Source organism: Terrapene carolina, unplaced genomic scaffold (genome assembly GCF_002925995.2).
Source record: "Terrapene carolina triunguis isolate 2854851 unplaced genomic scaffold, T_m_triunguis-2.0 Scaffold23, whole genome shotgun sequence".
NCBI lineage: Eukaryota > Metazoa > Chordata > Testudines > Emydidae > Terrapene > Terrapene triunguis.
The window spans coordinates 10,748,626-10,892,804 of NW_020664374.1; positions in this window are offsets into that span (position 1 = coordinate 10,748,626).

The following is a 144,179-nucleotide window of genomic DNA, read 5'->3' on the forward strand; positions in this document are numbered from 1 at the left end:
GAGCCATTGTCGTGCAAGTGTGTAGAGCAATTAATTCCCACCTGCTATGCAGGACTGTGACCTTCAGCAATGTGCAGGACAAACTGGATGGATTTGCAGTTCCTGAACTGAGATGAAGCAATAGAATGCACGCATATCCCTGTTTTGCACCAGACCACCTTGCCACAGAGTACATCAGCAGAAAGGGCTATTTTTTTTATGGTTATGCAAACACTGGTGCATCACCTGGGCCACTTCACTGACACCAACGTTGGCTGGTCAGAAGGTGCATGATGCTCATGTCTTTAAGAACACAGGACTGTTCAGAAAGCTACAAGCTTTCTGACTGGTGGATTGCCATTGGCAATGTTGAAATGCCAATAATGATCCTGGGGGACCCAGACTACCCCTTGCTCCCCTGGGTCATGAAGCCATTCACCAGCAGCTGGAAAAGATTCAACTACCAGCTCAGCAGGTGCAGAATATGAATTGAATGTGCTTTTGGTAGGTTGAAGGGATGCTGGCATTATTTACTCCCAAGATTAGATCTCAGTGAGAAAAATATCCCGATGATTATAGCTGCCTGCTGTGTCCTGCATAATATCTGTGAAGAAAAGGGATGGGGCGTTGTTGGCAGGGGTGGAGCGTGGTGTGGCTGTCTGCTGAGTTTAAACAGTCAGACACAAGGGCTATTAGAAGAGCTCAACGAAGAGCTATATGACTCAGGAAGCACTTTAACAATGAGCCACAGTAATATGTTCTGATGTATTGTGCTGTTCCTGGCCCTGCTGTTTTGGAGCCTTTTAGGAATTGTGTGGTGTTTGGTGTACATGTATGAATGTGTCTATTAATTTTGTAGTGCTTGCTGTACATTTGATTATTACACTATGTTTGTCACTGATCCTGTGAGTTGTGTCACACTGTACAGTAACAAGTAAGTGGGTGCTTTCAGAACTGCTAGGCAGTCTGCAACCTATGTTGTGAACTAATGAAGATGAATTATGTTCCAAATATAGAATTTTACTCAGTAACAAAATCAGTTAAAAGAAAAATCCATGCAATATAAAAGCAAATACATTTAAAAGTTACTAAGTTAATAGAACAGCACTTATGCATGGGAAAGAACATGCATGTCCATTTTAGCTAAGCATACAGCTACTGTGACTTTCACAGGTCAGTGCATGTGAAGCTGTCTTTAATGTCCCCCCAGGGCTGAGTAGTAGGGGCAGAGATGCGGCCCCTGATGCAACGTGGAATGTTGGGGGTTGGGGTGTAAGGAGGTGCTGCAATGGAGTTCTCTATGAACTGCAAAGGGAGAAGAGCCAAGGATTGTTTCACCTGTAGGTCCACAAGAGTCTGCAGCATCTGTGTTTGCTGCCAGGGAAACCTCATTATGTCCTTGTGCATCTCCCTCTCCTTTTCCTGCTGGGACGCTTGGGCCTTTCATCTGTCCACTCTTTCCTTCTCCAGGCTGTCTGCAATGTTCACCCTCCAGGCCCTGTGCTCACAGTCCAATGCAGCACTGGCTTGCAGGATCTCATTGAACATTTCATCCTGAGTCCTCTTCTTTTTTCTCCTTATCTGCTTCAGGCATCTCATGGGGGTGGAGGGAGAACCCCTCAAGGCCACAGTGACAACAGCTGCAGATAAAACACACAGAGGTACCATTGTCAGTATAGTCACAACAGAAAGCAAACAAGTAAGATTCAGATCTCCATTCTGCTGCTCCCCTAAAGTTTTAAACAAAGACATGCTTATTGACACTTCTGCTTCAGAGTGCTTGTGCACTCAACATGGTGAGTGTGGCCTGCCAAAGGTGAGGGAAATGAGGCAGGAATTGCTCGGTTGCATGAAACTATGTGTATAGAGCAATGGTACTAAATACCGGCACCATTTTCCATATGCAGTGGGGATTTTAGCTGGTATCTCACTCCTGGGGCTAACACAGGCAGAGAAAGCACAGCTGCTGCTGGTGTCCAAAAGCCATCCTGGCCCCTATGCTGCTAGCGTGTGTACTGCAGTGATGCTTGCCAAAGTTATCACTGACTGGAGTGGGAAAGTGTCCTACCACAGAAGAAGAAATAAGGCTGCTATCCCTAGAAACATTTGGGAGCAGATTGCAGATTACCTCCATGGAAGTTTCATCAGGATGTCTCAAGAGGATTCAAGGGACCTTCCTGGATACATAAACAAACTGCTCTGCATGGCGCTCTGTGCCTAAGGGAATGCAAAGCAGATAACAATGTTACCTCTCTTTGTTGTACCACTGTCTCTTCTAGTAGGAGTAAATTAATGCAAGGTTGATAGCTGTGTCCTGTTAAGTTGGGGGTGCCATCACTGTAATGTGAAATACATTTGCACACTTACCCAAGGATCCTTCCTATGCATCAGGCTTGTCTGTGCTCAACTGCTGGGACTGACTGGACTGTGGTGGAGTCTCAAACTGGTCATGACTAGTAGCATGACTGGACCCCATCCTTCTCCTCTTTCTCCTCCTCATCCTTGCTGTTCAGGCCAGGGGCCTGTGGCTTGGGATCCTCAGATGTATCCATGGTGATTTGTGAGGTGGGGTGGTGTCTCCCCAAAGTATGGCACACAGCTCTTTGTACAAGCAGGAGGTCTGTGGGACCTGATCGACTGTTGGCCTCCCTGGCCTTCTGGTATGCCTGCTGCACCTCCTTGGCTTTCAAGTGGCTCTGCTGCTGGTCCCTGTCATACCCCTTCTCCTGCATTCCCCATGCTATTTGCTCATAGATGTTGACATTTCTACAGCTGGTCCATAGCTATGCTTGCACAGCCTCTTCTCCCCACACAACCAGGAGATACAACATCTCCAGTCTACTCCCAGCTGAAGTGCATCTGGAACATGTAGCTGGCATGATCACCTGGGCAGTTGTGCCCAACACTGGAGAGCTGCTAAGTGTGTTCTCCTAGCTCAACAATCAGGAAAAGGCATTTCAAAAATTCACAGGGCTTTAAAGCGGGGGTGGGGGGGAGGAGGGGGACCCTCTGGTCTACGTGACCCCTGGGCAGTGGAGTTCACAACTGAGACCAGAGCAGTCAGTGTTTTTGTCATTGTGGAACAGCTGCTGGAGGACTGTTAGGATCAACCTAAGTGATGCAGTGTTTACACTCACATTACTTCGAGCTCAGTACATTGACTATGGCTCAATGCTGCTCAGGGAGGTGGTGTTACTATGTCAGCAGAACGGGGTACTTACATCGGTGGGTGACAAATTTAAATGAAGACACATGCACTACTAGGTCAACACAAGGCGACTGAGGTTGACCTAACTTTGTACTGTAGACCAGGCCTTACAGTCTCCATCAAAAGTAGCTACCACTGGTATGTATGGAGCAAGAGGCAATCTCTCAGATAGCTGAGTCTGGCTTTGGACAGACAATCAGTGTTAACATGCAAAATATTGGAATAAGGTTTTCATTTCTTTCTGCCCCACTAAGCATTGGGTGTGCAACCAGTTGTCATTTCCTTGTCATCTTAGTTCAGGGTAAGCCCAAGAGAGCTTTGCAATAACCAAGTCTTGATGTGACAAAGGCATGTATTACTGTGGTTGGGTCTGCTTTTGAGAGGTAGGACAGAAGTCTCCTGGAATAAAGCATTTCTGCCAATATTCTGCTATTTGGATGTCTTTGAGCAGTAGTGAGCCCAAAAGGATCCTGCACCACCTTGACCACTGGAGGGAAGGCACTCTTCAGTGAATGAGGCAGGGATCTTGTGGAAAAGCACACAAGGGGGCAGGATTAAAGTTTCCTGGGCAACTTTAATTCTGACATTTCCTAACCTTAGAGTACTTGAATATATCATCTTTTAAAGCAGAGTTTTTGGATGTAATGTGAATACACAAAAATAACCACAGCCAACAGTTGTCTTGTACCTTTCATAACCACATTTTGATTAATGTTATGAAGCACAGATGTTGCATGAAGTACACTGCAATAAATGGGACAGATGTGGATTTGTTTACTAACATAATAATTCCTCCAGGAAAAGTCTTGCTTTAGTATTATGAGGAAATCAATTCTCTGTCCATGACTTATATGTGGGCTTTTTTTCTCTGAAAGGACAATAATTCCATGAGTCCCAGCTGGATAGTTAGAACATTTGGAGTATTCTATCACAGTAATGACCTGGATACACACGTTTTCCCCCAAAACATTCTAAAAATAAATGTTCAGAAATGAGCACTAAGGTCTTTTATAAATCATTTTGATATGGTTATACTGAGCTCACACCAGACAATTAAATATAATGGTACATATTCACACCTGTGCAGTACAGAGCAGTGCATACTAAACAAATTCAGGAGATCTGAGTACAGTAAAAGTTCAGCTGTTCTGAAGGACAGATGGAAGCTTTTGAGGAATTTATTTGAAAACTCAGTGCTCTGTGCAGTTTAAGCTTCATTTATTTTTAATACCATTTATTAGGTTAATACATTGTGCAATAATACATTTTAGCAGTCAGATTCCCATTTGTAAAATATTTAATGGCAACTATTTTTTGCTTTGTTAAGATTTATTATATGATTAATAAATGCAGCTAAACACTTTGGCATATGATATTTTGCGGAACCTTAGTAAAGGGGGGAAAATACAAAGAGCAAACGAACGAGGGGAATTCTCAGTTGAACAAAAATATATATATATTTTTAATCATCATAGTGCCTTGGCGCTCCAGTCATGAACCCAGACCACTTTGCCAAAGAGTACATAAACTGGAAGGGCTACTTCTCAATTATGTTGCAAGCGCTAGTGGATCACAGGGTCCATTTCACTGACATCAACGTGGGATGGTTGGGAAAGGTACATAACGCGTGCATCTTTAGGAACTCCGGTATCTTCAGAAAGCTGCAAGAAGGAACTTCCCAGAATGGAAAATTACCATTGGTGATGTTGAAATGCCAATAGTTATCCTTGGAGACCCAGCCTACCCCTTGCTCCTGTGGCTCATAAAGCCGTACACAGGCAGCCGGGACAGCAGTAAGGAGCAGTTCAACCATAGGCTGAGCAAGTGCAGAGTGGTGGTAGAATGTGCCTTTGGATGTCTAAAGGGGCGCTGGTGGAGTTTACTCACTAGGTTAGACCTCAGCGAAAGCAATATGCCTATTGTTGTTGCTGCTTTCTGAGTTCTACATAAAATCTGTGAAAGTAAGGGAGAAAAGTTTCTGGCGAGGTGGGGGGTTGTGGCAGATTGCCTGGCTGCCAATTATGAGCAGCCAGACATCTGGGCAATAAGAACATAAGAACGGCCGTACTGGGTCAGACCAAAGGTCCATCTAGCCCAGTATCCTGTCTACCGACAGTGGCCAATGCCAGGTGCCCCAGAGGGAGTGAACCTAACAGCTAATGATCAAGTGATCGCTCTCCTGCCATCCATCTCCACCCTCTGACAAACAGAGTCTAGGGACACCGTTCCTTACCGATCCTGGCTAATATCCATTAACGGACTTAACCTCCAGGAATTTATCCAGTTCTCTTTTAAACGCTGTTATAGTCCTAGCCTTCACAACCTCCTCAGGTAAGTAGTTCCACAAGTTGACTGTGCGCTGTGTGAAGAAGAACTTCCTTTTGTTTGTTTTAAACCTGCTGCCTATTAATTTCATTTGGTGACCCCTAGTTCTTGTATTATGGGAATAAGTAAATAACTTTTCCTTATCTACTTTCTCCACATCACTCATAATTTTATATACCTCTATCATATCCCCCCTTAGTCTCCTCTTTTCCAAGCTGCAAAGTCCTAGCCTCTTTAATCTCACCTCAGATGGGACCCTCTCCAAACCCCTAATCATTTTAGTTGCCCTTCTCTGAACCTTTTCTAGTGCCAGTATATCTTTTTTGAGATGAGGAGACCACATCTGTACGCAGTATTCAAGAACAACACACAGAACTGTCACATCAGTGTTGGATCATTCGTGAAACTGGTTTTCAAAGCCTCTCCGAGACGCAGTGCACCTCGATGTGCTCTTCAAGATGTGGGCTTACCATCAATTTATATAAGGGCAATAATATATTCTCCGTCTTATTCTCTATCCCCTTTTTAATGATTCCTAACACCCTTTCCCTCTTCATTGCTCAGTTTTCAGTCTCTTGTGATGTCATAATTTCAATAGGTCTCCCGTCTTCATAGAGCTCTCCAGGCAGAGGTGAAAGTAAGCCGGTACGCCTCGGTACAGCGTACCGGCAAGAGCCAGTGCGCCGTACCAAGGCGGCCCGACTTCCCCAGGTGACAATTTAAAGGGCCTGGGGCTCCCAGCAGTGGCTGAAGGCCCCAGGCCCTTTAAATTGCCACCAGAACCCTGCTGCCAGAGCCCTGGGGTAGTAGCAGCGAGGCTCCGCGGGTTATTTAAAGAGCCAGGGCTCCCACTGCCTCTACTGCCCTGGGCCCTTTAAATAGCTGCCGGAGCCCCGCTGCCGTTACCCCAGGGCTTCGGGGGCTATTTAATGGGCCATGGCGGTAGAAGCAGGGGGGTCCTGGGCCCTTTAAATAGCTCCCAGAGCCCTGGAGTAGCGGCGGGGCTCTGGGGGCTATTTAAAGGGCCCGGGGCTCCCGCTGCCTCTACGGTCCCGGCCCTTTAAACCGCTGCCAGATCCCTGCCACCGCTGCTACCCCAGGGCTCCGTCAGACTCCGGTGGCTATTTAAAGGGCCTGGGACGGTAAAAGCAGGGGAGTCCTGGGCCCTTTAAATAGCCACCGGAGCCCTGCTGCTGGAGCCCTGGGGTAGCAGCGGCAGCCGGGGGCTCCGGCGGAGGTTTAAAGGGCCCAGGGTGGTAGAGGCAGGGGAGCTCCGGGCCCTTTAAACTGCTGCCGGAGCCCCTGGCTGCCGCTGCTACCCCGGCGAGGAGCGGGAGGGCACTTACAGGGTGGGCCGGGGCTGGCTCTGACTCCCCCGCCCCTTCTGCCCGAGGCCCCGCACCTTCCAGGGGCCAGAGCCGGCCCCAACCCAGCCCAGTACCAGTAAGTCCCTATTTCTACTTTCACCCCTGTCTCCAGGGTAGACATGACCTGACTTTTTAATGTAAAAAAACAAGCAGAAAAATACTTTAAAATATAAAAACCTTCCAAGTTTTCTTTATAGAAGAACAACAACATTTTTAATCACCTGCAGGTCACTTTTAAAATTATAAATATTATTTTCATTAGCATGTATAAAGTGTAGATTTTCCTATAATCACATAATCAGGAGTTAGCCTGTCAACTATTTACATTGTTGATAAAACCAGATTTGTGTAAGCTAGGAGTGAATTTGAGTCTGAAATAAGCAAAATATCTTTGAGTGTGGAACGGCTGAGAATTGTGATGCAAGAACCTTATATTGTAAAGCAAAGCACAGCTGCGTATTCTTAGTTACAATTCCTGGCAAAATATTCCTGTATCATAGAAAGAGTCTAATGAAATGAAACATAGAAACAGTAAGGATTTTAGCTACTTCATTCACTGAAATCTGTTTTTTATTCCATATTGATTTAATTGCATTACAACAGAATGAAAACTAAATACTTATCAATGAGAAAATTTGACTGCATTTTTAATGGAGATTAGTGATTGTTTACAATTCCATATTTTCCTAATTTAAAAATGTTTACAGATTTTACTAGTTTGATTTCAGCCTGTGCATGTGTGTTTGTGGAAAGTTTGCATTGCATTCTATTTTAGGAATTGTGTATACTACATTTGTGGAGTAAGATTATTTTTCCTAGATAACAAAACCTTATTCTGCAGTAAGTTTTTTGTTCCTGTATGCAATGGAGTCAGTTCCCTCCTGCCCAGATGTCTAGCCTTGCATCTGAAAATAATTTCAGCTATGGCTACTGAGAAAATATGGAGGATTTAAATGCATTGTATCAGAAGAGAAACTCTGTATTGTGTGTTGCAGAGTAATGCACATAATGCCCATGGCAGCTAGGGCTCAATTTTAGCTAGATCTGAGAACTGACCCAGCCTGTGCTGAGAGCCAAATTTGTCCCCAGCAATGTTATACAACACAATATTGAAAACCTAACTCACTGTCCCTCAGTCCCTTGCACTGGGCTCGGCTCTGGTGCAGTTGATGAATCAGGGCCCCCAACTCGGAGGCACTCAGCACCCCCTCAGATGAGTGTGTGTGTTCACTGGTTAGGATTTTGTGGTACGAGGATAGTATTGATGCTGCTGATTTGATTCCCTGAGCACCATATGGTTACCATGTGTTTTTATTGCTGTCAAGATGAAGGGGGGGAATGTGCATTGGAACAGTCAGGAAATAGCTGGGGCATTTGCCCCTGACGGACTACACTTGCCCCCAGTACACTCCATATGCTGAGGGCTCCTGTGATGGGTAGGGCTAACGAGCGGGCTAGGGCACACTTAGTAAAGAAGTACTACACAAGTGATATTTTCCGGATAGCTTTGGAGCTGCTTTGCAGCCACTTTGAGCTGGCACAAAGGGGCTGATGAGCAATGAGGAATCCAGCCCTAGAATCATGATTATCACTGCTTTCTACCTTGTGTGGTCATTTAAACCTGCTCAAAGTGAGTGTGAAATGATACCCAATCCAAATTCTCCAGTCACTTGCACCAGTGGTGCTGTGCTGTACCCACTTTGTGTGGCGCACAGAGTGGGGTGCATACTTCCAAAAGTGTTTGGTCAAAATTATGCTGACTTCAGTGGAAGCAGCGTGTAGCTATTGCGGAGTGCTTTTGAAAATCCTTCCCTAAATGATCATGCTTATGCAGGCAACAGAGAATCAGGTCCATTGTATGCAATGTAGCGGAGTCTACTCAAGGCAAATATGAAGTCTTTAATTCCAAGACGTAAAACTGGGGAAAGTTTTATGAAGGAGTTTTAATGAGGGAAGTCTCTTTCCAGATGTGTAGCACAAAAATCTATAAAGATGAAATATTCAATGAGGTGTCTTGAGCATGAATAGGGTTTTCCAATGTTTTATGAACCAGTTTTTACTGATTTTCATTATATGCTTCTCTTTTTGCTGTTATTTCTTTTCACCTTCTTCTTCCACCTCCCTATGATGACCGCATGTGTATTATAGACATTCTCCAAAATTCCTGTTAGCTGACCAAGCATGAAATCCTAGCCCCATTGAAGTCAAGGGGAGTTTTGCCACTGGCTTCAGATTTCACCCCAAGTGTTCTTGGCAAACCCTCAGTCACCTAATTCATAGGAATATTGTCACCTTTCCTACCACCTAGCAGAAGATAGAGCGTGCTTTCTACCAGTGGGAATAAGATATTTTTTCACGTTGCAATGGGGGCACTCCTAATGGCTGGATGTGGTATTGCAGGTTTTTTCTCACCCTTGGTGCCTCCTGCAGGCTGTCAGCTGACCTGGATGGGTCTTCCACTGCTTGGCCCTCCAGCCAAGTCACAAAGTCCAAATGACCCCCTTCCGTGGTAATAAAGAGTCCAATAAATGAACAGTCCCATTGCCCTTGCTAAGGTCTTCAGTCCCAGCTTTCAGCCCTTTAAATTCAGCCTTTTGTTCAGGCTTGCAAATAAGGGTTTATGTCACTGTGGCCAGTGGGGGAACCCAGGCCCACCCACTACTTTGGGTTCCAACCCAGGGACCATATAAACAGTAGCTACACACTGCTCAATTTCAATTTATTGCTGCTGCTTCCTTGGGCCTCTTCCTACCTGGCCCCTTTTAGCTCTTCCCTTCCATCAGGGTTAAGGGTCTTATGTCCTCTCTCCCCCCCGCAAACCCTTATTAAGTAAATGCAGCCAGACCCAAACTCTGCCTATCCCTTAAGCTACTTTGGCCAGAGAAGAGCTCCCTGCCTTGCCTTCCCTTGCCCCACCCCTCCTGTCCCAGCCAGGAACTGACCTGTTAAGGCCCTGCAGCTCCTTTTATCTAAGCCTACTGGGCTCTGATTGGCTGCTTCTGTAAGGCCTCTTTAGGCAGGCCTGGAGAATCCACCTTCTCTGCTCCTTTCCATCATTTCAATGCTTCCGAGGTGGGGTATAGTAGGGCCAGGGGGCCTCATGTAGGAATCCACAAAGGCCAGGTACACCCCTTCACACACTTTCTACAGAATGACAAGTATTTGAAGCTTTTAACATTTTTAATCTTTATTACTGTTACCACACTGCTGTTGCATTGACTGAGCTATAGTCCCATCAGTGGATCAGCCTAATAAAGACCCTCCCCTCCCCCACCCACACAGGGAAAGAAATGTGTTAATTCTGAAAGTCAGAAAACTTTCCTTTACAATATGGATGTTTTGCAAGATTGCCCTCATATTTACAGATATGCCTATGATAATACTTTCACAAATCTGTTGTTCCTTTGTCGCCAGATAATTTTCAGTTACAGTATTCCTAAGAATGTTTTGCAACATTGTAATTAGCAAAATCTCTCCCTCCCACTGACACACACTAATTTTTCGCTCTCTTTTATTTAATAAACTGCCTGAGGAAATTAGAGTTTATTATAGGGACAAAGCTAAAATTGACAGGCACCTAATGACAACTACCTCAGAAACATATATTTCTAAAAATTGTTTCAGAGGTACTGGCAGGGAAAGGAAGGACTTGAGTGCCCTATGTTCGAGTCCTGGATCCACCACAGGCTTGCTGCGTGACCTTGGGCAAGTCACTCAGCCTCTCTTTGCCTCATTGTCCCATCTGTCAAATGGGGATGATGGTATTTCCCTACCTCACAGGGGTGTTCTGAGGATAAATACATTACACACTGTGAGGTGGTCAGATGCTACAATAATACAGGCCATGTAAGTAGACAGACAGAGAATTAACTTCCTTGCAGCTATGCTAAAGATGAAGGGTGGGGCAATTAGGCAAGATGGACTCCTGAAGGTCATTGAAGTGCCTGGGGTTAAAGCAAGTAGCTCTATAGAAGACCGCCTCCCTCAGGTTTGACGGTGAGAAGCTGCTGAGGAGGAATTATAGAAAGGGGAAAGGGTTGTTAAAGAGCTGGGTTTCTAGTAAATCTATTTATTATAACACGTGAATCTTTAAATCTGAGAACAAAACTCTGGACTAAAAATCTTGCATGGTAAAGGCCTTCAATGCTGTTAGACCCGGTTGACCCCCTCTAGCAGCTTACGCTTACTTTAATTTTGATCCTAATAAATCTATCAGCTCTGCAAGATGAGGACTGCAGTGCTGATAAAACTCCATCTCTCTCCCGTGTGTCCCAACAATCATGCAGGCAGGGCCTATGTTTATTTTGCTCAGAAGCCTTTGATTATCTAGTGCTCCCTTTGTTCTGTTCTGGTAACCATGCAAGGTGTGAAGGTTACAAAAAGCTTACTGTCTATGGTACTTGTGAAGAAGGATACTTATATATTTCAATATCTCGCCTGCCTACAAGGAGAGAGGGTTTGGCGGGAAATGTAGCTTTGTGTGCACGCCAGTCTGCAACCCAAACAGAGCTGTTAGGTCTAATTTTAATGTAGCCTTGAGATTGCCCATTTAAAGTGTGATTTTTGGTCAGAAGAAGAGTCTCTATAAACATGACACTATCAATCAGCTGATCAGCTCCCTGGTACACAGCTGCTTACTCTGAGCCAAATTCTGATAGCCTTACACATGTTTTGTTGAATAGCACCTTACTCCATAAATAGCCCCACTGAAGTCAATGGCAATATTTGTGGAATAAAATGCTACCTGACATGAATAAAGGTAACTGAGTCTGGCCTTTTTCTTACAAAAAAATAAGTTTCTATTACTTTTCACTGCTTTTAGGACTTCAGTGTCAGTATAGCTATGGGAAAGTGAGTAGTAACCTACTTTGGCTAAAGTAGAAGTGCTTGTATCACCTCTAACTTGGGATGGCTTGTGGTTTTATGGTACCCATTTTAAGCCCTACTTTTGCTGAAGCCCCTGAGAGATGAGGCCCCCAGGAAGTTGGAGTATCTGCAGGTGCCTTGGATCAGATCTTCATATGCACAACCTGCTGGAAGCGTGGATTTGACCATTTTCAGCTAGTTAAGTCTTGAGCTAATTAAATTTAAATATATTATCAGCAGAGCAGTGAACAAAACATTCACCATCCTGTCAAAGAATCACAGTTTTCTCAGTTTTGAGGGTTTTTTAAACATATATATTTATTTTAAATGAAACTGAAAAATGTTTAAAATATATATATATACCTGCTCCTCTCCTTTCTCCTACCCTCTCCCCTGAATAAGGCAATTTTGCATGTGGGAAAAAAGATAGTTTCAGACAGTTCTAATCTTAGGACTCGATTTGGGTTTCAGCTGAGTAAAATTGCATAGGCCTAATTTTCAAAAGTGCTGAGCACCCGTAATTTAAAGTGAAGTTAATGGTAATGGCAGAAGTTCAGTCGAAAAAAATCAAGCAGATAAGTGGGTTTGATACCCACTGAGGTTCTTACCTAGAATATAAACACATGAGATTATATTCTAAACTCCCCAAATGTTCTAATCTGGACTGTCATCTGTACAAGCCTACAAAATAATACAATTTACTTCATCATACAAATGAACTTTAACTGAAAAAACTATATTAAAAATAATCCAGCCCACACACCTTCTGTTTCTGTTTCCAGTGAATGATGATCATACGCAAGTGTCAGATAACGAATATGTTGTTTGGTTGCTTATAATAGTAATGTAGTTAAGCAAATAGCAGTCAGCCTTCATTCACATGTCATTCAATGTGACTACAGATTCTGAGATGATGGCTTAAGTACTAAGATTGCTTTAAGCATTTTCTCTAGGAAATACAGTGAGATCATATACCACAAATAGGGTATCAAGTCAACTGTCAGCTTTCAAAAGTTGTATTCTTCACAGGAAATTACTGCCTTATTTATTATGGGCAAGATTCTGTCACAATCCCTCACAATGAGCAGTGCCTCACTCCATGACTAGTACCTTTGGTTTCCATGTGTGTACTTGTAAAGTAAAGTACTCATGGGTAAAGTCTTGGCAAAACCCCCATTGACTTCAGTTTAGGATGATGAGTAAACATAGGGATGCCAACCCTCCCAAATTAATTCCTGGAGTCTCCAGGAATTAAAGATTAATCTATAATTAAAGATTGTCATGTAATGAAATCTCCAGGAATTTGTCCAACCAAAGTTGGCAACCCTAGTAAATGGGGTAGACTTGGGTCCCAAGAGAGAAAATGGAGCATTGTGTCTTTTTATAAGGTATTTATGGCATTCTGATTAGGGCTAGATTCTGTCCTTTGGAAGACCAGTGTGATTAAGCCAGGAAATATAGCAGATGAGGTCAGCAGGACTTCTGAAAGACTAGGAGTTCCCACAGTACTAGGTGGAGATAAGGACTGTGTGAAGCACACTGGGGTACAAGTTGTCTAGATCCAGAATATCTCTCACATTTTAAGGGAATGAAATCAGTGAGGCCTGTTGAAATTACACCAAAATAAGGGGGTGGATGGCCCAAGCATTCTCTGAAAATGATGAAGCTTATAGAATCAGAGAAATATAGGACTGGAAGGGACCTTGATAGGTGATCTACACCAGTCCCTTGCACTGAGGCAGGACTAAATATTATCTAGATCATCTTTGACGGGTGTTTTTTAAGAACAGGTTAAACAACCTCCAATGATGGAGATTCCACAACCTACCTTCCAGCCTTATAGCTCCTGCTAATGAGGCTGGTGGGTGTGTGCAGGCAGTCCCAACATTTCCAGGCAGTCCCAATATTTGTGTCGCGGCTGCCCACATGCCCAGTGGGAGCCGCGATCGGCTGAACCTGCGGATACGGCAGGTAAATAAACCGGCCCGGCCCGCCAGGGGCTTTCCCTGCACAAGCGGCATCCCAAGTTTGGGAAACACTGCCATAGGGGAATGGCATTACCTCAACCCTCTTTAACATCATGATAAATGACCTTCCAAAGGAATTGTGTGCAGGATAGGCATCAGATTTGCTGATGACTGTGCCATATGGACCAAAAGCAGACACCTTGAGGGTCCCTGTAATGGGGTACACACTGTGCCCCTCCGGATTTGGGCCCTTGGCCCCTCTCCTCCATGAATCATGGACACTTCAGTCTGGTGCAACACCCGTGTTCTTTATTTGTGATCCGTTTCCCACCACCAGTTTCCAACTATATACAGGCTTTACAATGGCTTGGCCTACCACAGGCCTGGCAAGCCACAGACTGGGAGGCTCCTACTCCCTCTGAGCCTGACCTCCCACTCTTAGTCTCCGCCCCCCATTTCTCTCACTTCCTTCCAGCCTTATAGCTCCTGCTAATGAGGCTGATGGTTGTGTGCATTTCCAGGCAGTCCCAGTATTTGTGTCCCGGCTGCCCACATGGCCAGAACACCAGCTGTCCCAGGCGACTGGGGGCTCCCTTAGTCTCTTCCTTCCTTTTCTCTGGGCTTCTCCCGGGGGGGGGGGGGGGGAGGTTCTCGGGGTTTCTTCCCCCATTCCAGGTCCTGGCCTGTCCGACCCTCTATTTGAGGAAAATTTGCCTCTGCGTATCCCTCTGTCAGTTTAACAGCGGCCTCCACCATACTCGGCTGGTGCAAATGGACCCAGACTCGCATGTTTTCCGGGACGCCCTGCACAAATTGTTCTAGGATAACCCTGTCCATAACCTCTCCCAGTGTTTGGGTGTCTGGCCTCAACCACCAAGTGGCCCAGTACGTGAGTTTCTGGGCAAAAGCTCGGAACTGCAAACCACCGGGCCGCCGAAAACTTTTGTTGCTACTTTTCCGCCGACAGCCCCATCCGATCTAGGATGGCCCCCTTCACCACATCGTAATCCTTGTCCTGTTCATCACTTAATGCCATATAGGCAGCCTGTGCTTCGCTGTTCAGATAGGGGGCCAGTCGCAGGGCCCAGGTCACCTTGTCCCACCCGGCGCCCTGCTCATGAGGCTGGCAGGTGTGGTCAGTTACAAGGCAAATATAGGGTGGTTCACCCAGCCCCAATCTATTCTCCCTGATTGGGGCTGGAGTGCCAAGAGCTGATTAAGGGCTTCTCCAGCAGCACCCTGCCACAGTGCCACCAAAAAAATAAATGATGCACTTCAGAGGAGTACAGACTGGGGAAACAGGTGGGGCTTCAAGTTGTCCATTAACAAAACTAAGGGAAAGAGCTTCATAACATGGAAGATTCAAAAGAGATAAAATTATGTATTTATGACCAGCGGATAAGTATAGTAAAAGTACAAATTCTATGATATTTGATAACAAGCTCACCTGCAGTACTGTACTGAAAATGTTATAGATGAGTGCAAAGGAAAAATAAACTTACATAAAAGTACCTCTGAAGCCTCCTGAGGAGCAGATAAAAAAAAACGGTGATAATGCTATAAAGAGCACTAATCAAGTATGGCTGCCAGGCCGTTTGGCCAGCATCAAAAACAAATCTGAGGAGACAGGACTGTATTGAAGCATGAACACTGCTTATAGCATGTGCTGCCTTCATTACTACGCCTCTGTGTGTAATTTCTCAACCAGCAAAGGAGAAGAGAAGCAGCTACCTGAAGAAGCAGTAGCAACCAAATCTTCTAGAAGACAGTAACCACAGAAGCAGCAGACAGCACTCTGAGGCAGTGGTTGGAGGCAGCAGCTGAAGTGAGATAGCCTGGTCAATCATTGCTCTTTTGTGTCCAGATAGAGCAGAAGGACCTGTTACCCGGGGTTCTTTCAACCCAAAGCTCTTGGTAACTTTTACTCTGTGCAAGGAGGTGTCAGAAAATAAACCAGGGGAGACACGGCCGTCCAACCGATAGATGGCTGGCACAAACAGGACAACACAAGAGTGCTTTCACTTAAAGCTAAACTTTACTTAATCTCAAGCACTTACACATGTCCGCAACAAGATTAGTAAAACACCCTCAACCGTTGATAATTACCGAAGCTGAGTGTGGCTCTCGAGTGGCACAGTGGCAGCCCGTCTGCCGGTGGGGAACACAAGATGCATCCAGAGAGAGAGACCAGTCCTGAAGAGTCCCCCAAAGGAGAGTCCCACTATCTCAAGCTTTCCCCCCTTATTTATACATTAGTAATAGAATGACATGTCCCTTAAAGAAACCTTGTTAAGTAAGCAGTTTTAATGATCAAGCAAGAGGTTCCTTCTGATTATTGATTAACCAGGTGTGGGTTTTTCCAGAGCCTGCAGCCTTGAGACCCCAATAGACATTCCTGAGGGCACATCCTGCTCTTTTCAAATGCATGTATCAGCAACTTTAACACAATTTTTATCAGGAAGGATGTGGGGTCAAGCTGCCCTTTCTGAGGCACCCAAAAAAACCCCCCCTCTCCTGCCTTGATCAAGCTGCATGGCCACTTTACAGCCTGCTGACTAGGTTGCTTTTTAACAATAAGCCATAGTGGTTTTAGGCACTTTACTGGTTTGCCAAAATCTCCCTGTACAGACCAAAAGACAGTTCAGAGGAAGTGTGAAGGAGTGTAAGTCTGATTTTTCTGTCTAATTTAAAAGATTGTCTGAGTGTGCTTGTAAATAAAGCTGGATGTTTGCATCTGAGTGGTATTCACTCCACTCCATCCTTTGACTGTTTGATCACCACTCACAGAATGGTCATGGTAAATTGTAACAAGCTTATAATGCTTTCATATATATATATATAGAGAGAGAGAGAGAGAGAGAGGCCCCATCTGCTACATGGTAATAAGTATAGTATTTGTATCAGCATTTTAGTAGGGCTTGTATACATATGTATGCGGGTCTTTGTGTATCACATTGTAACTGTTATATGATCTGTGTGTTCTATGTATTTTGTGTAGTCTGTGTCTTTACTTTATTGCACCACTTTAATGTATAATTTCTAAACAAGAGTCAGTGTTTTACTATATTTTGTGCATTATAATGTTCTCCCTCTTGCTTTATTGAATGCATTGTAACTGCTTATTTCCTTTAAATAAATGATACTGTTTTCAAAGAATTACTGCTTGGATGTCAATCTTTTGAGTGGAGGGCTGTATCCGTGTCCTCCCACAGGTTAGTAGGATTAACCTGCTCTGGGGAGTCCTCTGCAAGTTGAAGACAACCCTCCTGGTAAAACCCTGACAATTCCTCTAGGGTGGTCTACCACCTTATTACCCATTTGGGAAGAATAAATTGGTGATCAATTTATGATTATAGGCAAGCCAGTATTGGTGTGCCTTGGGTCCAAATTTTGGGGTAACAGCCTTGGAGGAGGATTCTTCCCACTGTGCTCAAGTTATTTGTTCTCAGTGATGAGCACAAGATTTGTTCTTAAGCGCTGATATATAGTACTTCCAGCCAAAGGTCAGGATGAGTTATTAGGATAAATGCTGGATGTCCAAAGTATGAAGTTTTCTGTGCAAAAGGTCTGTGACTCTACCCCATACATTTTCTCTTAGAATCTGTTCTCAGAACTAAATTAAGTACTGTTAAAGTTATTACTCTAGCCATTTAAAAAGATTCCACAGTAATGGAGAAAAAGTTGATGCAGCATCTGGTCTGCAGTCTGAAGGTCATATCACTGTGTAGTGAATTAAGGATTATTCTAGTACCTCTTGCAATGCATGAAGATACTTTTACAGTAGTTTTGAAAATACAGCCAAGGCTGCTAGTGACAGGAAATTCTGACCTTTTGATGGATATTCAGTGGCCTATGTAAAATGATGATGATTTTCATCAGTGGACAAATGTCTATATTCAAAAAACTGCCACTGCTGAGCAGCCTTGGGCCAAATACTCGGATGGTATAAATCAACATAGCTGTATGGACTTCAGGAGAGTTATGCCAACACATTCCAGCTGAAGATCTGGGGTGAAGTCCTGGTCCCACTGAAGTCAATGACAAAACTCATATTGGTTTCAAAGAGACAGGATTTCACGCTTGGATTTAACTGACATGGAGTCAAATTCTTCTTATTGTAACAGGTTTTTGTATGTTACATAGGGACACAGGGCCTACTCACCACTAGGACACCTCCTCCTCCTGGCCATTCTGGGATTAATTCTTTCAGGTCTGACACCCCCTTCTGCCACCCTTCTCTTTCTCTGTGACTCAGGGTGCTCTCTCTTTGTGGCTTGGCCCTCTGGCCAGGCTACTGTAGTTCTCCCCTTCCAGGGTATCGAAGTCCCTTGCTACACACTGTCTCTGTCAGTCTTCCCATCCACTGCCCAAACTGTGCCACTTCCCCGGGGCTGGTAAGGGAACCCAGGCCCATCCTCTATGACATGTTCCAGCTCAGGGACCCTCTAATCAATAGCTAAGTCTTTACCCTCCTTAACCTTACTGCTGTTTTCCTGAGCCTTTCCCTACACCCTCTCCCTTAGATTTCCCTCCCTAATGTCTAGAGGTGGGCTACAGGCTCCCCCTGCTACAGCCCCTTCATGGTGCCAGCTTCCTGGCTTTATACTAGCCCCCTCTGTTCCTTCTCAGCTGGCTCCATCATCATCCAGGAGTTACTTAGGCCACCTAATTTCTATCCAGTTAATTGGCCTCTACTCAACCTCATTAAGCCCTTCTAGGCTAGTGTGGAGTGAACACCCCATCACACATAGTAATATATGTGTTATACTATATTATCTGTTTAGAGTTGAAGCCCTTCTTTCAGTCAGTAATACAGATGTTACTGAGTTCTATTCCCTTGGCTATGTATGTGTGGTAGTCACCTGTTGACTGTGCTGAATTGGTTTGTGTCTGGGTGATTTGTTACAGATTGGCATCTTCTGTTAGATTTGAACTTCTGTGAAACCTTGATGTTTTGAGTAACTGTTAATTTCCAGATGAGTAAGAAATTATTCTTTGTTTAGAGAACCTATGGGAATGAACTGAGGAAGTCCTGCTAGACTGAGGGCAAATGGAAATGGTACTTTTCAGTGGAAATTCTACCAGTATGCAGCTATTAGTTTTGCACTGAGGAATTTAAAAAGATTTCCATTTTGATAGAATATTGGGGTTGGAAGGGACCTCAGGAGGTCATCTAGTCCAACCCCCTGCTCAAAGCAGGACCAATCCCCAGACAGACTTCTACCCCAGTTCCCCAAATAGCCTCCTCAAGGATTGAATTCACTACCCTGGGTTTAGCAGGCCAATGCTCAAACCACTGAGCTATCCCTCCCCCCCTTTAAACTACTTATTGCCCCATATTGATTGTTAAAGATTTAACAGCCCAAATCTCATAAAACATCATTCTCTCTAAGTTAAATATATTAATAAGTTAAGTCTATATTATACCATACTTCGTAAATTATACACCTTCTGTTCATCTACTGTATATGAACTTCCCCTCTTTTATGACTATGTTGTGAACTTGTCTAGAAATAGAAATGCTTTCAGGTACAAAAAACATTGGGGGTCAGGGGTTATGCCTATTCATTTTTTCACAGTACCTAAAAACTACTTGCTTTTTCATTTAAATGTTACCCTGTCATTTGTTTCCAGTAATAACCTTTTTTAGTTTGACATTCTAAGGGAACCAAAATTCATTTGCAATTAGAATATCTTTTAAAATTTTTTGCAAAGCGTAATTCAGCTGTGATACATTTAAAATATAACTGTTTTGATTTAGATATCCTCATAACATAAATATTCCTGTAGGTCATATCAGATCATGTATGGTCTGGATTCACATAGCTGTTTATTTTAGTTAATCTATTTAGATTAAATAGACTGTCCAGAGATCTCAACTTCTAATATGTTCCCTCTCTGACATGTTTGAGGAGTCTCAGCCCAGCTAAGTAGACAAATATGCGGCATGCTTAAAGGTTGTCCCTATCTGTATGTAGCAGAAAGAGAAAAACTTCCAAGAAGAACTGTTGCAGAAAATAATGGCAGCAATGTTTACATTACTATGAACATTAATATCAGTAGTACTAAAGGAGCAATGTCTACTGAAAAGTGAACCTCACTGGCTTTCTGGCTGGTGTAATTCAAGAATATCTTAAGTGAAGAAAAAAGTGACATTGTCTTCTCACAGCTATAAGTTGTACAACAATGGAGCCTCACCAAAATGCTAGTCCCTGGTTAGAGCACTGCTTTTCCCAGCATACACATTTGTTTACCTATAAATGATATAAAACACCTGGACAAATATGCAGTGACACTTACACACTTACAAGTCCATGCAGATGCACCAAATTTTATCACTGTAAATATGCAGGGAATGATGTAAATTATTATTGATGATTAACCAGATATTCTATTTATTCCAAGACAAAAAAGCCATTAAGTTGTATTAAAGATTGTAAATATGTATCAAAATCAAAAGAGCACCTGACCAGTTCTTCTGAGTCCTACATTAGAGCAGGTTCTATGAAGGTGCCATATTCACAATGGTTCTGCTAAGGAATTTAAGTTGTAAACATGCATTGCCATCTCAGTCTCTACAGCTGTGCTAGACTATCCTACAAGCACTTTCTTCTCTTTTGATCATTCAGCTCTGTTCTGAGTTTGGGGTTCCAACACATCAAGGCTCAGTTATGCAAACGCTTAAGCACATGCTTAACTTTACTACTGGCTATAGCTCCCATTAAAATCAACGATGTCATGCTGACAGTAGTAAAGTTAAGAGTATGTTTAAGTGTTTGCAGGATTGAGGCCTAAAAACTTCAAAGTGGAATTGAGTAAGAAATAAATGAGTTTCACATATTTTTGTTTCCAAAACATATAAAATCACAAATTTTCCATGTCTGCTGCAAAACCATACATCAGCTAGATTCACTCAAAGCTAGGTCCAGCTCATTCAAAACTATGCTTGGGTTACTTGAACCTTAGCCAGTCATTTGACAACCCGTGTCTGAGCTTCCAGTTTTTAGCTAAACTCTAAACCAGGAGAGTTTCATGTGATTTGGGGTTTTATCACAAAAACTGCACATAGCTCCTCCTGTTGGATAATAGAACTGAAAGAAAAATGGAAAAATAATTACTTAATAAATGAAATTTTCAACATGGTTTCCATTTTGAAGGATTGAAACTGAGAAACTAAAAATTGTTCCAAATTTTTCATGATTTTTTTCAAACTTTTGAAACCTTGAATTATAATTTCCCTCTTCTTTTTTTTTCCTTTTTGTCACTCAGTGCAATAAAATTAATAATGTTCAGTGGATTTTCTTTCAGTTTTTCTTTTCTCTTTTTTTCCTTTGCCATTCTACCTTTTCCAAACTGAGGAAGTTTTAAAAAGTTAGAGTAGAAAAAGGAAAGGGGAGAGGAAGAAAAGGGTGGGGAACTAGACATTATTCATTCTCTGGCATTCTGTGATGAAAAAGGAAAAAAGGTGAAGGGGCAGGAGAGAGAAACAAAACATTCGATTTTTTTTGTTTGTTTGTTTTCAAAATGAAGATTTTTCATTTTGATGTAATTGAAATGTTCATTTCATTTTTGTTTTATTTGTTCAGAAATTTCCCCTCAAAATTTTGAAAACCTTAGTCAAAAGTGGCATTTTCCTGTTGTTAATTTCATTTTTCTTTGAAACCCCATTTTCAGCAGAAAAAAATTTTCAGTCAAAAAATGCTGACCTGCTCTATCAAATAAGAGTTCACAAAAGGAGTGACAGGAATATGATCTTTTTCAGTAAAAGACTGACAAATAAATTAGATTCCAAATTATCTATTGTCTTGAGAATTTTAAAGTAATTTTCTTGAGATCATTTCACTAAATAGCAAGCCTACTATATAAATATACTTGAAGTCTGTGGAACTGATTGCATGCTTAAAAGGAAATGTGAGTAAAGTGTTTTATTGGATCAGGGCCAATCTGTGGGGTCAGTTTGCCAGAAGTTTTTATTTTTATTTTATTTTATTTTATTTTTGAAATAAAAATTGTAAAATTGACAGTGTAATGGTTTTGCCTTTGAAATACAGTGGTTTCATTTGTGCAATATCTACCAGCCATCAACAGTTTCGACTTTAGTACATTTGAATGCCTTTCTGTATGTCAGATCTTTAATTCAACTCTAAACAAGGTATTTGTGGTTTAATATGCAACTCAGGCATTTTTGCTTATAAATAATAAGATCTACAGATGTTCATGATGATCAAATTGCTGTTAAAGCCTGAACTGTCTTTCAATATGTAATTTATTCCACACGTATAGAGCGGCCAGGCTTGTGGCATGTGACCAAAAGATATGATTTAGAAAGCTAGAATAGCATGTGCTTGAAATAAGTAACTATCAGATAAAGGGAAAATGGCAACTTTATGTTTTAACAGCAACATGTGAAATGTGTAGATGGTACCACTTCACCAATAATTCATCTTCTCCTTCCCCACCCACGAGCTTGGTTTATCTCATAGGATATGAGTGTTTTCTTATTACAATTTATTGATTCATGTATCATGGACTCCTTAATAAAACATGTGTCTCAATAAAACATGCTCTTTTGTCTTTATTTACTTCAATTTCATCTTCATGTTAAAGCTAATAATGGATTTTAGACATACATGTGAACTATTAAATTGTCTGCATTTGCTGTTTGGGTAATGATCTGTAACATGGCATGTATTAATGGATCATTGATGCAAGCCCAGTGTGAGTTGTGAGGCATCAGGCCAAAGGCTGAGTAACTTTAGCCTCTCAAGAGGTACATATGCTTTTGGCCTTCAATGCATAATGACGACCTTTAGGGTCATATCTGCTATTGGGCTTCAATCATCAAGCTTTTATTTGTGCCTGCACAACACTGAGTGCCCGAATCACTTGTGTGCAACTTGTGGCCGTTATCATATGTGTTCATCCATAATTTTGCCTGAAACAGCATCTCGTATTTAGGGGTAGGAAGGGGAAATATCTTTTGTGGTTTGGGGGGCATCTTCCTCTCAGTTGACTTTCTGTCAGAGTTTTAACCTGTCTGTTCACCTCAAGGTTGCAACGGGCATATTTTAGAAATTGCAAGTTGAATAATATTGATCATTTTTTTCACGAGTTTTGTCTCTCGTGAAAAAAATAATTTATATTTCTGTTTTGAAAGACATGAAATGGTAAATATCAGCTATATGGTAAGTACCAATTAGTTTTTGTACATTAAGGCCTTCTCTTCATGGCAAGATTACAGGATGGATGTAAGCTAAACTTTTCTTCACTCTTGTTGTTTGCTTTCTATTATTTGTAAGGTATTTTTATATGGAAGGGTCACATGGAACACAAACAAAAATGGCTGCTTGGATCACTCACATGCATTCTCTAGCCCTCCTGAAATTGTCTAGTTTGGCAAATGTCTGGAAGTGCTGACCTGCAACATTAATTTGTGCCTGATCAAAATCAATAACTGGGAAATTAGAGGGTAATTAAAGGTTTGAGACACACTCGCCTAACAAGACCCCCAGGTCAGATTCAGCAGCACAGCAAGCAGCTCACTCTCAGGAAAACTCAGTACTTAAAGATTTCCTGTCAGGTAAATTGGACAAAATCTCAGAAGACATATAAACCTTATCCAAGGATCTGTGTGCTGTAAAAACTAGATTAGAAACACTTGAAAATGTAATACAAATGATAGCAATGGAAAATAATGACAAGTCTGAAACTGCTTTACTGAAACAGAAAATAGAAAATGTTGGGGGAAAACTGATGACCAGTTTTGTTGGGGGAAATACACAGCATAATTAGACACTCAAGGTAATTAAGGTAAGGAAGTACATGATACCGAATGTGGCTAAATTTATTTTAACTGGGCCTGAATCTCTCCAAGTTGGACATATATTCTTGACAGTGGGATTCAGAGAAGATGAGTCCATTTATCATCAGCCTTTTTAGATTTACTAATGCATTCCTGATTTGAGTAATATGAATGTTTCCAGGATGTTGAGCAAAATTTCCTATTGACTTCAGTGGAACAAATCGGGTTCTCCGTGCTAGAGGATTTCAATCTTCCCTAATTTATCAGCAGAGTTAAGCAACCTTTCAATGCTACCTCTGTGCTCTAAAAACTAAAAATGAAAAAGTGTTAATAATAAAGCCTATAATTCTCCAAACAATGCCCTGCAAGTGTCTTAGCTGCTAAGACCAGTTATTACAAAGAATGATGGAGGGATATGAGCTGAGTACTAAAATATCTCACCATCTATTCTTTTATCTTTTCCCCTATCTAGATTAACTGGTCATCCTTTCTGTGACAAGAATATACTCTTTTCTAGCAGCTGTCATCCAGAAAGAAAAGAGAATAGAGGACTGAGAACATTCTCAGCACACAAAAAAGGATATTGATACCATTTCCTCTTCAATCATTACCTTTCCAGTCTAGTTTCATTCCTTTTGATGTGTTTTGTCCTTTTAGTTATTTCTACATTCTCCAAATGCCTAAATCTATTCAATCATGTCTTTCCCTTCTCTAAAATTAATTGCATCAATACTAATCAACGAAATTGAGGAGGAACGAACACCAATAGCACTCCTAATGGCTCTCAAGAAATGTTAGTAATGGTTACATGAGAAAATGGTGCAATATGAGAAATAACCTCTTTGGGCTAAATCATAGAACACCGAGGAAAGTCCCAGTTAAAAGGATTTGCTTCATGCATAAACCCAGTACAGTGCTACCAAGTAGAAGGGGAAGCCCAAGATGCCAACACTTCTCTATAGAAGCAGGACCGAAGCTATTACGACAGGTTAGTGGTGGAGTAATGAATTCAACCCACTTCTCCTTGGTATAGGGGAGCCTGGACAGAGAACACTTTTGATAGAGTCAAGTGGCTTTATCAGATGCCAATCATGAAAACTTAGCTTTGGTCCAATATTTCTGAATTACATTCTCATTCTGTCATCTCTCCTGAGCAGCGGCGGCTCCAGGCACCAGCGCTCCAAGCACGTGCCTGGGGCGGCAAGCCGCGGGGGGCGCCCTGCCGCTCCCTGCGAGGGCGGCAGTCAGGCAGCCTTCGGTGGCATGCCTGCGGGAGGTCCGCCGGTCCCACGGATTTGGCGGCAATTCGGCAGCGGGTATGCTGAAGCCGCGGGACCGGCGGACCTCCCGCAGGCATACCACCGAATCCACGGGACCGGGGATGGCTGCCTGCCGTGCTTGGGACAGCAAAAAAGCTAGAGCCGCCCCTGCTCTTAAGATTTCCTTTGTGACCAATGGCCCATCTCTAATTCATGTACTCTTTCAACTTCCCCAATCACTGGTTCAATGTTGTCATGTATATATTGCTTAGTATCTATAAGCACTTTGCAATTAAATTTGACTAGGCATTGAAATCTAATTTACTAGCAGTCTGGATCTGCAATGGCTTCAGCTTTCTAAAAGGTTTAATATCAGATTTATTCGAAGAAGTGCATACATTTTGTGATTTGTCACTTCTGCCACAATTCAATTAAAATGTTGGGCTTTTTTTTTTGATTGGAGGCTAACTGTTAAAAGAGTTGCAAATTATAAGTATGTCATGGTATGTTTGGATCTTCCCTGACGTACTCTGATAAACATGTTGTGCTGACCCAACTCTCACTGAAGTCAATGGGGGGAAATTCTGTTGCTTTTTTTTAAGGGGTAGTGGGGGGAATTGGATCAGCCAATAGAGTGTACAGTTATTACAAAGCTTAATGCTGCCTTTTGACTTAAGCATTGTGTATAGGCAAACAATATCCAGTAGTTCCCTCTCCCTGTTATTGATTTCAGAGAAGTAATATGCAATGCAACAACAACTGATTTCTGCTGGCTGCATATGCTCTCTAAAATGTAGGCATCAATTCCCCTGTTGTATCTGTTGAAACAAATAATTATTTTATTTTTTACCTTTATCTCCTTTTAAATGTGAGCCCTTAATTGCTGTAGTTCTGTCATATTCTTCTGTTTTACTTTAAGTTCCCTTCTTGCTCGTGAAAAGTTCTGGACTGACAGCCATGATTTTCTGCATTGTATCACAGAAAAGGTGCAGTACCGGCTGTTGTCCCATCAATGCGCCTATAATACGCCCTCCGTAAGATTGTAGTCTCTATTGTCCACGTAGTCCTTGGTCTCCCTGCTGAGTTTGTTTTCAAAAGAAACATTTGTGATGGTGACTTTTGTTATGTGGACACTTATTCACTGAAAACTGAAATGAAGCCACCAACTTATCCACATAGACCTCAGACCATCTATCAAATGGCATCAACATTCAGTCATGATTGATCTGAACTGAATGTGAACCAGTTAACTACAGATTGAAAGCCTCTTCTAATTTCTCAGCCAATGCCCATTAGAGATCTCCTGGGTTATCCAGTACCTTATGGGTACGTTATAGATAGTATAAAACACTAACTGTTTTGAAAAGGTTCCTGCTATTCTGGGGCTTTTCCCAGTTACATCAACACTGTTTTGTTTTGTTTTGTTTTGTTTTGTTTTGTTTTGTTTTGTTTTGTTGTTGTTTTTTCATGTGAAATTTAAAATGGAGGACTAAAGGGAGAAAATAAGTATAACTGAAGTGATGCATTTTTATAGAGGATTACATAATACAGTATAGTTTTTCTTCTGCTTCTATCACATGGCAGATTAAAACAGGAGACATGAATTCATTCCTCAGAATTAGATAATTGTGACATGATGGATGAATGAATAGGAAATAGAAACCTTAATGGAAGCATAATCCCAAAGTTGAAATCTATTTGTTTATGAAACTTTTTTGGCTGAAACCTTAAACTCCAAGACATATTGACTCAAAAGCCCTCGAGCCTCAATTCATAAGGATTTTCAAGTTTTGGAGGGTGAGGTTAGAGAATTCGTATGGGAAACATCTTCAAATGACTGTTTCTTGTTTTATGCTGTGTTGTAGCCACGTTGGTTCCAGGATATTAGAGAGACAAGGTAGGTGAGGTTGGGGAAAAGACAAGCTTTTGACCTTACACAGAGCTCTCCCTCAGGTCTAGGAAAGCTATTCTTCATCTTGTACGGTGTTGTACAATATGTGTTAACTACCTATGCTAAACAATCGGTTCCACCTTGTATTTAGCTGTGACACTCTGCATGTGTTTCCCAAACCTGAAGAAGAGCTCTAGGAGACCTTCAAAGCTTGTCTCTTGCACCAACAGAAGTTGGTCCAATAAAATATATTACCTCACCCACCTTTATTGCTTGTTTTTATTAAGACCAGAAGCCATGGTATTCTGTGGTGATAGTATCAGCTTCTGCAGCAAAGGGAAGAGTGTTTTCAGGTGTAGTTTAATATTTTCTGTAACAGTAATAAATTTATACTAGCAGTATTCATTGCAGTTTTCTGGATTCTGGGGAAGCTAAAACTAACCTCATCTGTTATTGTTTATATCCTACAACTAATAGATATGTGCAAACCCCACACAAAGCAAAAGTAAAACCCTCTCATTTCATGGATCTGGAGTTCTAAGAAAGTCTTCTTTCACTACCTAACTTGACTCCTAGGAAATATAACTTTTAAAAATTGGTTTAAATAGTACAAATAAAGACAATGAGTTACAATAGCATTTACCTATCAATTTTATCCTGTACTTTTTTCATTTAAAAAACATTTTTTCCATATTCAAAATAAGAGTCCTGGTGTGAAACCAATTCAGAAGTTTAACGCATGGTTATCTGTGTTATACATTCACCATCTGTAGTTCACAAGAAAAACATCATTTTATTATATGCATCTTAAACATGTGTAGTTATGCTTTGCTTTATCATTCAATAATATCTTTCATTTAATGGTCTCCAAGCACTGTATGAACATTAATTAAACCTCACAACTTCTTTGCAAGTTAGGAAGGTTTTTGTACACCCTTTTTTATAAGGTAATCAAACTGGGGTACAGTGAGTTAGCCCCCTTGCCCAAGTCCCAAAGCAGTTCAATGGCAGGACTGACCACAGAACCAGGAATCCAGATTCCCCTTAGTCTGCTCTAAGGATCTTGGATTTTGAAAATTAAATTTGTTTTTTAAAAGAACTGAGAAGGAATATGCAAAATAACAAACAAGCAACCACCACTTTGTATCTCATCTCTGATTAGGTCCTTGCCCTGTCCCTTGCCTTTTATTATACCCTGGCAATTGAGACCCAGTTGGCAAGTCTGAGGCCTGGTCTACAGTGGGGGGGGGGAGGCGGATCAATCTAAGTTACGCAACTTCAGCTACGTGAATAACGTAGCTGAAGTTGACGTACTTCGATTGACTTACCGGGTGTCTTCACCGCGGTGACTCGACTGCTGCCGCTCCCTCATCGACTCTGCCTGTGCCTCTCACGGCAGTGAGTACAGGAGTCAATGGGAGAGCACTCAGGGATCGATTTATCTTGTCTAGACTAGTCGTGATAAATCGACCCCCGCTGGATCGATCGCTGTCCGCCGATCCGGCCAGTAGTGTAGACATACCATGAGCTGCTAGTTCTTCAGATCTTATATATTTTTGTCTAGGTACTGGAGGCAGGACATTTTCATTGGAAGGCTCTCAGTTTGGAATTTACTCCCCCCTTTGATATGATACAGCCTTAATCTCTTGATTTTAAAATATGCTGCACAACCTGCCTGTCCTTCCCAGCTTTTACTGGGGGATTGGGTTGAAAGAGGATGAGATGGTAAAGAAGGAAGTTAAGAGTCCTTTAAAAGTTAACTCTAGGTCCATGTGGATTTTTTTTATATATTTTAAAACACTAATATATATAGTGTAATGTCCAAGCACCAGAGCCTAGGATTGGTGCCTATCATAAATAAAAGTTAGAGAAATACACTTAAAAATAACACTATCTGCCCAGACATGGAAAGAGGGGTTTGCCCACAGTGAGCATTGCTGGGTTTCCAAGAGGCCCTCATATGGTCATGAGCCTTTGTGGGTCATGCTATCAGAAGAAGCATAGTGAATCTCAAAGGATGGGGCCCAAGGTAGAAGCTATCTAAGGCAGCTGTGCAGTTTATAGGCCCGATTCTCCACTCTCTTAATCCAGTTTATACTGTTGTAACTCCAATTCAAAGGAATTACAGAGGTGTAATGCAATGGGGAACCAGGTCCTGTGTATAAATAATACAATAATTGCTGAGAAGTGGGTGGTAAACATATTTTATTAAAGGAAAAAAAGTTTAGCATATTTTTGGATTTTACATTAGGAGGTGTTTGCTCCCCTTTCTCCCAGAAAAGAACATTCCTGGTATCTCTTCCAGGATTGGCCTTATGTTGAGAGAACCATCTCTGACTGGTATTGCTGGTGGTGGTTTGTTTGTTTGTTTGTTTGTTTGTTTGTTTGTTTGTTTGTTTGTTTGTTTGTTTGTTGGAGAATAACAATAGACTTTAGCCTTATACGCACAGGCAGGAAAGAGCCATAAGCTTATATGACAACATTTTAGGTGAGTGGTTTTTATGTATTAAATGGAGAGTACTCAGGGGGTGCCAATCTACATATTATTTTCAATACGTTTGTCAGAAGAGTTCCAAATTTTGTTAAATATTTTCCTACTTTTTCCCCACTGCCTGAAAGTTTCTCCAAGTTGCCAACTGAACCAACTGTTCTGCTAAGCTGTACTTTTCCACTTTCTTAATATAACCCTGTTAGCCACAGTTAGTGTAGCAGAGACCTACTTCAAAGCAAATGAGGAGAAAGGCCAAAAGTGCTACTCTGAGAGAAGAGGAAATTCTTTTGCAGATGCTGATCCAAAAATTTTTAACTTTAGGAGTCCAGACAAGAGAATGTTATGTGAGACAGATTATCAGGTTGTTTTTTCAAGTGACATGCCCTGAAACTGGTATTCAGATCAAATGTGCTTTATAGATTCTCTCAGGTGTCCATTAAAACTTATTAAGAATCTTCTTTTGAAATATCTGAGGAGTAAGCGCCCCTGGTTTTGATGTAAAATGATCTCAGTGCTACACTTTGGCACTAATGCATTATTGCCTCAGGGATTCCCTTGTCAGCAATGTCAAGTCCAGGGCCGGCTTTAGGCCAATTCCACCAATTCCCCCGAATCGGGCCCCGTGCCTAAGAGGGCCCCGCGCCCAGTGGCAGGGCCGCCGGGGGGTAGGGGGGAAGAAGTGGCTGAGAATCCCTTCCCTGGCTAGAGGCTCCTTTTTAATTTTCACTCACCCGGCGGCGCTCCGGGTCTTCGGCGGCACTTTGGTGGCAGATCCTTCAGGCGCCGAAGACCCAGAGCGAGTGAAGGACCCACCGCCGAAGACTAGGAGCGCCGCCCGGTGAGTACAAGCCCCACGTGTTTTTTTACGTGTTTTCTTTTTTTTTAGTCATCCCTGCTGGGGCCCCGTCGAAACTATTCGAATCGGGCCCCGCACTTCCTAAAGCCGGCCCTGGTCAAGTCTTCTGCAAAAACTTTAACAAACTGATTAACTCACCGGAATTCCCAATGGGATGAGTTCAGTTTCTCAGACTGTATCAAGTGGAATGCACCTGACTTGCATCCTACTTGTAAATGTAAAAAGTAAGGTAGCTGACTAGCAAAAATATATAGATTTATATAGCTATGGCTTGTATTTTTTCTCAATTCATTTTCCATATAATGCTTCCTACTATGTATCTATGGAAGCATGTGAACTACACACACACACAAACACAAAGGGTTTGCACATTAATCACTAGTATTAGTGAAGTAAATGGGGCACTCTATTTGGAATCAGGAGTTTGGAGATGTATACCTGACTCTATCAGTGACTCACTGGATAACCTAGGGTAAGTCATTCAACTTCCTTGCATTTCAATTGTTCAATTAATACAGTTTGATAATGATACTTACCCTCCTATGTAAAGTGCTTTGAGATCTACGTGCAATGGCAAGTATATGACTATATCTCTAGATTTTGTGAGACATAGATCTTGTCAAATCAACCTGATTTCATTTTTTGATGAAATTATAAGTATGATCTATCAAGGTCACTGTGTAGATGTAATAGAGTTAAACTTTTGTAGGGCATTTGACTTACTACCACAATTCGGATTAAAGCATGCAATATCAGCAAAGTACACTTGGAATGGATTAAGAACTGGCTAACTAATAGATCTCAAAAGGTAATCAACAATGGGGAGTCATCATTGAACTGGTCTATTTTTAGTGGAATTCCTCAGGGATTAGTATCAGGCCCAACACTACTCAATATTTTCATCAGTGAAATGTGTGGATGACACAAAGATTGGCAGAGTAGCAAATAAAGATGAGAACAAGGCAATCGTACAAAGTCATCTGGTTTGCTTGGTAAGTTGACCTCAATCAAACACAATGTGTTTTAATACAGCCAATGTATATATATAGGAACAAGGAATGCAGGCCATATCTACAGAATAGGGGACAGTATCCTGGACAGCAATTACTCTGAAAAGTATCTAAGCAGCATAGATCATGTCTACATGGGGAATCAACAAAGCTGCAAAGTCAATGCGTATAAATTAAAGTGTGTTAAACCCCATGTGGATGCTCTCACTAAAGAGTAAAGTTGCCTTAATTTGCTGGAGCTTTTTCTTCCTGGTGGAAACCACCATTATAAATATAAGGTAATTATTGACATGGGGCTTAATAGATACCCAGAGTAATAACTGCAGCAAAGTTAAAGTTGAGTTGGTTGTTTAAATTGGATGGGGGTGATCTTGCCTGATAAATTCTATACCATTGGGCAACTGGTTTGCTCTTTTAACAGTTTATTTTTACACTTTTTTACAGGGAGGGTGATGGTGTCAGGTATCAAGGCCTGCAGTGGAGACAGTCTCCTGGCAACCCAACAAACACAGCTGGTTTGCATCAGCAATATTGACTGCACCACCTGATTGGTCAGAAAGGGAAGCTGCCTGGGTTTTAGCCCAGCAACAGCAGCAGTAGCTCTCTGGCTGCTGTGTGTGTTCACACCTGCAGCTGTGATTCTCCCTGTGCTTGTTGTTCCTTGCCTTGCACCTAGTCTTGTTCCTGCCTTGTTCCCCAACCTTGCTCCTGCTCAGTCCTTGCTAACTCAACTTGCTCCTGGCTCTGGCTTCCTTGCCCTGACCTTGGTTCTTGACTCCAGTTCTGATCCTTGGTGTGGCTATTAGATCCTGGTTCTGGCTCTGACTCCTGGCATCACTACTGGTTCTTTTTCAAATGATTGCACATGTCCATTCCACTGTGTTTGTGTGCGCCTCGTACACAGCTGTTAGAGATTTTTCCCTCAGCAGTACCTGTCAGGATGACACAAGTGCCTCATGCCACAGAGCACAAGTATAAAGGGCAGAGCCCCACCCTGAACCCCCACTCAGTTCCTTCCTACCACCCATGACAGTTGTTGGAATTACTATCCTTGCATTTGCAAGTCCTATATTCTTTAATGTACATAATACCTGTTCTATTAGTTTTAGGCTAGTTTAGAGCTTTTGTACATAGTTTTACATACAAGATTAAGTTCAGGTTAATAGTTAGTAACTTGGTTTCACTGGTTCCCATTTGGGTACATGTACCAGACTCATGCTCCATTTTCCAGGCTTCCAGTCCTGTCACTCATGTAACCAGTCTTTTGGCAGTGAGTGACCCACACCACAGGTGCCTTAAGTGTCTGGGGGAAGAGCATATGAGTGACAAATGTCCCATTTGTCGTGGGTTCAAACCCTGCACAAAGAAAGACAAGACAGTCAGACTCAAGTGTACCTTATGCCTTATTAGCTGCCTCCCCAGGTGATGGCTTTGAGGCAGATGAAAGGGACCCTCTTCAGTTCAGTTGGGAGAGTGAGTGCCTGCCTGAAGGGAGTACAAAGGCTTACCTACAGTAAAGGTAAGTGGGTAGCAGAAAATGCTTGGAGGCTACCTGCACTGGGATCAGGGATGAAATCTAGGCACAGAGACCCCAGGGAGGGCTGTGGGAAAGGACTACAGACAAGCTTTTGTAGGAAGTGTTCAGGAATGTGAAGCAAGGATTCTAAGGAGATAGACATTTTCTGCTTACTAGTGGGTCCCTGGACTGGAACCCAAAGTAGAGGGAGGGCCTGTGTTCCTCTACAAGGCTTCTGGGAAGGCAATGAGGAAACCCCTTGAAATGAGAAACAGGAGTTGAGCCTGGAGTTGGACTGAAGACCCAGCGTAAGGTTGCTGTATGTCTGTTTTGTTGTCTTTGATTCTTGTTTGTTAATTCTGGAAAGGGTGGGCTCAGCTGAAAATCTAAGTCATATCAGGGATTTAACAGTGCTAGGAGCTAGAGGACCACCTGGGGAGACTGAGTTGACCAGTGTGGGGAAATTGAGGCAGACATATGGCTAGAAGCAAAGATAGGTAAGATGATCTTGTCACAATGCCAATGTCATACCTGTTCATATATGGGTGTAGATAGATAGATAGATATGCAAGTCCAACATATAAAATGTGCTGCATATACAGTATAGCATTCACAAATACTTTTCTTCCATGATGAAAATCTGGATTCCATTTTATGAGAATGGAGATGAGTATGGGAATGTGAAATGTGCAAAGAATATTATCATCCCTGTCTGTCTGATAATAGGAGTTTGTGTTTCTGATTCTACATCTAGTAAATGGATTAGTAATTTGACTTGAAGTACAAGGTCAAATTGAGGTCAAGGTTGCTGACTCTAGAGCAGGGGTTGGCAACCTTTCAGAAGTGTTGTGCCGAGTCTTCATTTTTCACTCTGAGTTAAGGTTTCGCGTGCCAGTAATATATTTTAACATTTTTAGAATGTCTCTTTCCATAAGTGTATAATATATAACTAAACTATTGTTGTATGTAAAGTAAATAAAGTTTTTAAAATGTTTAAGAAGCTTCATTTAAAATTAAATTAAAATGCAGAGCCCCCCAGACTGGTGGCCAGGACCCGGGCAGTGTGAGTGCCACTAAAAATCAGCTCGCGTGCCGCCTTCGGCACGCGTGCCATAGGTTGCCTATCCCTGCTCTAGAGTCAAGGATTGAGATGGTGAGGTGAGTACTTTGTAGCTGTTTTGTGACAATGTTTTATATACAACAGTGCTGTTATAGGCTGCAAATTTGCCCCTTCATGTTATGCTGTAGGTGAAAGGAAAAGTACAAATAATATTGCAACAAAGCAGATAAATGAATGAAAATAAAGGAAAGAAAACAAAATGTAAATACAAAGTGAAAACAAGTTTAAGAACTTTAAAAAGAGTTATTGTGATAGGAAAACAGTAGAAAATAGTCTTGCATAAAGGTAATTTAGCTTTAATCGTAAATCAGAAAAAGAAAAGTGGGATGGAGGTGAAGGAGAACGGTGTTCATACCATTTTCAAACAGACTTCACCAAAGAGCAGACTAATGGAGCATAAATTTTACACATTCTAGCTACAAAATAAAACTTGAAATACAGTACACTTCTACTGGATAGTGACACCCAGGGAAAAATCAAAACCTGATGTAATTCCATCAACTTTAATGGAGTTGCATCAGGTCTGTATATGGCCCCCAGGGGCTAGCACACTGCAGAACCTTGAAATAGTGAGATGAAGGAAACTATTCCTTTCTGTGCAGGGTAGTTATGATATAGCTGATGAGGCACAGCACTGTGTGCCAGGAGACATTGCTTTGATTCTTGATACTGTAGCTAACTTGCTTTGTTACTTTGGGCAAGTCACTTGGAACCTTTCTCGTAGTCTATGTGGAGTCTTTCTGTTGACTTCAATGGGGGTTGGGTTAGCTCCTTTTCCTGTCGCTGCTTCCTCTCCCCCATCTGTAAAATAGAAATGATAATGCTTATCAATATTTTTGTAAAGTGCTTTGAGATTTTCAGTAAAAACTGCCATATAAGTGCAAAGTATTATACATCATCTTCTTTCTCCTTTCTCACAGGCTCATGACAGTAGTTTGCCAGCAATAGGGTACTTTATTTGGTCGCTTGCCCTTTTGGGTATTGGCTTCATTTAATAGGAAAGTCTACGGCATAGTAGTTCTCAGTGTGCGGGGAAAGGTGACTTTACATAAACTTGTAAATGTAAAATTCTGGCATGAATAAAGGTGCTCCTGTGGGAGAGTTTGAATCATTGCATGTGTTAGCTTCTGAGAACCAGGCTGAACGTGCCAGCACACAACATTTACATTAGAACAAAAACTACTCTTAAAAAGTAGCTCTTCTCCCACTCATTTTTCCAAATAAAGATCATGAAATATTGTGTCTCTTGTCTTCGTGTTCTGTTTTTCTAAATACCTACCAAAGGAAACAAACACAATGAGGTCAGACATTTCAGTTTACTTGCACAGAGTGGACCATATGCTGATCTTAGTTAAACCAGTGTAAATATAGAATACTTCATTCATGTCACTGGAGTTACTCTGGAGTATTGAGATCAGAATATAACCAAAATCAGTTTTGAACGTGAAAATAGTTCTTTGTCATAGAAAGTTGCAGGACTGTGTCTAATTTAAGAATGTTGGGGAGGAGAGCTGGGGGTGGGCTATTCCTCCCTCTCAAAGACTTCTTGATATGCTTTGGATATATACTTCTGTAACCCACACACCTCCTGGGTGTGGTGGTCTGTCACATCTAGTGGCACCAAGACCACTTAGTGAGAGGGAGATCAATGAGTCTGCTCTACAGCCTTAGCTAACACTTATATGGATTTTAGCTCATGCAGTAGAGGCTCATGCATTTAGCTCCAGAGGTCCCAAGTTCGTTCCACCCCACCGAAGATTGAGGTCTGTTGGCGTTACAAGTGACATTTTGGAGGCACCGCTGGAATCCCTCTACCACCTCCAGTTCTGCTGCAAGAAACCATTTAATCTATTTCTTTAATGCTACTGAAGTTCTATTTTCCTGAGCCCTACTGGATTTTAAAGAACTTTGTTTGTTTTAGTGAACATTGTATCTGCTACATCATGGATCATCATAAATTAATGTCCTGTTGTAAAGAGATAGGATGCCACTCAGCCGAGCACTTATACTGGGTAAAGTGCCCATAGACACTGAGGATGCTACTATCTATCAGGCATTGGGAACTGTAAAAATCTTTGGGAAGACCACAATTTATGGTTGCCATGGTGACCCTAACACCCAGACTGTGTCTGTACTGGTGAGAGTGGCTGCTGAATTGGACCTACAGTGTGTACCCCAGGAAGTTGGCATTGTGGGTGAAATTGGCCCCGGCCTGTATTTCTGCCTGGGAGTGCCCCAAAGGAGCAGGCGGCAGACTCCATTTTGGGAAAAGGAGTGAGATTGCTGCTGTGGAGCTCTGTCCATACCAGGAGCTGCTGCTAGGAAACCAGAAGCTTCTGCTGAGAGCCTGCAGGGGCTTTGATTGAGCAGGGAGCTTCAGAGGCTATTGGTGGCTTCCCGGGAGCCAGGGCAGAGACTGTTGCTGTGCCTAGAGCTGACTGAGGTGGACCTACAGTGAAGGAACTGTGAGTAACCCCACTGTTGTTTGGGAAAGTACTTGCAAGGGAAGGGGCACAGCAGAGAGACTGAGTTTGAGTCTGAGGAGAGCAGAGGGATCTTCCCACCGAACTAGGACCCAGAGCTGCTGACATTTAGTGGGACAAACTCCAATCTCCAGAAGGGTTGTGTAGCTTGTTGCCTTGGCTGGACTGATACGCAGAACCAACAGAGTGCTGTCTCCAGCTGCAGATCTTCAAGCGCGCCCACGCACGCATCTAAGACTCTGAAAACCAGAGTAATGTACACTCCGGGGTGGGGTAAATGGTGACAGTGTAAATGCCAGTTATATCTACATATAGATATACTGTATACTATATTTGTTAATTGATTTTATTCAACTGCCCCCGGTGGATTTAAATTATTAGTGACATTTAATCTTAGTCTGTTATACCCTGGTTTTTTAAAGTTTTTAAGCAAAGGTGTGTTAACTCTAATTTAAGTGTATTGGATGTATATTATTTGTAATTGGTATTTTTCAGTTACACCCATGCCACAGATTATATTATTATTAATTATTATTATTATTTATTAGAATAGGTTTATTCCTGGAGGTTCCCAAGGCACACCATTGAGTGTGTACAGGGGCCAGACAGGTGGAGGCACCGCCAATTTTATATTGCTTTAGGAGTAAAGGGACTGCAGCAGAGGGGTGGATAGAGGATTCCAACCTATCTAATATCACCACTGGGAACTCAGGATCTTCTTTAATGTCAACAACATCAGGTGCCCAGGCACACTGGTGAGTATTGCCTGCGCCCGAGTAACCCAGGGAGGAAAAGGGGGTTACACTTCAGTAAAACATAATTGAATGGCTCTGACATGTACTATGGAAGGAATAGTCAGCCTCCATCATTTACTTACCCACATCCATATAAAGATACCAAATATCTTTATAAATGCAGATACCTAGACCACTAAATTAAAATCTGAAAAAGCCAGTGCAGCCCTAAAATAACCAGTTTTGTTACCAGTCAAAAGAAAGCAATGGAAATAAGTATAAAGAATCAATTTCTGATGGAAACAAAATCTCTTCCAAATGAGAGGAAAAATCTCAACCCAGTCTGAAAAGCCCAGGAAAATCTTGTGGCTCCCTGGACTGCATTTGAAGACATTGTACAGGTAGAAGCAACATCTGCTGTTTAAATATCCTTGTCCTGTTAAGGAGAAGAGGTTGAAACAAACCAGGAATCACTAACAAAATATGTATCAAGTAAATCTTATGTCACTAACAATATAATTTACTTTGATTCAACCCACTAATGAGGTCAGATTAAGCTACTGTAACTGATTTCAAGAATAGTCATAATAAGGAAATCTATTGGTATTTTCAAGATGTGAACTATTAATTTGCTATCATGTGCCATTAGACAGGTCTACATAGAAACAGGAAGTATATTTAAGATAAAAAGCTCACTTCTCTGATATAATTGTAGTAGCATTAAACATTTCTTTGTTGGTGCCAATCAGAATACATGACTCACCACTACAAATCTCCACTAATAAAACTGATTTCAACAGATTTCATTTCCTTACAGTTAAATATCAGCATGATAAATCCTGTAACATTTGCGTGAAATGATAAATGTTGACAAGAACTAAGCAATTTTTTTCTAACTTTAGTGGCTAATTGATTAAAGTGGACATTTATCATAAAGATTTTATGTTTATTGAGGCATTTAAATGATTATTTAAAGTTGCTGTTTATTGTTAGTGAACTTAGTTCTTGTAAAAGCGTGGGACTGATAGAAGTGGGAGCACTAAGCATAGTCCAGCGGTTTAGGTGCTAGTTTTCCCATGCTGCTTCATAACCTGCAGCATCCCTTTGGCTTCTCTTAAGCAGAGACCACCAATCCTGTTAAATTATTCTGTATTGTGCAATTGTATGAGCAAAATATTTATTACACCTTTTAATATAAGTTTACTACAGAAACCTTACATTTGGTTTCTCCCTCTCCAAATTATAGCTTTTGTAGAAGGATTTACAGGCCATACAAGAGAGCTAAACCAGCACTTTAATTATGTCTTATATACAGAAACTTGACTATTAAATGGCTAAAATATGCAAATGAATTAGATTATAAACTTTGTGACAGGGATTGTCTTCCATTATATTGGTATAACACCTGGCATAAACTGCCATCAAATTATAAACATTTTAATGATAATAGTAAGAGTCCTTGACTATTTTTATAGATCTCCATCTGACTTGTTCTTTTTTCTCACTTGGCTTTTTTGGAAAAATAAAAATGTACTGGGTCATACTTGATATACAAGCATAGTCAAAAGGGCCTAGAGATGATCCAACTGATATTTGGATTCCTTCATTGATGTAAAATAAAAAATATGTCATATTGTTTCTTGTCTTTTCTTTCAGTGGTATTAAATTATTCACACACACACACACACACACAAGTTGTATGGAGCTTGAGGTCTGAAGCCAGCACTATCACAAAAAGGACCCTGTTTCTTATTTTAGAAAAAGCATAAAAGTGGAGTCCCAAGGCTTTAAATCAAATGGAGACAACTTAAAGTTCTTTATACTGTTTTCATTTTCAAACTCAGCCCATACTTACTTGTCTACGTTTTCACAGCTGTTCTTTATTTATAGCCTAAGGGGAAATTTCACTTGTCAGGGATGCTATGACAAATAAGTGTTCCAAGTGTTCATTTTATCCTGAACTGTAGCTTCTTATTAGCCAATAACGTGTCAAGAAATATAGTTTGTCTATTTTAGCTGCATATACATATAGGGTTATGTTCTTTGTGGCAACTCCAACCAATTGAGAAATGAGCTACTGTGCTTCTGAATAAAGATAAAACCAACAGTGACCATTCACTGATTTCTTCTGGGACCCAATAGCTGGCAACAATCTCTTACTACAGCCATTAAATGATGTTCCTTACATCAGGAACTTCTTGGGAGTGGCTAGATGCCCTGCTCTGTCTGTCTACGGCAGTGGAGAGGAGCCCAGCTGAGGTTCTTGCCCTCCCACACAGGGCCAGTGCTACCATTAAGGCGAACTAGGCGGTTGCCTAGGGGGCCAAGATTTGGGGGCACCAGAAAGCGGTGCCCTCAATTTTTTTTTTACAGCATTCATCCCCAAGCGCGCAGTCGCCGCTCCACTTCTCCCACCTCCCAGGCTTGCAGCGCCAATCAGCTGTTTGGCGCCGCAAGCCTGGGAGGAGAATTAGAGCGGGGGTGGCGTGCTCGGGGAGGAGGCGAAGCAGAGGTGAGCTGGGGTGGGGTGGTGCCGCACGGCTCCCCAGGCCGGGGCGGGGGGTGGGAAGCTGCCGCGGGGGTGCCTCAGGGCGGGGGGAGGAGCTGCCACAGGGCTCCCCACCCCAGCTCACCTCTGCTACGCCCCCTCCCCAGCACGCCGTTGCTGCTCCACTTCTCCCACGTCCCAGGCTTGCGGCACCAAACAGCTGTTTGGCGCCGCAAGCCTGGGAGGGGAGGAGAATTAGAGCGGGGGTGGTGTGCTCGAGGAAGAGGCGGGAGCTGCTGTGGGAGGGGAGCCTCAGGGCAGGGGGGGCGGGGAGCTGCCGCAGGACTGGGGGGGGCGCAAGGTGGAAGTTTCGCCTAGGGCGCACCGGCCCTGCTCCCACATCATGCCTTCCAAAACATGTGGTGTACCTCATCCAGCACACTAAATGCCCCAGTAATAACTATGTGGGTGTAATCTGACAATCACCTCACTCTCAAATGAACTCACACAGGAAAATGATAAAAGACAAAAACACCCTGTCACCTGTGGGTGAACCCTTTTCACAAATTGATCACTCTCTATCTGACCTCGCAGTCCTCTTTCTCAAAGGAAACCTGCACAACACTTTCAAAAGATGAGCCTTGGGAGCTTAAATTGATTATTATTCTAGACACTGAAAATCCTCCACTGAACAGAGACACTGGATTTATGGTTCATTACAAAAATCTGTAACCCACTAACTCCTCTTTTGTCTTATGACTACAGAGGTGTTAACAGGCCACTCTGCATTGAATGGTCCCTTACAATATGTGCTAACTGCTTATGCTAAACAATCTGTTCCACCTTGCATTTTGCTGTGATGCTGGGAGCACCTCTCCAAGACCTGAAGCGCTCTGTGTGGCTCAAAAGCCTGTCTCTCTCACCAACGGAAGCTGGTCCAATAAAAGATATTATCTCACCCACCTTGTCTCTCTAAGGTCAAAAGGGTCCATTATGATCATTTAGTCCAACCTCCTGTATAATGCAGGCCATAGAATTTCCCCAAAATAATTGCTAGAACATAGCTTTTAGAAAAACATCCAATTTTGATTTAAAAATTGCCAGTGATGGACAATCCCTCACACCCCTTGGTAAATTGTTCCAATGGGTTGCTGCCCTCACTGTTAAAAATGTATGCCTTACTTCTTGTCTGCATTTGTTTAGTTTCAATATCCAGCCATTGGATCACATTATACTTTTCTCTGCTACATGAGTTTGAACGTTTCTTATAACTACATGAGTTGAACATGTGCTTTTAACATTATATAGGAGGAATTTCATCACTTTGCACATTTCACTATGAATACCATTGACCAGTGAGTTATTAGTTTTTCAATGACACCTCACAAAGCATATTTTGTACAAAGATTATCACAATAGTGTGTAGAGTGTGAATACAGGGGTGGATTTGGTCACAGTAAGTACTTATAGACTGAAATCAAGTCACACCTTAACCTTCTCTTTGTTAAGCTAAATAGATTGAACTCCTTCAGTTTATCACTATAAGGCATATTCTTAATCCTTGAATCAGTCTCATGGTTTTTCTCTGAATGCTCTGAAATTTATCAGCTGTGGATATCAGAACTGGATGCAGTATTCTAGCAGTAGTTGCATGAGTACCAACAAAGAGGTATCAAAACCAGTCTGCTCCTACTTGAGATTCCTTTGTTTACACAAAGTCATACATAGTAGGTTTTCCTGTGAGCCATTCATGATTTACTGACTGACCATCTGATTGAAGCCTTCCTATCACAGGTTTTTGAACTGAGCTGAAGGCAGTAAAAACCCAGTGCTGGTGTAGGAAAATTCTATCATGTTAATCTAACAAAGGACTTAAGTATATTGATTTCAATTGGACTACTCACTGCTATGTATACAGTAAACTGCTTAGCTGGGCTGAGGCCTCAGAGACAGTTGAAATGCCTTTTATGTTCATATAAGCTGTTCTGATTCAAAAGCCACTAGGTAGCTCCCAAGTCTTCAGTGACCCTGATGTATTATAACACTTACATGCATTTATGTAAAGAACACCTGTCCAAAATTGTCCTAAACTGACAAGCTGCATTGACTCTAATGGAACGGCACCAATTTATACTAAGGCTGAATTTGATCCATTATATGCATCTGTCTACTGAGCTTGATTCTTCGCTCTGTTACACCAGCTTTGTACTAGTGTAGCCTTATTGAAATCTAAAGCTAAAAGCAAAAAAGCAAAAACACCCAATGGAGTCATATTGCTAAAAAAGTGGGTGTAAAGGAGAAGACAATCAGGAACACTGTGTCTATCTTCACTATCAATTTACCTGTCTTTCTAAGATTTTTTAGTTCTCATGCCAGAGGTTACTGTGTCTGGGACTGCTAGATGAGTCTAGTTAGTAGTTAACATTCTCAGAGCTGGATCACAAGTTGTCAGGACAGCAGAGTCACATATCACTATAAAGAAAAGCTTTTTATACTTTTGTTTACTCTTTGAAAAGTTGCTTTTTGGGAAATTGTCACCATAAAACAAGTACATTAGGCTCAGATACACACAGACACACACAAATACTGTCTGTGGGTTAAACAAGAAGTTTCTTTTCCTAAGTAGATCCATGGGTGCGGCTTAATTTCATGCAACCTCAGCTACACATCAACAGTCTATGTAAACAACTTTGCCACATCTGTTTTTCAGATATTGTCTTTCTATGTGTCTCTACTATCTTAGTGAAGTGTGATTCTACAAACCCACTGTTGTAGGCTACTTAGCATCCTAATTCAGCAAGGCACTTAAGGATGAACTTAACTCCAAGCATGTGCATAGCCCTTTTGATCTCAGTGAGACAACTAACATATTTAAAATTAGGCACATGCTCAAGCACCTGGCTGAATAGAGGCCCTACTTGATAACATAGCAGACAAAAACATAGGCAAAAGTTTAAAGAAACAAACAAACAAAAATTCAGACTGCTATCCATTGCTTTTTATGATAATGCAGGGCAGCAGCATTGTGAACATGAGTGACACAAGTTACTGAGCATTTGTCCTGTCAAAAGGGAGTGTGCCACATGGTTACATCCTGCATTGCAGTTACCCCATTTACAACCACAATTTTGAAGTTTAAGGCCTAAAGATTTTTAAATTATCTAACATGAAAGATTTTGTAACACTGCAAGTTAAAAAATTTAAGAAAATTATTTGCATGTATTATAGGGGGCAGAAAATTGTACATAACTCTTCACCAGAAGACTAGATTGGATAGCATTTAATGTCAGCTCAGACACAAGGTGGCAGTCTTTCCATTTTGCTTGCTGTTTCTGTTGCTGTACTAGCCCGAGAAAGCAGGTGCCTGGGATGAGAGCTAAAACACAAGTTGGTCTCTGCAAATGGATAAAATTACTGAAATTAATGTATGGATTTTTATTAAATTCTACCAGTATGTTTACAAGGAATAGGTTAGTATCCCTGTACACTACAAAACGAAATTCATTTTTAAAATATGCTGCATAATCCAGTAGCCTATTGGTGGAGTTATCAAGCACTAGTTTATTACTCTGTTGTTTTAAAGACTTGCTTGTCAACTACAAACATTTAGGAGCATATCATGGTTTTATGCTCCTCTATCTCTTGTGGGGGAGGAGACAAGCCCTTACTTTTGTGACAGCTCTCATTGTGGCCACACTAGGAATCTCCAGAGTTAAAAGCATTGGTCTCTACAGCTTGAGCAAAAGAGCTAACTTTTCAAACTGAGAGCTGTAACTCTCACTCGATCAGATTTAAAGGAGTCATATAACATACACTGACCAGCGGGTTATATGTACACACAATTCTTGTCCTCTGATCCTTCATCAGCTCCCATTCTGCTTCCAGTGCCTATTCCAAGGTTTGATCCTGATCGTCAAAGTCATCATTGGGTCAGGAGCCAGCCACAAGAGGATCAGGTGTTGACCTGGCAACAGAGTCAGATTGAGAGCCACTGTAGGGATTGGATGATTGTGGTAATGTGCATCTCAGTCTGCTCCAGTGAAGAATACAACTGCATTTCTTGGGGACAGCATAGCTCTCAAAGTCCAGGCCAAAGTATGTAATAGCAGAAGAAAATGCAGTCATTTTATGGTGTTAAACTGTGGAACAAACTTGCAGAGGAGGTCAGCTGCATCCAGAATATGAGTAACTTTAGAGAATGGCACAAGATCCTCCTTTATGAAAGACATTTCCCACCATAACCAGAACAATTGGAAGGAAAGCAGAGAGTGTTCAAGAGGCAGACTGCTTCCTATACAACTTTTATAAGCGAGAAAAGAGACAAGCAGGAAACTTGTGACGCATCACCATTCAAATCAAATTTACTTGGAAAGCACTTGGTTTTTACAATACACAGTATATGACTCCCTTTAAAAATTATCCTAATATATATTACTTAGTACCTACTAATCACCCAAGTCTGTTTGCCTCTGTGAAATTTAGGCTTTATTTTATTTTGTTTGGATTTATTTGATGTTATCCTATGCCTTAATTAGTGCTTCCTAAAGTCTTTGCTAAGAAAAGTGTTGTATTACCTGAAGCTTGAGTGTGGGTTTTTTTCGCGATAATTTACTTGAATGTTTCTCACCAGTAAAGTCAATAGACTGATCTAATTTTCAGTGGAATCAGTCATAATTTCCATGAAAGACAATACTAAGGCTACAAGTCAATGCTGTATGATAATCTGGGGTACAAAGCCAGATTTAGTCTCACCTTCATGGGATCTTTTTTCTTTTCATATCAAAAGAAGATATCGGTCAACATTCTTAATTATACTGGTGACATTTCTACAATGCAAGCTGTCTACAAAAGCTACAGCATTCAAATTACTTGTTCAGTATAGGCTTAAAAAGTTCAGTCATAATTACCATCTTTCAAAGCTTGACTTTCAAACATTTACATTTGTCATCCTTAAATCTCACTGTGACCCAAGCTAACAGGATAATTGCAAAGGCCATTGTTTACTTTGCTCACATCTTTAACGTTATTATTATAATAGGCCTAAATGCACATATGTGCAAAGCTAATCTACAGAAGATAATACTCCATTGAAAATTCTTCATAATAGCGAAGGCAATATTCCCCTAAAAATGATAATTTGGGTACATTGTAAAAAAGTTGTGCTAAATATTACTATATTAGGGCATGCAATTCCCAGTGGATTTCTGCCATTTGTATTGTTTCATGACATCGGTTCATTATACAGCTCATAATTATCAAGCCTGGATGTAACACATCTGTAGCCTTTAAGGAAGGTTACTGGCCAAGCATGGCCATTATCTGGTTTGGCCTTAAATAAGTGCAATATAGAGGATGTTGTCTGGGGGGACTGATGGAGGGTGTATTCCAGGAACCAGGTTATTGGGTTGGGACTATATAAAGAAAGCTTCTTGCTGAGCCTAGAGACATCAAGGATGAGGCAAGATGTGGAATTGGCTTCTCTATTAAGAGAGCTGGAAAACCAGTCTAGGAGAAGCTGGGGAAAAGGTCTGCAAAGAGGTAAGAACCAGTGCTGGGTTTACAATGGCGCCAGTGGTGCCATGAAGCCAGGTGCATTCTCAGAAGGGTCCCCGGCCTGCTCTGCTTGCACTGTGCCCTGAGACCCTGCCAGCCCACTGGCTCCCCCCAATCCTACCCATCACTTGCTCCTCTCAGCCTGCCTGCCGGGCGGCCAAGGGCTCCTCTCCATCCCTTGGCCCCACCTGGCGGCTTCTCTCTGCCTCCTGGCCAGACCCCACCTGTGGGGCCCACCTGTCTCCCCAGGGCTGAGCCACTTGGGTCTCAGCCAGTTGGAGGGTGGAAACAGTGTGGAGGGTTTGGCTGGGCCCCTCCGGACAAGTGGGTCCTGAGGGACCAGCCCTGGCTGCACTGCCGGCTCAGTCCAGCAGACACAGTCACCTCGCAGAGAGCCAGTGAGTGCGGCCGGGAGGCAGGGCGTGGGGGAGTGGGTCTTTGGAGGGCCTGGGGAGGGGATGCTGGCTGTGAGAGGGCAGGGAAAATCTCTGTGTTGGGGCACTAGGGAGTGGGGGTTCTATGTTGGAGTGCTGGGCAGTTGTGGTGGGGCTCTGAGCAGGGGGCTGTGGGCAGGGGTGGTGGTGTGCAGGGTGCTGTGAACTTGTGGCAGGATCTGGGGGAGGCACTGGGCATAGCAGGTCCGAGGGGGCTCTGGCCATTGGGAATCCGAGGGGTGTTCTGGTGTTGGGCGGGGGGGGGAGGGGACGGTGGCACGGAATGGGCCCACCCCTGAGGGGAAGGGGCACGCTGGCAGCACAGGGCCGGGCAGGCCACCGTGTGTCTGGCAACTGCCGGTTTGTAAATAGTGCCCTCTCACTGGGCGGAGCGGGGCTGCCCCTGCCATGCCCCGGCCAGCCCCTCGCTCTGGGGACTGACCCCCCACACCATGCTCCATGGCCCCCCTGGGGGCTGTGGCAGGGTGCTGGTGGAGAAGCCCTTAATCAGTTCCTGCCACTCCAGCTCCAATCAAGGGGAATGGATTGGAGCTGAGTGAATAGCCCTATGCCTGCCTGGTAACGGGCACCTGCCAGCCTCACTAGCCCGGAGGTATAAAGCCTGGGGGGAAGCCAGAGAAGGGGGGAAGGGAAAGAGAAAGGTCAGGCACAGAAGGAGGTGGGGGCCTCCTAGTCTGTTTCTGACCAGGCCTGTTGTAGGCAAAGTAGCTGTGAAGCCTGTATATAATTGGGAACTAGTGGTGGGAAACCTTCTGAGAATAAAAGGCACGGGTTTTTCACCAGACTGAAGTGTCCCTGACTCATTGAAGAGGGATGCCCAGGGGCCGAATGCCCAAGGGCACAGCATGAACCCCATTACAGGGCCCCACAAATATGTTTGGTGCTAGGCCCACAATAGGTTAATCCGGCCCTGGTAAGAACCCCAGCATAGGGTCCATTGTTCAAGGCGTAGCCTAGAAGTCTAGAAGGACTAGGAGGAGGCCTAGAGACAAGCAGGATATGGAAGGATCCCATGGAGAAATGCAGGGAGAGGCTATGGGGAAAGGAAACATTGAAGGCTTGGGATGGGAATCAGTTGCTAGCTTCCTCTCAGGAAATCCCATTGCTGGAACTTCCAAAGAGTGGGGAAGAAAGCCCTGCTCCAGTTCCTACATCAACAGAGTGAAAACTAGGGTGGGTCCTGTAAAAGGATTATCAAACTGTTTAGGCTCAGAAGGGTGAAAGAAGGAAGGAATTGTTTAGTGTGGGGAGGACAAGTTACTATTGCTACTGACTACCCTTGTGACAAAGGGGATGAAAGCTGCAGCATCAGAGAGGTGCAAGCACACTACGGTAGTAAATGCAGCATTTCAGTGGCAACTAGATGAAATTATTTTTAATTAAGCGGGAATCACAAATTACTAACCAAACAAATATGAATGTATGTCTCTGGTTCACTTGTTTACTCTTGAATGTGCTGCCACTGAACCATACTTTAGTACAGCACGAGCTCAGTCCTGCTGTTTTTCCTCAGGGAAAATTCTCATACAAGCTCTAAGAGTTTTGTCTAGCTTGTGTTAAGCAAATGCCATCTTTTTCTGTAAAATTGCACGATAGGCTAGTATCTAATTATTATTATTAGCCTCTATATAAATCCATGGTATGCCCACATCTTAGATACTGGGTGCAGATGTGGTTGCATCTCTCTCTCTCTCTCTCTCTCCCTCTCTCTTTATATATATATATATATATATATATATATATATATATATGAAATGGAAAATGTTCAGAAAAGAGCAACAAAAATGATTAGGGGTATGGAACGGCTGCCATATGAGGAGAGATTATTAAGACTGGGACTTTTCAGCTTGGAAAAGAGACGACTAAGGGGGGATATAATTGATGTCTATAAAATCATGACTAGTGTGGAGAAAATAAATAAGGACGTTATTTACTCCTTCTCATAACACAAGAACTAGGGATCACCAAATGAAATTAATAGGCAGCAGGTTTAAATCAAACAAAAGGAAGCATTTTCCCACACAACTCACAGTCAACCTGTGAAACTCATTGCCAGAGGATGTTGTGAAGGCCAAGACTATAACAGGGTTCAAAAAAGAACTATAAAAGTGCATGGAGGATAAGGTCATCAATGGCTATTAGCCAGGATGGGCAGGGATGGTGTCCCTAGCCTCTGTTTGCCAGAAGTTGGAAATGGGCGATGGGATGGATCACTTGATGATTCCCTGTTCTGTTCATTCCCTCTGGGGCACCTGGCGTTGGCCACAGTCGGAAGAGAGGATACTGGGCTGATGGACCGGTCTGACCCAGTATGGCCAGTCTTATGTTCTTTTTTTTTTTTTAAAGGACTTTCTAAGCGAATCAGCAAGACTAGTCATGAAATAAGATTCTGAATCGGAACAAGTAGAGCAGTATTTGGTACCTTCAATAGGGCATAAGGGTACTCAGCTTTGCAGCACTGAGAGCCACAACGGCAGCTTCCTAGGAAACACAGGGATGCACAAAGAGACTGATTAGGCAGAGACTTTCACAGGTTCTTAACTTCAAGAGCAAGTCTAATCAAAGTCCATGGTACTCCTCACGTGGTTGAAATGAAGCACCTGCATACATCTTTGGATAATTGGGGGTCATCGTTCTTATATAGACTTACATATTTTCTTCATCAGAAATGAATGCACACACAATCATATGTCCTGGTTTATGTTCTCCACAGAATAATAGAAATTACTTGGTGTTTGTATACACCAGCAATAAAATCTAAGTTGATCAGTTTTGTCCTTTGCAGTCACAGGTAGCAAGGGGATTATTCAATGCCTCTGTGGGCCCCAGTTCATCTCTGGGTTCACTTGTTTGAACATAGATTTGCCAATTCTGCAATCTTTTTGTTATATTATTATATTAAATTCATATCAGTTCATTATCAGTATAACATCTTGTTATTCATAGTGCCCATTCAATTAAGCTGAAGTCAGAAGTTGTAAAGAAGAAAGTTTTGAGAACATTTAAGTGTGAATTTTTTTAACCTCATTGAATAATGGCAAGTGGCATTCAATCTTCAGTAGCAAAGATTACCTCCAACCCTTAGTGACTTCTCAATTATTAGAATTCCTTCATTCAATCAATATGATATATTGCTCTTTCCTTTCAGAAGCAGACACTCTTACACTTTATCCAAAATCCTAGGCTTTAGATTCCACTCTCTGCAAATGAGATCTCATAGCAGGGGTGAAGCAAATCTTGTATTGAACAAATAATAATATTACTCTTTCACCTTCCAAGATTAAGTTTCTGTGTTACAAAATGCTCTTTCGATTGCCTGGCTATTCATGGCAGGATTTAATAAAATTTTATTATCTTGAGAAACTCTTTAAACTTTTAAAAACTGTGGAACTTCACACAAAAATGCCCTGATAGATACACCATCAGAGTTCATCTTTTCAAACAATCTATAATTTTACAATCATCTCTTCAGAGAATCTAGCTGCACAATCAAAGTAGAATTCAGTGTCAGGAGGTTTTTCAGCATAAATGTTCTCTTATTTTCATCACACTACTTGTTTTTACCATCCTAGATAATTGCTCTCTATTCTTGGGACCTGATTCTTCTTTCACTTAAGCAATAGTGTAACTTTATTGAAATCAATATAATCACACAGGTATGAAATGAATGAAAGATGTACCAAGTATCTGGTGTGCCTACACTTCAAATGCCGACAGGGATATATTTGTCTACTTAGTCATTGCTTTGCCAAGTTATTCACATTTGCCTCTCGATTTCTTTCTTTTTTTTTTTTTTGGCATAAGTCAATTTCTTCACCCTCTGATCACTTTCATTGCTCATCAAAGAACTCCTTCCAAATTTCGTAATATATTTCAGGGACTGAGGTACTCAGAATATTCCATGTGCTATCCCATCAGATAAATACAAATAGGGATTACAACCTCCCTGCTCCATGATATACCACCATGTATTCTACCAACAGAGGGAAAAATTACATCCTTCAGTGTATCCTTCCTTATGAAGTCGTTGCCATTTATTATCCATGATTTAGAGGGATTGTGTCCTACATGGCAGAACTGGAACATTGAAAGGCAAGGAAGGAAATAAGGCATCAGTACTATTGAAAAGACTACACGATAAAAAGGAGTTGTCCACCATATGAAGAGAGAGAGAGAGTGTGTTTCTTCTATATTGATATTTTAGGGTTGAAATTCTGGTCCCATTGACTTCAGTGGCAAAACTTCCATTTGATTTCTATGAGGCTGGTATTTAAATCTAGTGTTTCCAAAGTAATAATTATAAGCTTTGACAGCGTATTGGCACTTCAATTTCATAGGTGTCACACCTATGATACGCAGGTGATCCCAATTACACCTAACGTATTCAGCACTGATTGCATGTCTATGTCAGACCTTTCCTTAGTCTCAGCAGAATTTTCAAGTTACACTATTAAATTATATTGTCATTGTCTGAAACTAGCAACTGGTAAATCATACAGCAGAAGTAATAGTGAATTTCATCTTAGAAAAATACTACATTTTATATGTGGCAATTGTCTCTTTGGGACATAATGAATAATTTAAACTGGTATATTTATTTGGTAGGGCTTCTCATCTGTGAAGGAATCTCTTTTGTGTCTCATTTGTGTCTCCTGATTTCTGGAAACATACAATGTCATTTTCTACTATCAGGGGGTAGCCGTGTTAGTCTGTATCTACAAAAACAACAAGGAGTCTGGTGGCACCTTAAAGACTAACAGATTTATTTGGGCATAAGCTTTTGTGGGTAAAAACCTCACTTCTTCAGATGCATTTTCTACTATCTTTCTTTTTATCAGAGAGGGCGTTCTCATTCATTTGTAGACTTAGAAGCATTTAAAAGGATTTCAATCTTTGTATTTTGTAAAGGGTGAATACCTTTCTCTCAATTTTGTATATGATCAGGCAGCTCAATGAAAGCACAGTCTGGCTCTGACACAGGTATATCAAGTGTCTTTGCAGAGGGGTTCAGCATAACATCTATGTTAGACAACAAAAGAACACTTTTGTAGAAGACGCTATATCAAACACTAATACTAGGCAGATTTTCAAACATGCTTAGCACCCACACTTGGGATTAGATATTCAAAAGACCTCAGCATCTAGTGACTCCCAGCAATGCTTCCAATGGGAGTCGTGGGTGCTAAGCACTGCTGAAGACCTTGTGCTACAAGGTCTGAAATACTGACATGTTTGCACAAAAGATTGGCATCCCTCATAAATAGTCTTGGCAGAATTTGAATTTTTAAAAATAATTTTGACAGATAATGTCAATGTTGATTTTTACACATTTTTGACTTTTTTATACATTTAAATCATTGCACAAAATTATTGGGTTTTTCTACGTTTATAGATTTAAACTTTCATAGTTGCAGGAAATTATGGAGGGTCATACAACGGAGGGAGTCAGATGGCCGTAGATGTTGAGATTCAAAAAGTTAAAGCTTTATAACTGATAAAACACATTGTCAGTGTCACATGTCACAATGTACAAAGTAAATATCCTTAAATCAACTCTAATAAGTTCTCAAGCAGCATTTTTCTTATTTTGCCTATATGTAAACTTTAATTTATTATAGATGGAAATATATTTTTCCTCAGTTTGTGAGTGTACAATGATATAGATGTTTACCAACATATACCAATAAAAATTGAATCCTTTCAAATCTAATAATAAAACGATATTAAAAATAAATTAAAAATGCTAGTTGGCATATATACATCCCTGAACATGCAAAGGTGTCTGTCATGTTGTCTGGAGTAGTTCACAACTGTGAGTGCCAACCTCAGGGCATACTGTCCAGAAACAAGGCGGAGACCTGAAACTGGTGGTATGTTCCATAATTAGATTTCACCAGCCCAGTAGCAAATGTGAACTGAAGCACTATAATGTTCTTACTATGGAGTCCCGGGCAGTCCTCTTGGGCATTCCAGTCTACCTTGCCACCCAGCAAGCTGGCCTTAATGATAGTTGGTTGCTGTATACCAGTGGTTATCAAAGCTGGTCCGCCACTTGTTCAGGGAAAGCCCCTGGCAGGCCGGGCTGGGTTGTTTACCTGTTGCGTCCGCAGGTTTGGCCGATCGCGGCTCCCAGTGGTCGTGGTTCGCTGTTCCAGGCCAATGGGAGCTGCTGGAAGCGGTGGTGGCCAGTACGTCCCTCAGCCTGCAGCCCCCATTGGCCCGAAGTGGTGAACCGTGGCCAGTGGGAGCCGCAATCGGCCGAACCTGTGGACACGGCAGGTAAACAAACCGGCCCGACCCGCCAGGGGCTTTCCCTGCACAAGCGGTAGACCAGCTTTGATAACCACTGCTGTAATTAACTAAAGATTTGTTAACTAGGGAAAAATTTAGAGCATTGTTACAAGGTATAAAGCAGGCAGACATATATACACAATTGATTTACAGTCTATGGTTTTAAAAGGTGACAGAGTTGTGGTAATCTGTCAGCTCTGAATGTCTTTTAGGGCTAACCCAGGCTGACCCTGGGGATCTCTGCTTCTGTTTCCCTAGCTCCAGCCCTGTGAGAGTCCAAACAGCAAAAGATAGATGGACAATTTTCTTGTCTGCTGTTTTTATTTCCTTCTTCAAGAATTCAAGTATGGGACGAGCCCTTTTGCATTGTAGCCTCTTCATGGGTCTTAAGGGACAAGTAACAAAGTCTTTGTATTGTAATGTCCCACAAGGGCCCATTTAGTTTTGATAGGTCTTCTTGATGGTTAGGAGATGATCACTCTTGACTGGCTTCACAGTTTCAGAACAAACATTTTTTACAGTCAAAACAAAAACTGAAATATTACCTTGTAGCATGTGAGAAAGATATTATAAGTGAAATCAATACATGCAGCAACTTACAAGCATTCCATAAAGTCTGAACACTAACTGCACTGTTATAAGTTCAATACCCAACTTAACCATCGTAACACACAGGTGAAATGGGCTGGTTTCCAAGCAATGAATTTGTCAGTGCTCAGCGGAGGCCTAAAGCCTTGGCAAGAGCTGGAACCTGGTCTGCCAGCATCACAGTAGCCACTTTATATTGCTGCCATTCCTCTATAAGACTGGCCCTGAGACTCCGTCATGATGATATTGTGTTCATTCAGAATACAAAGTAGACAGAGCTCATCAAAAGTAGTATCTAATGCTCCAGAAACCTTGTCACAAGGTAGAGGTATTGCAGTTTATACCTGGGATAACCTGTGAATTGGCTGTTCATTGTAGAGTGTAAAAAGAAGAGCAAGTTGGGTCCAAAAGGAAGTAAGAAGAAGAGTGCATCCTTGCCTTAGTCTCTGCCTACAGCAGGGAAAGCCTATGGGAATTATTGCCCAGTGTCCTTCAGTTGACTTGCTTTTGTTTTGTGATTGTTTTGGGGCTAATAAACCAAGTCCCGAGGAAAGGGCTTTATAAAGACTAATGTTTGGAAATGTATTCCCCTTCCTCGCCTGGTGAAATGACACACCCACTTACTCTGTTTACTGCAAATGCACGATTCCCCTCTCTCAATCTTCAGCGTGAAGTATAGACAACGGCATGCTCAACCTCTGAAAAATTATTCCAGTCCAAAATGATGATTATTTGTATCATAGTAAAAGCTTCATTACAGTTTCAGAACAGTTTTCGTTATCACACTTAAAAAGGAAACAAGTACTTCCAGTTTGGATTATTTCTTTTTTATGTTTAACTAAGGAAAATAACAAAGAAGGGGAGAATGAATATAAAGCTCTCTGAATATGAATATGAGTTCAGGGGAGAGCACAGAGTGTTGCTCACTCTATTACAGTGATCACATAGCAGATGGGCTGGGCACCTCTTTACTTTTAAAGGGAGAGTGTACAGAAAACAGAATCATAGCACCTCCCCCACACTGTTGTAGCTACATACACTCTAAGGTCCCTTCCATATAATGAAATCTCTTAAGACATTTTAGACATGTTTTTCCCGAGTAGTGAATATTAATTTAATTAACGGCGTTAAATATAGCCATTAATGCAACCTGACTAAGGCTAAGATAAACAAGAAACTTCCCTATCTCTGAATGGAAGGACATTGCAAGCCAAAATATATTCAAGTGCATCTTATCAATGCTTTTTTCTTTTCATGATGTCCTTAAGATTGTTGATTAATTTTGGGCTCCTTGGTCTTACATTATCTAGGACTTTTAGACTAACTATGATAACATTGATTTTTAGACCTCTTACAGTGCCAGCATGGGCAGTCCATAATGGAGGCTGGGGGAGGCTAAGGCTCCCCAAACCTTCTGCCACCGGGGAGACAGTGGTGGATTTGGGGCCTTCGGAAAATTCTTCCCCCACCATGGCACCACCATGGCACAGGGGACAGAGTAGGGGCACAGAGCTTTTCTGGTCTCAGAGCTGCAGCAGTGGGTGGTGGGGTGGAAGGAGAAAGCAGGGGGTGGGGCTTTGGGGAAAAGAGGCAGAGTGGGGGCAAAACAGGGGTGGAGCCTCAGGGGAAGGGGCGAAGCCATAGGCAGGGCCGCAGGTGAAAGAAATGGAACGGGGGAGGGGCTCCAGGCTTGGAGCTCCAGCCAGGGCAAAGCTCTCAGCCCCTCCCCCACCAGTCGGGGGCCATGGAGGGGGCTGAGAGCAGTGAGTGGGGGTATGGCCTTGGCCAGAAGAGGTGGGTCCTTGGCTGGAATAGGCGGGACAGGGGGAAGTTTCACCCACCACCCATGAGTGCCACTAGAATCATTGACTTTCAGTAGCATGTATTTTGTACATCTATCTTGCAAGAGAAGCAGATAGCTGCCATTTAATTTTTCAGTAAACTAACCAGAGTCTCTTTATTACTTCACTGTTTAGCAAGTTAAGTAATTAATTTTTGCTGTAATCATCTAGAATCATGTTACTTTTCAGCTGGAACATTAGTAACTTTCAGTAACACTGTTCTGGCACAAATGATGCTGAACCCCACATTAAAATGCACAATGGCAGGCCACATACCACAATATGATGTCATATTGTTGACACTGTTGTCAACACACCTACCAGTACTGGTGGTTTCAGGCTAAGACAAAGCAGTCTCAGCAACCACACCAGCAACAAAATTGGTAAAAAGGCCCCACACATCAAGTTTTCAAGGTCATGGTGGTTTGTACATTTCACAAATCTAGGTCTATATCTGTCGTAGGATATTTAGTATGTAGCAAATAGCAGTAGCCACACGAAACTCTACTAGTGTAGCTGATAACCACAATACTATTTGTTATGCTGCTTCTTCATGTTGTTTGTCTTCCAATTTCCCCCATTGCATATCCATTATAGGTTTATTCAGATCTGAAACAAGACAAACAGAATATTATTCATTGGTTGAATCTTCTAACTGACTTGGTTTAACTCTTCGTTTTAATGCAGACAAGCACGATCATGGAGACATGCTTCTAAGAATTACAATTATTCTACTCATTGCACACTGTTGACACTAATGTCTGATTATGACTTTAGTTTTCTGACAGATATATAATGTACTGTAGCTTTGGGGCTTGACAATACTCCTCTTCACCCCTTGTGGCTGCAGATATTTTGGGTTTGTAGAGCCAGTTCTGAAAACCACCATTCCTGAAAATATTGACTATGGAAATTCAGAAGTCTGGAGAAAACACAGCTCCTTCAGTAACATATAATGGGTGTTTCTGTGACCTTATCCTCCAAGTGCTGACTTCTGAGACTGTATTTCAAGGAATGGCCATTAAATATTACAGCTGAGAATACGGAATTCATATTATTAGTGGACGAGTGTCACTCTGTCTGAAGTGGTTCAGAACCATGAGTGCCAACCTCTGGTCAGACTGTCAAAAAGCAGGGCAGACACACCAATAAGATTTCACAAACCCAGCAACAAATGTGAACTCCTGAAGCACTGTAACAGTCTTACCATGGAGTCACAGACTGTCAGTGATAGTTGGTTGCTGTACACCAAAGATCACAAAAATATTCAGGTTGCTTCCAGTCCCAAGAGACCAGTCACTTACCAGGTCAGTTTGTACCTCAGATCTCACACCAAAGACAACTTATAGGTAATCCTATAGGAAACTAACTAAGAATTTATTAACTAGGACAAAGACATGAGAATTATTTACAGGTTGAAGCAGGCAACAAATATACACAAATGAGTTACAGTCTAGGATTCTACTTCAGAGTTGAAGAAATCTGTCAGCACTAAATATCTTCTATGGCTAATCCAGGTTGACCCTGGAGATCTCTGCTTTTGTCTCCGAGCTCCAGCCCTGTGAGAGTCCAAACAGCAAAGAGATGAAGAATTTTCATGTCAGTTATCTTTATTGCCTCCTTCCAGAATTCAAGCTGATGGGACGTGCTTCCTTTCACATAGCATCTTCACGGGTGTGAGAGGGCCATTAACCCAGTCTTTGTATCATGAAGTTTCCTAATGGCCCACTTAATTAGTCCTTCTTGATGGGTTGGTGAACCACTCCTCCTGCCTAGGTTCACAAGTTCAGAGCTGGCATTTTTACAGTTATAAAGCAAAACTTACATATTACCTTTCAGCATGGGATACAGATATTACAAGTAAGATTAATGCACACAGCAGCTTACAAGCATTTTATAGAGTCTAAACACTAAACACATCTTTACAAGCCTAACACCTATCTTGAACGGTACTAACACACAGGTGAGCTGGTCTGGTTTCCAGCTATAAATTTGTCTGTGCTCAGCTGATGCCTACAGCCTTGGCAAGAGCTGGCACCTGTACTACCAGCATCACAGTGAGGATTTTAGGTCACTGGGATTTTCAAAGAAACCTAAGGAAGTTAGGCACCCAAATCCCATTGGAATTCATGTTACTATGGATTTTTACCACTACCCAAATATTTGAATTAGATATGTGAAAAAGAGAATTGAAGTAACATATTTTGTATATCAAGATAAAGAAAATTGTGTCAAAGCAGAGTAATACATTTTGAGGACACAGAGTTCTGTTTAATTTAGAAAAAAACAAGTTAAATACCTGTAGAGGACATTGATTTTAAGGCATGAGCAATAAAATATAGGCAACATAATCTCATTTTGACTTTTTTGCATTTGATTACTAACATCTTTGAACAAGGAAGCTTTTATACATCTATCAGCTCTGACTGTGAAGTATAAAAGACTCTTAACCAAGAAAGCAAAGGAAAATAGAAACCCCCCAAACTATATTATTAACATGCAATCCATTCTCTTTGAAGGTTGAAATCCTGAGAGCCGTGTGAGAGGTTTACTTTAACAAGGCCAAGCTACTTTTTCATCAGTGGCTTCCACAATGACAGAGAATTTACCATGGATAAAAATAGTTAAATTATCACTATTACACCTTAATAGATTGAAAATGGATTATGTGCTTTTATTACCAGCAAGACTTAATAGGCCCAATCCTTGGCTCTAAGCAATGAGGACTTGGTATAACCTAGAGGTTTTAAGGCATGGTTGATCCTTAGGCTGCTTTGTTCTGGGTGGGCTAGTGACAAGAAGACACTGGTAACACCCATTATGCTGACAGGAAGAAGCAGAAATACATTATTAATCACTACATATCTACATTGGAGGATTTCCATAGTGAGGTAATATGCCTGTGTCTAATATGTTCAAAGGAACCTCAACCCAGTCTCTGTTTTTGTGCAGTTAAATCACTTGCATGCATGCATATATATATGTCTCCTGTTATAGCTTGGGCATGCAAATGGCAGAATGTGTGCAAAACATTTGCACATTATTGGGGGTTTGCATGTATACGTATGCAATAGGGTGCAAAAACTGTACACATACAACCAAAAGCTATATTTGAAAATGTGGTCCCGATTTTGTTTGTCTTAATCAGACATATATAATTGCTGGGCAGTCAGATGCACCGCATTAAGCTAAATCAAGAGCAGCACGAGAAAAATGGGAGATTTCTGACGGGGCTGCATTAGCTAATAATAAGCAACTCTTATGGCCTGATGTTTGCTGTATAATGGAGAATACAAGTTACTTGTAGTTTAGGACTTACTAACTCCCTTGCCAGAACTTCTTACTTAACTGGGTTTAAGAAAGGATTCAGCAAAGTCAGCCTGCCTTTGTTTCATGTTACAGAACTCAACTTTTGCACCATTCCTTTATCGGCAGTATACTGCCACACATACCATAAGCTGTTTTCAATTTATGATCTCCCACTGTCCAGTTAGTACCCTATAAAGCTGTATAACTGAAGTGGCTATATTCTCCAACCACTGCACTATGTAGTTTAACACCATGCTGCCCTTTAATATATATGTTATAATGCTTGTATATGAAACAGTTGCTTAGATGATTTGAATGCAGAATTATTAGCACCAGTTGTGCAAAACTAGATTAGAAAGATAACTACTGAACTATAATGTAATTTCAGCTGCACAAAAGGGCCAGAGCCTGAATGTTAGCTAATTTGGAGCTAGAATTAATTCTGATCAGCGGTCACAGATCTACAGCCAAACAGCTCTGGCACGTATAGTAAAATAAACCTGTTATCAACTGACTGGTCATCTTGCAGGTAGTTACCTAGTAACTGCTCTGAGCTGGATTTTATGAATGAACCCTTTCATGGGAATGACATAAATCATTATCTTACCCATTGTTCCATTTTACAGAGCAAGGGAAAATGATACAGTACAAGAGAGAAAAGATGCTCAGTAGAAGAAAAGTGGAGTGTGAAAATCTGAAGTGGGAAGGAAAACAGAGTTTGAGAGAAAGAGAGCTCAAGTGAAGGAAAGTGATTGACAGAGGTGGGTAGGATGACATAAGGCAGGGAACTGTGTGAAGAAGAGATTCAGAGGACTGGGGTGAGGAAGAGAATAGAGATCACAGGATAACAACTGGGAAACCTTGAACCATGGGACAGTGTGATGGGGTATATAAATGCCATGCTGGGCAGCACAGGGGTAGTGATCTACTGTGGGCTGAGTCACCCCATCCAGGCCTGCCGACAGTAATTCCAGGCCCCAGGGCAGAACAGTCAATGGGCCCCCGCTGGTGCCCAGTGAGCTGCCGGCTGTGTTGCTGGGCGCACTCTTCTGGCATGGCCAGGGCTTCCATATGCCCGCCCATCTGCCTTTGCCGCTGCTGGTACCACACCTAGGAGCATAGGCGCCAACTTCCAGATTTCCCGGGGGGAGCTCGACCCCCTGCTCCATCCTAGGCCCCGTCCACCAATGCCCCACCTCTTCCCATCCCTGTTCTGCCCCCTCCCATGAGGGCACTCCATATACAACTGGTGCCTCCCCATAGTGCGGGGGCCCGATCTAAAGGGCAGGTCACGTGCCCCTCCCCGCCCAGGGCCACTGTGCTCTCCCTGCCCCATGTTACCTGCAGGGTGGGGGAACTTTGTCCTCCCCACTGTGCCTGCCCTGCCCACCCACCCCCGCACATTCTGCAGGCAGGAGTCCAGGCAGGGAGCAAGAGGGAGCCACTTTTAATGCCTGCCCCTCCTTGTCGCTGCTTTGCAGCCCTACCTGGCAGCTGCCTGAGCGAGCCTAGCTAGGAAGGAGACAGCTTCCGCTCCTCACCCAGCTTGGCTGCCAAATGTCAGCAAAATGTCTCGCGGCCCACAATCAGATTACCCTGATGGGCCGCATGCGGTCCGCTGGCTGCAGGTTGCCCACCACTGCTATAGAAGCTTCCAAAGATCATAGAATGTTACAATCCACGGCATAGGTCCAATTCTAGCTTTAGAAGTCCAGGGAAACTGTATTACACATGATTTCCCATAGCATTTTCTATATATCTTATAAACGTTCTGTGGCTTTCTCCAGTAACTCAGCATGCGTGCAGAAAAATTAACCCTGATTATGAATACAAATAATTAGTGTAAGAAATCATCCGTGAGTTTCCAGCTAGTAAACCTCCTTTTGCAATAGGTGCATCTTAATGGCTCAGTGTTGTAAGCGAGACACGAGAAGTAATTCATCCACTCTACTCCATGCTGATATGGCCTCAACTGGAGTATTTTGTCCAGTTCTGGGTGCCACATTTCAGGAAAGATGTGGGCAAATTAGAGACAGTCCAGAGCAGAGCAACAAAAATGATTAAAGGTCCAGAAACCATGACCTACAAGGAAAGACTGAAACAAATGGGTTTGTTTAGTCTGGAGAAGAGAAGTTTGAGAGGGGACATGATAACAGTTTTCAAGTACATAAAAAGTTGTTACAAGGAGGAGGGAGAAAAATTGTCCTTAACCTCTGAGGACAGGACAAGAAGCAATGGGCTTAAATTGCAGCAAGAGTGGTTTAGGTTGGACATTAGGAAAAACTGTCAGAGTGGTTAAGCCCTGGAATAAATTGCCTAGGGAGGTTGTGGAATCTCCATCATTGGAGATTTTTAAGAGCAGGTTAGACAAGCACCTGTCAGGGATGATCTAGATCAGGGGTTCCCAAACTTGGTTCGTGGCTTGTTCAGAATAAGCCCCTGGCGGGCCACGGGGCACTTTGTTTACCTGAGAGTCCGCAGGTACGGCCGCTCGCAGCTCCTAGTGGCCGCGGTTTGCCGTTCCTGGCCAATGGGAGCTGCAGGAAGTGATGGCCCAGCCCGCACTGCTTCCTGCAGCTCCCATTGGCCGGGAATGGTGAACTGTGGCCACTGGGAGCTGCGACCGGCCATACCTGCGGACGCTCAGGTAAACAAAGCGTCTCATGGCCCGCCAGGGGCTTACCCTGAACAAGCCGCAAACCAAGTTTGGGAACCCCTGATTTAGATAATACTTAATCCTGACATGAGTTCAGGGGACTCGACTAGATGATGTCTTGAGGTCCCTTCCAGTCCTACGATTCTGTGATTCATAATGTTGGTACATTCATAGTAATTAAATAGCAAAAAGTAAAACTATTGTAATTACATTGCAGTTAGTGTATCTGTATTACAAGTGTATTTAAAAAAGTGGATTTGTGTAGTAGTTTCATTCTCTGACACAATACATGGAAAATATTTGCTCGTTAGTGTAATTCATTTGACTTTGTTCCTTCTTTGAAGCTTTTTACAATTCAGTGGGCAATAAAATGTTATCATGAATTTTAAAAATAGGACCCAGTCTGAAACATGGGTGCAAGAGTCTGCCTGCACTCACTCAGTTACAGGATCAGGTTCTATGTTCATACAATATCAGTATTTGTTACAGCTTTTGTCACAAGCATGTATTCAGATTGATACTTTTCCAGTTACTATCATGCTTAGCTCAGATGTATTACTTCTGTATTAACATATTAACACATCCTACATTGATGGTGTGATCGTTCTAGGATTAACTACCTAGTCCATTTTTACAGCAGAATACTAGAGGTTGTAGCAGAATAACACACTGCGCTAATTTGAAGAAGAATGAAACTTTCTCCTATTTCTCTATTTTGTGACAAGAATTTAACATTGCTACCAACTCAACTTTCTAAATCTTGACAAATTGTTAACATGAACAGAAGATGCTAAACACTTAATCCAGTTTTGTTCTGAATTTTAAATTATCATTGCTGCGTTTAATTACTTTCACATTTTTTGCCAATTTATACATCTAATTGCTACTCTAGTTGTCTGTGTGATAATAACTAAGTCTATTTTTCCACTTTCTGTCTTTTTACTCCAGTAAAATTAAATATTCAATCTACAGCATGCATAATAAAGAAAAATCTCTGCCACCTATTAAAATTTAATGAAATCCTCATTTTTATTAATAAAAAATTCAGCAATTTGATTTGTGTTCAGTTTCTAAATTCTATATTTCATGTGTTTCTCATACAAAATTATTTTGTCTTAATTAACATGGCATTTAATATTCTAGATTTCCACACATGAAGACCCCACAGAATTTGGCCCCTAAGAGATTTAGAGCTGTAATAAAAAAGTGTGTTGAGAAGAATATTATACTTTGTTTTGCCTTTATAATTTGACTTAATTGTTTTGCAGTGCCAATAAAAGATTTATATATAAATATTTCTGATTTTTCATCCTTCTGTTACAATTCTGCTTATTAATAATATATGCACAGAAAAGTCTTGAGTTAATGGTCCTTAGTATATCCTGTATAGCAGGATATTAAGAGTTATAATGTATCCAGAACCATCAAAAAAAAGCCAAAAAAAAGCTTTCAGGATTCAACAGACAGTCCAGCTTTGTGGCTTGAAGTCAACAAAGGCTGAAATCTAATAGTAAACCAGGACTTTCAAAGTTAAAACTAGCTCCAGGGACAATTTTTCAAAAGTACCTAAGTCCCATTTTCAAAAGTGACTTAGGACCAGACACTCAAAGATATTGAGGCATCTACACATGCAGAAAAGTAACCTACTGGGAATTTCTTGTTGGCATATAAATGGAGACAAATTCATGAAAATAAACTGATTTTCTACACTATAATGAGGTGACAATTTAATTCAGAGTACTCTATTTCTTGACACTTGATATAATTTAATTATTGTATTTATTAAAATGAGCATATAATAGCTGAAAAGCCAGCTTAATTAGTTTTCAATGGTAACAATTCATAAATATCCATATAATAAAAAAGCTCTCTCAATAAGCTACACTACGTGGAATTCACTCTCCCGACAGCCTAGTCTGAGCAATCTGGCTATGTATGGTCAACTAAGCGGGAATTTTGGCTGGGTGGTTGCGGGGAGAGGAATGCTAAAATTAATCTTCCCTCCACATCCAGCAGTGCAAAATGCCCTTCCATGGCTGCTATTTACTATATAGCCTATTTACTGTAATAGCATTTGTTACACCTGTTAGAGTGTTTTTAGACCACCAAGTCTGCCTAAGTATGGATCCTATGACCCCTAACTCAGTCTCCACCTGCCCCTTACACAGAAAAGATCAGGAAACATTTGGCTTGATCCATTCTGAAGTTCTGCCATTCTTAAATGAGCCCCCCAGAACTCATCCCACTTTTGTCCAAGGCCAGTAGAAATTTCTAGTGCTTTCAGTTGGCTCAAATGAAAGTTTTAGAGCAAGATATCTCTAACATTTAAGTTCAGATGCAACCAGTAAAATAATGACACCTTCTTGCCCCTTCCTCAGTTGGGGTTTGATCCTCCAAAACACTCATTGACTTCAATGGTGCAGCAGCAAGCCCTTGATACTCAAAGAAGAATCTATCAGGAGCCACCTAGCCAAAATCTGTCTTACATCTCATTTAAGTCGCTATAATCCATGCAAAATCAGAGTCCTCATCCAAGACCAAAGATAGTGTCTAATGATACTACCATCTTTGGTTTGATTTAAACAGAATCAATTGAAGAACAGGGCATCTTCTCGTTTATCATACTACAAGAATGGATCAAAAGTTAATGTTTCTGTTGTACACTACGCCCAGCATAATCTTCTTCGTGATAAAGAAAACTTAATACATTGAAAAATATTATTGTTTAATGAACTCCCATTGTCATTCTCATTTAAAGTTGCTAATGAGACTCAGGTCACTATCCTTCATCTGTGCAGTAAAGTGAATTCCTCATTTTGACAGTTTAAGATTGCCATGGGGTAGAGCTAGATTTTTGAAGAGAACTAAATGGTGTTTACTGTGGTGACTGATTATCTCCTGAAGAATCACACGTTTTTCTCAAGCAGTAGAGGAAATAATTTAATTAGACTGTTATTTTAAATGTTCTGATTTTTTAATACATTAACTTATGGCCTGTGGCTGATAGAAAAGAAATTAACACTGACTCCTTTGACTGAGGAAAGAATTGCAGTTTGCAGAAGGAGAAAATTAATTATAAATGCTTGCTATTTAAATTCTCCAGATTTAGATGATAAATGAAGCAATTATTACATGTCAAGTATACAAACAGTAATTCATCAACATTTCAGCTTATTAATTCTAACATTTGCCATTCTGTGTAACATATTTATCACATTTTATTGCTTGTTGATGAAAAATCTAACATAGTTCTCTCAATTATCTTTATGCAGTTGCATTAATGAAGCGACAAAGTAGGAACATATATCACAGTCCTGAACACAATCTAAAAAAATGGTTCTTTTCAATGTGAGGGCAAATTTTTCTTGTTTGTCTTGACTTTAGTTCAACATAAAACACTCAGCTCTTTAACTGGCCTACCTTCAGGCATTTATCCTCATTCATACTTCCCATCCTCACTTTCAAGGTGCTGCACAACTCTGCTTCTGCTTACAATTGAGCTCTGGTCTCTGTCTATTTCCCACCTCATATCCATGTTTTGCCCGCTCATCTTGCCTGAATGCTCCTTTTTTTTCTTCCCAGTCATGGTTATGTGCCTCTCTTTATGCTGGTCGCATACCTAGAGTGACTTATGCACCAAACATTTTCCTCCTCCATCTTCAAATTTCTCTCTAAAACCCACTTTTCCTACTAGCTTGGCTACTGAGCTGTGTGCCTATATGGTCTATGTATTTTCTTTTGCCATATTCTATTCTCAGCTGCAACAATCTGATCCAAGATACTTTGATTCTCAAAAGGAGAATCAGGCCCTATGTGACTCACACCCTTATTGTAATCCTCATATCTCCCTTCCTTAATAGTTTCCAATTTAGATAATATATTATCATATTATAAACTCTTCCAGCCCAGGATCATGTCATTTTGGTAAAACCCATGCAAAAATATGTAATGGTGGTCTTATGATTAGGACAGTATACTGATTCAGGAGATCTGGGTTTACTGACTGCTCTGCCACAGACTTCCTGTGTGACCTTTGGTAAATCACTTAATCTCTCTGTGGAAATCCTGGACCCCTGACACCAGTGGCAAAATTCCTCTTGACTTCACTGGGGCCAGGATTTCACCCCGTGTTAGATCCAGTGATGAGCTGCCAAAATCTTAACAACCGGTTCCCTGTAAAAAGTTCTGATTTAAGGGATGTGCCACAGTATGTAATTTTTGTACCAATAAGGTTACCATACGTCCATATTTAAAAATTCCTCCCAGACGGCGATTTAAGAACCAAAAAGCCTGACATGTCCGGGAAAATATGGATGTATGTTAACCCTACCTAAAGTTCTTTTTTAAAAAGATGGGCCTGAACTAGAAACGAGCTCCATTTCACATGGGTGGGTGTGCACATGTGTGGGTCCCAGCTGCTCCCTGCCCCCCTCATTGAAGCAGGTGTGCAGGGTTACTGCCCTGGGAACTGCAGGGCACCAGTGGACGAGGGGCCGGCTGCAGACAGGGGCGTGGGGCAGGGCTAGCTGGAGGCAGGGGGTGCGGGGCTGGCTGCGGGCAGGGCAGGGGGTGCGGAGCTGGCTGTAGACAGGAGGGTGCGGGGTTGGCTGGAGGCAAGGGGGTGCGGAGCTGGCTGGAGAAGGGGGGTGTGGGGCTGGCTGGAGGCAGGGCAGGGGCTGACTGGAGGTAGTGCCTGGCTGCAGGCAGAGTAAGGGGGTGCGGGGCTGGCTGGAGACAGAGGAGTGCGGGGCTGGCTGGCTTCGGGCAGGAGGGTGTGGCGGGGGGTGGCTGGAGGCAGGGCAGGGGGGGTGGCAGGGGCTGGCTGCGGGCAGGGGGTGCAGGGCTGGCTGGAGACAGGGGCTGGCTGTGGTCAGGGTGGTGGGTACTCACGGGGAGAGCAGCTCGGAGCAGCCTGAGCAGCAGGACGCAGCCCAGGCCCAGCAGAGCAGCCGGGGACCCACAAGGCAGCAGCGGGAGCCCAAGGGCCAGGGGTCAGGGAGCAGCAGCAGCAACAGGGCCCGTGCCCAGGGCCAGGCGGCGGCCCATATGGCTCCCTCAGCGCAGCGCCCCCGGCGGCCGGAGGAGGAATTACATCACTTCCTGGCCAGAGCCCATCAAAGCTGCAGCGCCCCCTCGCAGGGAAGTGGGTTAACAACCAGTTCTAAAACTGCTTCAAAATTTAACAACCGGTTCGCATGAACCGGTGCAAACTGGCTCCAGCTCACCACTGGTTAGATCCCTATCTCTAAAATGGGTATAACAGTATTTCTGTAAGTTACACAGATGGTGTGAATATAAATAGCATTAATGTCTTTAAGGTGCTCAGCTATATTTTGGGGGATGCAGGGAGATATACATATCTAAATAAAAATATACCATACAGTATAAACATTTTAATGATAATAACTTATATATAGTACAATAGCCACATGGTAGTCCACTAATCTGCAAACTTTAAAGTATGTGTGCAATTTTACTCATTCTTAGTGCTGCTGAGTTACACAGGTGTAAATCAGAGGAGAATAGGGTCTCTGTAGAGTTTGAAAATAAGTCTGATTTATTTTTAGATTTAATCCAAATCCTACAGAAATCTTTCCATTGACTACAATGAATTGTGGGTTATGTTCATAACTGGGAATCATTTTTATCAAATCATTTTAAGGAGAGGGGATGTTTTAGTAAAAGTATCATTAATGATTTATGTACTTTAAAAATAAAGAAAAATAGCTCAACGTTTGTGAGTAGAGAAGAAGACAGCTCAGGAATAGTGATAGACGAAGGCAAAAAAAAACACCACCACCAAACCACCCTACTCCATGCAGCGAGAAGAGCAATGGACATTACTCTTCTATTGTTGTTACTGGAAGTTGTGCATTTTAGCCTCTGTGCAGATATTATTTGTTTGTTTGTTACCATGTCCATAAGTCTTTGATTTTAGGATGCCAAAGTAATTAAACATTACTCTCATTTATCAGATTAATTAATCACATTATTTAGTAATAAATGTAATTAAGGTCTGGCTTTAGAAAGTGCCAGGCACTGAGTGGTCAAAAATTGTATGGGGTTATGAAGAACCAAACTAGGCTCATTTATGGGGGAAAGTTTCATGCATGTTGTTTATGCCTGCATTTCTTGGAAGTGGATAGTTGGTGCACGTGATTAAGATTTCTTGTTTGGACATCTAAAGGCAAAGCATACAGGGACTTCATTCACTAGGTGGAGAGGATTGAGTGATGGGGAAGGGCAAGGAGGGAGAGCAGTGAGCGGCGGGACCTTGGGGGTTAGAAGTGTTGTGAGGGCAGGGCATGAGAGGTTCTGGTGCTTCTGCTGTAGTGTCCCATGGGGGCCCACAAATATGTTTGGTGCTGGACCTACAAAAGTTTAATCCAGCCCTGTGACTCACCACTGGATGGCACCTCTTTCTGGCGATTCTGGGGATTAGCTATGCCCAGTTCAGCAGCCCTTTTCTGGTCTTCCACTGTTGCAGCTCTCTTTCCACCCACAGAGTCACGGTATGGCCACTTCGGGACTCAGCCCCCTGGCCGGGTCACAATGTGATTTCCCCTTCCATGGGAGTCTTTCAGAGTCCTTCTGTACCAGCAGTGTCAGGCAGTCCTCATGCCCACTGCCCTGGCTACGTCTAGGGCCCTACCAAATTCATGGTCCATTGTGGTCAATTTCATGGACATAGGATTTTAAAAATCATATATTTCATGATGGCGTTTGAGAATTCTTTATTCTTATGTGTGCTTGAAGAAGCAGCAATAGAAATATATATATTTTGTTGCAGACCAAAAAGCTCCGTACACAAGCTCCACGTGCCCTGCCAATTATTTAAAATTATAATACTAGTATGCTGTGCAGCTAGCTCACCCCTTCTTCTAAGCAGCAGCTTGATATCAAATTCTAACACCCCCACACCTTGGCCTAGACTTCCATCCCGCCAGCTGCACTTTTTTAATGATTCGTTTTAGCTACGCAAGTAAAGCAACAGTAACAACACTTGGTGGTGAAAAAAACTATAACACATTTACCTTTGAAAACAACATTGAAAGAAACGATCAAGATGTGGTTTTACAGAATTATGATGAATACTGTACCCCAAGAAGGAATGCAACCTATTAAAGATACACATCCATTTTTCCATCGTGCCCAGGGCTTCAGTTGGGGAGGGACACAGCAGGTAGGACAAAGTGCTTTTTTGAGGCTACCACATTGATCTGAAGAATCTCAAATTTCATTTTAAAACAAAGTAAATGTCTAGCTGTTATGGTTCTCTAGAAAAAAAATATAAAATAATCACCAACTGAAAGGTTGATGCTTCCCGTATCTGCAGAGAACCTGAAACAATAGTTCTGAGAGCTGTATACTTCTCCATCCCCATTTTTCCCCCCTGCTGTGTGGGTCTAACTAGAAGGTTAAATATTTTATACCAATATTTAACAGCTTCAAACTAAAAGTAAAACTTATGAGTTTTAGAAATCTAACAGAACCTTCAAGAAATAACAGGCTGCTGAAGAGATCCAGACCTAACTTTAGCTAAACCAACAGAATTTGACAGCTGCAGAAGTTACTAAATCATAAGAAAAAACCCTACTGAAACAAAGAAGAAAATGAAGAATGTTATAAATATGTTATTACAAAAAAAAACAAACAAAAAAACCCACAGCTGCTAAAAGGAGCAAGAATTTCATGAAAAACAGTATGGTACCAAACTCTAAGAGGGGTGTTACCATATATTCCAAAAACAACCTCCATCTTAGGGGAAAGACTGCAGAAAGTATAACAGAATTATTCTGCAATGATTTTGCAAGTTTTCACAGAAATGGATATGATATAAGTGTATTTAATGGCTCCAGAGTCTGAGAAGAAGTTATAGAAGTCCTAAAGTAAGGGACATTCTCAAGAAGGGAAAATCATACAAAATGGTGACTAACTGGTTAGGTGGTAATACTGCTGAAAAGGATCTGAGGGTTATAATGGCTCACAAATTGAACAATGTGATGCAGTTCATAGAATATCACGGTTGGAAGGGACCTCAAAGCAGGACCAATCCCCAGACAGACACACACACACACACACACACACACACACACACACACACCAAAAAAGAAAAGAAAAACCCGCTTGAGCTGCCGCTGAAGTGCCGCCAAAGAGGGAGTGACGGACCCACTGCCAAAGACCCGGACGTGCCGCCCCAATAACGGACGGAGTGCCGCCCCTTTCTATTGGCCACCCCAGGCACCTGCTTCCTCCGCTGGTGCCTGGAGCCAGCCCTGTACACGACTCATGTCACAGTTTATTCCCTCCCTAGAGCATCAGAGAAACCAGAAGGGAATCACTATCTCTGTCCCTCCTGGCATGCTACAGGGACACTGAAATAATGTGCTTCCCCTTACTAAGGGCTGGATCACACACTGATGATCAGCCCTTAGTGATTTCTGGACAGGTGGGCATAGCAAGCAATTTATCCAACAAATTTAGTCCTTTTTTCTTTTCTTGAATTATCTGCAAACTTAATGATCTGTAAAAATATCTGAATTATTAAACAAATGTTTGACGAATATTTTAGGCACATCTGGACAGCTACTACTTCTCTCCAAGAGAACTGACATGCAGAGGCCCAAAAGGACTGAGCCTAGCCAACCTCCATCTAGCCCCTACATCAGCCACTAGAGGAGGCCAGGTGATGCTATAGGCTCAAGAGACATCACCGTGAACATGGTACCTAGATGGTTTTTCCCTGTTGGCACTAGAGCACCGTGTGCCCTTGTTATCTGAAAGAAAAAAGTATAAGAATGAAAAACAGCTGGCTGAAACTTCAGTAAGACTGAAATGACTGGGACCTAAATTCTATGATAATGTGTGCTCTACTCTAGAAACATGGAGTCAACGTGTAAGCTGGTTGGAAAATGAGGGATGGGGAGTCTCAGAGAAAATTTTGACATTTAATTGAACAAAACTGAAAATGTTTTGGTTCTTATTTTTTGGATGAAAAAGTTACACTTTTCTACCTTTTACAAAAAAACTTTCACTTCAGTGTAAGCCAATTTTTTCTATCCAGCCCTAGAAACAAAACCATATCAATTTTGACATTGGTGAAAACACAGCCATAAGAGAGTAAAATAAGTTTCTTGTAAATATAAACAATAGAAGCTTCATAAACAAAATTGAATCAATAAATATCATATCAATTTCAATATGCGCAAGAAAATTCTAAACCAGTCCCTGGATTAGATGAGGGTTAAAAACCACATAAACTAAATCTTTTAATATTAAAAATAAAACTAATCATACCTTTCTATTATCACTTTAAATCCTAAGAATCATCTTTTAATCCAGATAGCATTTCAGATAAAGGATCTTGTGTGATTGTTTTTTTTTTTCCTCCTCTAAAACCTTTCAAGTTGATATGGATCTAAAAAACAAAAAGTCCTTGCTGTCATACTTAAGCTGACAGAAGTAAGGATAAAAAATTTTTAGCTCTTCACAGAGCCACTTCTCGTCTGGAATTTTTGATAGAAATCTCTTTCTTCAATTTGCAGGTGCTTGAGAAGCATTTGGAAATATTAACACCTTGTGCTCTCAAAATAAATCTTCATTTTTGTCATCTCTCAATTCTTAAGATTTGTTCTTATTCTGACAACTAAACTTGTTACAATAAAAGCATTTAAAAATAATTTAATCTTGGTTAGCAACTGCAGTTTACCCTGAACAAACATCCCAAGAAGATCATGTTGAAGACCTGGAACATCTGTGGGATGATAGGATAAAGAAAGCCGTGTAGGCAGAATGGGAGTTTGCAATGAATTAAGAAATGGCTGGTGCTTTCTTACAGTGGGCTTAAAATACATCAAGGGGTAAAACTCTTACCATTGAACTCTAGCAAAATAGTAAGGAAATTAACAAATTTCAATTTGGCATATTTATATTTTCTAACAGCTTCAAAATATCCCTAAATAAAGATTATAGGTGAAATTCTGGTCCCACTGAAGTCAATGGGTGTTTTGCTGTTGACTTCAGTGAAGCTTGGATTTCAACCTCTGGGCCAAATCCTGAAATACTTAGAGCTATATGGTGCCTCTAAGGCACCACTTGTTGGAAGGTTGGGGAGAGACTCCATAACATGCCAGAAGGAGCATCGGGATGCATTATGGCTTAGGTAGGCACTGTGGTTCTCAGAATAATTCAGTTGTACAGTAGGAAGAATAATTTGCTTCACTGTTCAAGGGGTGTAGCATCTTTCTCCATGGGTAATCAGCCAGCTGTGGTCACTGCCAGTGGGGGGGAGGAAAGGACCGAGCGTTGACTCCTCCTAGTCACCATTGACATGTCCATTATTTGGAGGGTTGTTCTCAGGAGGATCAATTTAGTAGCAGCCAGGAGGCACCCCAAGCACAGGGATTGCTATCTAGGTTCCCTTATTTGGGCTGTGCAGAAGTGGGGTGAGACTTCTTACTCCCTCCCTACTCATACACTGTGTGACTGGGTTTAATTGGCCTATGGTGTCGCCCTAAGTTTCTACTAATTCTTGACTTCAGTGAGGGTTTTGAATAAATGAAAACTTAGAATCTATAGGACTGTACTAAAACTGAAGTCATTTGGGGCCAGATTGTAACTGGTCTTTGTATGGGGTCTCTGGGAGTGGGAGAAGCCTTCCCCACCTTGCACACTTTGTACAAGGGTCAGTCACAATCACAGCCTCTGCACTAGGGGATGCACAGACTACTCCCTCCATGTGTCCCCAGGGTCTGACATTACACTGAAAAGTGTAGGTCAAAAGCTGGGTCATCACTACACTGCGTCTGCACCTGCTGCACTGTCCTAAAGGCTAGTTGATCATCCCCTCTGTGCACCTGAGAGATCAGGGAGCGATTAGTTCTTCCTGGGGCGGTGTGGCTCTTCCACTGCTCCTTACTCAGTGCTGTACCTGCCTGGAGGTTGGAGTGCATTGCTGTCCTGAATAGTGACTTCAGGATTGGACCATCTAAGATTGTAAAAAAAGTTATTCTAGTAAATGTCACATTCTCTCCCTACCCGCCCCCACTGTTACCAGATTTGCCCGTTACTTTGGGGTATGCACATTTATTAGGGTTACTCTTCTGGGGGGGGGGGGTGTTCTGTAATTCTATCAATGTACTGCTTGTGTCACGTGTGTTTTCATATGGAGCTCTACATCTCCCTTATGCAAGTCCCCTCCCAATGGAGCTATCCGGCAGGACCTAGGTTCCCCAGGGCTGGGTTCCTCCAGCCCCAGAACCGGATGAACAAACATACATTAACAGAGCAAGTCTGAGCGGACCAGGTCAATCAGCACTTTCAAGCTGACCCCTTATATGTCCCTGGGCTCATAGGCTGGGTCAAGCAGCACTTTCAAGCTGCCACCCTCATATGTCACAGGTTCAGCAAGTCCCTATCCCCACTTTCACATCACAATTGGGTAGTAAACCACTTGATGAGCAAATCCCACAGTATTTTTGGACACTACAGGGATCTTTAGCTTAGGTAAAAGAAGCGTTGTTGCAGAGTAAATGGGAAGCTAAAAACACAAGAGAGAGAGAGAGAGAGAGAGAGAGAAGCAACCAGCTTAACCATAAAAGTTATTTATTGAATAATAGTGATAACTACACAAGGAGAGCCTAAACCAACATAACAGTTACGTTATTAAAGGTTAATACCTGAGGTAGAAAAGAAAACAGAGAGAGAGAAAAAAGAATCTCACTGCTCCCTGAAGCTTGAACTGGTCGGGGTTCCCAGGTGATGATGGTAGATCAGGGTTCTGAGTGCTGGAGACTGGCAGAGCCCCGAGCACGATCAGTCAGAAGAAGATGAAATCCCAGTGGAACTGATGCAGTGTTTGGGTCCATGCATCAGAACACTTACTTGAACATAGGTAGGGGGTTTTGTAGAGAAACAACAGTGGTTCAAGGGAGAACACTAGATTTCTTTATGGGTAAACTGATAACTCAAGGGGTTTTTTTAGGCTAGACAATAGGAGCTGATCACTCTTGGCTATGGGTGGTGTTTGCTTCCAGGGAGCTCACAATGCAATTAGGCTGCTTCAGTATTTTGGATATCAATTCATTACTAGAATTAGTCTGATAACTGCTGAGCTGGGTATGTGCAGGCATAGGTTCATTAACATCTAGAGCAGAGATCCCCCATGATACAGTGCTTCCCTGCTTTTCTGGTCTCAGAGTTCAGTGCGGTTCTCTGTTCTCCATTCTGTATGCTAATGGAGATGCCTTAATCTTGTCACCCTTGTCAGGAGGGGTCTAAGTGTGTATCCCAATGCCATTCACTGCTCTCTACAAGTCTTTTCTCTGATCAGTTTTGGTTCAAGCAGAGACTGGTGGGGAGGGGTGGGGGTGTCTTTCATGAGTCAGACAGGCTAGATACTGCAACCTGGTTCCCCAAGAACACAGAGCTGACTGGTATCACCCCCCCCCCCCCAAAAGTTGTTTTTCCCCCAATTCTGTATTTTTTTTCTCTGCCACCAAAGCAGTAATACCAAAATGTCATTTGAGTCATCAGTGCTGACTGATGGCATTATGTAGCTTTGGTAAATGTACAATAATGTATTGGGAAGAACGGAAATTGGATTGGATGATGTGAGCCCAGGGCTTGAAGTGCAAAGGTAGGGCTGATTTCTCCATCCCCCTACTTCTCACTGCTACTTATTGAAAATGTGGAGAAAAAGATGAGGGGGGAAAGAAAGAAAGAAAGAAAGAAAGAAAGAAAGAAAGAAAGAAAGAAAGAAAGAAAGAAGGAATATCCTTATTTTCGCCTTTGGCCTAGCTAAAGTCATCTGCATCACCACAGCAGTACAAAGGGAATTTAAAACTGCCCTAGAGGGACAGTTGAGGATTCCCCTGCATGGCCCAACAACAATGGCTTTATGCCAAACCCTCTTGGAAACCCATGCAAAGGGCGGAGGGTTACCAATTTTGGTTGGCCGTGTTCCTGGAGGTTTCATCCCACGACATAAATCTTTAATTAAAGATTAATCTTTAATTCCTGGAGACATCCTGGGGGGCTGGCAATGCTAAAGGGGAGTGAATATGATAGTTGGATGCAAGAAGAAGGTATTTCAGGGAAACATGGGCAGCCCCTAAAGGACTGTTGTCGTTTCTATAAACTAGGCACCCCAGTGGCTTCTGTAACTTGCTCCAGGTGCCAGTTTGGCCCCCTGCTGGCCCCAGAATAAGGAGAGGTAGAAAAAAGAAAAGATTGCTTACAGCAAATGGTTTATACATAAATACTGTGACTGACTATTGGGCAACTTTGTGTCACACCACCAGCACAAAGCATCCGTGGAGCTGGTCATGGAACACGGATCCTCCAGCACAGTCACCTTAACGGTGCCTACCCTCTCTTCCTGCAGCCTGCAGAGGGGTCCTGGCCAAGAAAAGGGGGACTTGCCAGGCCTTCCCTGTGCCCCAGAAATTCCTTGTTCATAACATTCATTATTGAAAAAAAGACCTATTTTTCATAGTTAATTCCCAAGCCGGAAAAAAGTTATAGGTTATTGTGACATGTTATGAACTTTCTCATACATTTTGCAGGTGAATTTATAATTAAGGTAAATTTTTAGGCCCTGTAATCACAATATAATCCAAAATCATGCTTCATAGAAATAAAAAATGCAAAACCAAAAAAATAATAAACCAAAATTAGCGTATCAAATACTAACCAAACAAAATAATAAAAATTGGGCTATTCCACCCATCACTCCCTTTTTAAGTCTTTAAAATAAAAATCTTAAAAAAAATAAAAACAAACAAACAAAAGCTACTAAAGCAAACTTCCCCATTATGGCTGCCACCCCCTCCCCCTTTCCTAAAACCCTGGGCCTTCATCATTCTAACCCTAAAAAATGTCCTACTGGGGCAAAAACAAAGGATCCAGATACCATCTCCACCTCTACTGGCTCCAGCTAAATCCCAAGCACCACCTAAATTAAAATAAAATCAAACTTAAACAACAGCAACAACAATAGCTCCAGCCCGTCTCAACTAATTTCTTTACATATCCCCCTCAAAACCATCTTTAATACCATCTGAAAAAACTGTCAAACAAGAGTTTTCCTTCTGAAAACTCTCTCCAGCTTAAAAAAAGGTTAAAATAAAAGCCTTACTACTTTAAATTTCAAACTGCTTTAATTGTTCTCCTTTTTTTATCTTTAATAAAAAGTAAAAAATAATGTTTAATAATGCATTTGCCATAATACTAATCAAACTACTGTCTGTGCATACCAAACCCCAAACCTTGTTTAACACTGTTTAATGGTGAACAGTAACTAGGTTATGTTAACACCTTTAGCCCATATATTTCATCTAAATTAATACAACAGGACTGAATATTGCTGTCACTGACTTTACTCCACTATAAAATAAGGCTCATGCCATCCATTTTCTTCTGGTCATCTTTACTACCTTCTTTTCTTACACTAGATGGCACTACGATGCATATTATTAGAGAGACAAAAACAACTCTAGATACAAAATGAAAAAAATAAACCCACAGAACTCTGAAGGAAACCTAATCTGACAGTAGCAAAAATGCTTGCAAATATTCTGCTGTTCTTGGTGATACCTTAAAAAGCATGTCTCATTTTCAGTCCATGACTTTTATATCTACTCTATTTCAGTGTAATTTTAAGAAGACTGATTTATTTTTTGAAAAGGGCTGCAAATTCTATTTACATACCTGCCAGAATACCTACGAATAGAGAATTTGAAGATACCTGCAAATAATCTACAGACATAATTTAATTACACAGTGTGAATTTTGATAATTTATTTGCGAGCTCTCTTTGAAAGCAATGATGTTTATTTAAATGTTTGTTCTCATTATAGTCCGTGGGCTATAGCACTTCAATTTCTGGAAGGCAAGTTTTTAAATATACCTCAGTCTATTAAAGATATTAGTGAAGTTCAATTTGTTACGGTAATCCCAACCAGTCAAACAATTGAGTAAACTGTCTTGCAAAATGACTAAATGTTCTTCTCAATTCTTGTTTTTCCTCCTAAAAACAAAAATGGTGCTCAACTAGGAATGTTACTAGTATATATACAGCTTCTTAAATGCTGTTGCAATGACAGATTTGGTTTGTTTTCCAGCACAGTTACTTCAAGAGCTAAGACCATTAGAACCTTGTTTACTACAACAGTGATTACAGAACATAATTTACTTTGGAGACAAGAAGCCCCAAGCAATACTTTGAGACACAATGTCACTCAAAACTGTGGTGCCATTTTTTTAAACTGAAAAATCAAAATACTCAAAAATGTTGCACCCATAAATTCTCTGTATTATCTAAAAGGGGAAATTTTACTCTAAGTCTCTCCCCAGAGTTCAGAGACCAGTTTCCTATAGGTTGTTATGATATAGCATAATTACTTGGTATGATATGCTATATAATCAGCTAATATGAGAATATGGGTCAAGAACAGATATGAATAATTCAAATCGGGAATAATATGTTCAAACAAAACCCTTTAAAATACAATTTTACTCTGAAAAGTGACCCTGTGAAATTGGTATCCTCAGCTTTCATCTTTACTGTCTCTCAATAATTTCTATATCAAATGTGTTCATTTTCCAGTATATTTGTTTTTCTAACCGCCAATTTTGCAAACTCAATCATGGCTCTGAGAGTCAACCTGGGTTCTTTTCATCTGCTGCCTAAAAGATAACTAAATTATACTTACAGCCACACCAATGCAACCCATTGCTTTGAGTGAGGTTGCACAGCTGTAATGGATTACAACTTAATAAACAATTCTGCCTACAATGGATAAAACGGGATAGACTGTCTGAACTGTGTTGGTTCTGCAAAGATAGGAGGAGTAAAAAAGCAATGAAAACTATTTTGTCATTAACGTAAGGAGGTAGACATCAACAAATCAATTGAATTAGTCATTTTTACATAATCACTTTTCAGAGTTGAAGGTTCAAACTAATTGACACAAAATTATAAAAAATGTTTTTTCTCAACTCTTCATACTATATTTAAATGGACCTTGTTATCCCAGACCTAGAGACTGAACACTAGATTGGGTTGAATATATTTTTTTTTAATTTTCGAAACATTTTTTCAGTTTTTGAAAAATACATACAAATTTTCAAAAAATGTTCACATTTACCATCTTTGTTTTTCTTTCAACCAGCTCTACAGACTTCTTGGGCTAAATTCATCCTCCACTGATTTCAATGGACTTTCATCACGTTAAATTTCACTTAGTAAAATTGTGCTGTGGCATTTCATATACATAGGGAAATATCAGACATGGTTTGGACTATCTGGCAAAGAGAAGAAGATAGAATCATAGAAATGTGGGGCTAGAAGGAACCTAAAAAGGTCATCTAGTCTATCCCCCCGTACTGAGGCAGGACCAAATGCATCTAGACCAGACCTGAAGAAGAGCTCTGTGTAAGCTTGAACACTCGTCTCTCTCACCAACAGAAGTTGGGCCAGTAAAAGATATTACCTCACCCACCTGGTTTCTCTAGATCATCCTGACAGATGTTTGTCTAACCTGTTCTTAAAAACCTCCAGTGATCAGGATTCCACAACCTCCTTTGGTAATCTATTCCAAAATCCTCTGAAGCCAATTAGTCTTTCTATTGGCTTCCGTGGGTTTTGGTTCAGTGTATAACACATTACAAGATTGCTAATGTTAGTTTTGGTTGGGTAGCAGTTTTACCATTTCCACTAGGGCCTTAATTCTCAGCCTTCACTGAGTGTCTCTTTCATTAATAATTCACATGGCATGTAGAGTGATGATTAAGGTAAGTGCAGGGATCCAGCCCTTGGCTAGGCCATGCCTACCAATTTTAACTTTATAAAGGAAAAATCCAGAAATCTGGCCGATTAATATAATATAATATAATATAATATAATATAATATAATATAATAGTGCTTAGGAAACTAATAAACTGTAAATTACTATCACAATTATAGAAGTATTTTCAACAACATCCTGTGTCACCCCAAGAGGGAATCAATTCCTCCTCTCCCTGGCTTCAAACAGGGTGAACCCTGTTGTCCCACCTTCGCCTCTTTCCAGCTTGCGATGCTCTTTAGCTTTGAGGCTGCGATGGCCATGCTTCTTTCCAGCAGGGCCACCCCCGAATGAGCGCTCCTCACCCAGAGGGCCACATCCATTTCCCAGGCATCCGAACTGTGTTCCCTCTGTCAGTGTGCCAGTGCTCAACCTCACCGGTCATATGCTCTGTGCCCCTCATGGCCAGGCTTCATGCACACAGCCCTTCACTGTCCAGCTTCCTCTGGTCAATCCCCTTTCCACCTCAGCACTGTCTCTTTTCACCTCCTTCTTCTCTAACTGCCTTCCCACTGCCCCCTTTGGACAAATTCTGAGGCCCCCTCCAATCTCCAATCTCGAATTGCCATCTCACTGATGCAGTCAGGGCCAGGGTTACTACATAAGCAGCTCTGAGCTGTGTAGCAAGCAGTTTGCAATGACAATAGGCAATGAGAAAAATGCTGTACATGTTGCAAAGCATACATAATGATATCACAGTTATCTTGTGTCTTGCCTAACTACTGAGAGCTTAAACTATCAAGCCTCAATTTTGTTTTCATTCTATTTTGATTTTTTTTAAAATCCTAATATTTAAATAAAAATCTCTGCTTTGTAATGTTAGCAAACCTATGATTGGCTGTGTAGCTTTGATCCTGAGAGATGCCACTGAAGTTACAGCCTATTCCCTTCACCACTATGTATCCACATTTACCCCGAGAACACTGAGACACAAATTAAGGTCCTGTTAGTGTCATTTTTAGTGGCTACAATAACTCAGCTACCAGTCTACAGCTCCCTGAGATATTATAGAGTCACTAAACTAAGTATCAACTACTCTAGCTTTCTCAAAGCATAGAATCATAGAATCATAGAAGATATGGGTTGGACGAGACCTCAGGAGGTCATCTAGTCCAATCCTCTACTAAAAGCAGGATCAACCACAACTAAATCATCTCAGCCAGGGCTTTGTTAAGCCAGGCCTTAAAAACCTCTAAGGATGGAGATTCCACCACCTCCCTAGGTTACCCATTCCAGTGCTTCACCACCCTCCTAGTGAAATAGTTTTTCTTAATATCCAACCTAGACCTCCCCCACTGCAACTTGAGACCATTTCTCCTTGTTCTCTCATCTGCTACCACTGAGAACACCTACATCCTCTTTGGAACCCCCTTCAGGTAGTTGAAGGCTGCTATCAAATCCCCCCTCACTCTTCTCTTCTACAGACAAAATAAGCCCAGTTCCCCCAGCCTCTCCTCATAAGTCATGTGCCCCAGCTCCCTAATAATTTTTGTTGCTCTCCGCTTGACTCTCTCCAATTTGTCCATATCCTTTCTGTAGCGGGGGGCCCAAAACTGGATGCAATATTCCAAATGTGGCCTCACCAGTGCAGAATAGAGGAGAATAATCACTTCCCTCGATCTGCTGGCAATGCCCCTACTAATGAGGCCCAATATGCCATTAGCCTTCTTGGCAACAAGGGCACACTGTTGACTCACATCCAGCTTCTCGTCCACTGTAATCCCCAGGTCCTTCTCTGCAGAACTGCCACTTAGCCACTTGCAGAACTGCCACTTAGCCACAGCCTGTAGCAGTGCATGGGATTCTTCTGTCCTAAGTGCAGGACTCTGCACTTGTCCTTGTTGAACCTCATCAGATTTCTTTTGGCCCAATCCTCCAATTTGTCTAGGTCACTTTGGACCCTATCCCTACCCTCCAGCATATCTACCTCTCCCCCCATCTTAGTGTCATCTCTGAACTTGCTGAGGGTGCAATCCATCCCATCATCCAGATCATTAATGAGGATGTTGAATAAAACCGGCCCCAGGACCAACTCTCGGGGCACTCCGCTTCATACTGGCTGCTATCTATTTGCACTGCAGCCACAATGAAATGCCATGTCAAATAGTCAATGACTCCCAAGCTGTGCACTACAATCACTGGCTCTCTCCCACTCCATCACATAATTCAGGAGGAAAGAGGAGTCTTAATATATTGATGGCATTTGTTTTTTTATATCTCCTTTGCATGGTTTGCGAAACAATTGCAGCGAAACAAACCCAACATTTATACTCCTTGCAAGGGGAGTGCAGTGCAGTGTGCACATATATCACATAACCAAATGTAACTTGAGTATATGAGTCAAATCCTGGACCCATTGAATTCAAAGGGAGTTTTGCTATTGAATTCATTGGGGCCAGGATTTCATCCTATAATTATTCATAGCTATTATAATCAGCAGCTTGTAGAAAAACTTTTCAATAAAAGTTAAACAGACAACATATCAACATAGAAAGAAAGGAAAAACATGACCTAGCAAGGATAGTATATTCACTGTCTTGTCGATTTTCACCTATAATCTACAAAGAGTTACTTTTTCGGCTATGAGAGATTATATCTGTAAGCAGGGTCTCAATGAATGCTTCCCTGACAGCTAGCTGGGAGGGGGAATGACTTGGGTGTGTTTATGCAAATACAGTTTGCTCCTGCTCTGCTTACATATTCAGCAGATACAGTGGTGTCAAAGTGATCAACTTTGGCTGGTGTTGGGAACAAATCACCTTAGTACTGAATGCAGGGGTAGTGAAATATGGTTACCAATTTTGTAATTATTGTAGGAATACAGGAAAGCAGGATGGTGCTTAACCTGTCCCAAATGAGGGGGCCACTTTCAGTTGAAAGAACCTCGTTACGCCAGGGGCTCAAATGTCAGAGCCCTGTGAAAGTAAGAGGGGTGGGGACAGATATCCCCAGCCAGGAGGTTGTACACCCTCATCAAGTGGCTTCCCTAGGCTGGTTTAACCTGTTCTTCCCCACTGCTCAAAAAATAGAGCTGAATAGGCTTTATTAGAAGCCTCTTTGTTATGTTAAATGCCCAATCAGAGCTGAAATCAGTTGTGGTAGGACTGTGTTTCTGCCCTGCCTCCTAAGAGCTAAAAATCACTTAGAACTGAAATCACTTAAGATGGGTCTGTGTTTCTGCCCAGCCTGCAAACAGCTGAAAAAACTACGAGAATGATGTGCAGAGGTAACAACAGAGAGGCAGGTAGCAGCAGAAGGTGACTGAGTCAGCTGGTGAACAAGCGGCTGGTTCGGCAGAGAGGCGCGATGAGTGGCCAGCAGGGCGGCTAATGGAGAGGCGCGATGAGAGAGGTGAGCAGGCAGCCAGCGGAAGCAGTGAGTGAGCAGTCAGCAGGGTGGCTGGCAGAAAGGAGCAGTGAGCGAGTGCCCGAGCAGCAGAGCGAGTAAGGTACCTCTTTACCCCACCCAGGGTGGGAGGTGAACTCTGGAGATGCACCTGTGAACTCTGGGTCTGCACTGACCAAGGACAGCAACTGGGAGTGGGGTGCAGAGAAGGGTTGGGCATTTGAAAGGGACTTTTGGGTTGCTGGATTTAAGAACCTGAGAGGAAAAGGACACTGCCCAACCTACTTCAGGGTGGGTCTTTTACTCATAGTTTATGTTAATGAACCCTATTTGCGGTGTTTTCCCAAATTAACGCCAAGTTACTTCCCTCCTTTTGTTAAAGGTTTCTTTTCTACACTCAGACTCTGTGCTTTTGAGTGCGGAAGTATTGCTTCTCAGAGATGTCCAGGGGTGGTGTGTAATTTTCCCAGGTTACTGGGTGGGGGCTCGAGCCGGTTCTGTGTTGTATCATTGCAAAGAAACCCCTAGATATTGAACCCAGCCCTGGTTGCTGCTGGCTCCACCTGGCTTAAGGGTTACATATCCAATGCCATGGAACTCCTCTCCCACCAAAGCCAAAACTATAGCTTATTTTTCTTTCTTTGAATTTGGCCTTGGGCAGAAGCAATTGAAAGCCACTGCTATCCAACAGCTGTTCAGTCACCTGTGTGGAATAGGTTAGTGATCACAGTTCAGTTCCTAATGGCAAGATGTCTGCCACACAGTAACCAGCACCACATTTTGGAGTAAATGGTATCCTTCTCAGTAGTATCCATATAGCAGATTCCCTCCATTCCTGGTCTCCTCAGCTGGCTAGATGACATTGCTGGCTGGATGTTTCTGTATCTTTTAATATTCCCCTAAACATCTGTTTCCAGTTCTAGGGTAGAACAATACTGAGGTTTATTCATTATCATGGAGTAGTTTTCTTGCAAGGTACTTGGCAGCACCATTTTTTCTCTGGCATCCAATGGATTAATGGAATTGAAGTTTTATCCCCATAGAATAAATTATTTTTATATATTTTTCTCAGACTTCTCCCTAATTACTGCCCAACACCATCTATCTTCTACTTCTGTTAAAATAATCGAAGTAAAGAGCAATTATATGAATTAAAATACATTTTGACCCCGTTTCTTGATATATTTGTATAAAGAATGTTGAGATAGCCTATTAATGCCAGACTTCCATACCGCCTGATCTCTCCATTTTTCCTGTGCCCCGGTCCTCTCTTCCCTTTTTTGCCTATTTGTGTATGTCTTTTTTTATTATTTTTCATTGTTACCCCAACCCTAACATGTTATGTCTCAATTTGTATTGTCTGGTCTTGCAGCTTTGACAAGTTGCAAAGTTGTGTGTAACCCTTCTGCCAGGTGAACCCAGCAGCAACCAGGGCTGGGTTCAATATGTAGGGGCTCCTTTCCATCGATACAACACAGAACCGGCTCAATCCCCCACCCAATAACCTGGGAAAATTACACACCAACCCTTGGCACCTCTGAGAGTCAATACTTCCCCACTCGCGAGCACAGAGTCTGAGTGCAGAAAAAAAACTTTTAATAAAAGGAGGGAATAACTCGGCATTAATTTGGGAAAACACCGCAAATAGGGTTCATAAACATAAACCATGAGTAAAAGACCCACCCCGAAGTAGGTTGAGCAGTGTCCTTTTCCCCTCAGGTTCCTAAGTCCAGCAACCCAAAAGTCCCTTTCATGTGCCCGACCCTTCTCTGCACCCCACTCACAGTTGCTGTCCTTGGTCAGTGCAGATCAATAGTTCCAAGGTGCATCTGCAGAGTTCACCTCCCACCCTTGGTGGGGGGGGTAAGGAGGCACCTTACTCACTCTGCTGCTTGGGCACTCGCTCGCCACCCCTCTCTGCCAGCAGCTTTGCTGGCCAATTGCCAGGCCTCTCCATCAGCCGCCTTGCTTGCCGCGCCTCTCTGCCAGCCACTGTTCCTCACCACCTGGCCACCCATGGTTCTCCTCTGCTGGCCATCCCACCAGCCGCAGTTCCTCACTGCCTCACCAGCCACTCGTTCTGCTCACTTCCTCAGCAGCCACTCGTTTGCCAGCCGACTGTCAGTCATCTTCTGCTGCCACCTGCCTCGACCTCTATGCATAGGCGCCAACTTTCTCCGGTGCTGGTGGGTACCCACGCCCCCCCCACCCCTTTCCCTGCCCCTGCCCTGACTCACCCTTTCCCCACCCCTAGCCCTGCCCCCATTCCAACCCCATCCCCAAAGTCCCCACCCTAACTCCGCCCCCTCCCTGCCCCTATTGGATCCCTTCCCCAAATCCCTGCCCCGGCCTCGCCTCTTCCCCCAGTGCACAGCGTTCCCCCTCTTCCTCCTCCCTCCCTGCCCCGCGAATTAGCTGTTTCATGGCACAAGCGCTGGGAGGGAGAGGGGGGAAGCAGGACACAGCGGTGCGCTCACGGAGGAGGCGGAGCCAGAGGTAAGCTGGAGCAGGGGAGGCGGGGCGAGGAGCTACCGGTGGGCGCCTATGCCTCTATGCAGCAGTCTCTTAGTAATTTTCAGCTCTCTGCAGGCAGGGCAGAAACACTATCCCATCTCAAGTGATTTCAGCTCTGATTGAGCATTTAAAATTACAAAGAGGCTCCTAATGAAGCCTATTTAGCTCTTTCTTTTAACCGGGAAGTGTGGGTGTGTGCAGTGGGGAAACAAGGTTAAACCAGTCTGGGAAAGGACCACACTTCCTGACTGGGATATTTATCCCCCCCCCCACCTCTTGTTTTCATAAGGCTCTAGCATTCGAGCCCCTGTCTTAACAAGTTCCTTTCAGCTGAGGGTGACCCCCTCATTTGGGACAGGTTAAGCACAGTTCTGCTCCCCTTTATTCAGACAATAATGACAACATTGGTAACAGCATTTCACTACCCCTGCATTCAGAACTAAAGTGATTTGTAACCCAACACCAGCCTAAGTTGATCACTTTGAGCAGCACACCGCTCTATCTGCTGGAGATCTAAGCAGAGCAGGAGCAAACTGTATTTACATGAACACACCTAAAGTCTCTCTCCTTCCCAGCTAGCTGTCAGGGAAGAATTCATTCAGATCCTGCTTACATGTGTAATTGCATCATCTTTTTGGATATCCTGTGAAATATGTAGTATTTGGTGACAGATACAAGCTGTAAGTCATTAACCTTTTTGTATTTTTGTTCTTTGTGAAAAATAATATTAAGAAACTAACCAGGGATTTTCACAAGAGAAAGCATTCTTTTAATATTTACCCTGTTAAACATTTTCCAAGATTTGGGGTTTTTTCCGCCTAACACTTTCAAGATCAATCATTCTGGTTGAGTCCCACTGTGATATTGATGCCCAAGCTTCTTAACTGATATTAGTAATATAAAGGGCTTTCTAATGACCCCATCACAGGTGAAGAACTTCGTGATTACACTATAGAGAGGTTTAAAATTAAGTGGCCCTGGAGGCTTAGCTTCTCTCTCTCCCCTAGATTTGTTCCCTCCTGTAAAAATGTTTAGTCCCCAGCACAATAGAGTGGAAGAAGCTTCACATTGCTGCCCATATCATAGGTGTCTGAAGAGGTCTTCTCTCTTATTTTCAACCTGGAACCTTCCAGAAGCATTAAACTGACTTAAATTTGTTTCAATCATTTCTAAAATATGCTCCATTGAAGTGAGAAATGGGCCAGTATCATTGAAACCAAACTCATCACACCTTTGACTCCATGAGGCATAATGAATATTCTTATTTTGTCAATCAAATAAGTTATATTGAAATATATCTTTAATTTTAGCAAACTCCCAGAAGATAGAAGGAATTACAAATGATATCACTAAGAACACATATCATAAATTATCTTTTAATGTAAAGCTATTATGTTAGAAATTCTCCATTTTCCTCACCAACATTTTTGTTGTTGCTATTATCTCTTCCCAAAATTTACAGCAAACTTCTTCTCCATTTTCTGTTTAATGTAACAATTTGTATCTAAATTTATATTCTAGTGCTTTTGTCATCTAGTTTTTGCACTTTTTTTAGTTGCTCATATTTGTCTATAGTTCTTCTAATAGTTTCCCATTTTCTCTACCCATTCCTTCTTTTCATATTCAGGAATTGACTGCTTAAAAGAAAAAAAAGTGAAATACACATTTACAGAAGGTTTGGACTGTCAGCTCCTTACACTAGCATTTTCTGCTAATCCATAGACCAGGTAGAACATGGACCAGGTGGAACACAAGCAATGGCCGTGCAACCTCCCCTATATTGCTCTTTCTACATGCCTCAACCCCCTAGTAAATAAACAATTAAACTGAAGAACATAAAAGTTGTGACTAATTATGCAACAGAAAACAACCTGATAACATCTACTTCAACAAGAACAAATAATCAATACCTCCCAAAGGTTGGCCATTCATCAAAGTGGCAGGACATGGTAAACACATAAGACCTGTCCCCTGCTCTCTACACTGGCTTCCTGTATGATATCAAATCAAGTTCAAGGTCTCAGTCCTTGACTTCAAAGAACTCCACGGCTTGGGTCCAGGATACCTAAAAGACCATCCAAAGCTCTAGGACAGGGATAGGCAACCTATGGCACGCGTGCCGAAGGCGGCACGCAAGCTGATTTTCAGTGGCACTTTCACTGCCTGGGTCCTGGCCACCTGTCCGGGGGGCTCTGCATTTTAATTTATTTTTAAATGAAGCTTCTTAAACATTTAAAAAACCTTATTTACTTTACATACAACAGTAGTTTAGTTATATATTATAGACTTATAGAAAGAGACCTTCTAAAAACTTTAAAATGTATTACTAGCACACAAAACCTTAAATTAGAGTGAATAAATGAAGACTCGGCACACCACATCTGAAAGGTTGCTGACCCCTGCTCTAGGATGAAGACCATGGTCAACAACTCTGCTCTTCAGGCACAATTTACTCTATAATGAGTAAAACTCATCTGTGCAGGGAACAAAACTTTCTCCAGGGGCTCTTCCAAGACCTGTGGAATGCCTCCCCTGGGAATGCAAACCTCACCACTTTCTACTCCAAGTGCAAGAAGTATTTCTTTGACGTTATCTTCTCTAACATAATCACATAGTTACAGGTTTATTTATTAAAAAAAAAAAAATCAAAGCTTCCAAAACATCACACTCCACTGCATGCACTTCTCCCCCTGAGGGGAGGATGAGAGAACAAACCTGTCATATGTGTAGTAATGTTGCTTAATGCACTACTGAAAAACATTCAGATACTACAGTGATGAGCACAGTATAAGAACCAATATAAGATAGCCTTATTTCAGAAATTTTCTTATGTCTTCCTAGCTGGTGTTAAAACATTAATATTCTCCTTTTGACAGTCTTTAATGAATGAAAAAGTTAATTGGGGTGGCTCCAGCTCCAGTCCTTAGAGTTAAATTTGCATTGCATTATCACCAAAACCAAGTCTATAATACAAGTGCTCACTGCCACAAGCCAGTCTTGTTTGTGGGAAGGCACAGAATTTGATGGGGAGTGAGTGGGTTGGGAGGTGTAATAAAATCTAAGGTTTAGGGCAGAGTTTCCGACATTTTCTCCATGGCAACCTTAATTGGGCCAGCATAACACTTGAGATCTACCATGCAGCATTAATGAGCTGAGACAGTGTAATCAATTATGCATGTTATTGGCTACTTACCAAATATTAATGTTTGTTTGAACACTGCATATTGTCTGTTTTTCCCCCTCACTATTTGTGTGCAGTTAGGAGCAACCAGCCTGATGCACTCAGCCAGGTGTATATTGGTCAGAGAAGTGCATGGTACTTTGATGGATTGATTTTTTTCATAGTCACAAAGTTTAAGACCAGATGACCACCACATCATCTAGTCTGACCTCCTGTATATCACAGGCCAACACACTACACCCACCTGCACACTAAACCCAACAACCAAAATTAGACCAAAGTACTACCGTATTTTTGTTTCAGAGGGTGCTGATTAACAAAACTATAAAAGCAGAATAATTATTTTTCTATTTTTTTTAATTTCAAACATGGCATAGATTGTTTCTGTGGCTGGGAAGGGCTTGAGTGCTTTTATCATTTGAGTGATTGGCTGTGTGATTTCATTGCTGGTGTCACATGTGAGGCACACATGTGCTTGTCTGTAACCACTTCAATCCTCAGGTTCCAATTTTTGAAGACAATGGTGTATTTTCTGTTTCCTTTTAAATATCCTGTTCGGTCTCCTGTGATTGGTTTTGCTTTCTCTAAACAACAAGTGAGGGAGTACTGTGTTTTTACTAAAATAGATAGTTACAGGTAGGATTAGCCAGATCAGTAGCTAGCAAACTAGTTCAGAACAATTCAGTCTCATTGGCAAGGGGAGGAAGGCTTTCTATTCTAATATTATGTTTATTACAGTAGTGCCTACAGACCAACCAAGAGCAGGGCCCTATTGTGGTAGGCACTGTACAAACATAGAGTAATAGATTGTCCCAACTGTAACAATTTACATTCTAAATAGACCTGAAAGGCAAAGAGTAGAGCGGAGGGATACAACATAAAAGCAGAGGAAACATTATGATGGCAGCAGAGAGCAGACGTCATTTTAGTTCCACAACTAGGGGTGGGGTTAACTAAATAGGAAGTCAAAGGAAGGGAGGGGGAAGAGGGACAGAACAGGTCAAAGGAGGTGGGAGGGAGCAAAGGATGAGGGGCAGGTGTGGAGTGAGGCTGAGGAGAAGAGAAAAGGGGAAAGGAGGGTGTTTGAGCAAACAGTCAATCAGCACAAGGCAGAGAAATCCAGTCAAAACCATAGAAAATGTTATTGATTTTCATTGGTCCCTTCTTAAGCTGCTTCTGCAACAGCTGTGCTAACTTCAGTCTCTGGCTGGCTTTTTCCTGCAGTTTCTTGCCCAAAGGCTACCGGGGGGGTTCAGAGAACACCATGTGGGTCCTAGTCTCCACTACACAGCTCTGGGTCTGTGTGGTTCTGGGGGTGGGAAGGGTGGCCCTAGCTGGGCCCTCTTTAATCCTATCCCAGTGAAACAGTAGCTGCTTAAGTAGCCCCCACAGCTGGTGTGCCAGTTTCAATCTTTTTGTTATCTGCTTCAATCACTTCCTTAAATCTCCATTTCAAAGATTCATCCAGTTTAGTGCTAATACATCTTGGAACCCAGATTTATTCCCAGACCCGACAAAGTTCATTGGTTTACTCCAGGAGTGGAAGATCTGCATAGAAATAAATCATTTCAGCTGGAGAAGAACATACTTGTCAGTTTTTCCTACACAGTATATCTTATTCTTCTGGACAGGATCCATACTCTGAATGCTAATATCTGAACACAGCCCAGGTGTAGGAATGCTTCCAGTTCCTAAGCTCATGTGAGGGACATTGATATTCATACTGCTGTTCACTTTATGTCCCATCCTTCTCAGGGCATTTAACTCTCTCAGAGCATCAGGGATATATGCTCTCCCCCCAGCACTGGCTCCCTGAAAACACAGAGCAATACAACCTTTGGATTCAAGCCTACTCCATATACTTAAGACAGTATCATAAAGAGTAGTGTACTAGGTAGGGGGAAGGATAGCTCAGTGGTTTGAGCATTTGCTTGCTAAACCCAGGGTTGTGAGTTCAATCCTTAAGAAGGACACTTAGGAATCTGGGGCAAAATCAGTACTTGGTGCTGCTAGTGAAGGCAGGCAGCTGGACTCAATGACCTTCCAGTTCTATGAGATAGGTATATCTCCATATTTTATTATTATTATTCAGCACCTAATAGCAGGTGGGGGAAGCATCTCACAAGTTCTCACATGAGCACTGAGGCTCTGGAAAAGAAGAGAGCACAGGTCTGAGAATCCAGTGCCTGATCTGATCCGCAGAAAGCTTTTATTGCTGAAATATGAAATATAAATATAGTAGAAATTGACTTTCCTGTGGGAACATTCCTTGACTTGCTGAAGTATCTATCACACTGCCTTTCTTTCCTTCCCAGGCCAGAGAATTGAATTAAAAACCCATAACTGACACTATTTCTACAGGTTCTTTGTGATATCTTCCCTTGCAGCTCTCAAAGGGATACATTTTCCAATATCCATATGCAAAGTATGCTTAGATCCACTGTACACTGTAGCAAAGATGGAAAAACACAAGAGCTATCTACTTCACGATAATCAAAGTATATCATTAGGTTAACCCTATCAGAGCTTAGAACATAAGTGCATACATGGAACTGGGTACATGGCTCGAAGGTTCTCACTGTATGCACAACATGCTTCACAGCCATGGAGTGTCTACTAGCAAATTCAAGACTTGAAAGAAATGTTTGATAGTGAAAAGACAAAATCTTACATAACAGATTGCAGCTGCTATGATTTTAACAGTGGACATTGCACATCCGCCCCCTCCCCCGATATGAATATGGCAATCTGCAGGACATACTTGAAAACAAAAATGGCACAAGTTCTCACTAGTTTGATCCATAGGTATTATATCTACTAGAATAAATGCCACACTAGCTCCTTTAATGGGCCTCTATTTTCATCTTTCAAGTGAAGGTGCAGCTGAGCATTTCAAAATCAGTGGAGCTGGTCGGGGGAAAAGGAAATGTTAAAAAATGAAGACACAGTATCTGTTCATATATGTAAGGTATAAATAACAAGAGTGAGCTACAAAATAGTTAGAAAGTAGTAAGTTACCTATGACTATGTACAGATTTCTTCATAACTCTAAAGGCAAGAACCATGGTTATTCAGGAACATAAGATTTGGCATGATGGATCAGCCCATCACGTTTGGTGTACTAACCAGTTCCTTTTTACACCAGAGGCAGTCATTCTTCACCCCTGTTTAGTTATTTATTTCAGCTGGTAACGAAAGCTTGACTTTAGTATCTAGCTCTTTGTGTAATGCTGTATTTGAGAAGTGGCACTTCTTCATGATCTCTGCAATAAGCAGGCAATGACTTGAAGATGTGATTGAGATTGATTGTGAGTACATATATTACAGTGCTCTGATGGTACTTTCTACCAGTTATGCCCATCTCCCCTGCAATAGCCTCAAGTTTTCCAGCAGCACCACTTTGAAACAGTCTCCCTCTTACTGATAGCCAGTTACCAAGAGGTCACTCTATCCTTTTTTGCCGCCTCTCATCAGAAAACAGGTTTCAGTCTCTTCAAAGTTGTCAGAGTATTCCATATAATACATTTATTGCAGTAGTTACTTTGGGTTATCTATGCTAAACAGAGTGAGGGAAGAAGGATGAAAGTTCAGCTTAAGCACATGTCTGGGACTCGAGAGACCTGGTTTCAATTCCCTGCTCTGACACAGTTAGGTTGGCCTCATCAACTTGTAATAGAATTATTTTTGATTTCTTTCCTTTTTCTTTTGCAGCTCTTTTTTCCTGCTCAGATTTACTTCTTTTTCTGTATCTTTTTTGTTTCCTTTTTTTACCATTCTTGCTCTCTTTCTTAGTTCTTCTCCTCTGGTAGCTCTTCCTCCACATTCTGCTACTGAAAAGAACGTGGGATGAAATCCTCACTCCACTGAAGTCTGGTAAAACTCTCACTGACTTCACTGGTGTCAGGATTTCATACTTAGTGCTTTGGTGAGCAAAAGGCATCTGTTTATTGCTCCTCAGATCTGGGTCTCTTGCTCTCCCTAGCATCAGAGGAGGATGATATCAATAATAAAATAGCTTTTTCTAGTACAGCCTATTACCAAATAGTTAATAGTTGATCCAGATTAAGGTGGTTAGTGTTCCAGGACTACGGCTTAGTGCCTCTCTTATATCTGGATGTTGCCTGCACTAATGTTTTCTGTCCTCTGCTACAGGATAAGGCAGGGGTCGGCAACCTTTCAGAAGTGGTGTGCCGAGTTTTCATTTATTCACTGTAATTTAAGGTTTTGTGTGCCAGTAATACATTTTAACGTTTTTAGAAGGTCTCTTTCTATAAGTCTATAATATATAATTAAACTATTGTTGTATGTAAAGTAAATAAGGTTTTTAAAATGTTTAAGAAGCTTCATTTAAAATTAAATTAAAATGCAGAGTCCCCCGGACCGGTGGCCAGGACCCGGGCAGTGTGAATGCCACTGAAAATCAGCTCATGTGCCGCCTTCGGCACGCATGCCATAGGTTGCCTACCCCTGGGATAAGGCATACTAACAAGTTGAACCACCTAAATAAAATTACAAGCTCCAAATTAGAATTCATAAATTCAAGTAACGACATGTTAATAAAAAGCTGTAAAATTGATCCCGTAGATTCCATATAGGTGTAAGTCATAGCTCTATTAAGACTATGGGGCAAATTTGGTGTTACATGGCTGCGAATCAATGCAGAATGAATTTAGCCCCAAGTCTTAAGATTTTGTATTAGGTTGGCTTCAGAACTTTGTCTAAATAATAATGATGCTTTGCTGAGCTAACTATGCCTCTTGCTGAACCAGCCATCCATTGCCTAGTTCCCAATGTGATCTGGGTTCTGAAAAATTCATGTAAAACATCTTTGCATTCCCTGAATCTCTTTGGAGTAACTGAATCCAATAGGGCTAGTGCTGCAGCTTGAAATGGTGACTTCCACGGGGAATAAGAAACAGGTGTCAGATCCATGTCTCCCTCCAGAGCCATGAAAAGGAATCTGTCCATGGAAATAAGATAATTTCTTAACAGTGTCACTCATTCATTTTCCTCCATATAATAAGAAATGTTATTTGTCAAGCCCTGAAAGCTGAAAACCTGACACAGCTTTGACACTCCTTTTGGTTTTGCTGACTTGCTGTTATTATCTTCCAAATCCATACAAATTACTCACATACAAAAGTGTCAGTGTTTAAGATGTTCTTGACTTCTTAATAAAGGGCTTCTGTGGAAATTGTGAGTATTTGACAAACAAATCTCCAAAAATGTTCTATTTTTTTGTTATTTTTTTTATCATTTTTCTTTGGACCTGTAGTGATGATCACACTCAAAACATTACTGTTAATTTGTCTGAGGGGAAACTTTATTTCACCAGGCTACTCTATTATAATGCCCCAGAAAAACAGTCCAGATTATAAGGCAGGACAGATCCTCAGCCGGTGTAAAGTGGCCTATCTCCATGGCAGTTAATGCAGCTTTATCAATTTACATCAACTGAGGATCAAGCTTCAAGATAATTTAGGCTAAGAGAAAATTGAATACAATAAAATTGTGTGTTCCCTTTCTAGAGATGAGGCCAAACTAAAACTTGGCTTTGAACAGCCTTAAACTTGTGGAGAATTTGGATTTAGATCAGAACTCTGTGGCTCATCTAATACACCTCTACCTCGATATAATGCTGTCCTCGGAAGCCAAAAAATCTTACCGCGTTATAGGTGAAATCGCGTTATATTGAACTTGCTTTGATCCACCAGAATGCGCAGCCCCGCCCCCCCCTGAGCACTGCTTTACCGTGTTATATCCGAATTCGTGTTATATCGGGTCACGTTATATCGAGGTAGCGGTGTACTTAAGCCTATGTCCTTACAAACATCTTAAGTGCTAACGTTTTTCATCAATATTTAGTTAAAAACTAATGGCTTAACTTTCAAGGCAATTGCAGCTTCTGCGACTGTGATAGGAATTGTAGATCCACAACAGCTATGCAAATTAGGCCATGATGATGTTGTCACATTTAGTCTCATTGGCTAGCTAACATTTGTAGTCATCTCCTCTAACATTGTTCAAGATGCTTCAGCTTCTTAGTGTGCAGTTGTCCAGACCTTAATTCCACTGAATTCAAATTACGCCTACAAGTATTAGTAACTGAGGGGGATTCTCTTTCTGTGTCCATATCAGCTAATAAAATAATATAAATCTAGACAGTCATCCCAAGACTTAATGTCTATCCTATAGAGTCTGAAAGTAGAAGACTTTGATAGATTTCATCCTTCTCAGGAAATGCCCACAAGAGAGGTCTTGGGAGAGCAGGAAATAAAAACTCCTAGAGCCTTTTGCAGAGTTTTCACAGAGGAAAGAAAAAGAATAGATTTCACACACACACACACACACACACACACACACCCTGACCCCTGTGCTATCAGTAGATGTTAGTCCCCAAAGCTAGTAGATTCCCCTGGAATTCACAAAAGGCCACAGTCCTCCACACTGGGTGTATGCCATCCTAAGGATCTCTCGCATTCCTTGACATTGCAGCTCTACTGGAACCTCTTTACCAAGGACACCTGGGGAGAAGGGGGTTCTCTGGCATGAAGTGGCTGCAGAAGAGATTAATTTGTCTCTCTGATGACTTTTTGACATGAGCGGGTGGTGAGGGGTAAAATTTGCCTCCTCTCTCTGCCACTCCCAGTCCTTTTGTTCCCACTCCTTCTGTTGACCAGCCTATTCCCGAACTCCACGGAGGGTGTTCCATAGATACAGTGGTACTTAGGGCATGGCTACACTCGAAACTCCAAAGCGCTGCCGCGGGAGCGCTCCCGTGGCAGTGCTTTGAAGTGTGAGTGTGGTCGCGGCGCCAGTGCTGGGAGAGAGCTCTCCCAGCGCTGCAGGTACTCCACCTCCCCGAGGGGATTAGCTTACAGCACTAGGAGCCGCGCTCCCAGCGCTGGGGCACTGTTTTTTCACACCCGTGAGCGAGAAAGTTTCAGCGCTGTAAAGCGCCAGTGTAGCCATAGCCTCAGTATATCACAAAGTATGAAGTTAACAGTCAGGCCACAGGACTGAAATCTGCTTGTTAGGTACTTAGTCTTTGGGCAATCAGCCCATTTCCCCCTGCTCCTTTTTACCTAAAAAATGGCCTTCCCATTAAACCCTTTTAAGTGTGCTTCCTAGTGTGTCCAACACAGGTTGCTGTTGGTCTCAGGGCATAGTGCAGGGATTGGCAACCTTTGGCCCACGGCCCGCCAGGGAAATCCGCTGATGGACCGGGACGGTTTGTTTACCTGCAGCATCCGCAGGTTCGGCTGATTGCAGCTCCCACTGGTCGTGGTTTGCCATTCCAGGCCAATGGGGGCTGCGGGAAGCAGTGGCCAGCACATCCCTCAGTCCACGCCGCTTCCCGCAGCCCCCAGTGGCCTGGAATGGTGAACTGAAGCCAGTGGGAGCTGTGATCGGCTGAACCTGCAGACGCTGCAGGTAAACAAACCATCCCGGCCCGCCAGTGGATTTCCCTGATGGGCCGCGTGCCAAAGGTTGCCGATCCCTAGCATAGTGTAAGGGACATCCTGCTCTCTCTGGCTTTCCTGGGTTGTGGGGTGTGGTAAGGACTAGAGGTGGAGTTCACTTATTTTAAGAGAGAGATCAGCACTTTCATCCCCTTGGATCAGGGAATTGGCAACAAAACCTAGTGAATCAATAAAAAATACAATGGAATGTTTTGGCAATGTGCTGTTTACTTCACAATGGCATTTTAATCCTTTGACATGGTAATGTTTCTAATGTTTTGTTGTATTGATAAGGATTACTCTGATTATATAGACCCCACAGAGGTTCATTACCATCTATGCCTTCTAAATATACACCCTTTAAAAAATTACTAATTAATGGCAGTTTTAGTAAACATATATATTCCTTATTTCTGTCCATTTTTAAAAAAACGAGTTACAAAAATAATTTCCCCTAAATAATTAGCAACCTAATCAGAGATGGTCTGAAATCAAAAGTACCAAACATTGGTGAGATCAGGTCTCAAATGTCAGAGCTGGTATATCTCTCACTAGTGGACCAAACCAAATCTATGGCTCCTCATAGCCCTGAGCTTTGGTCAAATTCTGATCTGGATTCAGATCAGAATGTTGTGGCCTATCTCTAATGATTATGCAAACCCTTTCTTAATTGGAAATCTTACCCATCTTTCAAAGCGGAAGCCAAAAGAAAATAACCAAAAGTTTCTTACAAGTTAATGTCTTGGAAAATGAAAGGCAAAGATGACACGTAGGAGGCATTTTCAGTGAAGCATCTGTCTGTGTTAAGCACTGGGTATTTCAGTAAGTAAAGCTGGATATATAATCTGTTTTTCCATGACTGTCCTCCTAGCACTTCTTAAATTTCATCCAGCTGTTAGCAATATTTGTTGCTTTCTCCAGAAGACAATGATTTATTTGTGAAACTCCTATACCCAGAAAGAAGGCCCACAAAAATTCTTCAAGTTGCAGACTGAAGTAAAACGTGTGTTTTAGTTAATGACCATGTAAATCACAGTAAACATGTAAAAAGATGAGAGGAAGATATATTCCCTGTCTGGAAAAATGAACACTTGCAGGCAGGAAACAAGTATTATCGTAGGGGCAAAGGTACATACTAGCTCTGATGAAGATTAATGGAGTCCAAATGGATTTGCTGAACTTTGTGTAAAATACACAGGTAATATCTATCTGAATTCTGGGGCAGTATTCAAACGAGGATGGCATTATGCCCACCCGTGCTTTATATATTTGGCCATTAGGTGTCAGTAGTGTTCTGTATTCAAAAGAGCAGGAAGCGCATTTATCTGGAAGTAAATAAAGTGACTCAGAGCCAAGCCTTGTAAACTTTGCCTCTCAGATGTACATTTAAAAATTACAAAATGATAGCATAAATAAATGGACAGACAAGAAAAATGAAGACAGACATAACATTTTCTCTTGTGCCTATATATCTTTGCATCATAAGAGATACATCATAAAATATTTGTGCAAATGTCAACAGAGTTACTAGATTTCTCAGTTGACATGAACCTGTATTATGACAAGAGTGACTGGCTATTAGTAGTTCCGCTAATGCCATGGTTCTGGATTCAGTCCACATGTTGGCCAGCTTCTGTCTGCTTAGCGCAGGCCTTAGTGTCAAGCTTTGTGTCTGTGTGTGAGAGAAGTTCTCGGTATGCTCTGGTTTTTCAAGTGTGTTGACTAAAGCCACTTGAAACTTCAATAACGGAATCCCCAGCCAGACAAACCCCACATGGTTTATTATTTTTCAAACTGGACTTAGTGATAAATGTCCACTTAAACCCAAAATCAAATCACATTTAGATTGCTTCCAGTCCCAAGAGAACAGTCACTTACTCTAGAACAATTGGTTCTCTAGATCTTACACCAAAGAACGCTGGCAGCCAATTCTATAGTAAACTAACTAAAGACTTATTAGCTAAGAAAAGGAAATGAGTCATTGAGAGGTTAAAGCAAGTAAAATATATGCACAGGTGAGTCACAGTTTGTAATTCCAAATGGTGGCAGTGGTGTAATAAACTGCCAGTTTCCCAAAAGTCTTTCCAGATTGTCTCTGGGGATTTCTGCTTTGCATCTGGTACACTTCCCTGTAAAAGTCCAAACGATCCACTCCATTCTTATAGCTTCTGCTCACAGAAAACAAGCTGACACTGTCACTGCCCACATGGGCTTTTCCTTTGATGACAAAGAATGAAAAATGCACTTGAGTCTTAGATCTTCGATCATCACAGACAATGACCATTGGCATTGAAATTAGCACTTTTCTGTTAAAGTTCTGCATTTGCATTTCACAAGGCTTTGTTCTTGTTTGATGGCTCATTTGTTGGGTTATTTAGTTACATGAGTATACACAGTGTAAATGTTTGCTATTACATTATAACAGGACACAGATAAGTGAAAACAATGCAAGCAACATCCCATTTGTTTTCATAAAGTTTAAATACCAAATACACTCTTATACATTTAACAATTACTTTGATCTATACTAGTACACAAGTGAATTGACCTGTGGCTTCGGCATGAGCTGGTATATGGTCTGCCAGTGTCACAGACAGCATAAGTGCTAAACTTCCCTTAGAACTTCATTCCTTAATACAAAAAACTTATTACACTTATAGTGACTTAGTTCTACATTCCCAGAGGACCATTTTAACCTTTCTACAGCACAGATGCTGTACTCTGTGAAGTGTAAGCAGTGTCTAAAAATTAATCACCATTTTTTTATTTAGATCATATCCCTACAGTTTAGGCATTAATCAGGAGATGTACAAGTAAAAGAAGGCTTAAATGAGGGAGGGGAAATGTTTTTCTCACCTATCTTCCCTTGCACATCAGCCCATCAGTTTTGTTCCTCTCCTCATCAGAGCTACACACTGGTGGCATAGGAATACAGAACTGATAACCATGGGAGCACAGATTGAAGGTGCCATATAAAAGTGCCAAAATGTTAGGAAACGTCTGCTTTGTGACATCACTTAAGGATGCTGAAAAATGTAAAAAATACCCCCTATTTTATCAGCTGTGCAATGCTGAACCCAGAATCTTGTTGTGACCTTTCACACATTAACAGCCTGATGTTGCAAGATGCAGAAAACCATTGAAGTCTACAGCTTGTCAATGTGTACTCAACTCATTCAAGAATCAGAGTCTAATTTCAGACCTCTCTTTGTGATGTCTGCAACATTTTAATGTATAAGCCTATCACTGTATCATGTGTCATTCCATTATCAATGTAATGCATTGAGGAAGTCTCTGAAAGACATGACCATAAATGCTTATTTGAGACTTTGAAGATCCTAATTGGATGTTCTTTCTCATGACTTCCTCCAATTAAGGACAAAAATAGAGAATACTGCCAGGATATTGATGCACAACTTGAGCTTTGGGGAGAGCATTTTTAAGTATTAAAGAACAGATCCCCACCAACGTGTAAACTAAACTTAATCCAAAAATGGATTCAGCAAATAACAGGTTAGTAACATTAGAGGAAATTATGCTTGTAGTCAGACAGATAGATGATAAAGCACATAGTCTTGACAATATTTTATCAGAATAGCTAAATAGTGGAAGCCTGGAATTAGTTCACTGGCTTCATAGAGTTGTCTTAAAAGTTCAGGAAAGTGGTCACATTCCAGAAGATTGGAAAGGGCTGCATCATCCCTTTTTTTTTTCAAAAAGGAAACAATCAGCTTGTTCAAATTATAGGAGAATAACACTGATGTCAGTCCTAGGGAAGATGTTTATGATAAAACTGTGAACCAACTGAAATACTGTCTCAGCCCAAAAATGAGAGACAACCCATGTGGTTTCCACACAAGTCGATCTACAATCCATGCTATATATACTCTGTGAAATCTTATTGAATAAAGACTAGAGCAACAAAATTGTACGGAGTGTAGTTGTAGCCCTATTGGTCGCAGGATATTAAAGAGATGTTATGCTAAACAATCTGTTCCACTTGCATTTAGCTGTGATGCTTGGAGTACCTTTCCCAGACCTGAAGTAGAGCTCAGCCTCTGTATAAGTTTGAAAGCTTGCCTGTCTCACCAAGAGAAGTCAGTCCAATAAGAGATTCTCACCCCCCTTATCTCGCTAGAGCAACAAAACAAAGTTAACACTGCATTTATAGACTTTGCAATGAGTCAAAAGTGGCTGCAATGATCAACACTGTGGGTAATGCTACACTAGTATGGGGTTCCTGAGGACTTAGTGTGCCTAGTAGAGGAACTGTACCTCAATACGTTTAGCTGTGTGAGGCTCAACAGTTGTATTACAGACTAGTTTTCAGTAGAATCAGGGGTACACCAGGGATGTATTCTCTCATCTATGTTATTTAATGTTTGAATAGACTGATGACAAAGCTGATTGAGGCCAAAGTAGGAGGTGTGAAATTTTAAGATTCATCTTTAGAGGATCTCAAGTATGCAGAGGTCTACAGTTGGCAAAACCAAATGGGACAAATGCCCAGTTTTGCCAAAAAAATGGGGCACCCCCCCCAGTAGTGTGCGGAGGAATGTTCGGGGGGAACAAATATCAATACCAGCCCCATACAGGGGCTGGGGCGTGCAGCTCAGGCCAGCCCACTGCAGGAGGATGTGTGTGTGTGGGGGGGAAGGCCGGCAACACCAAGCAGTGACGACAGCCCCGTGTGAGGGGTGGGACTCAGCTGAGACCCGTATGTGTATGTAGGGGGGAACTTAAGCAAGCAGTGACACCAGCCCAGGGGTCTGGGTGACAGGGCTCGGGTGAACTGTACGCAGTCGCCCATTTTCACTTTGAGAAATATGGTCACCTTAATCAGCCTGTAAGTACGGCTTACACTCTTTGTTCCTAGATGTATACAATTATATTTAACCGTATTGAAATGTGTATTGTTTGTTGGCATCCAGTTTACCAAGTGATTCAGATTGCTATGAATCAGAGACCGGGCCTCTTATTTACCACACCCCCAATTTTTCCTGTTGTCCACAAACTTTATCATTGATTTTATGTTTTCTTCCAGGTCCTTGAGAAAGGGGAGGGATAGCTCAGTGGTTTGAGCATTGGCCTGCTCAACCCAGGGTTGTGAGTTCAATCCTTGAGGGGGTCATTTAGGGAAGTGGGGTAAAAATCTGTCTGGGGATTGGTCCTGCTTTAAGCAGCGGGTTGGACTAGATGACCTCCTGAGGTCCCTTCTAACCCTGATATTCTATGAATACATTAAATAGCATACTGCTAAAAACCATTGGATGTCACTCAAAACACACCTGCTTCTCCATTTACAATTACATTTTGAGACCAATCAGTTAGCCGGTTTTTATTTTATTAATGTGTGCCATGTTCGTTTTTATATCATTCTAGTTTTTCAATCAAATTGCATGCGGTACCAAGTCAAATTCCTCCAAGAATTCAGGTGAGGGGCCTGGAATTTCATCAGTCAACACTGCTTTTTATCATTTCTGTACCTCTCATCGTAAATAGGCCCAATGCAGGACCTGCACTTATCACCCCTATAGGTGGCAGCATTATTTCCTGCCATTGTTGCATAATCTGGGAGGAATAAGGGATCTGTTATTTATAGTGTGGAAAATATTTTTCTTTAAGATATGTAAGTGTTACCGAGAAGAGGAAAGAGGTTATAGTCTTCCCTTCATGATATTATTCTGTTTACTTTGTTACAAGTTTTCCACATTTCTCTTTACACTGTCTGCTTACAAGATATTTTTCAAATCCTGCCTTTCCCTGCAACAATTAATATCAAGTTTCACCCAAACCAAAAATGAAATTTTTCAGAATGTTTGGCAAATTGAAAAAGTTGACGAAAACTGTTTCAGATCAAATGACATATTTAGTTTGACCCAAATTGAAATGTTTGATTTCTGGAAATTTTAAACTTTTTTAAAAATAAAAGCAAAGGAAATGAAGGGCTAGAGTCACAACAGGAGAGGGGGTATTGGTCTCTTTATACCAATAATCCAGCAGTTAGTATACTCATCTAAAAGGGAGAAGACGTTCACATTGCACTCCCTGTCAGTGCCCAGCCCAGGCCAGGGAAGCTAATGATCCAACCAGTAGACCAAATTTGGTGATGAATCCCAGTCACATACTGCCTGAGGCACGTTGTGCATATGCTAAGAAAGGGGGAGACCAGGCTTCAAATCCCTGCTCCAGAGTGCAGATTCTGACCTTTATCTCTCACATCCCAGGTAAGTACTCCAATCACTGATCTATTGCATCCTTGATTTTTTTGAATGGCGCCTAAGTCTCCTTGTGAATCTAGTCTGAAAAAAAAATCCGAAGCTACTCAGATAATTCACAAATTCACAGTTTGTTGATCTGAATCTGCATTTTTTTGGTAAATAAACTGTTTGTCTAAAAATTTTTTGCCCAGCTCTAGTTTTTCCATGCAACACTTTCCACTTTATCTACAATATATTCATTAATCCCCCAGGGGTCTACTGAGCAGCATATGGCTTCCTGATCAGAAGCTTGCTTTAAATGGCATTTCTAATCCTTTGAGTACAAAACTTTTTCTTCTAAGGATAGTAAATGAAATTGCATAACTCCAGAGTCAAGTTCTTACTCTCTCTGCTGTTCTTTCGGGAGTGCTTTTTGAATGAATATAATGATTGTTGTCAAAATGACATAATAAAAGTGAAAGTACACTGAAGATGCAGAGCACACAGATATGGCATTTAAGGAAGATCTAAGGCTACAACTATTGCCTTAAAACCTCTTAGCAGAATTGATTTTGAGGATTATTTTCTGTTCTTGTTAGTCTTTGTTCTAAGAATTCACAGTAGGAGATACTGACTGCAAAGATAGCATAGTGGAGATGATAATACACAGTGCTGTGAGGCTTAATTCATTAATGTTTATAAAACACTTTCATGGTCTAGGATGGAAGGTGATATGGAAATACAAACTATTAATAGTTTTTTAATTAGCACCCATCACTCCAAGGTTAAAGATAACACCCTGTCAATCTTGTTTGTTTGTGGAAAAAAGTTTACTATGTAATGAGTCTTGCACCATACTTCTGAGGACTAAATGCTGGAAGAGAGTGGCTTAACTATGCCCTGGCCTCTTTCATTACTCCTAAAGGCACTCTGTACCAAAAACTTACAAATTCACCACACAACATTTTAAAATTCTGCAAATTTTATTTGTCAATTAAATATGGAGGCTCCAGCACGCCATTGGGGAGCACAGGCCACTGGCTGCACAGAGGTGGGAGATCACTGTGCAGCGCCCCCGCCGGACACTGACTCAGTGGTGAGGCTGCACCCAACCCTGACACAGTGAAAGAACCGGGCCTGCCCCAGAAACACCTCAGGGCCCTGTCCCACTGTGCCAGTTGCACCAGGTGTGGGCAGGCAGACTCAGCAAGACAGTATCCAAGTGTGGAGGGTATTAGTGTGGGGGGATCCAGGTGTGGGTTGAGAGGGTTCTGTGTGAGGCAATCTGGGTGCAGGCAGCTCAGTAGGGGATCCGGGTGCAGGGGGTATCTGGATGCACAGGGGCTCATCGGGGGGTTCTGGGTGCAACAATAATGGGACTCGCAGGGGGGTCCAGGTGAAGGTAGTTGGGGCTCAGCGGAGTGTGTGTGTGGAGGGGACAGAGCTCAGCAGGAGGTCTGGGTGTGGGGGATATAGTGGGGGGGGTCCAGATGCTGGGGGAGTGGGGCTCAGTGGGATGGGGATCCAGGTGCAGCTGTTTGGGGCTTGGTATCGTGGGGATCCAGGTGCGGGTGGCTCGTCGGGGTGGTCAGGGTGCAGGGAGAGTGGGGCTTGTCAGAGGGAGGTCTGGGTACAGGGGTTGAGGCTCTGCAGGAGGGTCTGGATGCATGCGGGTTGGGACGATGGGGGAGCAGCTCCCTGTACAGTGATCCCTCCCCGTGCAGCTAAGGAAGGATGGGTGCAGGAAGCACAGGTGGCGGTGGGAGGAGTTTGCCGAGCTTCCTACATGCAGGGGAGAAATCTGGGGGTGGGTCTGACATGGCCCTGGATGCCGTGGAAGGGAAGAGGAAGTCCCATCCTCCTCTGCCCAGCTTGGACTAGCAGCTGAGCCCGGCGCAGGGTAGGAGCCACCAGCCAGGTCTTCCCCAGACCCACCCACCAGCTGGGTCTTCCCCCTTCCTGCCTCCTGCCCCACAGAGATTTACCTCTCTGTCAGCTGCCCTGAGCACCCAAAACATACTGCTGGAGAGGGTCACATGACTGCTCTTGTAACTTCCCTTTGTTTCCCCATCATAAAGTTGTTTTTCTTCAGGGAAGCAAAGAAATCTGCAGGGCCATAAATTCTGCACATACACAGTGGTGCAGAACTCTCCAAGGAGTATTTCATGTAGATAGTGTTTACCCGTCAGATGTGGGACCACTAAATTTAGTTTGGACAAAGTATTTGGGACTGAGAACTGATTGTAAGACTTGCTGGTGAGGTTTGTTAGTGAAGCACAAGGCTAGCTGCATCTGTGGTCATGTGTCCTGGCAGCAGGTGTTAAATTCCCCTTGGTGAGGTTGAGCTTTTGTGAGGGCACCAGAGGAGTGAATGCCCTTTTCCTACAAGGTAGGGATCAACTCAGCTGGCACACCAAAGCGGGGTACATTTGCAAGAAGTCCTTGATCTTTCTTCAAGTTCTGTATTTCCTCTTACAGGAGATTGCCTGGAGCAACAAGCCTTGAAATTTTATAAACAGGTTTATTAGTCTTTGGCCAGGATGAGATACCTCTGGGTTTGAATGTCAAAATGGAGGCAGTCTGCTGAGAGAAAGTGGCTATTATTTTCCTTTTCTTCACTGCAGCCTGTCCACCTGTTTGAAGTTATTTTCTTGGTGGTGGTTTTTGAGCTGTAAATAAATATGGCAGCCCAAATTAAATTCTCTGCTCCATCCTCATTGCCCACTACCATTCATAAAGGGGTACAATTAGTGCTGTATGAATAAGGTGGGTGAATGTGTTTTTTGTTTGTTTAATGGATGAAAAAAAAAAAAAAAAAGATTCAGGTTAACCCAAAACTGAACCTTTGGCAAATCAACACTTGGAAAAAAAATCCCTTTCAACCAGAAATAAAACACTGTTTTAAACACACAGGAACCGAAGGGCTAGATTCACAAAATGGAAGAGGCAGCACCCCCTTATATTGAGAGCACTCCCGTGGAAGGTGGAGTGTCAAAAATCCCAATCTGAAGCGGGGACTCAAACCCACATCTTCTGCCGCTGAGGTGAGTGCCCGAACCACCAGGTTATAATCAGTCTCTCACTTTCTGTCTGGCCAGTGAATATTTAATTATTTACATGAAGCAGAACAGTTGATGGGGGTTAGGGTTAGATATTTAACCTAGAGGGTGGAAACTCTGCCTTCAAATCAACATATGTTTATGAAATGTTTTGATTGACCCAAAACCCAAAAATGTTTCTTACAAAAGGAATTCACCCAGTCCTAGATCTCATAACCTTGTCATGATTAACTATGCTGGGCTACATTCAGTTCAGATTTTATTAGAGCTATCTGTAGCATGTGATGCTTTGGATCATAAACTGATCTTCTCTTGGCTAGTGATCTTTTCTTTCCAGACTCATGACCTAAAGAAGCAAGGCAAGAGTTATAATTCACTGTTTTAAAATATTAGTTTAAAAAAATCACCTCCCTTCCAAAAGATTTTTTTATGGTATTGGTATCTACACTGTACTGTTTTTGTTTGGGCCATCTCCTTTAAAAATGGAGAAGTTGGGAACCAGTCGTGTCTAAAAGTTGAGATGATTATCCAAATTTGTAATGAGCTGGACATGTTTTAAAAAACAGCCTTTTTTGAAAAATGTCCACTACTTCCTGGTTTTGGCTTGGCCAGAAAAAACACAAGAACAGTCTGCCTTGTGGGATTTCTGACCCTCTAATCACAGCGTGTCAAACCACAGGAATTGCGGAGGCACGCATCGGATTGCATTGTCATTGTTTTTGTTTTTAAAGCTAACCACGCTTTTTTCAAAACGATACTCAGATCTGCTTTGTGATTGGGGAGAAGGTTCAAGTCAGTTCTTGCTGCACCTGAATCAGTTCAACTATTTTTATCCACAATCTATGATCCTTAGTCACTGCTGCAGGGAAGTGGGAATCTAGGGCCGGGGCAAATGGAGAAAGCTAGCTCTTTCCCCTCAAATAACTGAGACTTTTCGACCACAAGTAACCATATTAAAATACTGCATTTTTTTCTTATGCAAGTATTAAGACTAATTAAATGCTTCTCTTAATGGCAATAGTTTATCTTAAACTATTGTCCTTTCACCCATGGAATCACAATTCTGGTCCAGATGGTGCTTCAAAAGCACCTCAGTCCCTGTTGAACAGTAAAACTGTGAAATATAATTAGAATAGCTGGCAGCCTGTGCTCAAGAGAGGCATAACCATTTTGCTTTTGAAAAGCTTGTCCAATGAGCTTATCTTCTATTAAAATCATGAGTGGCTTGTATCTTCTAACACACATTGTCAAATTATGGCATATAATTTTCTGGCCTGAGAAGGAGACACCACAGACCGGTCCTAAGGAAGGATTGTGCCTCACTCCAAGCAACCGGGTGTGTAGGGATACTTCTTTGGTTGCACTAGGGTGACCAGATAGCAAGTGTGAGAAATCGGGACAGGCGCTGGGGGTTAATAGGCACCTATATAAGAAAAAGCCCCAAATATTGGGACTGTCCCTATAAAGTTGGGACATCTGGTCACCTTGGGTTGTACTGTCCTTTAATATTCTCCTTTGGGCAATCATTCATCCAAAGATGTGAAGTTCCCTGGGAGTTCTCCAATGTACCCCATGCACCTGTGTAAAGGCCTATCACAAACAACTCCAAAGTGTTAATATGTACTGTGCATTTTTACATAGAGGAGTCAGGTCCATATTTTTATAATTGCATACAGGGGTTCTGGAACAATTTGTATAATGGGGCTGCTTAGAGCCATTGAACCAAACTGTAAACCCTGTATATGATGGAAACTACTTCAAGCCAGGGGATGTGGCAGCACCTCTGGTTGTATGGAGTTCTGCACCCTGACGTGCCAAGTTAGAGAGTGCTTGGATCAAGGATATTGGGTTTTGAGTGTACTGACATGGCCCCTGTCACTGGAGAATCCAGGCAGTTTACACATTAATACACTTCACTACACAAGGCCCCTGTGAAGCACAGCAGTGTTATTATCCCTGCTTTGTGATGGAGAACTGAAACAGATGTAGCCTAGGTCAAGTCTGTGGCAGGATTCAGAACTGAACCCAACTATGCTGAGCCTCAGACCAGTGCCTTTCGCTAATGTTTTTGGCTCAGTACAGCAAGGGGGGCACTCCACAAAAATTCATGTGTGAGTCTGAGTTCAGATTCTGAACTCGAAGATAAATTCTATGGTGGTTCAGATCTGTGGTGTTTGAACTGGCCCCATGTCTAGTTATCAAGGGCTGTCTTTTAACTTTTTTGCTCTAATTTTGCTGCAGTTTGTGTGTATTATACCAGTGGTTCTCAATCAGGGGTCCGGAGCTCCCTGGGGGCCATGAGCAGGTTTCCGGGGGTCTGTCAAGGGCCGGTATTAGACTTGCTGGGCCCCAGGGCAGAAAGCTGAAGCCCCCTCCCCCCTCCCCCATGGGGCTGAAGCCCAGGGCCCAGACCCTGCCACCCGGAGCTGAAGCCTGAGCAACTTAGCTGCATAGGGCCCCTTGTGGTGTGGGGCCCCAGGCAATTGTCCTGATTGCTACCCCCTAACACGGGCTCTAGCTTTTATATGCAGACACACAGTTGTTGTGGCACTAGTGGGCCATGGAGGGGGGTCCTTAGAAAGAAAAAGGTTGAGAACCAATGTATTATACAATGTGTATTGCACAGATTTCTGCCTCTCCCTTTAAAAATGGGCATCAGTTTCTAGCAGTTAGCAGGGATAATTATGATTTTTGTCTACAGCATTTCAACACCGTATACAGGAGTGATGATGTTACGTCGCTAGGGAAACACTGCATGCAGAAACTACCTGAAAAGAGGAGTCCTGGGAAGTTATTCACTCAGCATTAAATCCTGATTTTGAAAAACACAAGTGGGACTTGTTTCCCTCCCCCAACCGCCCAAAAATAATTTAATATGTAATTTTCTATATGTTTGCACAATAATTCTCTAACTTTGTTAGATTTTATAGGTTTTCATGTATTTCATGCATTTAAAACTATGTGGGTTTTCTTTTGCACCACATATACTGTTTTTGTCTGGATTTCACACTTTTCCATATACATGTGGATTTAGAAATAGATTTTAACTTATTACTGAGGAATAAATGCTGGGGAAGTGGGAGTTGTTAACTGTGGTTTTGCTCTGAAAAGTCTCTGTAAAAATGGATCCCTCTGATTCCATGGCTACCAGCTCTCAGTGATACCTGCTCAAAAATACTCAGCTAACAAGTAAAAAGTGGGGGGGGGGTTTCCTGCCATCCCTGAAAAAATCAACCTACTAGGCTGGATTCTTTCCTTCTCCAGCATCATGACTTGTAGTAATGGTTTTGCAGGCCACAATAGGTTCTCAGTAACTCCTATGAGCACCCCACCGTCTTCAAATTTTGCCCTCAGTAATGCCTTTGATGGGTAACTGGCTGGAATTTAGTAATCAGTTCTGTGGGTGATGCACAAGAAAGAATAGCAGTCATGGACCGTCAGCGCCAACAGAATGAAGAGCAATAAGCATTTAACTGCCACCAAAATGAGCAAACATGACTCTGAACACACACTAGACATCAGTCTCTTCAGCAAGAAGCTTCCTTTTTTCCATAGTGATTTTTTAAAGAGTAAAACAGCTAATGAAAGATGCCTGTCTGACAGCCTTGGAGGATATCGTTCTCTACATATCCAGAGAATGGGGCGACACAGGAGGCAGTAGTGCCAGCTTCCCCACACTGACCCATTGGTATGCTCCAATGAAGTTTTACACGGTTGAATCAAACAGTGGTTCAAAATTCTAATGAATGGTCACAAACTCTTTTGCAGTATTCAACTGCTTCTCTATGCTGCACGTGGCACTATAACTGGAAAAAGCATTTGTCTCAAACAAACATTTGTTTTAAAACTCTAGGCAATTAGCAATTGTTTTCCTCCTGAATGTTGCATGATTACCCTGCTTATAAATATTTGTCCTCCTTCTCTAAACTCCCAGTGTGCTGTCATCTCTCTTGTTGTTTGTATCTTAAATTAGGGGCAAAATCTGCCCTCATTTGCATTTGTGACTTCCACTCCAGTCACTGAGAGTTACATAGGTGCATGTAAAGGCAGAATTGAGTCCTTTAAATTGTAAGACCTGCAGGGCAAGGGCTTCATCTTTATTTTTGTAATGCATCACTCACCTCTATGGTGCCATGAAATTAATGAATAATAATAATAATAATAATACAATTAATAACTTAATAATATGTGCACAGGAAATAAAATAAACCTAATCTTTTTTTTTTCATTTCCCAATATCATGAGTGTAATTTAGCATCTAGGTTTCCTTGGAAAACAGCATCTCATCAAGGGCAAATAATGGTATTAATCAAAGTAGCCATTTATGCCATTTGAATAAATGGCTTTCACTCTGCAAGGACGAAATGGATGATCTGCACATATCGGTGGTTTATCACAGTGATGTATTTTTGTTATCATAATGCCATTACTTAGCCACTGATTCAGAGAATGCAAACTGCATATGATTTCAAGACTTATTTTGATGACAGAATAAGAGAAGAGAGGCTTATGAAAATTCAAAGGCTTCCCCCATGGCACTAACTCAGTTCTATTTATAGATGTGATTTATAGAGCTTCTGAATGCAGCTAGAATTAAGTTCAGCATTAAGATTCTTTTTATGCATGACATGACAGTTTATAGTTCACAGCATTTCTGTAATCACAATTACCAATAACTATAACTTACATATTTTGAAAAGCCATTAGTTTAAAATAACCACTGCCAAAATCCTGTAAGCTTAGTTTCCTGTCTGAGTCAGATCAAAGAGAGGAGAGAGAGTGTGGGGGGAATTTAGTCACCAAATCTTATCCTTGGGAAATTTACAGACGGTCACATTCAAAAAACAAAATTCCTCTGGGGTTTAAGCATCCAGGCGCCTGGCATGAGGCTGCAGTGCACATGCATAGAGGCAGAAACACAGATGTATAGGGAACTGTTACTGCAGAAATTTAGGCGCTGAGCAATGTCGGTGACGACAAGACTCGGGGACAGCTGAATGGGGTTTTTATGAATCCCAGTGGGGCTGATTCTGGGATTTAGGTGCAGAAAATTGCAGCTAGGCAGCTAAGCTCTTTTGTGAATCTAGCCCTTTGGGTAAAATTTTCAAAAGCACCTTAATGACTCTGGAGCCTAAGTCCCATTGACCTCTTAATAGTAGAAGGCTTTTGAAAATTTTATCCTTACTCTCACTATGCCTCAATTCTCCATCTGAAAATGGAGATAATAATTCATAGATTCAAAGTTCCAAAATCAGTAGGGACCATTGTGATCATCTAGTCTGACCTCCTGTGTAACACAGGCCACAAAACTTCCCCACAATAATTCCTAGAGCACAGCTTTTGGAAAGAATCCATTTTTTTTTTTAATTACCAGTCATGGAGAATCCCCATGACTCTTGGTAAGTTGTTCCGATGGTTAATTACTCTCACTGATAACATTTACACCTTATTTCTTAACTGAATGTGTCTAACTTCAACTTCCGGCCGTTGGCACATGTTATGCCTTTCTCTGCTCGACTGAAGACCTCATTATTAAATATTTGTTCCCCATGGAAGTACTACTTCCTCTTGTGTCCTTCCAGAATAATCAAAGGTTTTTCTGGTGTTGGGCACAAGATATGGCCCGGTCTGTAGCCTTGGTGAGATCTTCCATGGTGTGAGATCTTCCAGGGTTCAGCACACCAACACATGTTCCACAGTCTGTGTTTCACCAGTTACATGTGTCTATTTGGATCATTGGAATAACCCCACTTCCACATATTGACTTTTGACCTGCCAGCTCTTATTTGGAGACAATTATAACACCTCCAGGTCAACCAATCCTTCTCTGCACCTGCAGAAAGTTGTTTGGTAATGTCTATGTGCATTTTAACATCTTCGAGTATTTCTATCTGTGTGACACATTTCCAGTCCTATAGCCATTGGTGGGGTTTTTTAAGCAATTCTGTTAAAGCTAGGATGCTCCTCCACGATTTCATGCAACAAAGATCAGTGGTGTGGCCCCATGGCAGATGTTTGGTATCTCTGACCTGTTGAAATCATTCCATTTTGCTTGTGACTGCTCTCCTGATATCCGGTGGAGTGATTCCGGCAAGCACATAAAAGCTGTTCACGTTTGTTCATTTTAGACATCCTGTGATGTAGCAACAGCTATCATTCAGCACAGGGCCCAGCTTCTTTGTGTGAGCCAATCTTTCCAACGGCAGACATAAACATTCAGCTATCAAACAGCAAAGTGCTAGTACAGTGGCTCTTAGTGTTGCTGGGTTGGTTCTCCATTTTGAATGTGCAAGCTTCCTGAGTATGTTCTAGGTGCTAACTTTGCCTTTTGTCTTCTCCACATGTGCCTTAAAGGAGAGTGTACGCTCTAGCGTTACTCCAAGATAGACAGGATTCCAACAATGGGCAAGTGATCTCCATTCCAGATGGCTGTCTGTTGGCCTCAGAATTCCTAAAATGGAGAGATTCACTTTTGCATTGTCTGGATTGGCACACAATTTGTTCTTGGTGTAATAGACTGAGAGCCCAGGCAGTGCTAATGTTAGTGTAGCTTTAATCGAGGCAAGACCTTTGGCTTGGGCAGTGATGCATATGTTGTCGGCATAGGTAAAACTACTTGGGCTGAGATGGATCAGCTGATCACTGGTATAGATGTTGAAAAGTCTTTGTGAGAGTATGCTCCCTTGTGGGGGGCATCTTTCTGTTGCCACTATTGGCTCTGCTTCATTCATAGTTCAATGTAAAAACGTCAGTTCTCTAGTAGAGATTGTATCAATCACACAAAGTCGTGATCTTTTGTCATTTTGTATATTTGAGTGGGAATCCTTCAGTGATTTACTGAGTTGCATGCTGCTGATAGGTCAACAAACACGGCTCCTGTTACCATACCCTTTTCAAAGCCATCTTTGGTGTATTAAGTAATGTTCAGCACTTGACCGGTGCATGACTTGCCTGGGCAGAATCCAGCTTGCTCTGGAACTAGGTGTATTTTCAATGAGTGGTGAAAGCAATTTAGGATGAGACTCTCGTACAATACGTAGAGATGACACAGTAGTGATATCGGCCTGAAGTTTTTTGGCTCCGTTGCATCCTTTCCTGGCCTCAGGAGTGCCACAAAACGTGCTCATCACCAGATCTTGGATACTTGTACATGGCTGAGCATGTGTTCAACAACCTGAGTAACCAGTTCTTTATTGTTGGTCCAAAATGTTTAATTTGTTCTGTACAAATGTCTAAATAGGTGGCTTTGCCATTCTAGAGGGTGTTAATTCCAGAGGTTAATTCAGTCATTGTGCCCCAAAATTAAAAGTCTCCTAGTCTTGTCACTTAAGCCATATCTTGAGTTGTTTATTCAGTACCCTGCAATTTTCTAAGAGTTGGTGTGCAACCTGGTCTACAGTAATATTGTAGTGTCACTCTGTGTTCCCTGGGTCATTGTTAAGCTTTCAGATGCTTATCCATGCTTTTTTACTCTGTGGGTCATACCCACATTCTCAGTGAGATTCTGCTATGACTTACGTTTTTCCTCCTTTAGTGCAGAGATCAGTTCTTCACTGCCATGTTATCATCAACAAATGGATTTGCTTTCAACTTCTGCTTGTATTGTGCATACCAATCTGACAACTCAAATGTTAGTCAGGGCACATAATTTGTTCTGCAACTCCGTGGAATATGCTTCTTCAAGACAGTGTGCACTTCATTGACAAACTGGTCATAATTTTCTGGTATTGGCTTGATCTTTCTTACAACAGCAGCAAGGTCATTGGTGAAGCCTTTCCATTCTGCTTTTTTTAAATTAAAGCAGCGCAGGAATGGTACTGAGTTCAGTGTTAGGCTGCATTGATCTGGATGGCAATGGGCCAGTGCTACGAATGTAAAAAGAACAAGAGTACTTGTGGCACCTTAGAGACTAACAAATTTATTTGAGCATAAGCTTTTGTGGTACGAAATGTACCTGCTATGAATGTGGAATTGGATCCAAACTAAGCTTGTTACACTAACCAGCTATGTTGCTGCTGACAAATACCAAATCAGGCTTGTAGCCCTGTTTTCTGTTGGCTGCTGTTGAAGGAAATGGGAAGCTTAGGGTTGTGAATAAAGCTCAAGTGAAGTGCATCTGCCCGTGATTGAATTAGTTCACCATTTTCATCAGTTATGCTACGCCACATTTGATACTGTGACTGTTAAAGTCACCAGTGATCATCTGCATTTTGTCATCTTTGAGGTTTTGTGGACTAGTGAACTTGAATTGTTTGCATGGTGGTTTGTAGACAAATGTGATGGAAATGCCACCAGTATCTACAGTCAGGACTTCAATGCCATTATTATCAGTCCTGGATGGGGGTAGCAAGAGCATGCATCTCAGGGCACCTGTCTTCTTCTCTGAATCTGAGAAGCCTGCCAGACATCCGCCACTACACTATAATGAAAGAATGTGTCTATGCCTGCAGATTGACACAATTCTCAACATAACCGACTGACTCTATCTGAAGGTTGATGCAGTTGCCAGTGCCATTTAAAAGGCTCCTCATCAGGGCTGGTGCTGACAATGATGTCAGCAGATTTCAAAGAGCTCCTGGGTGCCAAACAAGACTTCATAGCCAAAATATGCACTAATTACAACTACCAGGTGTTAAGCCTCCAGGGGAGACACACAGGGATCAACACCCACCACCCCTGGATACTCAGGATGAACTTGGCTATCAAAAGACCACACAAGCAATACAGCAGCACTATTTTCACCAGCGCTGATCTTGTCATCAACATAACATCACTATAAAGCATGTTTTCTAATCCTTTTATCATTCTCGGGGCTCCGGTCTGAACCCTCTCTAATTTATCAAAATCCTTCTTGAATTGAGAACACCAGAATTGGACACAGTATTCCAGCAGCGATCGCACCAGAGCCAAACTCAGAAGGAAAATAAATTCTCTACTCCAATGTGAGAGTCCCCTGTTTATTATTCCAAGGATCACATTAACCCTTTTGGTCACAGCATTGCACTGGGAGTTCATGTTCAGCTGATTCTCCATCATCATTCCCAAATCTTTTGAATCACTCCTGGGAGTCACTGCTTCCCAGGATAGAGTCTCCCATCTTCTATGTATGGCCTACTCTTTTTCCTAGACATGGACATGTACAATCAGCCATATTAAAACACATTGTTTACTTGCACCCAGTTTACCAAGTGATCCAGATCTCAGTGACCTGTCCTCTTCATTATTTACCTCTCCCCTAATTTTTTGTTATCTGAAAACTTTATCAGAGATCTTGTTTTTTTCCAGGTCATTGATATAAATGTTAAATAGCATAGGGCCAAGAACCGAATCCTACAGGATCCAATTAGAAACACACTCACTCAATGATTTCGCATTTACAATTACATTTTGAGACCTATCAGTTAGTCAGTTTTTAATCCATTTAATGTGTCATGTTGATTTTCTATCATTCTAGTTTTGTAATCAAAACGATATTGTGTGGTACCAAGTCAAATGTTTTACAGACTTTTAAGTATATTACATCAACCAAACCGATAATCTCATCAAAAGAAAGTTATCAAATTAGTCTGACAGGATCTATTTTCCATAAACCCATTTTGATTGGCATTATTTATATTAGCATCCTTTAATTCTTAATCAAGTCCCATTTCAGCACTCCATTATATTTCCCAGGATCAATGTCACACTACAGGTTTATAATTACTCAGATAATCCCATTTACCCTTTTTAACATTAGCTGTTTTCCATACTTCAAGGGACATAGTGATTGTAACAGGGTGGCTTGCCCCATGGGTTGGAAAGCCTGGGGCTAAGCCATCAGTGATTACAGGATGAGCCCCCACCTGAGTGGGATCAGGTAATTGCCTATAAAGGGCAGCAGGGGGCTGCAGTGAGGGGTGTGGGGTACTAAGGAAACAGAATCCTGAGGAGATGTAGCTGGTTTGGCTCCCACAGAGACACTGAACTGTGACCCAGCTCTAAGAAAAAAGAGTGGAAACCTTCCAGCTAAAGAGAGAGATACTGAACTAGGGTTGGGTCCTGAAGGGTCTGCATGTACTTGAGAGCTGAATAAATTGGACTCCAGGTGGGGAATATTTTTTTAATTTCCTTTGATTGTTACAAGTTTTTTGTTTTGGAAGAAGCCCTGAAGAAGGGGGAACATAGAGGCAAGCCACCGCATGGTCACTTGTGGCCAAGAAGAGACGCATGGGAGTCGGTCAGCCCCATTACAATGTGGATAAATACTTTAATGTTTGTGAGTTGCTTGAGTATTACAGTGAGGGGAGTCATATTAGTAGATACCTAAAATAGAGCCAGTAACCAGGAAGTACTGTTCCTATTCCTACACAACATCTTGAGCCATGGACAAAGAAGAGTTCAAAGAATTTTCTCATTTGGGTTAGATTATTATGATTATTTACCACCTCAGGTGTATTCATCTCCATACAAAACATAAAGGAAGACACAGTTCCTGTCTCATGGAGTTTATAATCTAAATGGAGAGTAAGACAATGAGACATAAGTATAGATATACTCGAAGGGTTCTACTAGAAGAAGTTGATGACCTCTAAGCCACAGATTCCTGGTATCAGAAAATCAGCTGAAAGATGTGCTGCATAAACCACTTACCTACCTGCTCTGGGTGCCCAGAACCAGTCAGTACATCCCAAAACCAGGCAAGCTTGGTGCATGGCGAGGGTATCCAGTTGTTCATTGTATCCATGAGGAGTCTATACCAATACTTTATTCCCAGGTACCTCAGTTCCACAGTAACAGAGCAAGTCCTGTGGACTCCAATGTAGCCCATCTCCTTATACAGTACTATGAGATTTCAGTTATTGGATTAACACAGATATGTGCTTTGCAGACTAGCAGTGTCAGGTCTCATTTTAAATGCTTCGAGTGATGGGATATCCACTGCCAGATTTTCACAGGCTCTTAGACTTCAGTGGTGATAGTTTTCCTTATTTAGCCTACATTTTTGGGTTCACTTTCTTTCTGACCTTGACCTCGTTAAACAATTATTCTGTTTCTTCAATGTTTACACTCTTCAGATCCGTGCATGGTGTAGCCGTTGGATATTGTTTCCAATTCAGCATTTTAATATCTAAGGGCTGGTCTACCCTGGGGGGGAGGGGTCGATGTAAGATACGCAACTTCAGCTACGGGAATAGCGTAGCTGAAGTTGACGTATCTTATTTCGACTTACCTCCCGTCCTCACAGCACCCGTCGACTCCGCTACCGCCGCTCACCCTGGTGGAGTTCCGGAGTCGACAGGAATGCGTTCGGGGATCGATATATCGCGTCTAGACAAGACGCAATATATCGATCCCCGATAGATGGATTACTACCCGCCGATTCGGGTAGTCTGGACGTACCCTTACATCCTCAACATTTAATTAAAAATGTGTGCATCTGCATTTACTTTCAAATGTACTACCTTTGCTATACTTTTTATTGTTAACTTAGCCATGTAGATTTTACTTTCCTCCTGCTGCTTTTGCTTGTTCTAAAATACAGTGAAAAATTCTACTCTTTAAAAAAAATTCTTATTTGCCTAAATTATTTGGAGACATTTGATCATTTACTAATGCTATGAGCAATTAAGAAGAAAAATGCTTTGTACGGAAGCAGATTGCAGAACATAATTTCAAAGAGAGAAAATTAGCAACACATTAAAAAACCCATTGTTTGGAAGCTTCTCTGTTACTACTTCAAATCAAAGAAGCAAGAAGAATCTGGGGCATGAATAAGAGCCTTGGGGAAAAAATACAGCAAGACTTGAGCAAATTACAGTAACCAACTGTTCAGCGGCAGGAAGAAACTCCTTAATGGTGTTCCTATTATACATTATATCAAGAGGGGAATAATCTTCCTTGCATCAATCACTTTACTTGGCCATCTAGTGATTCACTTATACAGTCATGGAAATAAATTCTGAAAGGAGCGGGGGGGAAGTAATAGAAAGCAAATGACTTAGGATTCTTTGAAAAACTCTGATTTAAAATGGAATTAGTCCTGAGTGATGCAATGCAAGGAAATCATGACATAAATGCCTAGTTAATAGATACATCTATCCCCTGCTGACAAAGAGTAGGAAGGAGAATGTTGTTGTAGGCCATAATTTAGTCTATATTTGTTCTGTTGTTATGGTCTCCCTCAAGATGAATGAGAGGATACAGGCGTAGGCTGCCAGTCTTTAGGTAGGTTTGTTCTTGAATCACTAAAGGTGTGAGGGATCAGAGAAGACTGTTAGGTTGCTATTGCCCAAATGGAAGCTTCTTCCATTTAATTTTCAGATCTACTCCTTCACTGTACTTTCCTCTCTATAACTTCAGATATTATAGTCATGCTGTAGCTTTCTTCATCAGTAGAGAAATAGCAGAAAGCGAGTGTAGCCTATGTCTTTCCTGGTCACATCTATTACTCTGGTTCAATGTTTCTTTGCACGGCTTTTCTGAATAAGAATGAGGGAGCAACTGGGGCTGTGGGTTTAACTTTCTTATTGACATCTCCTGTGAGCTTGAAGAGTATTTATATAAAAAAAAAAAAAAAGACATCTGTATTTGGCATTTATTAAGCAGCTCTGTTACTCCCTTTTCACAAATTTACCCCAAACATCCAGCCAGTAACTGTTAGTTGGGCAAAATATGAGTAAAAATGTGTTGTTGAAGTTTTCTTGTGTTTAAATTTGGAATCATTTTATGAAAATTCAAAATCTTTATCAACTTTTCTGCATTTTCTACAATCTGATTATTTATGAGCCACTGAACTGTTACTTTTGCTTAGAAATTCACACTTTCAAATTTTGAAAGAAAAATTTCAGGAGGAGTTGCTTCCAAAATGACTACAGGCTGCAGTAGGTGAAAGTGCTATTGTCAGTTTTTATTTTTTTATTTTAATTTTTTTTAATTGACTAATTTAAAAGGAGTCCAATTACTGATAGAGCACCTTTAGAAGAGGATGTCCAGAATTTTCCTTAATATCCTTATAAATAAAGATTAATGAGGATTCTCAAGATATTTATAAGTATTTTCAGCAAGGGAGAAATCAACTAAAGCCGTGACTCTACTGCAATCAGAGCCACATGGATACATCCATATGCCAACATGGATTCCTGTTGAAGTCAGTGGTGCTCTACAGAGATGTAAGGGTTTACCCATGTGGATTGTTACAGGATCAGGCGTCAGACCTAATGGAACCTACAGAGAGAACAGTGACACAGACTATTCACAGAGCACTACCAATGCAGAAAGGACTTGGGGTTGAGGGTGCACAGAAGTTACACAGCTAAACCCAAATAAAGTAGAAAAATGGAACTTTCCCCCCTTTGGTTACTTTCGGTTATATTAATCTGAGGTGTAACTTGTGTAACTGTGTGTTATGCAGGAGGTCAGACTAGATTATCATAATTGTCCTTGCTGGCCAGACAGAAATGTGATTTTTGGCCCGTCCCCCACCCCCACTCCCCAAGTTGGAGTCCCTTGAAGCACAAGGGTGGAGCCAAAAGATTCTGAATTCTAGTTAGAGCTGGGTGAAATTTTTCAGCAAATAGTAAAATTGCCAAAAATGCAGTTTTGGGGCAACAAAGCAATTTGTGAATTCAGGTCAGATTTGATGAATAGTTTCAGCCAAATAAAAAAATGAGTTGTTTTTTTTAAAAGTTAAAATGGTTTGTTTTGACATTTTTGAAATAAACTGTTTTGGAAATGTGGTTCTACCTGAATCAAATTTTGGGGGGGGTTTCGTTTAGTCGAGAAACCAAAAAAAAAAATCAGTTTCAGTTCAAACTGAGCCTCACTGTTTTTCAGAACTTTATGTTGAATACCACACTGAAATATCAATTATTTGGTTAGTTCTAGGTCTAGTATCTCTGCCCATCACTGGCCTTCATACATTTGGACATCTATGTAAAACTCTGGACCTCCTGTCTCTCCACTTTTTCCGGCTCTGCAAGACCATGCGGTTTTTCAGAGGATCTCCACTGCCATCATCTAGTATAAATTCTCAAGCTAAAATGGATTTCTGAGCTTTGTCATGCTTCCCTGAACCTCCCTGACATCTTGTGTAACTTAAACTTTCAGGGTGTGTAAAATCAAGAGGAATGAACTAGTGAACAGTTCACAAGTTTACATTAAAACATTTTTATTATTTTTTGCCAGCTTTGCTCTCGGAGCAGATCCAAACTTTCACATTCATAAGTATATGAATATACAGCTAATAATATTTCATTTTAACAGAAACATTACTCTTCATCAGCAAATGAATAAAGAGACTGGCTGGAACAATGAATTAGAAAATTAAACTGCATTGAGAGGTAAAAAATTCACATTGATCCATCAATGATTTCATGCTAATATAATCTCTAAAAATAGAAGCAATGCTACTGTATATTCCTTTTCTTGGGCATGCACAGCAGAAAAAACCTCCTGGTTGGCATTAACGGTTGACTGACCCTTTACAAGTAAATTAAAAATTAGTGGGAATGTTAAATGTAAGTTTAAAAAAAGTCCAGACAAAGGTTGTCTAATTATCTGTCTTTCTGAGTCTTTGTAGAGGTTGCTCTTTATTAGAACTGGTGACATTTTCAGTAAAGAGTATATTTTCTTAAACAAAATGTCAATTTGATTTGACATATGAAACATTTTTGTTTCAACCCAACACTCTTTCTGTTCTTTATTTCATCAAGAAACAGAAAAAAAAATCAGTTTTGGTTTGAAACTTAATGATTCCAGCATCCTCCCTCCACCACAAAAAATGTCCTATATGAATGGCATCTTTCAGCAAGTGTAATAAAGAATCTGGAGAAACAATAGACCAGTATGTTGCCAAACTGCAAAATGAGTGATTCATGCAATTACCAGATCTTAGAAGATGAACTAATTTATGATATATTAGTAATAGGCATGAAAGAGACAAGACTGAGAATGCTCAGAAAACCCAAGCTAACATCACTAAGTTCTATAGACAAGTACATAACTTGTGAACAAGCTCACATCCAAATGTGGAGAATAAATTGAGCAGACAGATAATTCACCAAGTAGCATGAAGAAGGCTTGAAAATACAAGGGAAAAAAATCACCCAAGCGAGGCAAGATCCACCTTTATTTTGCATGGTGTGATGATGCGATTTCAATATTAGCTAAAGGGGACAGCATAATCTACACAACATGCAATATCAGACAGACATCAAGAAACAGACTGTTGCCAAGAAGCTCACTCAGCTTGTTTTTAGGGGTGATTTTTTATTGCACAGGCTGAATCAAAGGTTATATACTCAGAAGTGGCATTTGCTTATATACCGGTTCGTAAATGTTCCTATGAAATACTCTGGTAATCCAGAAACTTGTAACAGAAGATTGCTTGCATCCAGAATGGATTCTGAGTCAGGGCCGGAAACTAAACACCTTCCATCAAAGACTTCGACCTATTCGCTTAACAATAAATTGTGGAAATATTGATGGCAACTTTGTGCCACCCATGGATTCTCCTACACCAGGGGGATTACTAGCTAGCTGTTTAAGCCAGCTGTGTTACTTTTGCATTGCCAGAGCAGTGCATAGAGGACAGAGTGAGACTGAGGGTCTGGCCCAGTTTGTGATATATTGGAAGTCAGGGTTTCCTTTTCAATCTGTTCCAAAATACAAGACCAAGGGGGCACCTTGGCTTCAATCCTATCTTGCATGATGTGCAGCAAGGTGCAAGACTCTTGCACTTCAGCACAAGTGTGAGCAGAGGCAACATATGGGCACAAGCAGAAGCACCATATGAATTCTTCTGTACTGAGTGGAAGTCTCCAGTGCACTGCCTGCCTGCTCCCTTATTCTTAAGAGCAAAAAGTTGTTCAGTGTGAGAAAAGAATGACTATCCAAGGAGACAATGTGTATCCAAGGAGAAGTGTGATCTTCAGCTCCAAATGAGGTGCCTAGTTACATGTCCCTTGTTGAGCATAACTCCTCTATGCTCACAAAGCAGCACTGGTCAGCACTCTTTTGCCTTGCATTCATATGGCAAGCTTTTCAAGACAGGGACTGCCTGTTACTATAAAGGAAATGCTTATTTTATATACAGTGTTGTAGGCATTTTTCTCAGTGTTTCATTACTGTAGGAATTCACAAACACATGGAAGTGATTAAGGTAAAGAGTTGAGAAGGCTGAATATATACACAATTTTAAAAAATCTGGAACTACTGTCCTAAGCTGGTATTAAAAATTACATGCTATATGAGCCCACATATCTCCAGGCATAAACTTTTTTCCTACTGTTTCAGAAACGAGTTTTATCTCCTTCTTCCAAAATTTAACATTGTACAATAGTCTAGGTGCATTATAAAGAGTGAGTGTGTGTGTGTGTGTGTGTGTGTGTTGGGGCTGTGGAGAAGAAGGACTCCTTTCTCTAAATGATCATAGCCATTGCTGCAGTCAGACTATTGAACTACATGCATTAATCATTTGGTCTGTATGGAAACCCCTGTATTGCTGTGTTCATACTGTAAAAGTTGGTCCATTAAATGCTAGAAGCTACAAATAAACTATCTCCTGAAATGGATTAATAGCTACAATCTGTCCTTCCACCACAGAGTTTTAAAGATTAGGTTGCATTTTAAATCTCTTGACATTGTAATATAACCTACCATACTTGACAAAAGTGCAATATAAGACAAAACGCACAATACAAAGTATTACATAAAACAATCATGGCAATACCATGGAAGAGTTGCTTCCATAGTTGAAAATATATAAGTACACATATATAATCTTAACCTCTTAAATCATAGTGCATGGGTCCTTCTCCTTAAAAGCAACACAATACCTAGGGCTACACCCATGCTTGATCTGTGTAAATTAGATGTGAGTGGTTTGCCATTTTGTCAGGCATATATTATATCTATAGGGACTAGTTTTCCTTCTGGGTCTGAAAAGAGTGTCAGACATTCATCTCTAACTTTTTAACTGCCTGATGTATAGATTTACAAGTTGAAAGTGAAGATGAAGTTGGATCACTCCTGGATCTTAATGAAGAATGACATACCAATTCCGGGAAGCTCTGTAGTACTCTGAAGAATATCATACAATGAAGCACAATCCAGCATCAGACTGGAATCTCTTTGATTGCTTCTGGGCCTCTGAGAGGCCAACCCATTCATCAGTATTTGTTTTGAGAGGAGCAGGACATGACAATATTGAACTTTTTAATACTGAATTATTTCTTAGAAATAAGGTTCTACCAACAGCCAAAACACTGAGATTTGATTTGGTTTAAAATATGCCTGGTTATCAAACCTTGCATGAGTCCAAACTTTGCAAACAAAGTAATTTTTAATAAATCTGATTGTGTTTCATAAAGATAGAAACTCAAAATTAAAATACACATTAAACATTGTTTGTAATTCTTATACATAAATGGGAATTCTTATGATCAGATAACTATTTTTATATAAATTTTTTCTTATTTAATCATTTTAAGTGAATTCACTATTAGTGAAAAGCAGCAGTTTCTGATATTGAAGTCTTCTTCTTTTGTATGGCTTGGGTAGCTAACAACAGCTACAAATGTATATCTAAGTTTGATAGCCAGCACATTGCCTCAGCAGTGAGCTCGTGAATGTCCTTCAGGCCCCTGGCAAAAGAACGAAGGGGACACTCAGATATGACGTGCTCCATCATTTGTGCCTGGTGACCACAGTCGCACACGGGTGTTTGCCTCATTTTCCATTTAAAGAGGGTTTGTCCACATCTCCCATGTTAGACCTTCAGAACTGAAACGTGGGTTGCTATGGTTTGAGCAGATTCACATCCTCTGTGGATTAGGCACAGAGGAATATATGAAATGCGGGTTACATATTCACCGAAGAGGTACGAATTAGGTAGCAGCAATGCAGATTTTCCCATATCACCACACCCAGATTTCCATAACCCTAATCTTAAAGTCTACATTATTTTTGTTATGGTACTGAAAGGGATATGTGGTCTTACTTCAGTTCCATGCAACCTTGTTATCAGCACTGGTGACACAAGCGATCTGTCCTTAGTCAGCATAATCCTAAATCTTAAGAAATACTCTGTCTGGCATTTGCTTAAGCACTGCCAAAAATATGCTTGAGGCCTTGATAAGATACAACAAAACCAAATCTATTATTTATTTAATCTGGCTGTATATGTTTCTTAATGCATATAAATGTCATGATGGTTAGATTCAGTAAGCTGTCCTCACTAGAGAATTGTCTCTTTTAAAACTGTAAACAAATAGCTTTAACAGATGTCATATGGGTGAGATTTTTGAATACTTAAATAGCCACATCTTTCTGTGGATAAACCATACTTCCAGGAAGGATTTAATTTAAGCTGCACACTAAATCAGAGTTTATGGTGCTGTGCTACCATTCCCAGAAATGCCATCATACAGCGTGGTACTTCCAGGAATTATATTGCAAAACATGGCTACAGCCCAGCTGTTAAGTGAAGAGTCGGGTCTAGATTTAGCCACTACCCTGAATAAGGAAAAATGCACACCACAGTGGAACCTTGGGGAGGAATTGGGCCTCAATAGGCATGTTCCCACCCACATCTTCCCAGTGTACAGGAAGACCGCGTAAACTGTTCCATCCTTTCGGATAGTATAGTCTGGCAACAATCCCTATGCTGCCCAAGTCAGGGACTGCTGTTTCCTACACCCCTTATGTGTGGTGCCCAAGAGGCAAGGGGAAGGCTCCACTGCTGTGCCTCTGTAAGAGTGTTTGTGTAGTTGCGTTATGCCGACAGAAGAGAGCTCTCCCGTTGACATAATAAAACCAGCTCAACGAGTCTTTTTCACACCCCCGAGCGACAAAAGTTTTGCCGACATAAGTGCTAGTGTAGACATGGCCGAAGTGTAGGCTTCAGTTTTCTGTCTGTAGTAGAGGAAGGGAAGTGTAGTTCCTGGAAGGACCCTAACAGCACAAGCGTTTACCTAATATTCAGAGATTAAGTTCTGTATTTCCACCTTGATGCATGTGGTTGTAACTATGTGAGCTGAGTGTATAGTTAGCCAACAAATCTAGCCTCTTTCCATTCGCAACATATATGTGAGCCAATTGCAATTTCCTCAGATTTCTTTGTTGTTCAGAGTTGTTTGATAAACATTTTGCATTTTTAAAACAATATGGATTGCAAACAGCTGTCTGTGACAGGTTTCAGTGGTAGCCGTGTTAGTCTGTATCAGCAAAAAAAAACCCGAGGAGTCCTTGTGGCACCTTAGAGACTAACAAATTTATTTGGGCATAAGCTTTTGTGGGCTAGAACCCACTTCATCAGATGTATGAAGTAAAAAATACAGGAGCAGGTATATATACCGTCTGTGAGTATTCCATATTCCATTTGAGCTGCAACGCCAAGTTGTGATTGGTCTGAGAAGTCACTTGATTGTTTGTATTTTTCCTTCGCCCTCACTGGAAGATCAGGCAAATGCTTCTGGCACAAATACCCATTTGTACAAACTCAAAAACTATCCTGCAAATACTTTTGAACCACTTACTATTTAACATTGATATTGGCATAATTTGTTGACATAATTTGTGGGAAATGAACACAAAAAGATGGCTGAAGTAATTATATTTAAATAGTGGAACAGGTAGTCACCGGAAAAAAAATTGCAATATTTTCCCCAATCCAAAGTGCTTCTAAATATACAAAGTCTCTGTTTTATGAGTTAACTAATAGGATTGTATGTAGAGCTAATTTGGAAAAGACAAGATACCCCAATCACCGTTGAAATGTACTGGCCACCAAATAGTGTGCATTCTATGTAGGTCATGGGTGATGTGCTACCTAGTTCATTCCCTGGAAAGAATGTATTTGTTAATACTCAGCAGCTGTGACTGTCCCCTGTCTTGGAGTCGGCTTCCTGAAATATATTGTAACAAAGCTGGCCTTTTTTCTCCCAGACATTGTTTGTGGAAATCAGAATGAACAGGTGTGCTTCCCATCATAGAGATCTGGCACTGTACTCTGATATAAGCATTTCATAGTCCAGCTGCACAGCTTGCTTCAGATACGATAGGGCACAACAAAACACACTGTCATTATCACTTATCCTACAGAGTGTGGGCGTAAATAATGTGCCCACATTTGTGAAACTCAGAGGGATCTCCATGGAAACACTTAATCGTTGACATTTAAGCTCCTGGTGCTGATAAGAGAAGCAGCTGACTGTGACCTATTGCTAACAGTTTATCAAGGTAAGAAGCAGGCTTTCTGCCTTGAACTGGCTAGCAATGATCCTGACAGCCCATCCTATTGTATCTTTCCACTCTCCTCTCTTTTCAAAGATAATCTTGAGTTTTATAATCAGTTTTTCTTTGACCTTTTCTCATTTGGTGTTGTACCTCATTACAGAATGTGATTTGACTTGAAAGAAAACTCTCTGTAATATCAAATTTGGGGGTGAGAGTTCACCAGTCACCTACTGTTTTTATTCCAAAACAATTTACAGGGTTTATTCTCTTCATGGTAGCCACACATAATTCCCATTAGCACTAATAGAAATGATAGCATGCAGAGAGGGTGCATGACTCACAGGATACAGAGCCTTCCATCTCTAACTCATATAAATTAACATCTGATGACTATTTTAAATGAATAGATTGTCTTGGTATCATTCCTAGTGAATAAGGACTAGATCCATAAAGGGATTTAGGTGGCTAGCTGCCACTTTAGTCTCCTGAATCCAAAATTTAAATCCTCTAAACCCCTGCTCAGTTGCTGTGTAACCCTGTAGATGCCTAAATTCCTTAGGTGCCTGTTTCCAGTGGTAAAGTTGCCATGGTGCCAACAAATCTGCCAGAGCTGCGTACAAGTCCACCACGTCCTGATGCCCAGGCACCTAGCCAGTGGTGGAATAACACACAGATCCATGGGGCCCATGGTCAGGGGCCCCAGCCAATTTGGGGTCCCATGGAAAAATCTCATGATGCTAGGGCAGGATGATTTAGCTGCTGTGCCTCTGCTCTGCTGGCTGGGCTGGCCATGTTTGGGGCAAGGTGTCTTGGATGAGCTAGTGAGGGGATCAGCCGGTGAGCGTGGCTGAAAGGAGCAGCTGCCGCCGATGCCTCTTCCTCTCCTCCTTGTTGTTTTCTTTGCTGCTGCCCATGGCTTCTCGCCGCCGCTGGTGTTGGGCCCCCCGCATCCTCCCATGCCAGGCCAAGCAGCCATGGCTAGTGTTGGAGCTAGGTAGTGAAGGAAGATGGGGAACACCAGCTCCTGCTGCGTATCCTCCAGCACCAGGGTGCGCAGGAATGTCCACTCCCAGCTGGAATCCTATTGCCCCAAGCCCGAGCTGAGCCATGTGGACACGGGCTGCAACCTGCAGCACATCAGTGACCAGGAGAACATAGATGATAAGGGGAGAAGGCACTGGGATGGGGAGCTCCCTGCAGCCAAGGAAGCCAGGGAAATCCCCACTACCTCAACCCACGGGGCAGCCCCTAGGGAAAAGCAACCCCCACAAGCTTGCAGGGAGCCAAGGGGTGGGGAACTCTCTGCTGTCCTGCTCAAGGGGGGAAACATGGAAACCACCAACACTCCCCCACACACACACCATAGGAGCCCCCATCGCCTCTTCCTGCCTCTCAATGTTCAATCACTTCTCTCCCCCAGGTGTGACCTGTTTTCTTCCCTCCTCTAACACTTTTTTTCCCCGTATCTTCTGGTGATAGCAAAATATATGGTGAGACAGAGGCTTTGTTTGGGATTTTTATGCCTCCATCCACAGTTTCAAGGCCTTTGGATGCCCCTATTCCTGCATCTCACAATGAAGCATTATTTAGCCCATCCTAATATGTCATGATGTAGCTTTATTTACCCCTCACCTACACCCTTGAGACATTTGTGGATCCCACCTCCCCATGCATGTGGTTCATCACCTTAGGATCTTAGTGCAGATTCTTGCCCATGCATGCTGTGATATGGCATTATTTACCCACCTGCTCAGCTGATATGAGGCCTTCCATAGTATAGTTCTCCCACCTTAGCATTGGATGAAAGACTATAGTGCTATTTAACCCAGACCGTACTTTTAGGATCTTTGTGTGTATTTTCCCCCTCACCCAGCATGGACTGATGTGGCACTGTTTACACTGGTCCAGACCCAACTCACTTAACTATGAATCTGACAAACGAATTGTGGCCCATCCAAATATACTTAAGAAAGGTGATCAGTAGAATCAACTGTTATCATGGGCTATCATGATCATCTGTTGCTATGTGAATGCCAAAGCCAAGGTTTGTTGGGGGATAAAGCGTAAAGGACAAACAAGCCCAGATAGTTATAAAAGTGGGAGAAATTTATCTTGTGAGGACCTTCAATTCCAGTGACTTTTTTTCCTCCATTACACTGATGATGAGGCATTGGAATAATGGAGTGATGAATATTCTTTCTCTGAAGTATTATTGGAATAAACTATATTCTCATTGCTTAGTAATGACCGAACATCCTGTTGTGTACTCTGGCTAATCAGAACCTGGCCTATTCTTAAAAGTGTGATTTAATGTATGAGCTAGTTTCTGATTAGCTGAAATAGTCCTAACACTTAATTAGTAAAATATCAACTTTCTCGTGGTTTGACATGAGTTGCCTTTGGCAGAAAGCCAAAAGAGTCACTTTGGCACACATCAGATTCTTTCAACATTTTTTCATAGCTTATGTGATCAATTGGAAATTTTGTTTTAAACCAATTCTCACCATTGGCTGAAATTTAAAATTCTTAATAATAGAATAATTTTCCCTCAGGTTAGGATTATTTCTTTTAATTAAGTTACTTTCTGGAACTGTGACTTGTCTTTCAGACATCTTTGCTTCCACAGTAAAAAAACTGGATTGTAAACGCTAAGTCTAAGTCCTTTCTGTGGATCTACTGATAAGTGTCTAGTTCAGGTCACAAAATCCACCATCTTTGCTGGCACCCCATTTTTATGCAGTTCCAGTTTGACAGGCATGATATGTTTTGTTTTGTTTTCATACTTTCTCATTATTTGGAATAAAAGTTTTAGGGAGGGGTGGGGTTTAATGGATGACATCAGTGCAGTGCCAACAGAATGCACTTACAGGAACATGGTTTGGTGGACAGGGCACTGATCTAGGAATTGATACACTTGGGGGTCTGTCCATGGCTCTGCCACTGACTCACTGTGCCACCTTCGGCAAAACCACTTTCCCACCGTGTGCCTCAGTTTCTCTTTGTAAAATAGGAATAATAGTAAGATCTACAGATGAAAAGAACTGTTATAGAGGAATGCTATATTTTACTACATTGGTGGTCCCTGTTGAATAGTCAGAGGCATGCTGGCCAAGCAGCATGGGGAAACTTTTGTAAGCCATGCTAGGAGAGTGTGAATCTTTGTCCCACTCTATTATATGAACTCTATATAGTTCATATAATAGAACAAAAGCTGCTAACTATGATTCCTTTAACTCATGCAGCAGAAGTTTATGCTTTTAGCACTGGCAACCCAAACAAGAGATTGTTATAAAAAGTGGTGTGCTAGGATGGGACTTGTACTTTGCGAGACTTCAGATGCTTCCCCAGAGTGTGTATAATCTACAGTAGGAGTAGTGTGGGTCTTTGCCTCTACTGGCTGGCGCACAATAAGTTAAGAACCTACTATAGCTACCAACTATAGAAATTATGCCATTAGTTCAAGAAAAAGAAATGTGTTTTAGCATTGAAAGTTGGGGATTCAAACCCTGCTTTCAGGCAAAGTAGAGTTAATCATAGTTGCACTCCCCTTTTATACCTGTTGTGTGGCTATATAAAGGACTTAATTTCTAGGATTATTGAAAGTTGGCATCTTTCACAAGCACTACATTTGTTATTTGTTTGTTTTGTTTTTAGTTATATGCCTGGCCTGGAAGGTTACTGTACCCTAATTTTACAGAGTTTGGATTATCTTTCTTTTAGAGAATGTTCCCGGGTTTGGAGTTTTTGCTGTTTTCATTTGATCACTGCCTCTCAGTTATTTCTCAGTTGAGAAGCCTGACCCAATTTATTGAAAGATTTCACCCTGCACCAATGTTTCAGAAGTAACAAGTTACTTTATCATTCAGCACCTTGTACTCTCTGCATCATCAGTGCCACAGCCAGAATCTGAGAGGGATGCTGGGATATGAAGAGAAATCTTGATAAATAAGGGATAAACTCAGCATCTTGCCACTTTCAATGCCGAACTGTGCATTAGAAATGGAAAGTCAGCTCTGTTCCCACTTCCAGCTGTTATTAATCCTGACACACTCAGAGTTGTTTTGGTTTGGTCTGGGGGGGTGGGGGGGGCTGGTACACTCTGTTCTAACCAGATTCGTTTTAACTAAATTTAGCATCCCCGATCCCCACCAATGACTGTAATGTATGACTTTGCTTTATCTCAGTAATCCTATCCTTTTCCCTCTGAGTACAAACTCTTCAGCACAGCATCTTGGTACTGGGGGAGGGAAAAACACCCTTATCTGCATGTCTGGAGTGTACCACTACTCATTACCATAGAACTCATGCTAGTTAATAACATCTAAATAATAATTAATGTTGTAAAATACAATTTGTTTTGTGGCTGCCTAATAAGACCAGCTGCCACTCATTCTGAGTACTATCACCCATGGATGCTTAATAATAGCACTGGAAAAAAATAATAAAGGAACACTTATAACAAGACATTTATTTCTGGCCTTTCTAGTTTTTTTGAGGATTGCCAAACCTTCTCTTCTTTGAGCCGGGCAATTTTTTTCCCTCCCCATAATGTTCCTCACTGAGCTTAATTGCAATATTACTTTTGAAATCTGGCTAGGCAAGCAAGATATTAAATCTTTTGATAACATATTTCATTCTGGAAATATACAGATACTGGGTGCAGAGATATGTATAGTAAAAAAAAAAAAAGTATATATGTCACAGGGTAGCTGGTCCCTGTGAGTACACCAGGCCCAGTGCCCCTGTGTTAGAGCAAGTGGGACCAGTTGAGCCAATCAAAGGGGGCAGGGCTACACCTGAGGCTATAAAGGCCTGTCAGAGGGGGAGGAAGAGGGAGAGGTAGTACTGGGGAGGAGAGGGGGAAGAAGAAGAAGAAGAAGAAGAAGAAGAAGAAGAAGAACAAGAACAAGAACAAGAACAACAACAACAACAACAACAACAACCACCACCACCACAGAGAAGTAGTGCTAACTCTGGTGGTAGGTCCTTGGAGCTAGGGCCTCAGGGAGGTAGCCCTGAGGCTGGTGTTTCAGAGGAGGAATGGGAGATGGCTGTGAGAAGGGAACTGTTTGGGGCTGGGAAGCTTCAAGAAGCAGGATTACCAGAGACCCTTGGAGAGAGAGGCTGTGAAACCCTAGGACAAGAAGTCATCTGAGGAGCGTTTCTGTCTGTTATCTGCTTACATTTGGAGAAATAAACCTTGATCCCTTTAATTGGCTTCACTTAAAGGTGAGTGGGATGCTTGTTAAGGAAAAAAGTGAATGCTTGATCAACTGGCAGGAAGCCCTGCTGTGTCACAATACAACTTTGAGAAAAGACTTGAGAAAAGTCCAGGAGTTCTACTTACTGGGCTCTAAAGGGCATAAAATTATTAGCCTGGTCACATAACCTTACCTGTGTTAAAATCAATGGGACAATTAATGTGAATAGGATTTACTCACATGTTAGGGTTGCCAGAGCAGGCCCAGTGGTCTGATACTGTGAGTGACACTCAGTGGGGGGGAGGGGTAAAGGATCTGCAACATAGCAACCTGAGTAAATGACATTTTAATAGGCTTTGGAAGAAGCAACATCACCATGTAGCAATTTTTCTGCCTGGTGATAATAGCTGGAAAAGAGAAAAAGGAACAACTGAATGCCAAAAACAGAGAGAGAGACTGAAAGTCTCCACATCATCCGAGATACAGCTCCTTTTCCTTCCCTAAACATATGGCTATAGAAAAAAAGAGTGAGGATAGGTCTGTCCTACAGAATTACTATCACTTAGAAAACTTTAAGGACCTAATCCTGACAGGGTCTGCATGAGAAGGTAAGACATGGCGGGGGTTGTGGGTAATCAGTGTTTCTCAAGAACAAGCCATAAGTTCTCATTCTTAGTGTAGCCTTTAGGAATTCAGAGACTGAGTCACCAGTCTCACACTGATTTTTATGTCAGTATATCCAATGACTTAGTCTTATGGAATCATGAAACTGGTATAATACAGTAATGAATCAGGCCTTCAAAATTTTGACATTTACTAGGTGTGCATGGATAAGTGATACATACAAGAATATTTGATTTCACTCTTCTGAGGCAACCCAGTTCTTAAGACTTTCTACTGAGTTAATGACTTTTCTAATCTTCAGCTACAGTTTGTTACTGACTGTTATACTGGATAGTACAGCTACAGAGTATTCTGATGGGAACAGGGGTCTCAGTCACTCTCTCTTGCTGAAACTGTTCCACTTGGGCTAAATAATTATGCATCTGTGAATCCCACTGACTTCAATGGAAGTAGTCAATGTGCATTAAGTTATGCCTATGTGTAAGTCTTTGAACAATCACAGTCTAGTAGACAAGCACACTTTACAATAATGTATCTCTTACTATAACATAGAAAAATCACGTATAAAACACACTAAATCAAATTGATTCCTGGTATAATTCCCAGGGATGAATTTGAATAATTATATTTATGGTTTTTGTTTTATTAATAGTAGCTGCATTGTATAAAAATGAAGAAAGAGCCATACTGACTAAATGTGGATTTTTTAAAATCACTTTCTTTATTAGCTAAAAGGAGCTTTGGTAGTTATTTTAAGAACATTGCTAAATCCAATACTTACAAAACTGTGTTAGTTCATATTACTACTAGAAGTAGAAAAAATCCATTTTTATTAAATAACTTTCTGGGAATTAAGATAATTCTCCTAAAACCCAGTACTTCATATTTTCAAATGTGCCAATAATATTATATTTCCAAAGCAATTTAGAAAATAAATTAAAAACAAACCATGCAAGTAAGAAATAAATGGTATCAATAACTCAGATTTCTCCAGCTATACTAACAGTCTGAGGAAAAAATATTAATAAGAATAACAATATGTAGTAGTCCTCTAAAAGAGCTTCCTGGTTTTGGACAATTGTAGATGTGTGCCAATACACAACATGATAGTGTTTTTTCTGTCACTTATAATGCATGGCAGTATACCAAAAATGTTTGCCAATTCCCAGCACTACATGCTTGCTCTATGTAAAATGTATGGGCTAAATTAAGCCTAGAATAATTTGGGAAAACTTTCTGGGCTAAAGTTAACAGTGAATAAATGGTAGCGTGAGTTATTTGTATTACCCTAGTGCATGGAACACACAATTAAGATGAGGTGGTGGTTGTGCTTGGTACTGTACAAACATACTTGGAGACAATCCTGGCTCGGTGACTGAAGCACTCTCCTCAGGGGTGGGAGACTCCCATTCGAATACTTTAGCCCCTGCGGCTGGGGTATTAAACCAGGGTCTACTACAGGGATCGGCAAGGCGGGCCGGGCCAGTTTGTTTGTCTGCAGGTTCGGCCGATCGTGGCTCCCACTAGCCTCGGCCCGTGCTGCTTCCCACAGCCCCCATTGGCCTGGGACGGCGAACCGCGGATCGGCCAAACCTGCGTACGCGGCAGGTAAACAAACCGGCCCAGCCCGCCAGGGTGCTTACCCTGGTGAGCCGTGTGCCAAAGGTTGCCGATCCCTAGTCCACTACATCCCAGGTAAGTGCTCTAATCACTGGGCTAAATGTTGTAAAGGAGAAAGCACCACTTCTTCCAGCAGCCAGATTTTGAATGGGACCCAATACAGTAGGCATGCCCAGAGCACACCTACCAAGGAATGGTGTGTGTTTGGAAGATAAGCACTAGGATGCCTGTGTTGCCCATGTCCATGGATCATGCTGGTGCTTAGGTAGGCGATGGGAATCTACATGCCTAGAGCGAGGCAGAAACCTAGGCACCTAGGGAGCTCTTACAGTAAAATTTTAGGCATGGAGTGAGTTTAGGTGCCTACAGGGTAAGGCAGCAGCCAAGCACAAGTTTTGTGGATTGCAGTGATGCCTAAAACTGGGACTCAGGAGCCTAAATACCTTCTGTGCAGCTGGGACAAAGTCACTAGCCCAACTAAAAATAACACGCAGCTCACCGGACTTCCAACCCAGTGCCCCAGCTGCTGGAACTAATTTCTTTGTAAATTAAACTAAATCAGTGTGGCCCAGGGGGTAGTGATCTGGCTTAGGAGTCTGGTGCTGTGGGTTCTTTTCCCAGGTCTACCTGTGACCTTGTGCAAGTTGTCTTCCCCCCTCTCTAACATGGATTTAATGATAACCAGAACTCCCATCTTTGTCTGGACCAAGGCCTATATTCAATTATATTTTGCATAAATCTGGAGAATAAAATTCCATTGAGTTTATGATGTCATATGTAAACTCCTCATCACATGAAGTAATTCCTGCTTACTGAGCATTCCTGTTGAAGTCAAATGTCCCTTGCTGGACCTTTAAATTATTATCAAAAATCTGTGTTACTGCTACATGATGGATATTACAATTGTAGTGTGTGTGTGTGTGTGTGTGTGTGTATAAATTCTTATTTTTGGCTTTACAATAAAATTTAGTTATTAATAAACATCTAATGCAGATTTTATTGTCATGGAATCATAGGACTGGAAGGGACCTTGAGAGATCATCTAGTCCAGTCCCTGCACTCATGGCAGGCCTAAGTATTATATAGACTATCCCTGACAGTTGTTTAGAGACTTTAAGAGCAGGTTAGACAATGATGGAGATTTCACAGTTTACCTAGGCAACTTGTTCCAGTGCTTAACTACCCTGATAGTTAGGACGTTTTTTCCTAATGTCCAACCCAAACCACCCTTGCTGCAATTTAAGCCAATTACTTCTTGTTCTATCCTCACAAGTTAAGAAGAAAAAAAAATTCTCTCTCCTCCTTGTAACAATCTTTTATGTATTTGAAAATTGTTATTGTGTACCCTCTCCGTCTTCTCTCCTCCAGACAAAACATACCCAATTTTTTTCAATCTTCCCTCACAGGTCATGTTTTCTAGACATTGAATCATGTTTGTTACCCTTCTCTAGATTTTCTCCAATTTGCCCACATCTTTCCTGAAATGTGGTGCCTAGAACTGGACACAATACTCCAGTTGAAGCCATATCAGCACGGAGTAGAGTGGAAGAAATACTTCTCGTGTCTTGCTTACAACACTTCTGCTAATAGATTGCGGAATTATATTTGCTTTGTTTTGCAAATGTGTTACACTGTTGACTCATATTTAGCTTATGATCCACTATGACCCCCAGATCCCTTTCTGCAGTACACCTTCCTGGGCAGTCATTTCCCATTTTCTATGTGTGCAACTAATTGTTCCTTCCTAAGTGGAATACTTTGCATTCTCCTTAATGAATTTCATCCTATTTACTTCAGACTATTTCTCCAGCTTGTCCAGATCATTTTGAATTTTAATCCTATCCTCCAGAGCACCTGCAACCCCTCCCAGCTTGGTTTCATCCACAAACTTTATAAGTGTACTCTCTATGGCATTAACTAAATCATTGAGGAAAATATTGAACAGAACCAACCCCAGAACTGATCCCTGTGGGACCCCACTTGATATGACCTTCCAGCTTGACTGTGATTCACTGATAATTACTCTCTGGGAATGGTTTTCCAATCAGTTATGCATCCACTTTCTAGTAGCTCCATCTAGTTGGTATTGCTCTAGTTTGTTTATGAGAAGGTCATGCCAAACAGTATCAAAAGCCTTACTAAAATCAAGATCAACCACATATACCACTTCCCCCATCCACAAGGCATATTACCCTGTCAAAGAAAGCTATTGGGTTGGTTTGACATTATTTGTTCTTGACAAATCCATGTTCTTACTTGTCACCTTATTTTCTTCTAGGTGTTTGCAGATTGATTGCTTAATTATTTGCTCCATTATCTTTCCGGATACAGAAGTTAAGCTGACTGGTCTGTAATTCCCCGTGTTGTCCTTATTTCCCTTTTTATAGATTGGCACTAAATTTGCCCTTTTCCAGTCCTCTGGAATCTCTCCTGTCTTCCATGACTTTTTGAAGATAATTTCTAATGACTCAGATATCTCTTCAGTCAGCTCCTTGAATATTCTAGGATGTATTTCATCAGGCCCTGGTGACTTGAAGACATCAGACTTGTCTATGCAATTTTTAACTTCTTCTTTCCCTATTTTAGCATCTGATCTTACCTCATTTCACTGGCATTCACTATGTTAGACGTCCAATCACTACTAACCTTTTTGGTGAAAACGAAAATAAAAAAGTAATTTTGCCATTTCCACATTTTCTGTTATTGTTTTCCCCCTGTCATTGAGTAATGGGCCTACCATGTCCTTGGTCTTCCTCTTGTTTCTAATGTATTTGTAGAATGTTTCCTTGTTACCCTGTATGTCTCTAGCTAGTTTAATCATAAATAGTAATGAAATTTTTTGAACATTTGATGCTTTTTGAATCTGTCTACTCTGGTTTATCATTTTGCTCTCTGGATTGTATGAGAGAGTTAGATATACAGAATAGTACAAAAGCAATTACTTAGTATGACCCACTTTCCAAGAGACTTCTAGAACTGTGTCTAGCATAATATGTAAAGAAGGGGACACATTCAAGGTGAATTATTTAGTGGTGTTTGTGTGGGTTTTTGGTGTTTGGAACAAGATCAACACTGTAATAGAAGATTCTTATTGTGTGTTAAATTAGTATCAATTTAAGAAGCACATTCTGTTTATTTATGACGTGAAGTAATCCATCAAAAATCACTCTTACCAATTTGGTTAAGAGAATTTCAGTGCAAAATTTGTGTTCCTCTGTTAAATTTGTATTTGTGAGAATTATGTTGCTTTCTATCTCATTCCAGCTTTTTTTAATCTTCATAGATTGTAAACTCTTCCAGTCAGAGATGCTTTAGTACATCGTTGCTACTACATTAATAATTATGAAAAATATTAATACAGTTTTTCCCCAGGTTTCAAAATTTCATTATAGAAAGTAGAACATTATTATTGAACAGTACTACTGCCAACATACAATGAGTGTTACATTGAATGTAACTATACTTGAGCCTTGATGGCTTAAAATAACATAGTAATGTTCACAGAGTATGAGTCTATTCTTGGGTATAGCAATTGTGTTCTAAGTCATACTAGTGGATGACTGATGAGGCTGGAAGACATTCCTATGAATGTGACTTTTACTTTACTCTTAGGGTATGTCTACACTACCCGCCGGATCGGCGGGCAGTGATCGATCCAGCGGGGGTCGATTTATCGCGTCTAGTCTAGACGCGATAAATCAACCCCTGAGTGCTCTCCCGTTGACTCCTGTACTCCACCGCTGCAAGAGGCGCAGGCAGAGTTGATGGGAGAGCGGCAGCAGTCAACTCACCGCAGTGAAGACACCACGGTGAATAGGTCTAAGTATGTCACCCATACCTCTATTCACGTAGCTGAAGTTGTGTAACTTAGATTGATCCCCCCCCACATACCCCCAGTGTAGACCAGGCCTCAGTCTCCATGCCAACAAGTGTCAGCAGCAAAATGGACTGGTGTATTCACCAAAGCAAGGGCAGGTAACTGCTCTCTGCAAATAAAGGTCCGGATTCTGATCCCCTTATGACTTTACACTGATGTAACTTCAAATTCAAAGGAGTTACTCCTGATTTAGGGTCCAGTTCAGGACAGCATGTAAGCATATGCTTAAATCCCATTGAAGTCAATGGATGTGCTAAGTGTCTTGCCTAATCTGAATTGGGACCTTACACTGCTATAACTCAGAGAAGAATCAGTTTCACAATATCCAAAGTAATTCAGACCTTCATATTTCATATTGTTACTTGTATTGTTTTTTTTAGCTCTAAATGGAATAGTAGAGCTGTGTTTATATTTATTCTCCAGAGACAGTTTGCATTTTTCTATCATATTATACAGTGGATGTCTGTTAAAACAATAACAGCTGTCATACTGTCATTCAAGACAATATTCTAAATCGCAGGATTCTAATGACCTCTCTTTCCCAGGAGAATGTTAAATTCCAGTTGAATCTTGACAAACCCCTGATGATTTCTTTTTCAGAATAGCATGTGTCATGGTGAGTCATATAATTTGAATGCAGACACTGTGAAATTTGAACACTGGCAAACATCTCCCCAACCTGATGTACTCACTACCTTTTTATTCATTAAGAGCCAGATTTTTCATAAGATCTCAACACCCACCATGCAGAGCAGTTTGAAGAAATCTGACCATTTATTTTGGTACTAAAGTGGGAGTTAAGCATTCTAGAAAACTTGGCTCAGAATGTGGGTGTTGATCTCTTTCAAAAATCTACACCTAAAAATATACCCTGAAAGATTCTAAATACCTGCAAGTCCCATGGATTTCAGTGGGAGTTAACAAAGGCTCAGGATCTCTCAGAATCAGGCCCTTCACTTCCATTTGCAAGTCAGACATCAATGACACTGATCCACCAATCCCTTAGAAAATTTCTCAGTGAATTTTTGCAAAGACTGTAAATTAATGCTCAGTGCAAGACTACTAAGATCCCATTTGTCACAGCTGTACTTGTACTTCTAATCTAGACATTGAGTGAACCAATTCAGAGGAAAAAAATCAACTCTTCCTTTTGCTTACAACTCAAACCCAGTCTGAACCAAATATTTTTTTTTCAGGTTTAGAATTTCTCTATGCCCGCCCATGCCTCTAAATGTCCTTCTTCAAATAGGAACAGGATGCCAGCTAGACTGAAATGCTACTCAAGCTGTGGTTCTCATGATTTCTGTCCATATTAGAATCAGGAAGACACAGAAATATCATGAAGCCTGTTCTCACAAAGTTTCTCAGTAGATGAAATCCTGGCCCTATTGTAGTCAATGGCAAAACTCCTACTGATTTCACTGGTATCAGGATTTTACCCAATGAAAAGGGTCTGATTTTTTTTTTTTCAGGGCTCATCCAAATTAAACCTTGGACTCTTTTGCATTGTTATCACTCTTGGTCACTCATCTCACATACTGTACACTAGGTAGGAAACATTGTAAAGTGAACCTCAGTTCATTGATTTTTTAAAAAGCTTTTTCTTCTTAAACAGCAGAAAAACAAAGAGGTTCCACTGACTTTATTTTTAAGCTCTCCTTCAGCTATGAGCTCCCACAACTCAAAACTGAATTGAAACATGCTGCTGAGCTGAGCACAAGATATATCGCCCACAAAGGGTAATTACTTTCATAGCAAGAGTCCTGGTATATGTATCGTGCAACTTCTATAAGTGAGTCATGAGACCTGTAATGAAACAGAATACAAATAATGATCATACTCCTTCTAGGGTAAGGCTATGTGTAGCACTTATAACTACAGCTGGCCAGGAAAATGAATTTCTGTTCCATGATAGGGTTGCCAGGTGTCTGGTTTTCGACTGGAATGCCTGGTCGAAAAGGGACCCTGTAGGCTCCGGTCAGCACCACTGAACAGGCCGTTAAATGTCCAGTCGGCAGCGGAGCAGGGCTAAGGCAGACTTCCTGCCTGCTGTGGCTCCGCGGAGCTCTCAGAAGCAGCAGCATGTCCCCCCTCGGGCTCCTACGCATAGGGGCAGCCAGGGGGCTCCACACACTGGCCCCACCCCAAGCACCAGCTCTGCAGCCCTCAATGGCTGGGAACCACGAGCAATGGGAGCTGCGGGGGTGGCGCCTGCAGACGGGGCAGCACACAGAGCCACCTGGTCATGCCTTTGCGCAAGAGCTGGAGGGGGGACATGCCGCTGCGTCTAGGAGCTGCCTGAGGTAAGCGCCGACTGAACCTGCACCCTTGATCCCCTCCTGCATCCCAACCCTCTGCCCACGCCCTGATCCCCACCCATCCTCAGAACCCCTCAGTCCCAGCCTGGAGCCCCCTCCTACACCCCAAACCCCTCATCCCCAGCCCCACATCAGAGTCTGCACCCCCAGCTGGAGCCCTCATACCCCCTGCACCCCAATCCCCTGCCCTAGCCCAGATCCCCCCCTGCACTCCGAACCCCTCAGCCCAAGCCTGGAGCCCCCTCCTGCACTCCAAATCCCTCATCCCTGGCCCCACCCCAGAGCCCACACCCCCAGCCGGAGCCCTCACCCCCTCCCGCACCCCAACCCACAGCCTCAGCCCAGAGCCCCTCCCTCACCCTGAACTCTTCATTTCTAGCCCCACGTCGGAGCCCTCAACCCCCTCCCGCACCTCAACCCCCTGAGCCAGCCCGATGAGTGAGGAGAGCGAGCAACAGAGGGAGGGAGGGTGGAGTGAGCAGGGCAGGGCCTCAGAGAAGGGCTGGGGTAGGGTGCAGGGCAAGGTTGTTCGGTTTTGTGCGAGTACAAAGTTGGCAACCCTATTCCATGATAACTTAAGTTATTGGGGAAAATGTCGATATGCTCCAAAAGGACGCAGCAGCAATGGGACTTTTGCAATGTGGGTGAGGGTGTGTGTACGAAGTTTAATAAAGCTCGATATTTAAAACCATCCCTGCTCTGGTGGGTGTAACTTAGGCAAAGAACATTTTAAAACAGTCATATGTGTCCACAGCCATTGTAAGTTAGCTTTTGCACAGGGCTGATTGTCAATGCTGTTCATATAAATGCAAGCTAAAAACGAGTTGGTCAGGTGTTCCTGGAGAGTCCAAATAATAATAATTAATTTTTTTAAAATGGCTTTTGTCAAAAGTTTCAAGCAGTTCTAGTAAAATATGATGAGCAGAGAACCAGGGGAACTCGATGCTGCTTTAAGGAGAGCACTGCTGCATGGCCACTCGTTGCACTACTGCGGTCTCGTAATGGAAGTATGACCAGAGAGGAAAACATGTAACTACGTACCTCATTCAAATCACCCTCTTTCATGGATGTGGGGGACTCATAGCCAGAAAACTTGGAATGATCTCTTCATGGAGATTCAGTCTGTTGGTGGGTGTGGGGTTGCACCCCACAAAAACTTGGCATAAGACCTGGCCCAAACCTGACATATCCATGGATATCTGTGGGAGGTCAAGGGATTGGGTATAGACCCTGTTACTCAGGTCTAGTTTGCCTACCTTACCCTCATGGCATACCCATCTCCTGTTCCCTGACCATAGAAATCTGGTCCTGACCACAGCAGCCTCCAGATCTCTCATGGGGGCACTATGGGGAAAAAAAACCACAGCCTGTGGCTGCATGGCTTCCCCCCTTCTTTTCCACAGAGCCAGAAAAGACTGATGTTCTGTTCTGGGTAGGTTCTTATACTACAATGATGCCTGTAGTATCTCAGCACCTTTCATTAGTTCATTAACCAATGCGACTAACAACTCTCATCTGATTATTCCCTCATCCTCTCCTCAGGGAGAGAAGTATGCACAGGAGAGGGCTTTGTTTTGGTAGGATTCTTTTCATGTTGCTATGTATTTACATTCGAGAAAGCAAGCTCAAAGAAATGCACCTTGTACTTGAAGTGCAAGGTGGTTACAGTTGTGATGGTTCTTAGTTATAGCTGGTCAGAAATTTTTCTAATGAAACAGTTTCACAAAACTGTGGTGGTCTCACGAAAGCAAGTCAGAGTCAACAACTTTCACCGAATCAGAGGATGCAAGGTTGTCAGTTTAACACAGCAACTGCTGGTCCTGTGGAGCAAATATCATAGGAAATACCATGTATCAATGTTCCCAAAACTACATTTTTTCAGGATTTCCAGCTTGTGAGAATTTTCAAAATGCTGAACTTGCTTGTGAACCAAAAATCCTGTTTCAGACAGCTGTAACCTTAGTTCCTGTGGGAGTTCATTCCAGTCTCAAGCTGGCCCCCAAGAAAGTTCTGTCTCCTGCACAGACACGTTTGCTCCTTATTACAGAGTTCCTTTGTGCAAGAGGAGCAAAGTTCTCAACCTGGTCTTCACCTTGGAGCTTTAGATGTTCTTTTTGATACTCTGAGCCCAGGCTATTAAGCTCCTTAAAGATAAGGATGAAGACCTTTGAACTTGATTTGATATTCTATGGAAAGACAAAGTAGAGTGCAGAGGACAAGTGTGATGTGCTTGTGGTAGCCTGTGTTGCTGAGGAGATGTGCTCTAGAGTTCTATATTAGTTGAAGTTTCCTAAGTACAGAAGGCTTTGTGCCCAGGTATATTGCATTGCTGTAGTCCAGCCAAGAGATGATGAAGGTTTAAATAGTGGAGGCAATATCATCATCCACCAGGATGTGCATTGTGCCCAGTCTTCTCCACTCCCTCCCCCAGCACAGGCCATGCAGAGACCCCTCTGCAGTGTTTAGCGACAGGGATGGTGTCATGCAAGTGGCTGAGACCTCTTTGTGAGTGTGTATATAAGGAGCACAACAGTTCTGCAGAACTTCTTCAGGTTATTTTTATTTTCATCTTGGTCCCATGTTAATTACAGATGACAAATAAGGAAAGTCATTTTAAAATACATATACTCTTATTAAACATTTGTAGGCTTTCACTCTTACTATCCCCAAACAGGATCATCATTACACTCGCTGGGGTCCACAGTTTGAAAGCTTCTGCTTTAGTGTGATTTATTTCCACTTTTAGAGATTAAATTACTGTAATACTCATATTACATTTACCCACAGTGAGTCTATAGATATGATGTAACTTAGCCTCGTGGGGTTCCCTGTGGCATGGAGCCCTAGGCAATGGCCCTGCTTGCTACCCTCTAAAGCAGTGGTGGGCAACCTGGGGCCCGCGGGCCACACGTGGCCCATCAGGGTAATCCACTAGCGGGCTGCGAGACAGTGTTTACATTGACTTTCTGCAGGCATGGCGCCCACAGCTCCTAGTACCCGCAGTTCGCCATTCCTGGCCAATGGGCACTGCGAGAAGCAGTGTGCTGGTGGGCCACATGTGGGCCGCAGGTTGCCCACCACTGCTCTAAAGTCAGCCCTGTCCCCAGATTGTATATAGAAAAATTCATAAAATCCTACTAGTCTTAAATCAGGAGTCCAACACTTTGTTTTCATTGGAAAAAGAATTGAGATGTTGCTTGTTGTCCTTACGTGAATAACGGGAAGAATGTTCAGTAGAATATTTGACTCTGCATATTTGAAACTTTCAGACTTCCTTCCTGTAGAACATCTTTTCAAAGTAATGGGATGCCAGGATGTGACAGTTGTGTCCAGCCATACTGGAAGTATGCATTAGGAGCATGTTTCTGAATCTGTTTCCTTGCCCATTCAGAACTCTGGGTTTATGTATAAAATACCTAATGCAAAGCTGCATGTGCTGGGTCAACATCCAAAAATCAAAATCCCACCAAAGGCACCCTCATAAAACTTACATTCTTATCCCTCATATAGTCAGATCAGTGTCCAAAAAGAACTGTCATACCCCATCTGAACGTAAATACCCAGAGCGCATCTTCCCATACAGTCAATGATACTGATTGAAAAACCTACGAGAATCCATAAGTCTTGCAGAATGCCAGATATTTGTCAAATCTGGGCTGTCATGAATCAGTGAAATAGCTTAAAATGCTGGCTATTTAAAGTGGCTACATGTTTCAAACTTAACATATTAAGATGAATTGAAGATATTTACCCCTTCTATTGGTAGATGGTGCAATTTGTCTAGACTCTAGCTTCAGACACAAAAGGACAACAATATTTAGACACCTAAATAGAACTGACCAAATTTTCAGAGGGGTTTACTGAATTAATGTTTGTAAAATGTTATAAGATCTCTTTTGTGGCACTTTTCACCCAAGCACAAAGAACTAATTTGAGATTACTTTTTCAATATATAAAAGGGCCTGATTCTGTCACCCTTATGCTGAGTAGTACCTTATGCCTTAAGTAGCCCCATTGACTTTCTCTGGATACATGCTGGGTAAGTTACTACTCAATGGGAAAGATTCATTCTTGTGCCAGGACAGGGACAAAGGAGAATCAGCATGTACCTTCCATCTTCGAGAGCTACTGTGGGACTAGTCTGGCCCTGATGCAGTCTAGGTCAACCATGAGAGCTGGCCTAAGTTTCACCACTGCTTCAATAGGTCCCATGGGGCCTTTCACAGGTACAGAGTCTCTAGAGTACAGGTCTACCTCAGCCACACCCTCCCCTACTTCTTCCCTCCATCCAGCTCACCTTAATTCCAAAATGCTTCCTGCATCCAGGGCTGCTGAAAAGGTGAATAAGCAATCTCTACCCTGGTGTAGGGGCCTCCTGTATCATGAGTATTCACATGCCCTACTGGCCCTTTCTGTCAGCTCATGCAGTGCAAAAAAGCTCAAAGCAAAAGCTGAATCTGACCCCATATGAGAGAAGGTGGTAGAATCTGCACCAAAGTTAATGCATTTAAATGTTGACATTTTAATAATTTTAAATGTTCCCAAAATTAAAAACCCAGGACAAACCATTAAAATCACACTGAATTAATGTGCTTGTCATAGAGTGCTCACCAATTTTTCAGGCTCCCATGACCTCATTTTGAAAAAAGCCATGCTCTCTTCCTGTCTCTTAATTACCAAAAGCAGATATTACATCATTCAAAAAGAGAAGGTCAGAAGAACTTATCCCAGGATTTCTTTTTAAAAGGGGGAAATGGGGGCAAACAGAAAAATCATTTATCCATAAGGTGTTTTGCCAAAAAAAACTTGCTAAAAGTCATCTAACAAAAGTGCCTTGAGCCTAAAATGATGTGTAGTAGGTTAATGTTGAAGATGCATCTTCTGTCGTCCTAGCACTGACGATACAACTAGGGTAAAAGCAGGGAAGTTTAATAAAAGAATGTTAATTGAAATAGAGAACTGAAGTTTTACTTAGAGATTAAGGAATCTGTAAAATGACAAGATTAATAAGAGAAAATGCAGACACTCTAGAGTTGCTTAGGAAGCAATTAGTTACCATCCTGAAAGGCTGTGCGACAATCAGCCTCTAATGTGTTTAATGGGCTTAAAGGTAGAGTCTCACTTTCAGCATTTTTCCATAACTCAGTATAGTCACAATACAAAATTATTGGAATATTTAACTGAGTATTACCTGCTGAGGCATAAATGCTTCATTTCTGACGGGGTCCTGGAAGCATTTTTAATACAGTTGATTTCAAACAAATGTGCTTGCTTGCATACAGAGCTCTGCATAGAATTTTCAAAAATAAATAATTCATCCATTTATTACTTCAAAAGTAAAACCAAAGGAAAGGGTGGAGGGGCAATGGGTCAGGGGTAGGTATTTGCGCACTTCTCTTATGACATTTAAACCATTTCAATGATCAGTAGAAAGGGGCCTAAAGCAAAGCCCCTGGGCCATACCCACTACCTTCACCACCTTCAGAGCAGCTTAGAATCAGAACATTAATCTAAATCCAAATTCTGCATTTTGTCCCCTGGCTTTGTAATGGATAAAAATAAACCCAGATATGAATGTCTCCAAATGTCTTGGTCCTCATACACTTTAAGGCCAGAAGGGACCATCACAATCATCTAGTTGGACCTCCTTCACATTGCAGGACACAACTTGCCCATCCACTCCTGTAGTAGACCTGTAACCGAGTAACTGAAGTCCTCAAATCATGGTTTAAAAACTTCAAGTTATAGAGAGAATCCTGGTTTGAGTCCTCTCTACTAAATAGTAATAGCTGCTAAAAATGTGGTTTAGTGTTTGCAAGTACAATCTGGGGTGGCACCCAAGTGGGAAATGAGAATATAATCTAATCCTCCTACACAACACATGCAGAAGGAAACCTAATAACAAAACTCTGTGGTCATAGATTATGGACAGAATGAGAAGAAGCTATTTCTCCCCTGCCACCAACACTCTAAGAATGTACTTCTCTAGGCTGGTATTGTAATGCTGCAACACAAATGTTGCAACATTACTCCTGATGACTGTAACTCTGCCAAATTCAGACTGAGTTTGAACCATCAGATTCTAATAGGGCTGTTTCTGGTGTGCTCGAATTTGTTTCCAAACCATTAGCCTACCTGTGGTGGAGATTTCCATGTGTAACTCCAATGAGCCTTAAAATCATAAGACCATAGGGTAAGAAGGGACTAAAAGGATCATCTAGTCCAGTGGTTCTCAGACAGGGGTACATGTTCCTCTGGGGGTACAGAGGTTTTCCAGGGGTATGGTACATCAACTCATCTAGATATTTGCCTAGTTTTACAACAGGCTACAGAAAAGCACTAGCAAAGTCAGTACAAACTAAAATTTCATACAGACAGCCACTTGTTTATACTGCTCTATATACTGTATACTGTACACTGAAATGCAAGTACAATATTTATATTCCAGTTGATTTATTTTGTAATTGTATGGTAAAAATGAGAGAGTAAGCAATTTTCCAGTAATAGTATTCTGTGACACTTTGTATTTATGTCTGATTTTGTAAGCAAGTAGTTTTTATGTGAGGTGAAACTTGGGGATATGCAAGACAAAGCAAACTCCTGAAAAGGGTACAGTAGTCTGGAGAGGTTGAGAGCCACTGATCTAGTCTAACCCCCTACCAAGATGCAGGATTTGTTGTGTCTAAACCATCCAAAATAGATGGGGTTATCCAGCCTCCTTTTGAAAACCTCCAGCAACCTCCTTAGGCTTCCACAACCTCCTTAGGCAGTCTGTTCCATTGGCCTACTGTGCTTACATATGTGTACATTTTCCTGCTATCAAAGTGTTGTGTGTGCTCCATTAGCAGGTTTTAAGAGTTTGGCCCATTTAATCATTTTATTTTGGTATATAAGTTCTTGCCTTATTTACAGCCCTGTCACCTTGCATAAGGCTTAAGAAAAGGCAAAAGGCTGGTTCAGTGACTGCAGTTTCCAAGAAATATGCCAGCCTATTTGACCTCAAGATGAAATATGCCAGACTGGGGGCCTTGGTGACTGAATTCCTTTATAAACCCCACAAAACAGCTACAACACATGTGTCATAACTATAAAGGGAAGGGTAACAGCTCTCTGTGTACAGAGACTCCAAATCCTTTTACCTGTAAAGGGTTAAGAGGCTCGGGTAACCTGGCTGACACCTGACCCGAAGGACCAATAAGGGGGCAAGATACTTTCAAATCTTGGGGGGTGGAAAGGCTTTTGTGTGTGCTCTTTGTTTTAAGGGGTGGTTCGCTCTTGGGACTGAGAGGGACCAGGCATCAATCCAGGTTCTCCCCATCTTTCTAAACAAGTCTCTCCTATTTCAAACTTGTAAGTAAAAAGACAGGCAAGGCGTCTTAGATTTACTTTGTTTTCTCAACTTGTAAATGTACCTTTTTACCAGAGTGTTTATCTTTGTTTTGCTGTACTTTGAACCTAAGACAGAGGGGGGTCCTCTGAGCTCTTTAAGTTTGATTACCCTGTAAAACTATTTTCCATACTGATTTTACAGAGATGATTTTTACCTTTTTCTTTAATTAAAAGCCTTCTTTTTTAAGAACCAGATTGATTTCTCCTTGTTTTAAGATCCAAGGGGGTTTGGATCTGTATTCACCAGGAGTTGGTGAAAGGAGGGCGGGAG